This window comes from Pistacia vera, unplaced genomic scaffold (genome assembly GCF_008641045.1).
Source record: "Pistacia vera cultivar Batoury unplaced genomic scaffold, PisVer_v2 Contig179, whole genome shotgun sequence".
Taxonomy (NCBI): domain Eukaryota; kingdom Viridiplantae; phylum Streptophyta; class Magnoliopsida; order Sapindales; family Anacardiaceae; genus Pistacia; species Pistacia vera.
Window position 1 is genome coordinate 687897 of NW_022195887.1, and position 111158 is coordinate 799054.

At 37.3% G+C, this 111158-nt stretch overlaps 12 protein-coding genes and 1 pseudogene across 18 annotated transcripts; 2 read left to right on the forward strand and 11 right to left on the reverse strand.

Moving 5' to 3' along the window:
* The first annotated feature begins 12225 nt into the window (after window positions 1-12225).
* LOC116126392 (pentatricopeptide repeat-containing protein At1g08070, chloroplastic-like) lies at window positions 12226-14450 on the forward strand. Its single transcript, XM_031412097.1, has one exon. The coding sequence runs from the start codon at window positions 12285-12287 to the stop codon at window positions 14340-14342; it is 2058 nt and encodes a 685-aa protein (XP_031267957.1). The 5' UTR covers window positions 12226-12284; the 3' UTR covers window positions 14343-14450.
* Window positions 14451-14631: 181 nt separating this feature from the next.
* Window positions 14632-16149, reverse strand: LOC116126388 (chlorophyll a-b binding protein 151, chloroplastic). Its single transcript, XM_031412093.1, has 3 exons — window positions 15926-16149; window positions 14840-15586; window positions 14632-14655 (listed from the first exon to the last, which is right to left on the reverse strand). Exons 1-2 carry the CDS (start codon window positions 16069-16071, stop codon window positions 14935-14937), a joined length of 798 nt encoding a protein of 265 aa, XP_031267953.1. The 5' UTR covers window positions 16072-16149; the 3' UTR covers window positions 14632-14655; window positions 14840-14934.
* Window positions 16150-26393: 10244 nt separating this feature from the next.
* On the reverse strand, window positions 26394-30287 carry LOC116126381 (calcium-transporting ATPase 12, plasma membrane-type-like). The gene has a single exon (XM_031412086.1). The coding sequence runs from the start codon at window positions 30077-30079 to the stop codon at window positions 26759-26761; it is 3321 nt and encodes a 1106-aa protein (XP_031267946.1). The 5' UTR covers window positions 30080-30287; the 3' UTR covers window positions 26394-26758.
* A 492-nt stretch (window positions 30288-30779) lies between these two features.
* Window positions 30780-38151, reverse strand: LOC116126289 (nuclear pore complex protein NUP133). Its single transcript, XM_031411982.1, has 8 exons — window positions 37589-38151; window positions 37064-37188; window positions 35130-36959; window positions 33901-34622; window positions 33660-33812; window positions 32231-32567; window positions 31702-31772; window positions 30780-31407 (listed from the first exon to the last, which is right to left on the reverse strand). The coding sequence occupies exons 1-8, from the start codon at window positions 37786-37788 to the stop codon at window positions 30868-30870; spliced, it is 3978 nt and encodes a 1325-aa protein (XP_031267842.1). The 5' UTR covers window positions 37789-38151; the 3' UTR covers window positions 30780-30867.
* A 206-nt stretch (window positions 38152-38357) lies between these two features.
* On the reverse strand, window positions 38358-41740 carry LOC116126292. 2 transcript variants are annotated; one of them, XM_031411987.1, is made up of 4 exons: window positions 41627-41740; window positions 41278-41364; window positions 39874-40066; window positions 38358-38793 (listed from the first exon to the last, which is right to left on the reverse strand). In XM_031411987.1, the coding sequence occupies exons 2-4, from the start codon at window positions 41329-41331 to the stop codon at window positions 38663-38665; spliced, it is 378 nt and encodes a 125-aa protein (XP_031267847.1). In that variant the 5' UTR covers window positions 41332-41364; window positions 41627-41740; the 3' UTR covers window positions 38358-38662. The 2 variants fall into 2 exon arrangements, with proteins under 2 accessions (XP_031267847.1, XP_031267848.1); XM_031411988.1 differs by lacking the exon at window positions 41627-41740 and adding an exon at window positions 41475-41519.
* A 1413-nt stretch (window positions 41741-43153) lies between these two features.
* LOC116126291 (vacuolar protein-sorting-associated protein 11 homolog) lies at window positions 43154-60537 on the reverse strand. Of its 3 annotated transcripts, none has more exons than XR_004127464.1 (7): window positions 60458-60537; window positions 48164-48401; window positions 47750-47923; window positions 47295-47615; window positions 45413-47185; window positions 44138-44776; window positions 43154-43257 (listed from the first exon to the last, which is right to left on the reverse strand). XR_004127464.1 is itself a non-coding variant. In XM_031411986.1 (6 exons), exons 2-6 carry the CDS (start codon window positions 48383-48385, stop codon window positions 44384-44386), a joined length of 2883 nt encoding a protein of 960 aa, XP_031267846.1. In that variant the 5' UTR covers window positions 48386-48401; window positions 60458-60537; the 3' UTR covers window positions 43705-44383. The 3 variants fall into 3 exon arrangements, 1 of the variants encoding a protein (XP_031267846.1); XR_004127463.1 differs by lacking the exon at window positions 43154-43257 and adding an exon at window positions 43305-43514; XM_031411986.1 differs by lacking the exon at window positions 43154-43257 and having other exon boundaries at window positions 43705-44776.
* Window positions 50516-53360, reverse strand: LOC116126325 (annotated as a pseudogene).
* LOC116126290 (vacuolar protein-sorting-associated protein 11 homolog) lies at window positions 55210-60469 on the reverse strand. Of its 3 annotated transcripts, none has more exons than XR_004127462.1 (6): window positions 60220-60469; window positions 59806-59979; window positions 59351-59671; window positions 57469-59241; window positions 56194-56832; window positions 55210-55313 (listed from the first exon to the last, which is right to left on the reverse strand). XR_004127462.1 is itself a non-coding variant. In XM_031411985.1 (5 exons), the coding sequence occupies exons 1-5, from the start codon at window positions 60439-60441 to the stop codon at window positions 56440-56442; spliced, it is 2883 nt and encodes a 960-aa protein (XP_031267845.1). In that variant the 5' UTR covers window positions 60442-60469; the 3' UTR covers window positions 55761-56439. The 3 variants fall into 3 exon arrangements, 1 of the variants encoding a protein (XP_031267845.1); XR_004127461.1 differs by lacking the exon at window positions 55210-55313 and adding an exon at window positions 55358-55570; XM_031411985.1 differs by lacking the exon at window positions 55210-55313 and having other exon boundaries at window positions 55761-56832.
* Window positions 60538-65482: 4945 nt separating the features above from the next.
* Window positions 65483-70730, forward strand: LOC116126368 (zinc finger CCCH domain-containing protein 18). Of its 2 annotated transcripts, none has more exons than XM_031412068.1 (8): window positions 65483-65753; window positions 66859-67826; window positions 67916-68083; window positions 68179-68358; window positions 69267-69343; window positions 69463-69633; window positions 69764-69890; window positions 70169-70730. In XM_031412068.1, exons 2-8 carry the CDS (start codon window positions 66874-66876, stop codon window positions 70239-70241), a joined length of 1749 nt encoding a protein of 582 aa, XP_031267928.1. In that variant the 5' UTR covers window positions 65483-65753; window positions 66859-66873; the 3' UTR covers window positions 70242-70730. The 2 variants fall into 2 exon arrangements, with proteins under 2 accessions (XP_031267928.1, XP_031267927.1); XM_031412067.1 differs by having other exon boundaries at window positions 65483-65749.
* Window positions 70731-73092: 2362 nt separating this feature from the next.
* On the reverse strand, window positions 73093-76611 carry LOC116126389. Its single transcript, XM_031412094.1, has 2 exons — window positions 76296-76611; window positions 73093-75678 (listed from the first exon to the last, which is right to left on the reverse strand). Exon 2 carries the CDS (start codon window positions 75570-75572, stop codon window positions 73503-73505), a length of 2070 nt encoding a protein of 689 aa, XP_031267954.1. The 5' UTR covers window positions 75573-75678; window positions 76296-76611; the 3' UTR covers window positions 73093-73502.
* A 1666-nt stretch (window positions 76612-78277) lies between these two features.
* On the reverse strand, window positions 78278-78772 carry LOC116126326 (F-box protein SNE). Its single transcript, XM_031412016.1, has one exon. The coding sequence runs from the start codon at window positions 78770-78772 to the stop codon at window positions 78278-78280; it is 495 nt and encodes a 164-aa protein (XP_031267876.1).
* A 4482-nt stretch (window positions 78773-83254) lies between these two features.
* LOC116126281 (receptor-like protein 33) lies at window positions 83255-86156 on the reverse strand. The gene has a single exon (XM_031411972.1). It carries the CDS (start codon window positions 86127-86129, stop codon window positions 83358-83360), a length of 2772 nt encoding a protein of 923 aa, XP_031267832.1. The 5' UTR covers window positions 86130-86156; the 3' UTR covers window positions 83255-83357.
* A 2890-nt stretch (window positions 86157-89046) lies between these two features.
* LOC116126327 (alpha-humulene 10-hydroxylase-like) lies at window positions 89047-90970 on the reverse strand. The gene is made up of 4 exons (XM_031412018.1): window positions 90859-90970; window positions 89694-89821; window positions 89488-89578; window positions 89047-89381 (listed from the first exon to the last, which is right to left on the reverse strand). Exons 1-4 carry the CDS (start codon window positions 90968-90970, stop codon window positions 89047-89049), a joined length of 666 nt encoding a protein of 221 aa, XP_031267878.1.
* Window positions 90971-111158: the final 20188 nt, after the last annotated feature.

Consider the following 111158-nt stretch of genomic DNA (forward strand, 5'->3'; position numbering starts at 1 on the left):
TGTTTATTAGTTGTTTTGGTTTATTTTTGTTGCTGACATTTTGTTTATATCGATTGTGCAGATTATGCGGACCGTAAACTATACAGACTATGAGTTGGACCTTATAAGCGATAAGGTGCCCTACTTCCCTGTAAGGGTGACGGTCAGGTCAAGTTGGGAAGTTTTTGACAGAATACAGGACATTTTAGATAGAATTACACATGGTAAAAGAGATTTCAGTCGCACTTGTTTTGGTTGGTTTTTAGGACTCGGAAATCATTGGAAAAATGCATTTTGGGGGCAGGGAGTGCATTACATGTTGCTGCACTCAGTAAGATGCAATAAAAAAAAAAAAATATGGTTTGTGGTGGGCGGAAAGCCACTACATTTTGGTATGATAGAATATGCCCTGGTGACGGGCTTAGGATGTGGGGAAGTGCCAGATAAGAAGGCAGAGGCAGTAAAGAATAGTTGGGGAGCCAGATAGTTTTATGATAAGGTTTTGCAGGGGACTAAGTCTATTACAGCATAGGTATTAGAGAATAGGCTAGAAACATTTGAATTTACTGATACAGAGAAGATAAAAGTATGCTTGGTTTTATTTTTACATTCGATTTTATTGGCTGGTGACTCAACAAAAGCTGTTGAGAAAGATTGGTTGTTGTTTGCAAGCAACTTGAAGTTCTTTAATTCTTATCCATGGGGACTGAAATCATATGAGCGAACCATGAACAGCCTGAAAAAAGTAGACATGACATTAAAGCAGTCTTAATGGGAGGGGAAGGATAAACCAAGCACATACAATTTGTTTGGCTTCCCATGGGCAATGCAGGTAAATATTAATAGGTTTTTGTTATATTTTTTGTAACATATGTGTTTGAATTATGATATGGACTATTTTTTTTTTTTACAATGTAGGCTTGGATGTACGAGGCCATCCCTATCCTCGCTAAGGGGGGGGGAAGAGCAACAGTTTGGATGTGCAACAGCATTCAAATGGCTGGGGTAAGATTAAAGGACTAAGTTTTTGAATATGCAGTTGCTTTAAAATGTCGCTTCAATCTGATTGATTTTGTTTCTTATTGCAGGGAGTCGTTCGTCCCTTTCTCACCACTACTGGGGCTGAAGCGGAAGAGGACTATGTCAAATCTTTCAAAGCACTGGAGGATGCAAGCGATGAACGGATAGACAGCCCGATGTGGGACCTAAAAGGGGTCATGCATGTGATGGCAGTTGCGGGGCCACTGCTTCACAACGTGGTTGATGCCGAGGAGGATGAAGCTCCAATCGGTTGGAGAACCAAGGAAGAGGAGGAGGAGAGGGAAGAAGAGGTTCGTATGCCTCAGCAAACCGGTACAACAAGTACCGCTTTGCCGAGACATCGACATCGACATCGACATCGACATCGGTAGAATTAGGTTGTTGACCTCATAAACGGCTTGTTTGAGAGTTTTACAACAGCCGTTTATGCAAGGTTTGACAAGATGGAATAGTGTATGAAAAGGGTGGAGGAGAAAATGGATAAGCTGGGAGAGAAAGTTGGTACAGTAGAGGAGGAAGTTGGTACAATGGAGGAGGAAGTTGGTGGAGAATTAAAGGCGGTTGAAGTGGAAACTGGCTTGAAAAGAGAGAGTCGGAAGAGCAAGCTTGTGAAATCGTCTTATATGGTAGTGACACAAGTAAAGAAGAAGAATATTAAGAAACAAATGGAAGAAGAACTAGAAATAAAGGAGGTTGAGGAGGTTGGTGGAGGAAGTGGGGCGGAGATAATAGAGGAGGGCGAGGTAAGAGGCGAAGGAAGCAGGGATGTAAAAATGGAGGAAGCGGGAGGAAGTGGACAAGGGAAATTGCACTCAAATGTCGATTTTTATAGGCCAATAGAGGAAAAGAAAAAACTCTTCTATGCCTATTACAATGGATTAGGAAGTAATGACCATATGAAGTGTAAGACATGGGATTATCCCTGGGAATGGTTTAGGAAGTTATTGACGATGGGCACGTGGCTTGAGGACTCGATGAGTTATTTTCGCTTAATTTTCCTTATTTTTGCTTATGTTTTCCATACTTATCTTGTTGTTTTTATTTGATGCAGCACATCGATGAGATAGTGGCACTGATGAGGCTACGACAGACTACTGATGGTGATCTGTTGTATCCCGACTATGCCATCACTGATGTGGCGTTTGGCCAAAGGCTTATTTCGGAATATCGCACTTTAATTAAAAATATCGTTGCTAGTGGTGCAGTAAAATGACCGAAGCAAAAAAGATTGGCCCTAGTATAGTTGGACTGCATCCCTGATGATTATCATTTTGATGACAGAATTATGCAGTATATACGGGGGGATCAGCCCAAATATGGCCACAGTTGGGCCTTTGTTAAAAGAGTGTACTGCATCATCCTCGTCAAATAGAAGCACTGGATAGCAGTCGTTGCGTATCTCGAGGAGGGGTTGTTGAAGATCCTTGACTGCAACCCCACTATTTGTCGAGACAAGCAGTTGGAGGTCAAGTTGGAGCCATTGTCCACATGTTCCCACGACTGTTGCGTGATAGCGGGATGTTTGGGCACTTGGGTGATCAAGTACTAACCGGAAAGTGGCCAATTAGGTGCTCTACCGGCCCAATAAATGAGTCAAAGTAACTTTTGTATAAAACTAACTTATACAATACAATTGTTCTATAAGTTTATTCTAATGCTAATGTCTTCTTCCTATTGTAATGCTGAATGTGGGGTATATGCCCTGACATTTATTGAGTTTGACATGACCAACACCCCGATGGATGGGTTGAATGACGAAACAATGAGAGACTGTCGGGAGGGCTGGGCTGTCGACTACTTCCATGGGCAGATGGATCCGTTTTGAGTGAGCAGAACCCAATAAAAAAGTATGAAAGTTGGACTTTGAATTTTGTAGTTTATGTAATGTTGATGTTGATACTTGGGTTGTGGTACTGATGCTACAGGTATCATACTTATATGGAGCTTTACCGAAAGACACGGACTGAGTAAACTTCTCACCTACACACACTGTAACTTATTTATGTGTTTTTTTTTATTTACAAAAGTTGACGTGTCTGTAGGTTCCTGGCAAACAATGAGAGGAAACTTCTCAAACAAAGGCTGGTTGACAAGAGGAGAGGAGGCATCTGCAATAAAGGCAGCTGAGAAGGCATGGTACAAAACAATAAAGGGATTGTGCTGTGGTATTAAACTCTTTGGCATCAAAAAGTAAATTAAAGGCAGTGTATAGAAATTCTTGTGCTGTGGCTCTTCTTGCGGCAGTGTATAGAAATTTTTTGTAAAGAATTGGATCTGACATTTGGAGATAATTTTTTTTATCCATATAAGATTTCTCATTAGCAGGTTGAATTTACTATGTATGGTGTGATCATTTGCTTCACCCAAGCCGGATAATGGTTTTTTAGCGTTTTGTTTCATTTTTGAGTATCACTACAACGTGTGATATACTGGTGTGATTATTTGATTCACCCAAGTTGGGGCTAATGGTTAGCTTGTCCATATATTTCGATATTTGCCGCATCCCATGCCTATTTTTTATTTTCTATTTCGATTACATTGATGTCTCTTATATTTTGATTTGTGATGAATTTGATTGATACAAATTCTTTTCGGATTTGGGAGGGAAATGAGTGATGTACAAATGTTTCGCAAATGACCAAGACTTTTCTAGATATGACGACCAAGAATCTATTACGAAGCATCGCTTAAGCGATTACCCATCTGGGTAAATGTTCATTCTGCCTTGACAAAGATCGCTTAAGCTATCCTAAATCGCTTAAGCGACAGAGACTCGTTTAGGAAGCATCGCTTAAGCGATACATAAGATTGCTTAAGCGATCATAGATCTGAGCAGATATTCATTCTGCCTAGGACAATATCGCTTAAGCGATCTCAGATCGTTTAAGCGATCATAGATCTGGGCAGATTCATTCTGCCTTGGCCAAGATCACTTCAGCGATTTGAGATCGCTTAAGCGATCAAGAGTGTTTTACGAAAATCGCATAAGCGATACAAATGGATAGCTTAAGCGACTAGGAGTAAAAGCAATGAATCACTTAAGCGATACATAAGATCGCTTAAGCGATCATAGATATGGGCAGATATTCACTGTCCAGGACAAGATCGTTTAAGCAATCTCAGGAGTAAAAGCAATGAATCGCTTAAGTGATCATAGATATGGGCAGATATTCACTATCCAGGACAAGATCGCTTAAGCGATCTCAGATCGTTTAAGCGATCATAGATCTGGGCAGATTCATTCTACCTTGGCCAAGATCGCTTAAGCGAATTTGAGATTGCTTAAGCGATCAAGAGTGTTTTACGAAAATCGCATAAGCGATACAAATGGATAGCTTCAGCGACCAGGAGTAAAAGCAATGAATCGCTTAAGCAATCATAGATCTGGGCAGATTCATCCTACCTTGGCCAAGATCGCTTAAGCGATTTGAGATCGCTTAAGCGATCAAGAGTGTTTTATGAAAATCGCTTAAGCGATACAAGTGGATAGCTTAAGCGATTTTCGATCTGGGCATCTGCCGCGAGCTAGATCTCTTAAGCGATTACCAATCACTTAAGCGACCAGGAGTAAAAGCAAAGAATCGCTTAAGTGTTCCTATGTATTCGGATATTATTTATTGTATTTCAGAGCATCGGTTTAGCGATTAACGCTATGCTAAACATATAGGGTTTACGATTCATTCAGTGGACTATGACCGTTATTATATTTATATTAAACATATAGTTCTTTTATGTCAGTATGAAACATATAAAGTGTAGAATGTTTACGTCTATGCTAAACATATAGGGTTTACGATTCGTTCAGTGGACTATGACCGTTATTATATTTATATTAAACATATAGTTCTTTTATGTCAGTATGAAACATATAAAGTGTTGAATGTTTACGTCTATGCTAAACATATAGGGTTTACGATTCTTCTTTGTTCAAAACATAAAGGGTGCGTTTGGTTGAATATTCCTATGAATATTATAAATCCTATTCCGATAATATTTCTTTGTTTAATTATTTAGGAAATATTAGTATTTTTTTAATAAATTTTAGACCCATTAACTGAATTAATTTCATTAATACCACCTGAAAAATTTTAAAAAGTAACAAAAACACCCCCACCCACCAAACTTCCTAGATTCCGGCACCACTGACGACTACAAACGATTGGCAATGATCGGTAATTCACAGATGTGACATTTTTCGGCCAGATCCACTGTGGATTTAGCCAGAAAAGGCCACATCGGGCTGTCATCGACTTTCAAAAGAAATGGCTGACATTGATAGTCAACGACGGCCAAATCTTAGGCATCGTTGACCGAAAACGATGGCCATATATTTGGCCATCGCAGATAGCCAGATGTCACCTTTTTCGTCCGTCGACGGCCAGATCTGGCCGTGATCTGGTCTTTTCCAGCCACATTCATGGTCGATCTGGTCGGAAAAGGCCATATCGATGCCCTACCAGCCTGATATAACCGCTATGCGTCGTAACGCCCTTTCCCGATAGGTTTTCAGCGGTGGTCGCCGGAATCTAGGAAGTTGGGTAGGTGGGAGTGTATTTGTTAAATTTTCAAATCTTTCGTTTGTTGATTAAGCAATCGTACTAAAAGGAACTTCGTTTACACAGGGTCGCTTAAGCGATTGTAGATATCGCTTAAGCGATTCTTTTCCTTTTCACTTGGTCGATTAAGCGATCCTGGATCGCTTAAGCGATCTCATGTGATTGGTAGAATTAAATCTGCCAAGGTGCATGATTGCTTAAGCGATCCGAGATATCGCTTAAGCGATTCTTGTCTTGGTCGATTAAGCGATCGTGCACCTGGGCAGAATCATCAGCCCAGGTGCACAATCGCTTAAGCGATCCTAGATATCGCTTAAGCGATTTTTGTCTTTTTGTCTTGGTCGATTAAGCGATCTGTGATATCGCTTAAGCGATCCTGTTTGAAAAACCCTTTGTCGCTTAAGCGATATACTTAGTCGCTTAAGCGATCATGTGAAAGATATACTTTTCTTGCTTTTCTCCTGAATTTTGACAAACTAAAATTACCAACACGTATTAATTCCATATTTTTTCCTCAATTTGATAACCTAATTCAAGTGTATTGCTTAAGCGATCATGGGCAATATATACTTTTCCACCTTTTCTCCTGAATTTTGACAAACTAAAATTACCAACACGTATTAATTCCATATTTTTTCCTCAATTTGATAACCTAATTCCAAACTAAAATCACCAACAAATATTTAGGCCATGTAACAAGAAATATAAAGAATGATTTATTAAAGGTAACAATAAAATTTATAACATCAATAATTGAAAACAATAACTCATCAACGGTTGGCCTTAGCAACTCCCTGAATTTTATCGGCTTCGTTTGGTTCACAATTGGGTGTTTTTGGGAAAGTTTTTTGAAAAAAGTTGAATTGGGCGGGTATTATGATGTAGGATTTATAAATTAATCAAATACCCCCTATATTTATTTATTTACAAAAAACCCCTATAATAAAACATTAAAAGTTAACAAAAACACCCCCAATCTACCCTCAAATACGGACAGCCAGCCACCACCACCGGAGGGTGGCCAGATTCGCTGTATCAAAGCATGATCGGCTGGATCTTGCTGGTCGTGCGCCGATATGGCCTTTTCTGGCCAGATCTATGGTGGATCTGGCCGGAAAAGGCCAGATCTGGCCGTATTTGCTCGTCAACGACGGCCAACAAACAGTCATCGTTGATGGTCAATGATGACCGTTTGTTGGCCGTCGTTACCGACTGTTACGGCCAAAGATCTGGCCGTCAACGGCCAGATCTTTGGCCTTAGATCTGGTCAGAAAAGGCTGGATCGGCGCACTACTGGCCAGATTCAGCCGATAGTGCTAGATCGGCGCACTACTGGCCAGATTCAGCCGATAGTGCTCTATCTTAACAGATTCTGGCCATTTTTCGGCAGTGATGGCCGGAATCTGGTAAACGTCTCATATTGGGGTGTTTTTGTAATTTTTAAAAAAATATTTAGGGGTATTTAATTAAATTATCAAATTTAAGAGGTTTAAAAAAAGTTGAATAATATTGAGAGTAGTATTCCCAAAAATACTGATTTTTGGGTATTTTACTGTTTAACTTTTTGGGGAATACTAAAAGTAGTATTCCCAATTGTTAACCAAACGAAGCCATCCTTCTTCGAACCTAATTCTCTAGATCTGCATGTGATTGCTTTTGGCAACTGCTTCTCTTATGGCCAGGTTGCTTGCAAATTGAGCACTTATTCATCTTCCGGCGAACCTCAAAGGCTGATGGAATACACTTAACTCTTTTTCTCCCCTTTGTTGTCTTCTTGAATGGCGGGTGGATGATAACGTTAGCCATCTCTGGCAGCACTACCCACTGCTCTTCTGGAGGAATCGGATATATCGTTTCTGAATAAGCTAGCATGTAGTGATCTGTCATATAGAGAGGGGAGCAAAGTTCCATGTAAATTCTTGAACCAAAATCTGGCTTCCGTTGGTGTTTCAGTGCTGCTAATGCAAGAGGACAAGGTAAACGTTGAATGTCAAACACTTTACAACTGCAAGTTTTTCTAACAAGGTTAACTAGAGCATCCGAACCATAGCCACGCACAGTGAACTCTTGAGCATTAAGAGGATAGGCAAACAGTGCATTTGACAGTTCCATACGTCTTGCAATAATTTTTCAGCTGACGGAACAAGGGTTGTAGTAAAATTATCTAACTCCGTACGACGCTCATGGAACCACCGCGACAGTGTCCTTTGGATTGCATCAAAAAGTGTAACTATTGGAAACTCTTTTTCTATTAACAACTTTGAATTTATGGACTCGGCTATGTTCGTGGTCACGACATCAAACCTTCGTCTAGGAAAGTAAGCTCTACTCCATCGCTCGAAACCAACATCATGCTCAAGATACTTAGCAACTCTATCATCCTTGATTCGGATTTGCTGGAAGTGCTCCTCGAACGCATAAACCCGATAAGCTTTTGCTGCCATGTAGTATGTTTGAAGGAGGTCAGCACACTTAAACTTTTGGTTTATGTTCTCACCAAGCTGCCTTATACAAAATTCGTGATGTGCTTGATGGTAAATAGTGGCAATCCCTTTCTTTATAGACTTGTGCCTATCGGATATTATGCACAACTCGTCAATGTCAGGCACTATCGTACGTAAATGCAAAAAAAACCAAGTCCAAAACTCAACATTCTCAGAGTCAACCACACACCATGCAACAGGATATGTGTGATTCTCGCTGTCCTGTGCAGTGGCCACCAATAATGTATCTCCATACTTTCCCGTCAAAAAGCAACTATCAATAGCCAACACCTTTCTCATGTTTACAAAACCCCTTATAGCAGAATCGTAAGCAACAAAAAAATATTTAAACATCATATTCCTGTCCCACTTCAAAGCCGTCTTGCTACCTTGGTTTGTCAACTCAAGCATATAATGGTACGCTTTTAATACTGCGTACCCGTGCTCCGGCGTGCCCCTCACAAAATCTTGTGCATGTTGTCTCCCTTTCCAGCATTTCCAGTAACTAACAGCACATCCGAACTCTGTGCGCATAAGTCTCTGAATGTCTTTAGGAGATGGACCTTTCCCTTCAACGAATCGACTTTTGACAAATTGTCGAATAACATCAGCGGACGCTTGTCGATGCTCACCTGAAATATGTCCCAAACCACAACTGTGCTCACGGGTATATGTGCTAAGAATAAATTTTTCCGACTCTGCCAACCTTCTACAATAAATCTACCACTTGCACTTTCGGTCACGACATGCAACCGTCACAGCCAATGAATTTGACTTTTTGGTGATCAACTCAAAATTACCTCTCACGGCAACAAGTTTTAGCTTCCTCACCACTTCCTCTTTGTTGTCAAATAAATACCCTATGTGCAACTCCGATCCATCCGTAAAAACATGAGCTGATTCACTACTACCTCCAATTGCCCTCTCTGAACCTGCATAAACGACCATGGTGTTCTCTTCCTCACAATCTACGCCTTCTGCATAATCTGTATTTAAAGGAATCTCTACATCTGTGGGAACATCTACGGGGTCCTCCTCCTCAACATTTTCATTCTGCCCCCCATCACCAACCTCTTCTACAGTGTCCTCCTCACCACCCAATTCACCGTCTACTCTTGATTTTTCAGCTAACAAATCAATGGCCTCGTAGTTCAAATTAAAACCAGGCAAATCTCTGCCTACATCCTCGTTATCCCCTTCCTTGGAACCAACTTCCAACGGTTTTTCTACATAAGAAACCCTTAAAATCGGCCTCGAACCACTATCGGCCATATCAATCATAAATAACTTCACACTTTCATCCGACTTTAATACAGCAGGAGGTACCTTATAATTTTCAGGAGCTCTGCTTAAAACATACTTCACAACTATATCACTACGCGAGCAACTCAAATTACCTCTTCTAATTATTTCATCAATCAACTCATCAAAACTAACCTCTGTGCTCACAGCAATTGGTATAACTTCTTTGCTCTTCCCAATCCACTTCCACCTACTTTCTTCCTCCACCCACTCACCAAAATATTCAACACCCAAAACAACTTGTCCCATGTATAATAATAGCCAACTACCTGTAATGCAAGAAAAACAATATTCTTAAATGCTGTACTAAGGGTTCAAATATTTTAAAAAGAATCTGCACATTCGCATATTTGGTCTGATGTATCGCTTAAGGGATCATGGTTATTTATACTGGATCGCTTAAGCGATACACTTGATCGCTTAAGCGATCCAGTATAAACAACCATGATCGCTTAAGCGATCTTATGCCATTTACTGATCGCTTAAGCGATCTGCTCCCATACAGCAGACTTTAACCAGATCGCTTAAGCGATCATATGCCACATACCTGATCGCTTAAGCGATCTATCTGCTGCATTACCAGACCTACCGGATCGCTTAAGCGATACACCAGATCGCTTAAGCGATCCATCGTACCCAGAACACATTTTCAGTCATCTCCACCTACAATCGATCCATCATACCCAGAATAAATACCCAGAACAAATTTTCAACAAATTTCACTCCTTTCAACTTGCATTACATCAAACACAACCCAACAACCTAAACAACTAAATCAAAATCATAACCCAAACCCCATCCATTATTAAATCTTTGTAAATCTAAATATAAAATGTAAAAAGGAGATACACATACTTAGACGAAATGTCAGGAGGAGGAGGAGGGGGATCTTTGCCGGAGAAGATGTTAATGGTGGAGGAAGAAGAAAGTGTTAATGGCGGAGGAACAAGAAGATATAGAGGAATGAGGAAGAAGAAGATGTAGAGGAAGGAGGAAGAAGAAGAAGATGCAGAGGAAGAAGAAGATGTAGACGAAGCCAAGAAGAAGAGAAGAAGATGCAGAGGTAGAGATGCGTTAATGGCGGGAGGAAGAAGAAGGTTTTTGGGTTTGTTTGCAACAATTTCGGGTTTGTGGAAATATAGTATAATTTTGAAAAGATTACATAATACTTCATTAATCCTAATTAAGCACTAATTACCCTTAATCAATAATATGGCTATTTAGTTAACACTTTAAAACTTGATAGCCTTTTAATTAAATGTAAACTTCAGATGGCCTTTTAATAAACTGCCCCAATATTTCTCATGTAACATTACACGGCAAAAAATAATTGGTTGAAAGTTTAATTTTAATTTAAAATCAACCGATCATATTTTGCCGTATAATATTGTATGAGAAATGTTATATGTATAGTATTACTTTTTTAACATATATTATTATCGCACAAGTTAAAAGAGTATTAAAACTTTTTGATTTTAAATATTGAGTTGAAATTGTCACCGAGTGATGGTTAAATTTGGGAATAATACTACACTAACAATCCTCTCTCACAACCCTGATGTGGCAGCTCACAATTGGTCATTTCACAATGGATCTCACATGGGTCTTACTAATTAATTGCGAACTGTCACGTCAGAGTTGTGAGAGAAAGTTTATGAAAAATAGTTGTTGGTGTAGTATTACTCTAAATTTTGTGATTTAAAGTTATTTTATTTATTAAAATAATATAAGAAATTTGAGTTAAAAGGACTAGTAAATTGTGAAACTTTGAGACATGTCTAATAACTTGAAAAACAAGAGTAAAGTAAACATCTATGCATGTGAAACTATTAAGTAGCCATTGTAAGCGAAGCTAGATCTTGATAATTCCTTTTAGGTTGGAGAATGGAAGTTAAAGCAATTTGGCACTCTACATTGATCAACATTGATATTACAATCTATGGCCTTTGACATTTATATTGTATGCCTCAACAACAATGTTTTAATAACCAACTTGGGTTGAAACTCAACAAAGTTGTCAGGTTTCAAGTCAACCCGGGTGTCTAAAAGTTTAAAATTAAGCAAATACACCCTTAAAAATAAAGTTAAGTTCCTAGAAGTTTAAAATTTAGCAAACACATCCCAAATATAAATTGGCGGTCAACTGGATGGCGGTGGTGACATCAAATGCAATCACAATCATCATTTAAGTCATTCCCTAGAAAATCTACAAAAGACCTGGCCGAAATCAAATAGATCTCACCACCGTTGGCGTCAACAATCGAAGCCAGATCCCACCACCATCGGCATAGATAACCCTCCCCATCACCATGAACATACTCCCCGTAGCCTCTTGACCAAAACCCATCACACCCTACCCCCGTTCGCCTCGCCAATGGTCAATAACAGCACGTTGTTGCTATCGCAGGGATTTTTCAATTTTCGGTTGATTCACTCATCAGAAATCACCTCTGTCATCACCATTACACTCATCAGAAATCACCTTTATCATCACCATTACACTCATCGACCCTTTTTCTTCAAAACCCCCTAAATATCGGCCTTCAATTGTTCGTCGATCATTATTTCAATTTTTAGGATTTTCGATGAATATGAAAATTGATAATCTGACCCGATAAAAGCCGCGGTCTTGGTTGAACCGGCTGGGCCGCGGTGGGTTTTAAAACATTGCCCAACAGGTTAGGTAGCGTGGTTGGATGCTGTGGTCCAAAGTCAAACCCTTCTTATAGTTCGTCAATCAACCAGATTAAAAGTTTGGCCAAGGTCACGCCACGCCGCGCCTGTACTGATTAGACAATTTATTTGTTGAAAGTATTAATTTATAAATACTTTTATTGAAGTATATGCACCATCCATGATCCATCGAAGGAACTAGTTTTAAGTTCTAACACTTCCTTCTTCTCAACTCCTACGCTAAGCCCCCATGCAAACTCTACAATACGCGCCAATCCATTCTCTTCAACGATACATACCCTCTCCTCTTCACTTAACTGTTCTCAAAACCTCAAAAACCCTCCCAGAAACCCTACAACTTCACGCTTTTTCTCTCAAAACCAACCTCATTCACCACCCTTCTGTCTCCTCTTGCCTTCTCTCCCTTTACGTAGACCCCAAAATAAACAACCTCCATTATGCTCGCTCCACTTTTGATCAAATTCAAGACCATACTTTGCTCCTTTACAACCTTCTTATCAAATGCTACGTTTTTAACCACCGTTCCCATGAAGCTACAGCTTTGTTTTGTGATATGCTTCGGGAGTTTTTATTGCCTGATAATTTTACTTTACCTTGTGTGATCAAAGGTTGTGGCAGGTTAGGTGCTATTAAAGAAGGGAAGCAAATTCATGGGTTGGTTTTGAAACTAGGGTTTGGATTGGATAAGTTTGTTTTAAGTAGTTTAGTTAGTATGTATGCTAAATGTAGTGAAATTGGTTCTGCGAGGAGAGTTTTTGATACAATGGATGAAAAAGATTTGGTTTCTTGGAATACTTTGATTGATGGGTATGCGAAATGTGGAGATGTTAAGGCTTCGATGAAACTGTTTGATGAAATGCCTGAGAGGGATTTGTTTTCTTGGACTTGTTTGGTTGATGGGTTATCCAAATGTGGGAAGGTTGATATTGCTAGAGAGATTTTTGATAAGATGCCGGATCGGAATTTTGTTGCATGGAATGCGATGATTAGTGGGTATATGAAGTCAGGAGATTTTGATTCTGCGCGTGTTTTGTTTAATGACATGCCAATGGGGGATTTAATTTCATGGAATTCGATGATATCAGGGTATGAGAAGAATGGGAGGTTTATAGAAGCTTTGGAATTATTTGAGGACATGTTGAATTGTGACTTTATGCCTAATGATGCTACATTAGTTAGCGCACTCTCAGCAGTTTCAGGATTAGCTAGTCTTAGTAAAGGAAGATGGATACATTCTTACATGATTAAAAATGAGTTTGTAATAGATGGTGTGCTTGGTACATTGTTGGTACAAATGTATTCCAAGTGTGGGAGCATTGAAAGTGCGCTAAAAGTTTTTCGAGCAATATCCAGGAAGAAGGTAGGACATTGGACTGCTATGATTGTGGGCTTAGGAATGCATGGCATGGCAGCTCAGGCTCTGGACTTATTCAATGAATTGTGTAGTTACAGAATGAAGCCCCATGCTATAACCTTTATTGGGGTTCTGAATGCTTGTAGTCATGCAGGTTTGGTAGATGATGGTCGCCGCTATTTTGATATGATGATCAACGAATATGGAATTCAACCTACGATTGAACACTATGGTTGCTTGGTGGACATCTTATGTCGAACTGGAAATCTTGAAGAGGCAAGAAGCATCGTTGAGCGTATGCCCATGAGACCCAACATGGTGATTTTGATGAGTTTACTTAGTGGTGCTAGGAACCATGGAAACAAGGATATTGGTGAATATGCAGCTAATCATCTGCTCGAGGAGGCTCCGGAGACTATTGGATGTTATGTTGTCCTTTCAAATATGTATGCTGCAGCTGGTCAGTGGGAGAAAGTTTCAAAGGTTAGAGAAATGATGAAGAAGAGAGGATTCAGAAAAGACCCAGGATGCAGTTCAATAGAACATAGAGGTGTGCTTCATGAGTTTATCGTGGGTGATAAGTCACATCCCCAAACAAAGGAGATATATCGTAAGTTGAGTGAGATGAGAGACAAATTGAGATCTGCAGGTCATGTTCCTGACACAACTCAAGTTCTTTTGTGTATTGAAGATGAGAAGGAGAAGGAAGCAGAATTGGAAAATCATAGTGAGAGGTTGGCCATAGCTTTTGGTCTCATTAATATCAAACCGGGGAGTCCTATCCGCATTGTGAAGAGCCTCCGTGTTTGTAATGATTGTCATTCTGTAACCAAACTTTTATCCGGTATTTATAATCGTGAAATTATTGTGAGAGATAATAGCCGTTTCCATCATTTCACAAATGGATCTTGCTCTTGCAAGGATTTTTGGTGATTCCCTGGCCAGCATCAATGCTCTTGTTAATCTACTCAATAAGAATATCTGGATACTTTTTGTTTGAAAAAAATTATCTCCAGTGTTTGCCCGATTTGGGCCTGCGGAACAACAGCTGTTATCGATTTAGATATCTTAGCTAAACCGCAAATCTCATGGATATCAATTCTATAACGGCAGTTTGGTTGTTTAAACGTTCTCATATACAATGTAATTGAATATTCAGTTAAGAATTTGGGCAAGCTTTATTTGATATCTAAAATGAATTTCTTCATTATTGCTAGAAGGCGAAGGAAAAACAAGAAAACTTAATAGAAATGTATCATACTTAATTTATCATAATGTTATTTATGGTGTAGATTCAGGGTCCGCTTGGTTTTTAATATCACAAAGCATGAATCAGAGTACTTGGGGAAGTGGAAAGTATAAACGAGTCTGAAGGAAGACAAAAGTTTGGTGATAGAAAAAGTGGCAATACAAGAGTTTCTACTAATAATTTAACATCGATATTGATAAAGTCCACAACTAGATAGTTTCAACAAAAGCACACAGAGCAATGTTAAATTGATACACTAAAGTCTATTGAGCTTCTTCACTTTCCGGGGACGAAGTTAGTGGCATAAGCCCAGGCATTGTTGGCCACTGGATCAGCAATATGGTCGAAGAGGTTCTCAATAGGACCCTTTCCAGTAACAATAGCCTGGACGAAGAATCCAAACATGGAAAACATAGCCAAGCGCCCATTCTTGATCTCTTTAACCTTCAATTCAGCAAATGCATCAGGATCATCAGCCAATCCAAGTGGGTCAAAAGCACCACCAGGGTAAAGTGGGTCAAGTCCTTCACCAAGTGGGCCTCCACCAACTCTGTATCCTTCAACAAAGCCCATGAGCACAACTTGGGTAGCCCAAATGGCCAAAATGCTCTGAGCGTGAATGAGGTTGGGGTTGCCAAGATAGTCAAGCCCACCTTCTGAGAAGATTTGAGCACCAGCCTTAAACCAAACTGCCTCACCGAACTTCACACCATTCCTGGAAAGGATTTCAGGGAAAACACAACCAAGAGCACCAAGCATGGCCCATCTGCAGTGGATAACTTCAAGCTCACGGTTCTTAGCGAATGTCTCAGGGTCAGCTGATAAACCAGCAGTGTCCCATCCATAGTCACCGGGGAACTCACCGGTCAGGTACGATGGGGTTTGCTCAGAGAATGGACCCAAGTACTTGGGGCGGTCTGGGCCGTACCTGTTTGTCAGTGTCAGGTTCAGGTGGTCAGACAATCACAGGATTAAAGTTTCTGCGCTTATATGCATCTTCTAAAGATCATAAACGTTATATGCAGCTCTTTTACTGAAGTACAGGAACGGGTTAATGTCTCAGGCAGAATGACACATCGTTGTAGTTCTCTTTTCTAGTCAGGTTTCGGAGTAAGTTTGAGCTAGCACGTTAAAATAACTAAGGACGCATTTTATATTTTATTTTTTAGTGTACCAGAGAGTATAATGCAGCTTCATAAATTTAGGAAGTAGAAATTAAAATTGTTTTAGAATAATGAAAAAGCAGAAGAACGGTAACGATAATTACCAGATGCTTTGGGGAGCAGATTTGACAGTCCTCCTCATGGTGACACGGCCACCTCCAAAAGCTCCAACCTTGCGAACAAGCTCATTGGATTGCTTCAAGGCGGTCTGTCCAGCAAATGCTGATTGTTGAATAGCAGAGGTTGCCATGTGTTTATGTGTGTTGAGGCTGAAGCTAAAGCTTTCGATTGTTTTTCTTCTTTCTTTGTTGCTGATGCTTAAGAGAGCAAGTGAGTGTTGTATTATATTGCAAACGAGAAGATGCTGTGGATCAGGAAATCTCCACGTCAGCAATCTCCCATTGGTTGTTGTATTGGATGTGGATTTCCGTGTTGATTTTTTATATGGATAAAGAGGTTGTTTTACTGCCACGTGGAACTCAAAGATCCTGTGGGTTCTATGTTTTCAACGGAGAGTCTAGGCCACAAAAATTTATAAATAATCTGACCAATGACCAAAATCTTTACAAATTGTACATAATAGAATGTTGATTTCATTTCAATATTTCTAAAGTGAAGTGGGTATTATTATTTGTTCAAATTATTATTTATTTAAATAAATGCTAGAAGGGAACTATGTACTGTAATACATGGGAGTACTGGTTGATTTCGACGTTTTCCGAATAATCATCCAAAGTATTACTGTTCATGGAATTCTTTGATAGTTGCAGCACTTGAACATGTTATTTTAACTAATCTGAGAATTAGATTGTGGTGATCCATCATTATAATTTATGTTAAAATGTGTAGTACTAGTAGTTTAACCCTATGGAAATGACGTAACAGTTAAAGAGGTTTATTTAGTCTTTTAAGTTTATAAGGTGTTCAATAGACTCCAAAGATTAGTTGATGTGTGTATAAATTGATCCATACATCCCGATTACTAAAAATAAATAAAAAAATAAAAATAAGCATAAGCATAATAGTTTCGATTAATCAAATATCTAACCCTTAATGACAATGAATTCAATAAGGCATTGAAATGATGATCATCATATATTTATAACTTAACTGACACGACAATAACGTATTATCCTAATTACAATCTCAATATCTCTAAACTAAGACTAATACTAGTGCAGATCGACTAGACAAGATTAAAGTATTTATTTATGGGAGACTGTAGTTGACATTCTAACCTAACGAAATGTCACTGAAACATATGGGCTGTAATAATATATGTAAGATAAAATGAGGAACATTGAAAAGGGAAAGATCATCAACCCTGAAATATTTGGATGGTGCAGTCTCCTTGAAAACCTAAACTGTAAACCATCAGAACTTGAGGACCAGTTTATGATGGAATCTGAAGTGAAGTTTACAGCACAATGAAGGCCCCATGATAGCACAGCTAGAAGCAAACAGAAACACCATTGCACGCCATTTAACCTCTCAAGACCGGCTAAGCTACTTTTGACAAACTCAACTACCACAACTTGAATAACTGTAATAGTTCCCAAAGCCAACAAGAACGTGTAATCTGTTAGGACTGCTACTAAAACCTTCTTCTTTACCAAGCCCATGGCATTGAACTGATTGAAAACCTGGCATAGAATAAAACTATTGAATATTATTGCTTTTAGAATATCTTTGCTCAGGCTTGGTATGACTTGTTGCCCCGTAAACTGAAAGACCAGCAGAACAAAAGCCTGGCATATTACTTGAAGAACGATGTTTTTCCTCATGAACTTAGTCAGGACTGATGGGGCCCTCATAGGTTGTGGATTTGTGATTAGTTCTTGGCCTTCTAAATTCATTATCATCATTCGGTAACCAAGAATACATACGATCCCATTCGCCCAAATCAACTGAATTGTTGATATTGGAGATTCTCCCAAACTCATTGCCGTCACCGAAGTTATCAGTAAACCAGAAAAACAAACTGTCATCTGAAGTTGAGTGAACTTCTGAATGTTGTGGTAAGCACATCTACCAATCTTCAGGATTTGATGTAATGAACCTTTAGCTGAAATTACAATGTGGGAGCTCTCTCTGGCCAATGTAGTGCACTTACTATTTTCAGTGATCCCTACATCTGCAATTTTAAGAGCTGGAATATCACTGGTTGATAACCCTCCCAGGAATGAAACTACATGACCTTTTTCTTGCAGAGACTGAACCACAAGAAGCTTGTCCTCAGAAAGACAACTTCCAATCACAGTCATCTTATCTATTTTATCAATCAATTCGGACCTTCTTAGCTTTCTAATCTGTTCACCTTCAAGGGCCACATCATCTGCCGGTCTAAAGATTCCAAGTTCACACCCTATGCCGCTTACTGCTGGGACTTCATCCTCTGATACCAATATAATCCTTACTCCAGCATTTCTAAGAGCTTTTACCGCCGATTTATCAACATCCGTACCATTGCATACTAGCCCACCAGTTGCATCAATGCAGAAAAGTGTTACAATACCCATTGTGGCATAAGCTGATAAATTACGAGGTGTTGCCTGTTCTATCTCCACCTTCTCATTCCAGAAAGAGAGGGAAAGTGTAACCACAAAAGGCATTCCATGCTGTATTGCTATAATTGACACAGAAAGAGCACTTGCCAAAACACTGACCTTCCCTTGAGGTTTAAACAAAATTCTCTCAAGGATCTTCATTAGCATTCCCACGGAAACTTTGCCCTTCAGTTCAGGAACATCATCAACATCATCTCCATGGTGATTCCTACTTAAAAAGCGTATAAGTGCGACGACAGCAATAACTATAGAGACACCAAGGGAAATTTTGTCCATATCAGCGATTGGCTTTTGCGTCTGAGCTTCTAGAAGGGTCTTCTTTTTAATATCCTCAATCACCAAGCTCAGTATCTTGCCTAATTTCCTGTTGTCGCGCGCAGATATGACAAGCATGCTACCGTGCCCCTCCATTACCTTTGAGCCATAGAAGAGGAAGGGGTTCTGCTCACCATCGATTTTTGGGTTTACTAAATCATCCAACACCAACCCATTACTACTCACAACCAAACCATCAGCTGGAACTTGATCCCCCTCCTTCAGATTCACTATATCACCTGCTGCAATATTCGATATAACGATGGATTGTGGCTGCCCATTTCTCTTAACTTCAACTTCCAATTTGTTTTCCTCCTTCCACAACTTCTCCAGCTTTCTTGCCAGGTGAAAGTTAGAGACTGATTGGAACATGACAAGCATAAAAACTGCAGCAAGAATGGCAACCCCATCATGCCACCCATATTTAGTTCCTTCCTCCAACATCTCCTTGGCAAAGGACAACCCAGCTGATACTAAAAGGAGAAGATTGGAGTACCTGGTGCTAGCCTTCAATAAAAAGAAGAAAAAGTCTTTTGTCTGAATTGAGTGGCTAGTATCCAATATTACTCGTGGTGGATCTTGAACAGCATGGCTTTCTTTCTCCAAGATCAATGCAACATTTTCAACACCACCGATTTTCTTGGGTGAGTTAAGATCTCTCTCTGCTACCATCCGGACAATGGAGTCACGAGTTGGTGGGTCCTGCTGTTCACTCTCAGAGGAAATTTCTATGACATGACAGGATTGAGTGGACAAGTTTCGAGTAAGTCCTTGGTCAGCTGCAGGTGACGATGGCACACGAACGTAAGATGAGGTTGAAGCGTCTTCCTTCTTGAAAGATTTTCTAGAGAAACTGTTGCAAGCTTCTGAGACGAAGCCTAAGCCTAAGAACCCACTTTTATGATCTGGAAGGTTTTCGGTGTTTGAGTCTTCTAAAGGCTCTTGAAGCAAAGAATTTGTCAGTGATTGCGATGATTCTTGATCTGAACGAATATTGGTTTTCTTCAAAGAAATGAAAAAGATAACAACATTAATGCTTAGACGCCAGCTCCTGACTGATTCTGCAGAGGAGGGGGTTGGACTGGTGGTGATGAGCAAGCTAGCATCAAGACGGTTGTCATCACTACCAGAACCTTGATGATCATAATTGGGATTTGTCTGGAACATTTTTTTTTTCTTTTTTCTGAATATTTTCCAAATGACGGGGAAAAGCAAAGAAAGAAGAGAACCGAAACCAGAAATAAAGGAGAAGCTGAGGCCAAGATTTTTCCGGGATTTGGTTAGAGTTTTATTTTGATGTAGTGAAGCTACTAAGAAATTTACTTAAAAAAACTATTGGCATTAAGAGACACGTATATCAATGAACAATGAAACTTCAGAATAGTTTCCAAGAAAGACCAGGAGGAGACGACTGGAGGAAAGGCCGAAACATTGAGCGTTGAAACTACGATGCAAAAGTAGCCTGGAGAGTGGAAGACACCGCGTAAGGCGATAAGCACCACAGTCTGTATTTGTTTTAAGAGTTTTACTTTTTATTTTAATTACACAAGACTTGCAAAAATTTATATCATTAGATTGCATTGGATTAACCATTTAACCGATATTTTAAATTTATAAAATTAAATAATGAGAAAATAACAAATTATTAAAAAGAATAAAGAAATGGTTATAAATCCAAATAAATATTTTATTAATGTGTAAGTAATAAAGGGAAAGATATAATGTTGTTTTTTTAATGCAAGCTTTTAACAAATAAAGGGAGAGGTGAGTGATATGGTGATTGGTGGTGGCATAACATAAAATCCCTTATAACAAACTGGATATTCTAGAAACATGGGTGTTTCTTCTTGTTCACGTTGTTTATACTTTATACAACACAATACAAAGTCCGCACTGTTTTTATTACTCATACCATTTTTTCCATTTCAGGAAAATTTTGGACCAGATTTCTTGTCCCGTTGGAAAGCTAAAATCAGAAATCAAAGGCGCGCGGCTATCAGAAAATATTTATTTGGATTTAAAATACTACGATTGCTTAAATCTGTTCAACTTTGTTTAGAACAATCTAGTATATGTGTTATTCATTTTAAATCTAAAGAAAAGTATATAAACTAGACTTTATATTCTTTATCCGTTGGCAAAAAGGTACCTTCTTCCCTACGGAAAAGAAAAAGAATATTAAGGTTGTAAATCAAATCCACCTCGGCTAAGAAAAGAATACGAAGTGTACATTTGGTTCGAGGTCATAAAAGATAACATCGGTAATCTAACTTTTAATCCGGTAATTATCACATTTGGATGTCAAACAATAAAAGATTCTAATAATTGACCAATACTAATAGGGTACATTTGGATAGGGTGTATATAAGATAACGGGGGTAATCTTCGTTTATTTTACAAGATTCCGGTGTTTGGTTTGTAAGTAATAAAATATTATGAGAATCTTTTATTACAAATAGTGTTAGTAATGTGGGGCGTAATCTAATATCCTCCCCCACCCTTGGGATTAAAACATTATCAGGGTAATTTGATTTTTATACTTATTTTACCTTATTAAAAACTATTTCGGACACAATTGCCTTCAAATGTCTACCTAATAACAATTACCTAGCCCCCCCAACATTGAGAAATTAGCTAAAACACTCTAGCCACAAAAAAGTTTCAAAGTTAACAAAATAACCCCAGCCACCCAAGGCCTCCACCGGCCATTACTCACCACTATTGGCCGCCAACGTCAATCGTTGTAATGGTGCATGACCGACGGGATCTGGACAGTCGTGCGCCGGTAAGGCCTATTACAGCAGGCCAGAAACGACTAGATTTGGCTGTTTTCATGGCGTTTCACGGCCAAAGATCATGGCCACATATCTGGCCTTTTCATGGCCACATCTTTGGCCGTGAAATGGCCATGGATCTTGTTAGTGTATGCCCTAGGAATCAATCGTGTTTTCAGTTTCAAGATAGTATATCTTGTAAATACTCTTTTGAGAATGGAAGAAAGAGTTCTGATTTCACATGTTGTTTACTGCTTCATTTATACTATTTATAATGCATGTAAAATGTCCGGATGATACGGATCTTCAGAAGATCAAATCATCAAAGCATTCCCTACGTAAGTAATGTTAATTGGGCAGTAACATTGCATAGTAGGCATGTTGAATACCTCTATTGAATATCATGTGATGATATTAGTGTAGGTGATTATAAGAGTTATGTCACTAGGGCATTAGCATGAACAAACAATTAATGGACTGTTTATCGAATATAACTGATTATGATAAATCACATGGACATTTAGAATGTGGTCAATGATACGTGGTAGGATCATACTAGTGTACTACTAATCCTTAGATCTGACATGGACTCGACATAGGATGCACATGATTCGTATGGTGTATATACACAAGACTAGTCATGTTTTGTGTAAGAAGCCGGTTTGATCATATTTTATTCATGTGCGAGGACAAGTGATGGTCAAGATGGGATCTGTTGACTCGAAATAGTTTGGTCCCAAGTTCCCAAACGAATGTTAATAAATATTGGAAAAAGGAAATCTCTGGCTAGAGTACAAAATAATCATATGAAAAAGATTTTCATGATGACATGTTCCATTGTGTTGATTGACAATTCGGATAAAAATTAAGTTAAGAGTTTTGACATACCATGAACCTATACTTAATCGGGATTAAACGACGCAGGGATTTTATTATATAAAATGTACGATTGGGAAAAAAGAAGGTTCTTTGGAGTTTAACTCCATTGTGGCTTAGGGGTTATGAAGCATTGCTAGATGCCTACCATGATCAGTTGGAGTTTTGATTACAAAGAGTTATGACGAAACATATCGGATTGCGATATTGGGCCCACGGCTAGGTTGTAGTGAACCAAAGTGGTCACACCTAAAAACCAAGAATGAGAAGAGAGTAATACGTATCGTTAAAGGTTAACGATATTCAGATGTAAACGTGTGTATCCAAATTTATGTATTGGAGAGAAATGATTACTCATGAGAAGCTTGCACTTACCCAGGGTAATAAGTTAATTTGTTAATTATTGGATTAGATTCAATTATGGACTAAAATATATTATTGAATTGAATTTAGTAATGAGTCAAATATTAAATGATATTATTTTATATGCCTTGATTATAAATTTGTTTAAATCAAGGATTTAATACTAAGGAGTTAATATTAAATTGAAATTGTTTCAAGGACTTAGGATCAATAATGATTTAATATTAAAAGCTAATATTAAATTGAAATTAGTTCAAAGACTTGAAAACAATATTGAATTTGTATTAATTGTTAACATAGGATTCATATTAATTCAAGGACTTGAGAACAATTTCAAATTATTGCAAAATGGTCCTTGCATATAAATAAGTGATATTCCCAAATTTAATCTAATTTTCATTTTTTATTGAAAATCTCTTTCTTGAGCTCTCATGGCGGGCTCTCTTTTTTTCATCTTGGGGTGGACTTTACTTTAAGGATTTTCATTAAATTTGTTGAAGATCTTGAACTCATTTTCAAGTTACAAAAGTTATAAGGCATAAAAGGTAACAATTTCACCTTTTAGTTTCAATAACATGTCATATGACCTTGTACCATGTTTTACACCAATTTTACTCTTTTTAAGCATGAATTTTGACAGATCTAGCCATGAAACGGCCATAGATTTGTGATCCATAGTAAAAAATGGCTTTGCTTGCGCACGGCCGACCATATACGGCCAGTTGTGCACCATTCAATCGACTATCAACGGCGACTGGCACTGGTGGCTGGTTGCTAGCACTGGCTTGGGGTGGGTGAGGGTGATTTTGCTACAAATTAAAGTTTTATATGATTGAGGTGTTTTAGCAAAATATCAAATGTAGGGGGTTAAAAGAATTATTAAAATAATAATATTATATTAATATTTAAAAAGGAGGGTGATCCATATCCAACCAATTCAACAACAAAACATACCCTAAAACCAAGTAGAAATTCGGCCAAACACAAAACAAGAACAAACTCACACTTGTAAATTCGGACCAAGACAAGTAGAAACACTTCAAGCCTAAAGAAATTGCTCCACCAACTTGAATTGATTCACTACCAAATCTCCTTGCCAAGACTTGGATAAAGAATGCATAATCAAGAACACAAAATTTCTCTCAAATGGATAAACCAATTTCATATATTTCTAAAAACTAAATGTTACAATGGAAAGGTTGTCCTTGTATAGGCAAATACAAGGATAAACAAGTATTTACAAACACAAGAAAATGAAATAAAATTAGCTAAATATTACAGGCTATTCATTCAAAAAGCAAGGTCATGCCTATTTAATGTAAAAGAGACATAATTCCCTAATTCTAGGATCTATGTCTTTAACCACCCCCTTAGTTGTCCAAGTTTACTTCCATTAGATCAAAATTAATCAATGATCCTAATTAAATCTACTAATAAGGGTGTAAGAATTTGAGCCTTGAGAATCATGTAAATGGATCCAATAAGGGATCATGTGGATCTTCCCATTTGGAATACAACTTGGGCCGAATTGAGCATTTTCAATACTTGGACTTCTTTCTTGGTGGACTTGAGCTTCCCTTGTTGTGCTTGGACTTGGAGTGGCTTAGGCCCAAATGTTTAGATTATCTCATTCCTTGGAACTTGCTTGGGCTGAATAGCCTCCATTGCTTTTCACATTCCACAAACCAAGTGTTTTAGGACTTGGAGTGAATTTCTTCAATTCAATCGAATTAAAAAGTGTTTTTAGACTCATAATTCCTTGTCCACTCATGTTTACAAGTGTTTTAGGACTTGTAAACGTATCAGAGGGTAATTTAGTAATCTATATAACATATCTACCCATTTATCCTCCCAACCAAACATATCATTTACCAATTTATTCGAACCAACCAGACACATTTTCTAAACATTCCCAGTAATCTTCAAGGTGATCTATCTTTCCGTTAATATAACATTCCCTTATAATAAAATATTATATGATCCAAACACTCCTATAGTGATTATTGTATGTAATATAGGATAAATTCAATTACTGTCTAAAATGGTATTATTTTTTTATTACCGAGGTAATCCACTATTCATACGAATTTTACCCATAATTAATAAACATTTTGGACACAAATGCCCTTATATGTCTACTAAATAACAATTAGCCCAAATGTGCAAAATGACTTTTGTAACCTCATAAATTATTTTTTTGGACAAAATTACCCTCACTATTTACATGAATAATACCTTAAATACTCCCAGTCACCCAAGACGACTGCTGGCCACAAGCAATCGTAGGAACGATGCACGACCTGTCAGATCTGGCTAGCTGTGCATCGATCTGGCTGTTTCTGACCAGATCAAAGGCCAAAAACGACTAGATCTATGATTGTTTACAGTTGTGGATCAAGCCAACAACGGCCAAATCTATTTTGGCCATTTTCAGCTAGATCCATGACCGTGTGACCCTTTCTGGCCTTCGATCTGGGACAAAAACAGCCAAATTGGTGCATGGCTGACCAGATCTGATCGATTGTGTGTCGTTTCAGCGACTGCCAATAATTGGCAGTCGTCTTGGGTGGCTAAGGGTATTTTGTTAAATTTTAAACTTTTGTTGTTAGGGTGATTTAGCTAAATTATCAAATATAGAGGATTAAAAGTAACACGTAATAATAATAATAATAATAATAATAATAATAATAATAATTATTATTATTATTATTATTATTATTATTAAAAAGGAAGGGCAATTCAGTAAAAACCACTTCAATAATATTTTACTCCTCCCAACTAAACATATTAATTATTTATACTCACCAATCTAATCAAACATATTAATATAACATCTTTCATTAATCATCAAGGTAATCTATCTCAATGTAAATCGCTCTACACTTAAAAAAATGTCTTAAATTTATTAATGGTCTGTCTATTTTTTAGCAAAATTTAAAATACTACTCAATTCACCTAGGTAAAATGCAAATTATAAATAATAAAGATAAGCCGACAAACTCTTCTCACTAATTTTTTCTCATAAACGTAACATGGTAGTTCACAATTGGTTAGACATGACCCATTATTGGATTGACGAGACTCATTGCGAGCTGACCAATTATGAATTACTATATCGTATTTGTAAGAAAAAATTAATGGAAAAAGTTTGTGAGTATAGTATTATCCATAAAACTCTCCAACATCGCTACTAAGAAATTTACTTAAAAAACTATTGGCATTAAGAGACACATATTAATGAACAATGAAACTTCAGAATAGTTTCTAAGAAAGACCAGGAGGAGACGACTGGAGGAAAGGCCGAAACATTGAGCGTTGAAACTGCGATGCAAAAGTAGCCTGGAAAGTGGAAGACACCGCGTAAGGCGATAAGCACCATAGTCTGTATTTGCTTTAAGAGTTTTACTTTTTATTTTAATTACAGAAGACTTGCAAAAATTTATATCATTAGATTGCATTGGATTAACCATTTAACCGATATTTTAAATTTATAAAATTAAATGACGAGAAAATAACAAATTATTAAAAAGAATAAAGAAATGGTTATAAATCCAAATAAATATTTTATTAATGTGTAAGTAATAGAATGTAATTGGAAAGGGAAAGATATAATGTTGTGTTTTTTAATTCAAGCCCTTAACAAATAAAGGGAGCAGATTTGTTGAGAGGGCAGTATATATGCATCAACAAACATATCAAATCATCCAGGATTGACATTATTAGTTAGCAATTATTGCTGTGCATGTTATGGCAGTACCATCCCATTCCCATTTTAACTCTTTTAAGAATCCAGACATTCAATACTGATAAATTTTGAAAATGGGAAAAGAAGCACCATCATTGAATTCCCAAAATGAATGCAGTTTATTCATAACTTGGTAAGTGGCAGAGACCTCACCGCTCTCCTACACCAAGATAGGAAGCGCAAACTTTCCAGTTACATGTTACAGTACTTCTAAAGTGATACTAAAGAAGTGGCCCACTACAAAAGATTACACTGCTTTATTTACAAATAATTACAACACTGTCTTGATACTTCTAATCAGCAATACCTGACAAATAAGTTTGGGTAACATCGGAGTTCGAATGATATGTTAAAGACGAACATTGGAAAGGGAATGATCAACCACAATAAGTTTTGCCAATTCTGCCTACTTGGAAACCCTGACCTGGATGACCAGTTTAAGAGGGAATGTAAAATGAAGTTTACAGCACAATGAAGGCCCCATGGTAGTGCAGCTAGAATGAAACAGACGCCCCATTCCACACCATTCAACACCTCACAACCAGCTAGACTTTTCAGAAATTTAACCACAAGCACTTGCATAACTAGAACAATCCCCAAAGCCACCAAAAACTTATAGTTTCTTCGGACAACTGCTTGCACCTCCTTCTTCACCAGGTCCATGGCATTCAACTGGTTGAAAACCTGGCATAGAGTGAAACTATTGAAGATCCTAGCTTTCAGAGTATCTTTGTTCTGGCTGGGTATATCTTGCCCCATAAATTGAAAGATCAGCAGAACCAAAGCCTGGCATAGAACTTGAATTACTATGTTTTTCCACGCGGCTTTGGTAAGGAGTGGCTGGGTCCTCTGACCTGGTGGATTGGTGAGTAGTTCCTGGCACTGTAACTCCATCACCATCATTAGACTACCTAGAAGACACACTATACCATTCACCCAAATCAACTGAAGTGTTGAGATTGGAGATTCTCCCGTACTCATTGTCGTGACCAAGGTTATCAGTAAGCCAGAAATGCAGACAGTCAGCTGAAGTTGACTGAACTTTTGAATGTTGTGGTAAGCACATCTACCAAACTCCAAAGCTAGATGTAATGAACTTTTACCTTTAATTACAATATCGGCACTCTCTGTGGCCAATGTAGTGCCCTTAGTATCCTCAGTGATCCCTATATCGGCTTGTTTTAAAGCTGGAGTGTCATTGCTTGATGAACCTCCCAAGAATGCAACTATTTGACCTGTTTGTTGCATAGACTGAACCACGAAAAGTTTGTGCTCAGGAAGGCAACTTCCCAACACAGTTGTTCGATCATCTATTTTTTCAATCCTTCGAGAGGGATTCAGAGCAAGTGCCACATCATTTGCCACAGGCCTAAAGATTCCAAGTTCACAACCTATGGCTCTTACTGCTGAGAGTTCATCCTCTGACACCAATATAATCCTTACACCAGCCATTCTAAGATCTTTTATTACCAACTTAATCTCTTCCGGACATGGAGATTTCAGACCAAATAATGCCAACAAATGCAGACCGTCATCTTTTATTTCTGCAACCTCTGTTTGCCTGCAAGCAAATGCAATAGGCCTAAGACCACTATCTTCCATATCTTTAATCACATTCTGAAATTTACTTTTTCCATCACTAATTGTATGACTGTTCCCCTTACTATCATAGTAGTGTGAGCACATATCCAGTATTGTTGCTGCAGCTCCGGTCCAGTGCATATGAAGACTTTTTTCTTCATCACCATTATTCTGCAACAACATCCCACAACCTTTCTTGCTAGAGCTCAATACTTTATATTGAAGGAGGGAAATATTTCGATCCCGAAACTCCACATCAGAATTCCATCTTAACTTTGCCCAAGAAACAAATAAGTCATTGGTTGGACTAACTGAAGTCTCAGGCAAAAGAACAGATGCACCAATTCCTCGCTTTAGAGATTCAACAACAGCTTGGTCAATCTCATAGTCCAAATCATTGTTCAAATCATTTTCACCAATCCAAAATTTGCTCACCTCCATCTCATTACAAACTAGCCCACCAGTTGCGTCAATGCATATAACTGTGACCATCCCCATTGTGGCACATGCTGATAAATTCTGAGGTTTTACCTGAATTCTCTCCAGCTTTTCATTCCAACAAGAGAGGGAAAATGTAATCGCAAAAGGCATGCCGTGCTGTATTGCTATAACTGCCACAGCAAGAGCACTTGCGAGAATGCTAATCTTTCCTTGAGGTACTAAAAAAATTTTCTCAAACATCTTCATCAGCATGCCCACTGTAACGTTGCCTTTCAGTTCAGGAAGTCCATCGTCTCCTCCATCATTTTTCCCGTGGAACAAGCGTATAAGTGCCACAAGAGCAATAAGTACAGAGACAATAAGGGAAAGATTCTCCATAAAAGTATTTGGCTTTTCTGTCTGAGCTTCAAGCAACGACTTCTCAGCAGGTTTAGGTTTCACCAAGCGCATCAACTTATCTAGTGTCCTATGGTAATTAACAGATGTCACAAGCATGACACCATCCCCCTGCTTTACCCTTGAGCCATAGAAGAGGAAAGGGTTATGGTCACCATCAATATTAGGGTTTAGTACATCATCCAACACTAACCCATTACCTCTCACAATCAAACCATCAGCCGAAACTTGATCCCCCTCCTTCAAATGCATAATATCACCTGCTACAAGATTGGATACCGTAATGAATTGCCTCTTTCCACCTCTTACAACTTCTACTTCCAATTTGTTTTTCTCCTTCCGCAATTTCTCTAGCTTTCTTGCTTGGCGAAAGTTAGCCACTGATGGGAAAGTGACTAGCATAGAAACTGCAGCAAGTATAGCAACCCCATCATGCCACCCATACTTGGCTCCTTGCTTCATTATACCAGTGGTGAACGATAACGCGGCTGATACTAATAGGAGAAGATTGGTTAAACGGATGCTAGCCTCTAATAAGAAGTAGAGGAAACCTTTTGCATGAATGGGGTTGTTGGTGTCCCATAGCTCTGGTGCTTGAACATCATCCTTTCCGTTCTCCAAGTGAGAACCAAAGACAGAAGCGACTTCTTGCACACCGCCGAATGCCTTGAGTGAGTTGAGGTTCCTTTCTTTTACAATCCTAACAACATGGTCAACAAGTTTCTCCTGTTCACTTTTTTCTTCCAACTCATTATCAGATGGAATGTCAATGGCATGCCTGGATTGAGTGGACAAGTTTCTCCTCAGTCCTTGGTCAGCTGCAGGCGATGCTGGCACAGGAGCATAAGATGAGGTTGAAGCTGAACCATCTTGATTCTTGAAAGATCTTTTGGAAAGACTATTGTAGGCTTTTAAGACCAAGTCTACTACGCCATTTTCATGACCCGAGTTGTTGGTGTTGGAGTCTTCTTGGAGCGAAGAATTTGAGTTGGTCTGATGAGTAATAAGAGGTGAAGAAGATGTTGGTGAGTGTAGTGGATCTTGTTCAGGGGAGTTGGTTCTATTGAGAGAGATCAAAACGGTAACAGTAATGGTTCGACGCCAGAGACTGGCATATTTTAGAGACGAGGAAGTATTGCTGTGGATGAAAGCACCAACAGTATCGCCATCTCTATCACAACCTTGATCGTTGTTAAACATGTTCTCTGGATATTTTCTAGTTGGAGGAAGGATCAAAGAACACTAACTCCAGAAAAAAGCTAGCTAGAGACTCACAAATCACAATTAGAAGCTTATGTCATGAAACTTGCATGATTTTGGATACACATTTCAGTTAATAGAGGATCGACAGGAAAAGAATAAACTGTTTGGCTATGAATTGCAACTCTCACTTTCAGCTAAAAAAGAAAAATTGTTGAAAAAAAGGATAGATGAGAATGGAGACTATAGGGACTCTGCGGCGGACCTGAAATTACAGCGTAAAGGGCTCGAAGGGTAGCGGGAATTTATAGCAATGAAAATAACGATAATTTAATTTGTACGTCTTAAAATAAAATTAGATATGCAAGAAAAATTATGGGTTTAATCTCTTCATAGCAAAAGATTTTAAAATGAAAATAAATGCTAGCTTGGAGAAACCATTGTGTCAATGTTTCCATACTGAATGTAAACGTCCGCGTGAAGTGATAAAAATATGGTATAACCGGACCGGACCGCGTGGAGTGATAATATACATCAAAATGTGTATGGAATAACATGAGAGTCGTGGTGAGGTAGCAGAGTAGACTTTGCAAGTCTACCCAATTAAATCCTTCATAGGTGGCGTAAACAAGTTTCTGTCCTCTCATTCTTATTTTTTTCAATGAATAAACAAAATTTATGTAGTGAAATTGCCATCATGTATCAAACGGTTCCGTTTGGTCAATACACCAAGGGAGAAAGTATTTACATGTGAGTGAGTCACCCAGATAGAATCTCATCATGATTAATCAGTGTGCACCATGAGAAATGTGTGATTCCATTGGTGAAGGGCCCTCCCCATCTTTGACATCATCCTTTATACTACCTAGCATTATAGCAGTCAGCATTAGCTTACCTGCGTATGGGAAATCTTTATGCTGCATCAATATTGCTTCTACGGAATCCTTCAACGTTTGAACTTCCATGTTTTCTTGTCTCAATGGCAACACTTCATCAAATCCTTCATCAATAGTTTCTGCATCAGGTCCATAACACCTACTTGATGCCTGGAACAGCAATGTGTCTCTCAGTTGTTGCAATGTTTCCTCATCGCTCCACCCTTCTGCTATTGACACTTGATAGAGTTGCACCCAATCATCGAGATTGGCAGCATTCTTCCAGCACTCCTCCAAAAGGTTTCTGTGGCTCTTACGAAATGAGGAACTGGTCCAGGCAAACACATCAAACGCTTGCAATGCAAGCTCAGGGTTTTCACTTTTAAGGCACAGCTCTATTAGTTCTTCTGGACGAAGGAGTCCATCAGCAGGAAGAACTTTTATGATTTCTTCCTACAAGAGATGAAAGAAGAAGTTGAAATTGACAGTAAATAGACTAAAGCTACTTATATGAGTATTGGTCAAAACTTTAAAATGTATTTTAATGCTCTCTCCTCAACCAGTTGGTTGCCATGATAACAACTTCAGACAACAGCAACTTTGTAACTTAAAGGTCAAGTTAATTCTACTAAAAACATGCTTATTTATTAATAAAAGCATAAAACAGTAGGAGACACAAAAAAAAGGGCTTCCAACTAGAAAAAAGAAAATCAAATTTGCATTTGCTGCCCTGAACACACAACACACCTGCAGTTTCAAAATTTTTGAATCAGCTTCAATGCGTTTTACTTTTGTCACAGAATCAGCATCTTTACCTGCTGTTATACACTCAAAAGAAAAGAATTAGCAAGAGAAACACATATTTTGTATCAAAACACCAGTGCAGGGGCTGAAGAATAGAGAGCCATCTTACAAATGAAAAACAAAGCAAATGGGACAATAAAGAGTAAATATATTGGATTGTACAATCTTTAACAAGATCTCTCACCTAGGACTAAATTGTACCCATGAAGATATGTTTTTAACAATCTGGGATTATTGTATGAGATTTAGTTGTTTCCTGAGCATTTTACTATTATTGTAGAACTGTGCTTGATTTATTTATGGTTATTATTGAATTACAAAACCTGGTGCCAACATAGCTTTAGGGTTTCATTGAAAACAATGCATATAGCTTCTGTACTAGGTAAATAACAGCAGATTTCAGTCAAAATAAGATTTAGATTAAATAAGATTTAAATAGGGCTATACAAGGCCATGTGAAGAGTAGTCATACCTGCCATGGCAGCTATCTTCGAAAGATTCAAAAAACGCCTTCTGTCTGACAATGTTGGTTCAGAAGCAACACAGTCAGTGTCTACATCATCTTCAGCTGCTGAAAGAGAGCCGTCATCTTCAGAAAGAGCTATCATATGAAGAGTTTCTGAAGCTGCAGAAAACTGATGAAGAAACACTTCATGAAGCCACAGGAGATCCCAATGATACTTAACAAAAACAGAGAGCTCTTCTGGGAACTCCTCTCCAAGCCTTAGAAGCTTAGAGAATTGCCTCTTCTCATACAGTTGTTTAAACACAAATTGACAGAAACCTCCTGTAGGTCCCATGCTTTCATGCTGTGTAATAAACCATATATAATTATCTCACAACAACAGAAGCATAAAAAATATGAGGAAACACCAAAGTCAAAACATTTCAACAACTTTTGAAGAGTATCCAAAAGAAAACGTAAATTTATATTAAAAAAAAAAAAAAAAAAATTGAAGTCTGTAGATAAGACAATATGAAAACTTTGAAACAAGGAACTTATTTAATCAACTCCAATAAGAACGCAGGGGAAAATCTTCAACGAGAAGAAGATCCCATTGAAATAGGAGAAAGCTTCTCAGACTCCAAAACAGATCATTTTGCTTTGGAAATTAAGAAACACCATCTTACTCCTTTAGGAGATTCAAACCTAAATCTAAGAAGTTGTAAGGGGCTTCCTCTTCTCTGCTTCAAACATATTTTCTCTCCTCTAACAAAACAGACATGTATACAAGTTGACTGAAAAAATGAAACAAAAAAGGGAAAGAAAAGAAACTCCGACACAGTATGATATACAACATCAATTAAAAACCCACAACTATTAACTAGACACCAAGTTTATCTACATGTTCTTAATTCATTGTACAAAAGGCAGAAAAAAAAAGTCCTATTTTAAATCATGTCATAATATTAGTTTTGCAGTAGAGAAAATTTAGCATCTCCCTATACATCATACCACGGTTACATATCTTCATTCCCTTCTCTATTATTTAGTATTAAATTTCAGTTGAATATTCAATGAAAGTGAACCACCAAGAAAACAAAATCATATGTTAAAAGTAACAAATTTTTTATAAAACAACTGTACTGAAAATCTTTAATCGCATGCCAAATCACAGATGATATTTATGAAACAAAAAATAACAGGCATTGATTAAAGAAAAAAAAAAAAGGTGTGGTTCAAACAGAACCTATTTAGTAGAGCTTTAAGAAAAAATTAACCAAAAATTTTCAAATCATTGCATGACTGTCATTAACAAAGTATCAATAATGAAAAATTTAAACAGCACCTGCTACATATGACATCACAAGCAAAGTAGAACCACCATAGAAGTAGAACATATGCAGAAATGAATTACAAAATATGGAACGCATACCAAAGTAAACAACCATATCCATACCATAAGACTTCTAAGCAGTTCTGAATCGTTAATGTCACAACATATTTTCCACATGGTTTTGTAGCCTTCATGCCGTTTTGCAATGGGCAGCAAACTTGAGGAAAGCTTTTTAAGGATTTCTACATTTTTTTCTTCAGCAGATTCATACATGTCCTGTTAAAAAATAGATAAATAAATTTAAGAATGCATGAAAATCAACCGGTGAGAACAAGATGAAAGTTTGAGCAGAAAAACTTTTGACCTGATAGTCAGCTGCACCAGAACCTTTGACTTGTTGATAGAGGGAGTCCAGAAGGGCATCCCGTCTGTTCCAATATTCATTTGACAGACCTTTGTGCTCTTCTCCTCGTTCAACTCTTGCTGTGATAGCACCAGTATAAGCCTCAAGTAAAACTTCAGCCAGTTCTTCTAGATGAGCATACACATCAGATTTTGCAGACATATCAAGTCTAAGTTTTTCATTTGACAGCTGAAGCATGAAAGAAGCAATGCTCCACATCCCATTACGTACAATAGGTTGAGAATACCAAGGTGTCAAGCCCTCAGGAGGTGGATACCACATATTATGCTCAATTCTATATTGCATGGCAGTGCGAACAATCGTAACACATGCATGTGAGAGCTCACATGCTCTCTGGATCTGCATCCCATATGGCTGGTCTACACTAATTACATACTGTAGCTGTCTGTCCAAGCAATAAAACACTTCTTCAAGATCAGAAACCTTACTGTAGAAAACTTCAGCATTATCTCTGTCCATCAGAAGAACAGTACTACGGCGAGCTTTCTCACCAACTAATTGAATAAGATCCCACAGAGCACCTGAGATATTAATCTCTGAATGAGAATGTGGTGAACCAACCCCAGTTGAACGGCTCTGACTAATCATGTTTTGCAGTTCCCTTAGTTGAATCATTCCTGAAAGCTTTTCACCATGTTCCAAAATTGTTTGCAAAGAATGTCCTGCCAACGGAAAGCAATAAGTTAAACCTAACAAGGCCTTTTTCCCGTTATTTCTTTTGACAGTGAGATTCAAAATTAAATCAACCCCAGTATAAATAAATATTTAACTCCATTGTAAGAGAGCCTTAATACTCTAGTCACCCAAGCGGGTTAACCCGTCCAGATGTATGCTAGATACTATGATAACAAAACTTTGCATCAACCACAAAAAGAAAATTAAGATGCTAATTTTACATCACACTAAAGCCAGCATCATACTCATAACAATCATAAGTAAAGTCACATCCAACACAGATCAATACCTATCCATATTGAAACACTAAAAATTTAACCATGCAATGTCTTCACATATGTGTCGATAAGAAGATCAAAGGGTAGCACATGGAAAATCTCATCTATGTTGCCAAACGTAACAGTAACATGCTTTGACACAGTCCATATATAAGGTAGACAAAAAATAAACTTGAGATTGATATAAATGTAAAACTCATTGACAGGAGATCATACTCTGTCTGGAACACAACTCCTCATGGCACTTGGATAAAGCAAGAAACTGGAGAAATTTGTTATGCTTCTGTTGCTTATCCCTGAGTTGAGTGGACACCATTGACACAATTTCAGCACCTCTAGTTGTTGTCCAGTGTTTAGCCAAAGTGTCAACAATACATTTGCTAGTCCGGGCAAAAACACTTGTTTCTCCATCCCTTTCAAATGCTCCAGAGTCCTGAAGCCTCTTGAATGAACCATCAACTTTCCCAGATAACAGAAACTCATGGAAAAGATGACCAAGTAAAGCTTCTGATTCTTCATCTCGGGCAGTTCGACGTGCTATCCCAGCCATAGCAGCCTTCTGTTTATCTCCAGCATCCCATGCATCAGAGCTAACTCTTCTGGGAGCAACACTACCTGCCAGAGTAAGGTTTCTTCTCTCTTCTTGGGCAGATCTTTCGTTTGAGCTTCCTTTACGCGACAAGCTTCGCTCAGGCGGTTCAACTCCACCAAGTACTACTGCCTTTTCTGGTATTGCCCATATTCCAGCTTTCTCAGTTAGTACAACCCATGCTCCATCCTCACCATCAACTGCAGATGGAAGAACTGAAGCATCTAGAACTTTTCCAGCATCATAAGGAAGGTCAAATTGATAGAGGCGAGTAGAGCTTCTATAATAATGGGAGACTGTTGCTGTTCCATCGCCAGAAAGTATTATTGCTGATCCTGAAGGCTTTCCCCCAACACGAAGCTTCATGGAGAATAAGAAGTCCTCATCTTCTACTCTTGCTTTTGGAATAATCACTTGAATGGGAGCTTTTTTCTCTAAAACTCTATCGTGTACATCAGAACGGATGTTTGTCCCAGATTTATACTGCATGGTAAGTAGAGAATACTGTGTGTAGCTTGAACTGCTAACACGGTCCTTACAAAAAGTGGCAACAAGAACTGTAATCACTTTATTTTGATCATCTACCTGCACATCCAGAGGCCAGATTCGCTTCTGACCAGCCAAATCCTTCTTTATACCCAAATCACCATCAGTCCCAACAATTTCGTGTGACCAGAGCTTTGACACATTCAAATCAGGACCAAGTTTAATATCGAAACACAGTATCTCATGATCAGTCAGTAAAAAGAACTGACGGTTAGGTTCCTTCATAGAAAAGAGTGAAAACCCCCATATTAGTGACCGTGGATAACCCTTGCTTCCAGTAAGATGGCCACTGTCACTGCTTTGGGATGCTAAATTTGGTATCTCATGATATATTTTGTTACGGTGAATACCAGTAGGGCTACAGTAAAACTGCCAAAGCTCACCGTCTGAACTACATGTAAGGGCAACACACGTCTGTTGAGTATCAGGAACTGCAGAAGTAATCAAAGAGTTGAAAGAAGTTGTGCTAATCAAACTACTTCTGACCTTGCTGCCATGTCGTTGGCTGTTTGGGGTAGTCTTCACATCAAAACGTGAAGAAGTCACCTCTAATTCATCAGAGGATGCAAGACTGGTAACTGGAGTAGTTACCCCTCCCAAGATGTTGGGCCAGTATACAATGGCTCTCGTTTTTTGGTTACACAACACAATTCCAACAGAATTGCAATGTGGTACAAATTTACTTGCTTGCCTTGAAGTGCTGTCCCAATTAACTATACTAAGCAACCAACTCCCAGCATTATAGGAATTTCTACCAGGATCTCCATTGTACAAAAAATTTGAAGGAATTTCAAGGATAATGCACTTATTGGAAGCTGTTGACAAGTAATTCCAAATAAAGAGTCTATCTCCACAGATAATCCAAGAAAGGCATGTTCCCTTATCCATTCCACCAGATATGCATGCATCACCTGACAGAGAACAAACAAATTTTTTTGTTAAAATCTTTAAAAAAAAAATAGTAGCATTTAAAAGAAACACTGAAATATTAATCACAAGAGCAAATTTTACTAACCAGAAACATGCCTCCGAAGAAAGCTGATCTTTTCATCACGAACCACTTGGGGAAACTCTCCAACAAAAACAGGCTTGATGGGATCTATCTCATCCCCTTTCTCACTTTTGCCCGCTGGTGTAATTCTATAGATAGTATATATAAAACTATTAAACTGTAGCCAATACATATATAATACAAAATTTAACACAAGAAACAGAGAAATCGAAACTTGGGCCAACTTAACAGGTTATTGAGGTATTGTTTACAAAGACTGGAAAGAATTTAAAAATTAGGCATCTAAAAGATATATCAACGAAGCTAGAAATAAGATACTTTCATGTTACAAAGTTTCAAATTAGCCATTTCTTTAAGATAATAACAACAGATATAAGCAGCAAAAACTACAATGATAGATAAAAATAATAATACAAACAATTCCTAACATCAATAATCAAGAAATTGAAAAATTGAACGCAAAATGACATAATATCGCATTTGAAAACAGATAAAAGTATAGAATAAAGTGGAGTGATAAAATGATACCTAGCAAGTACAGATAAGCGCGGCGCCCAAGGAGCAGGAGTGCCAGTACTGGGCCGATTGGGGATGGAATTGTTGTCGTACTGTGATTTACGGTTCTCAGCGAGTGGAGTTACCGGAGAATGTGAATCGAAAGGCGTTTGAACTTGACTGCGGTCCTTTCTCCGGTTCAAATTCTGTCTCTTCGTTCCCGGAGAGAACATTTCTCTTTATTTGATTTCTGTTTTTACCGCCTATGCGGTTTAGGGTTTATAGGTTTTGAGTCTTTTGACAGTGAGAATGGTGTTGAGTGGCTGCGAAGTGGGAGAAATTTTGAATTGCTTTTGATGTGCGTGTGGAGATGTGATGTGGTCGTGTGCAGAATTTGAGATGGTGAGTCAGATTAAAACTCAATCTAAGCCGTCAGATGTGGTTGTGATGAGTGATTGTCTCTCGCGTGTAGCTTCATATGTTTTCCATTTCGATAACCAGTACGGACCATTATAAATTCATATTCGTATTGTCATTATAGAGCCAAGGCTCACGTATAATTTTCGACTTCATTCGGAATTGCCGATGCGTGGTTACAATTGAATTCAGTTGGGTAAATCAATTGATTCATTGACAAGCTACAAGTATCCAAACTCACCAGATCAGCTAATCCGCAAAACAACCATCTCAACATATTCTTCAAAATCACTATCATTTATCATCTCTTATGTCAACACATACATCAATTAAATTTTTCTGTACCTACCAAATCAAACATAATCAACATTTGGTAAAAATCCCATGATGCCAAGTATCTGTTATAACATTTTGCAGGTGAATTTCTTCACAACTGATCCAAACTAATCTTTATATGACATTGGAATTGTATTCTGCTCGCAGATTAAGATAACTGATACAGCTACAAAATCAACATAAAACAAATATATAAAAGGGCTTTGTATACGCAAGTAAAACCAGTTCTCCAATGAAGAACCGTCAGCAACACCTTTCCAGGTTTAAGACAAACGTTGAGTTGTTTCCTCCTATTCTGTTCCTAAACAAAATGAACTTGATATACATACACATACACATAGCCAGATTTTTGCATCAGGGTTCCAGCTTCAAGGAAACAACTCGTGACTGTCTGTTGCGCTTCGCCACCTTAACAAAGACTACTGAGAGGCATGACGGAGCCCACCATGGCCTGCGAACCTTTTGGTCCCCTTTTAGGCAAGCCACTAAATAATACGTTTTGTGTCAGCAATAGTATTTTCTAACCCAAAATACATTATGGAATAAAAGAACAGCTACTGATTAAGGGGTACAAAAGTATTCCAAAAAATAATTCTCTTTAAGTCCCAAAATTTGAGACTAGAATGTACAGGCAAAATATGAAGTTAAATGAGCTTATTAATGTGGTTGACGGACATTAACAGTTGTTTCTTGGAAGACAAATATTAGTAATAGGCACCGTCCTTCCTTAAAAGAAACATCTTAGAAATATAAAGCAGATACACTCCCCTGTTACATAATCCAACTCTCATTTCACCGGGGCAAACTTCTCATTTATTGTTTGTCTTTTGTTCCATTGATATTCTGATAGGGAGAGAGATTTGATAAATAATCACAACTCCGAGGAATGTTACAAAGGGAATTCCCTTAGATAATTAAAATACTGGTTCCAAGCCATCAATTGATAAACTTGCTTTGATAAAATCCAAGGTTCTAGAAATTCATTTCAGACATTAGAACATTCTCATTCCCTCCATTTGTTTCTTTAAACTCTTTATCAATAAAACAGAAAACTTATGACGTATCAAAGACGATCATAGAGGACATGTTGACAGCCCTTCTTTCGAGTCTAACTTTCTAATTTCAAACACAACGATGAAGAAGAAATATTTTCCGAGAGGTCTTCATCACAATCAATACAGCGAATCAAAGAATAAGGAAGAGGACTATCATTCTCCATGATGCATGAATCATGACACACAGTACATATGACAAAGGAAGAACATAAACCGACTTCAAAAGCAGTAGTTTATATACAGCAAGAACATAGTTTTCCAAAATCATTCTGTTAGAGAGAACCCAAAAGTTATTTATTCCCTATAAAGTATGAACCCTTTTTGCCTGAAGAAAGCATTAATAATTTCATAATACAACAATTCAAACACAAGCTTCATGGTGCTAATGAATATAATAAATGGAAATAAATCAAATGTTTTTTTTCCCCAAACACAATATTAACTTCATAATAAAAGTAATAATTGGCCAAACATTTTGCACAAAAAAGGAGAAAGATAAAGAGTTAGAACCTTTTATTCGTCTGAGTTCCTTACAGAGTGTGATGAAGTCTCCCCACTTCATATGGCACCGTCGTATAAACCGAAGAATCTGTTCGGTAGTGAACATGGACATGCCCTCCAGGTATTCTCCATTGACACCATTTTCTTTAAAAATCTGGCGATAACCGCCAAGATTTATCTCTTCCAACCATAAACCAACATCCTGAAAGTAAAGAAAAAGGTAGACAGAAGGCAGGGCATTAAACCTAATATCCATCTATAAATCATACATGCCCTAAAAAAAATGGTAATAACATAAAACAGGTAGTCCAATAGTCACTTTCTGTAAGTCTGACCTTTCAATTACAGGTGGCTAACTTATGCTTATTGTTATATTTTTGGTATTTGGTTTACACAAAATGCTTGGTACTCAGAGAACTCGCAAACAAGTATAAGACATATCTGTCCAGCTTTATCATAGATAATACAGAAAGTTTGCACAGAAAGCTCCAATCAAACAGCCTATCTTGTTTAGAAGAAAACACTCCACGTATCCTTATAACCAGCAGAGAGCAAAAAGCATGATATCCCCCTTTCTCAAGATCTAAAGCAAACAGAAAATCCTTGCAGTTGATAAGACAAGCCTCAATATGCAACCACAACATCTATATAACATATGCAATGCTCGCTCGCTTTCTCTCAAAATTGATTCATTTCGCTACACAAACTTTGCAAGTACTGCCCAGAGGAAAGTAATTCCACTTTTGCAAGTACTGCCCAGAGGAAAGTAATTCCACTATCTTTCTTTCCATGTACCAACCAATACAATAGTTAAAGACAAGGATTGAAAATGGACATAAATGAAATTTGAAACAAGCACTGCACAGCCTCACACATACACAAAACTTCTGCACTGAAACATTGTAGTTAAGCTCTTCCCTCAAAAGATTTCTTGATGATCCTCATCACCAAAGATCAGACCAACTTTAGCATGGAAAATTTATCAAAAAATATTTCATATAGGAAGTAAACAAGAGTTTGAAGTCCATGCCATTGGATTTCAAATACTATAGCTACAGAGACACAAATCATTACTGTCTCAAAAAAAAAATAAAATAAATAAATAATCATTCCCAATATAAAAAGCTGTCCTACTGTTAAACTCGACCATCATCAAATAATAGATTCAAAATTGCCCCAAAAATAAAATAACACAACAACCCTTGATCCCATATTGAAACCACAGTCAAATCATCAATTCAGCAATTGAATTTAAGAATAATCTCAACACCAAAAGATAATCGCAACAAGTAAGATAGAAATAAGTAAAAAGGTGTATTATAATTGTAGGAAACGATTCAATAGAATCAATCGAGATCCAATTAATGATAACAAAACAAGAAAGGGAAAGAAAGAAGAAACGAAACGAAGTACCTCGACAGTCCATATAAAGAAATCAAGAGGCTCAGGAGGCCGATCTTTGCTCATTCTTTTAACACCAATCAATCAATAAAAATTCCCCTGAAATTCACAACCAAATATAAAAACAAAAACCAAAAAAACAAAAAGGAAAAAAAAACTCAAGAAAAGGAAATGAAATTAGGTATATAAAAATTAAAATTGAGACTTACAGATCCCAAATCCCAAAAATCAAATAAAATTAATTTAATAATTTCAAGAAAAGCAAAAAGAGTGAGAGTGACAGAGTGAGAGAAAAAAAAGAAAGGATATGTAATAATATATATAATATTAAAAAAGGAAAAAAAAAAAAAAGGTAAGTTACCGTATGAAGAGGAGTAGAAATGGAGAGTGTTGAATTTCTACATTTGCTTTGTTCTGCTTTGCGTTTTGCGTTTGTCGACACTTTGAATTATGAGAACCCCTCAGTTACAATAAATGTGGTGATGTGGAAGTGAGGTGAGGTGGGGGGCTTTTTATTTTATATTTTATTTATATTTATTCCTTTGTGATATTAAATATTGGTGTGAGTTTTTAAGAAGAGCAATGTTACGTAGTACAATAAATAAATACAATTACGTATCATATCATTCATGGTTTTTAAATAAAATTTTAGAAACAATTTATATACATATATTTAGCCATAATAGTATAAATCATGGTCAAATGTGTGATAAATAACTTGAAAAATGTGGAATAAATTATTATGGAGGGGATCATGTGAACTTATTTAAAATAAAAAATAAAAAAGGTTGAAAGTTGAAACAGGTTACAAAGTCAACAAAACTACATTTGCCACGAACCAAAAAGTACCAATACATTAATCTTGTACTCTGAAAATACCTACTTTTTATGGCGTTAATTTAAATTATAGAACAACATTAACTGAAAAATTAATAAACAGAAACTTTTTTTTATAAATCAACCACGAAAAAATTCAAGACCGACCGGTTCAGGCCCGTTCGTGGGCCAAGTAGAAGATGATGATGTAATAAAAGTGGGGACCATCAGATCTTTAAGATAAACTCTCAACATTGAGATGATAGAATTGATGAAAAAGTCGGGAGAATGGAGGGTGAAGATGTGATTATGATTTATGAGACATTTACTTAATGCCGACCATGCACCATGCATGTGCAGCAGCATGTGTAGTAGTAGCGACTCTTGCGTTGCGTTATATTTTTATGAATGTTTGGAGTTGGACCACTTTCTTATTGTTGACTTCACTGTGTCTCTCATTCTAACTTACTAATTAAAAACACCCATTTCTCAGGTAATAAGGGGATTAGAGGTTATTGGTTAAGGGATTATTGAATTTGTGGTTGGAGTGCAAGTATCCATTTGTTAATTATTGCAAATTCAAGGATGGAGATGGACAACCCACATGGAAGACAAAGACAGCATGATTTGATTAGGTGTGTCTTTCTTTTGTTACTAAACTAAGAACAGTGGAGGTTTAAAGTGTTAAAAGTGATATAAAACCTGCACAATGAATGATCCTTTTTTTTCAGTTAATCAGGTAGAGGTCGGCTAATAAGGATGTCAACCTAGCAACAGAATAAAACAAGCTATTAGGTATGGATGCCTGACTCTTCAATTATTATTATCATTTCGCTACATGTCAACAAAATTTAAAAGGAAATCAAATCAAATAAAAATATTAAATACACAAATAATGAAATAACAACCCAAAAATGTCTAAGTTCAATTCATTTGTCAGGAAGCAACCTGTTTTGAGTAGATGAAAGGGGACATCCAATCCAAGAGGTAAAGGTTGGAAAAGGCGGTCATGGATTCTAGTAAAAAGTAACATAAAATTAAAGAAATATGGTCCAACAATTACATATATCCAAACTCAAATATATTCTAATTCTACCACTATTTTCGGGACCTCCTAATTATTAGATTCCGAGTTCCAAGCATCTCCTCACGGCCAACTCACACTAGTACAACCACCTACAGACATATTGCTTCATATCATCACTTAACATATCCACCTATAAATCACTTGTTCTAACGGGAATAACCCCGTGGGTCCCCCATCACAAATATCATTCTAAACACCTCTTCCAATCACAAATATCTCACTTCTATCTGAAGCATACTATGGATATATGTACAATATCAGAAATTTGGGTGTTTAACTTCACCATGCCACTCTCCCAACCCTCCAAAAGGAAGAGACATTATCGTTATAAGAAACAGCATCTTTTCTACAAGTTGAACAAGCATAATTCAGCTTTAGTGGAAAACATACTTATAGCATTTATGATTAGGCAAATCCAATTCCAGATCACATGGTGTAGGGTACTAACTGTGTTTTCAAAAATATTTATGGATGAGTTTATCTATAAAAATCATTCCTCAATGTATAAATGGAATCAATGCCATGATGTACTGCACTGGATTTATGAACATATTATAACCAAACCAGAACCACAAGGTGGTTCATTCATGCTGTGGAAACTCCCAAACATTGCATAATCTTGTGGAATGCTAATATCAGTTAGTGACAAGCTTGACAATTTGGAATCAAATTCATAAGTTACATGATAATTACAAAGCAACAACAGCTCCTTTTGTATGTGACTCAGTCAAAAGCCAGATAAACAATGCACAAAGGTGGTTACCAATATTTTGAATCAATGCTCCAAAATTGTTTGCGTGCTGAAAAAAGGAACTACCCATAACTTCACACAAAATCAACCAAGGAATTTAACAATGTAGGATCTAATCTGTTATTTGCACAAAAATATACCTACTCAGATATTTTGATAATCCTCTCCAAGGAAAATGAACTCAGAAATTTTAACTCTCAAAAAATCACAAATGATACCTCCAAATCTCTTCTTTTGATAATTCTTCTGTGGAGTCATTTGAATTCCTTTTTTAGAGGACTGCCATCCTAATCAAGGCTTGATCTGAATAAGCAATGTCCAGGCCATTGAACCTTGACGTGGCAACCTCAGAGTCACTCTATCCCAAATCAAATCATTGTGGCTTCCCCGATAACATTGAGCTTGAAAGGAAATGAACAAGAGAAATATGGTTGACACGAACTGCCTTCAACAATCAACAAACTTCAGAATCCGGTGCTGGAAGATGTACTGCCTGACCTAAGAGTGCCTGCGGGTCGTCCATTACTGGTTTTGCTAATGACCCCCTTCCCAAAATACTCAGCAATCACAGAAAACCCATCCTTCGAGCTCTTTACTTGCTGGAAAAACCGATCTTGATCTTTGGAATTCTGCTCCAAGCTTCTCTTCATTTCCATAACAGATCTGTACTCTGGAGCACATTCTGGACATTCTTTTTCATTGTCACCAAGGCACCGCTGATGGAATGAGTGCATACACATAAAGTGCACAGCAGGAAGATCAAGGGTGAAAGTGCATGCAGTGCACTTGCTGAGCTGAAAGATTCTAGCATTTGTCCTAAGATCCTGAATTTCTTTTCTCATTGCCGAAGTATCTTCCTGCGCAATTTAAGGGCTCAATTAAATATCATTAATACACTCAATAAGTAATCAGATGTAACTAGTGAATCTGAAAGTGATTTTTTATCATGGAAAGTTTCAATAAAATCCATTGTCATTACTGATTGTCAAACCAATTCACATCATGAGGATATTGTCCAGCTTTAGAATTACTAAAGTAAGATTGAAAATGTTCAAATTCTTCTTATTTGTAGTAAGGCCATTGTTCAAGTCTTTTCAGATTTATATATTCATAAAAGGATTAGACTTCGTTTTAACACTTGCGTAAACATGTAAATACTTGGTTTCTCTTGAAGGCTGATACAGTCTCAAAGCAACATATGGCTACCCCATCAAGACCGAGAAACTTAATCTGGCCAAGCAATACTTTTTTTTTTTCCATATACCTTTTTCTGGAATTTGAGTTTATTTAAGCACACATGTCCCCCTACTTGATTAGCATGTTTGAAGTGAATACATGAAGTAGTGTAACCAGACCCTTCGGAATAGCTCTCCCAAGAAAAGAACTTGAATAAATTGCCACCTTCAATGAGATCCAGTGTTGGACAAAATGACAGAATTGGTGTATAAAAATAAATTAAATAATGAAACAATGCACAACAGGTAAGCACCAACCTGGTACTTCTCAATAGCTCGCCGGTCATCTTCAATTAACTTAGATTCCTGTTCAAGCTTACGAGCAATATAATCCTTTATGACAGAGAGTGTGAGACATGGATTCCTGGACAGCGTCTGGAGAACAATAATAGGAGGCAAGATGTCATCCCTTTCAATATACGTCAAAACTTCCTTTACTTCATTGGAGCAATCTTCTCCAAGTTCACCAAAATACTTCAGCAGATCTGCCCAAAGAGATGGATCTCCTCCTTTACCTGAATCTCCCAGCCTTTTGCAGCAAGCAATCAAACCGTCATGATCATGGGCCTGCATGTAGCAAGCAATTACCTCTTTATAAAGTTTCATCTTCTCATACAAATACAAAAGCCCTTCTTTAAATGCATTCATTTCACAAAGAATTATGGCCAGATCAACATCATAAAGTGGATGTTCCAGGTCAGACGGCCATGCATTCTTAAGTAACTGTAGCCCCTTCTCACACCTTTCCAGGCGGTCCTTCTCCTTATATATGTCTTTACGATCAGCAGTTAATTTTCCATTGGACTCAGCTTTTGATGCCACAGATGGTCCTGATCTTGTTTCAAGACTAAGATCTACCCCATTGCTGACTTGTGAGATTGATGGAAAGTTCAAGTCATTGGACAGGTACAGCTCCAAGAGAGTGTTATGAATTTCTACTTGAGCAGGTGAGTCTTTCACCTTGTTGGTATATTTTTCAAGAAAATCCATAAGGGACAGTGGATTATGGACAAAAATGTTAAGAAAATCAACAGGAGAGGGCAACATAGATATGTATGTGCTGCTTGAAGTTCCTCTTTTAGTAGATTCTCCATCCTCAGTACAAAGGGTCATGAGTATGTCAATTGTCTCCACTGGCTTGTGCTCTATGAGAATTTTACCATACTCTTTCACGGTCACCCCAGCTTGACTAGGTTCAAGGCTTGTGATATATTGCAACGCTTCATCATATCTACCAAGGTCCTCAAGTAAAATCTTCAAGTACAACTCATGCCTCCCTGCCTTCTTAGCAACATACATGGCATGCTCATGGTAATTGGCAGCACGACAGACCCTTATAGCAGTCTCAACATCAAACTTATGTTCCCCAACACCATCCTCACTTTTAATGAATAAATTCAACTTTTCAACATCTTTCAATTTGGTGTAGCAGTTTAACAAAAGAGTTGTATGATCTTTAGAAGCAAGCCCCTTTTCATGCAACTTTTCCAAGTAATTTGTAAGGTTATAGATTCTCTGTGCATCAAGAAACTTCTGTATTACATATGAAGGTTCAAGGTGACCAATGGTGTTAATGTACTGCGCCATGGCCTCATCATAATCCTGTTTGCTATAAAGATGATCCCCATACTTCCTTAACACTTCTGAAGTTGCAGCAGGATCAGCCTGCTGACTTTGAACAAGATTGATAGCAACTGTATAAAGGTTTTTCTTAAAGAGCATATCTAATTTGCTTTCCATATCCTTCTCTCCAATACACAAAACTGATTTGTCTGCCAATATAAGTATTATATTGCCCCACTCACATAGCATGTGAGAAACCTTTTTAACCACTAGACTGTGGGCTATTAAACGATTCTTCAGGTCATAAACATTGAAAATATTCTTGTCATTTCTTTGATCTGCAATGACACATAAAAGGTATCCACGAAACCATCCTAAAAACCTTTTCTCCCCTTCAAAAGCCCAACAAGGACCACGCCCATCAACATCATAAAAATACACAGCCTCAGGTCGACCAATTATCAACTCCTGATGACAAGACAACACAGAAAGTCAATCAGCTTTCAAAACCGTATAAATAAACAATTTTCTTTGCAACAGAATAATGCCAAAATGAAGGGCATCGAGAACTGCATACCGAGCGATCACTCATTGCAACACTATTGGCACTGCTTCCAGTCTGATCCAGGACTTGCCTCCTAGGTGGCTGGTTCTGCAAGCTGAACAAGCACACTGAATTTGGAGTCACAGAAAATAATTGAAGAGCTTGACCATCCACTCTGAACCCTAATCCCTTGATAGAGCATTGACTCTCATTCTGATTATCCACCTGAAGTTTGAAACGGGTAATACGTTCCCTCGCAATATCTCCTTTGATGCAGTAAATAAAACCATTATCTAAACCAATAGCTATAAGAAGTATCGGTGGAGCTTCTTCTAGTACTAGAAATGAAGTTATCTGCATCATATCATCATTATCATGATTTCCAAAATTTCATCAAATAAAATAAACACGATCACAATGCACAATGTTGGCTATTCACATCTTAATTCAGCTAAACAAATTTAGTAAATAACCAAACACTGCACTACCTTAGCTTCAGGAAACTGAATAGTAAATATTCGCAAAATTCCAATACAATCAGGACTTGTCGAGCTAGTTCCCTCTGGTTCCATTTTATCGAGGTCAAAAACCTTGAGACAGGTAGCCGATTGTTGTGGCGATACTTGTTCATCTTCTCCAACAGTTACCAGAAAGTTCCTTTGCTGCTCATAGAAAAAGAAAAATGCATCAGTTTCAACTTTCAAGCATCATGTATTACTAAAACAATTTGTTTATAATCAAGCATTATATATTACAACAATGACTTGTATACAATCAGACTACAAATTCAACTTCCTTTCCTTTATTTTAATTCATTTTCTCGAAAAACAAGCAGACCAAAACCTCTACGAAAAAAAATATATAATAATAAAGAAAAGCACAAAATAAGAGGACACGTGCACCTTGAGCTGCTGGAGGTAGAGGACAGAAGAAGAATGAGCTTGAAAGCCGAAATTGAACTTGAGGCCACGATCGAGGAGGCTCACGGAACCGTCGTCGCAGCCGATCACTACCTTGCCTCTGCCACTTGAGCAGCACGTGATCTTTCCCGTAACTTCCTCCGGAATCGTGCTCTTACCTCCGTATTTTTCCTCGAAGAATTCGAACTTCCTCCACTGGTACATATTGCTTTTTTCGTTGNAATGGACCTCCAAGCATTGCTTTTTCACACGCTAAATGGAACAGTATATCAAATACAAAACGTTTTGATGTTTATATATCCTTAAATTGTTACTAATTGACATCAAAATCATTGGGTACCATATGATTTATTACCAAGTGATGGTAGAGGTATGGTTGAATACTATGTAGCATTAAAAATGGTTAGATGAGCACCATGATATCAAGGCTGTGCGTTAGTTGCAACAATATGTGGAGAGAATTAGTTTGGTTGGGACATAATGATCAGACACTCAACCTAGCTAGTATCAAATACACTCTTTTAAAATTGCGTATAGAATATAAGAATATGACTATATATAAAATGTTAAAAAATCTACATGGAGAACTATATGCGAATCAATGCTCATTCAAACTGACAACAACCCAAAATTTAACAAACATAAAGCGCCATGTATGCTAAAACAACTTGGGATGGTAAGTAGGAAACTTGTCTCACAGCCAGTAACATTTCTAAAGGCTAACCTCATGGCCAGATTCTTCAGTTCAGTGGGACTGAAAAAAAGGAGAGCATTGCGTGGCTAATAAAACGCCAAATTCCAGCCGTCAGACGTCAGCTTCAACAAAGATTGCAAGAGCAAATCAGCGGCTGAGGTTGAGTAGAGGATGGATAAGATTGGTGTGAGGATAAGCAAGCAAAAAATATCCACTCCTTTACTTTTCAATAGCTCTTACTACGCACCGTTTCACCTTTGTTTTTTAGTGCGTAGTTGTGCACCACATGCTACTTGGAAAGCTAGTCCAATGCACGTGAAAGCAGCTATCAATACCCCCCCACCCCCTCCCATCACACACTCTCAAGTCTCAATTGTATTGTTTTCTGTTGAAAACAGTATATATATTACTTAAAATGGTATATGTTGATTTCGAGTCATAAAGGTGAAAAAGTAATGACCTAGTATTGCAGTGAGGATGGGGTCAAAATGTTCAATGATATTAGCCTATGGTGAACCCACAAGGAAACACCCTTTGAATCATACTTCATACAAATCTCTGCACCTCGTATTTGTACACGTTGTTATATATAAGACCCACATGAATATGTCATAAGGTATTATTTGTGGTATAGTTGCTCTTATCAAAATCATTGCTTTTCAGTCTATATACTTTTAACATTTAATAATTTATAAATTAAATAATTTAAACTTTTTTACCATCTTAATATATTCAAATTTATAACTCCATTTTACTTGTTTGAATTATCTGGTGTCGTTTTCATCGAAGATTTTTCTTTATTAGTATTCTTTTAATCCATCATAATAGTTGTTTTGCCATAGATGTTAATGAGGGCCGAATTGGATAATATATAAATTAAACGGGTTGTTCAGCAATCACTTTTATTATGTAATTATTTCTTTAATTTAACATCAATTGTCATGTCATACACTTCATAAACATAACATGACAGTCATGATTAATGACTTTATTATATCAATCTCAAGAATTGGATTAGAACAAAATAATACATAACAAAACCATGCAACGTCAGATTCTTTATATTTAATTAAGTTGGGTGATTATGACAATGGTGTCCTAATCAAAGTCCTAATTAAGAAACTTTATTTTAATTGAACTCGTTATAGCCAAAGGTCGGGGCACTCTCCTTGCACATTTGCCCTACATGTGTCTCACAATAAAATATTTCTCTTATAATTATTCATTTATGTATGCGACTCCGGCTTCCCATTTTTTAAGCAACGTTTAAGACACGAAATATCCTCGTCTCGGATTTGTCAACCAATAACGAGGCCTTACTTGTAAAACTAAATTCTAAAAGCCTCCAATTCATTTAAATTAATTAATATATTAATTTAACATTATCCTCTATGTTAATTGTTGTTAGACTTGCATTAATCAACTCTTGTAACAACAACGAGTTTTGAAGTTTGGGAAGGTTTATAAATTCCTCGACCAGACCCTTCGGATAGCTCTCCCAAGAAAAGAACTTGAATAAATTGCCACCTTCAATGAGATCCAGTGTTGGACAAAATGACAGAATTGGTGTATAAAATAAATTAAATAATGAAACAATGCACAACAGGTAGCACCAACTGGTACTTCCAATAGCTCGCCGGTCATCTAATTAACTTAGATTCCTGTTCAAGCTTACGAGCAATATAATCCTTTATGACAGAGAGTGTGAGAATGGATTCTGGACAGGTCTGGAGAACAATAATAGGAGGCAAGATGTCATCCTTTCAATATACGTCAAAACTTCCTTACTTCATGGAGCAATCTTCTCCAAGTTCACCAAAATACTTCAGCAGATCTGCCAAAGAGATGGATCCTCCTTTACCTGAATTCCAGCCTTAGCAAGCAAGCAAAACCGTCATGATCATGGGCCTGCATGTAGCAAGCAATTACCTCTTTATAAAGTTTCATCTTCTCTACAAATACAAACGCCTTCTTTAAATGCATTCATTTCACAAAGAATTATGGCCAGATCAACATCATAAAGTGGATGTTCCAGGTCAGACGGCCATGCATCTTAAGTAACTTTAGCCCCTTCTCACCCTTTCCAGGCGGTCCTTCTCCATATGTCTTAGATCAGCAGTTAATTTCCATTGGACTCAGCTTTGATCCACAGATGGTCTGATCTTGTTCAGACTAAGATCTACCCATTGTGAATGTGAGATTGATGGAAAGTTCAAGTCATGGACAGGTACAGCTCCAAGAGAGTGTTATGAATTTCTACTTGGCAGGTGAGTCTTTCACCTTGTTGGATATTTTTCAAGAAAATCCATAAGGGACAGTGGATTATGGACAAAAATGTTAGAAAATCAACAGGAGGGCAACATAGATATGTATGTGCTGCTTGAAGTTCCTCTTTTAGTAGATTCTCCATCCTCAGTACAAAGGGTCATGAGTATGTCAATTGTCTCCACTGGCTTGTGCTCTATGAGAATTTTACCATCTTCACGTCACCCAGCTTGACTAGGTTCAAGGCTTGTGATATATTGCAACGCTTCATCATATCTACCAAGGTCCTCAAGTAAAATCTTCAAGTAACTCATGCCTCCTGCCTTCTTAGCAACATACATGGCATGCTCATGGTAATTGGCAGCACGACAGACCCTTATAGCAGTCTCAACATCAAACTTAGTTCCCCAACACCATCCTCACTTTAATGAATAAATTCAACTTTCAACATCTTTCAATTTGGTGTAGCAGTTTAACAAAAGAGTGTATGATCTTTAGAAGCAAGCCCCTTTTCATGCAACTTTCCAAGTAATTTGTAAGGTTATAGATTCTCTGTGCATCAAGAAACTTCTGTATTACATATGAAGGTTCAAGGTGACCAAGGTGTTAATGTACTGCGCCATGGCCTCATCATATCCGTTTTGCTATAAAGATGATCCCCATACTTCCTTAACACTTCTGAAGTTGCAGCAGGATCAGCCTGCTGACTTTGAACAAGATTGATAGCAACTGGATAAAGGTTTCTTAAAGAGCATATCTAATTTGCTTTCCATATCCTTCTCTCCAATACACAAAACTGATTTGTCTGCAATATAAGTATTATATTGCCCCACTCACATAGCATGTGAGAAACCTCTTTAACCACTAGACTGTGGGCTATTAAACATTCTTCAGGTCATAAACATTGAAAATATTTTGTCATTTCTTTGATCTGCAATGACACACTAAAAGGTATCCACGAAACCATCCTAAAAACCTTTTCTCTCCTTCAAAGGCCCAACAAGGACCACGCCCATCAACATCATAAAAATACACAGCTCAGGTCGACCAATTATCAACTCCTGATGACAAGACAACACAGAAAGTCAATCAGCTTTCAAAACCGTAAATAAACAATTTTCTTTGCAACAGAATAATGCCAAAATGAAGGGCATCGAGAACTGCATACCGAGCGATCACTCATTGCAACACTATTGGCACGCTTCCAGTCTGATCAGGACTTGCCTCCTAGGTGGCTGGTTCTGCAAGTGAACAAGCACACTGAATTTGAGTCACAGAAAATAATTGAAGGCTTGACCATCCACTCGAACCCTAATCCCTTGATAGAGAATGACTCTCATTCTGATATCCACCTGAAGTGAAACGGGTAATCGTTCCCTCGCAATATCTCCTTTGATGCAGTAAATAAAACCATTATCTAAACCAATAGCTATAAGAAGTATCGGTGGAGCTTCTTCTAGTACTAGAAATGAGTATCTGCATCATATCATCATATCATGATTTCCAAAATTTCATCAAATAAAATAAACACGATCACAATGCACAATGTTGGCATTCACATCTTAATTCAGCTAAACAAATTTAGTAATAATCAAAACACTGCACTACCTTAGCTTCAGGAAACTGAATAGTAAAATTCGCAAAATTCCAATACAATCAGGACTTGTCGAGCTAGTTCCCCTGTTCCATTTTATCGAGGTCAAAAACCTTGAGACAGGTAGCCGATTGTGTGGCGATACTTGTCATCTTCTCCAACAGTTACCAAAAGTTCCTTTGCTGCTCATAGAAAAAGAAAAATGCATATAGTTCAACTTCAAGCATCATTATTACTAAAACAATTTGTTTATAATCAAGCATTATAATTACAAACATGACTTGTAACAACAGACTACAAATTCAACTTCCTTTCCTTATTTTAATTCATTTTCTCGAAAAACAAGCAGACCAAACCTCTACGAAAAAAAAAATATAATAATAAAGAAAAGCACAAAATAAGAGGAAACGTGCACTTGAGCTGCGGAGGTAGAGGACAGAAAGAATGAGCTGAAAGCCGAAATTGAACTTGAGGCCACGATCGAGGAGGCTCACGGAACCGTCGTCGCAGCGATCACTACCTTGCCTCTGCCACTGAGCAGCAAGTGATCTTTCCCGTAATCCTCCGGAATCGTGCTCTTACTCCGTATTTTCCTCGAAGAATTCGAACTTCCTCCACTGGTACATATTGCTTTTCGTTGACCAAACGGCTCTGCTTTCGCTCAGTTTCCGATCAGACGGTTACTGAATTTCGGGAGATGGATCGGGATGTACCATCCCTCCGTCCTCGTATAAAGATTGTGTAGATGTGTTTTTCGTTGCTTTCGTTTGAATCGTGATAAATGAAACGCCAGCGTTTAGTTACGCGCTACTGAGCTGAAGTGTTGCGATATTTTCTTATTAGTAAGCAATGTTTTAAAAACCGACTTGGGGTGAAATCGGCAAAAATTCCGGGTCTCGGGTTAACTGGTTTAACCAGTTTGACGCTGATCAAACCAGTTGACAAATTTTTTAAAATTTAGCAAATATATCCCTATAAATTACATAAGTTCTATAGGTTTAAATTTATCAAACACACCCTAACTACAAACGACGGCGACTAACTAGCGGTGGCGACACCTGGATGCAACCCAGTCGTCCCTTGAGCATTTCCATCAAAATATACCCAAGATTTGGCCGAATAGGTTTGATTTTGGTCAGATTTCACCGACATCGACGTCAGCATTCCAGGCCAGATCTCATCGATTCCGGCACACAAACAACCCTCCCCATCACCCCAGAATTACTCCCCTTTTCCTCCCGACCAAAGCCACCTCACCCCACCCGTTAGCCTCATCAATCGCTGAAAAAATCATCGTTGCTGCTGCCAGTTTTGTTCGATTTCCGGTCGATTTACTCACGGGAAATCAAATCTTTCACCACCATACATTCACCGGAAATTGCTCTTCAAAAGTCCCAACATCCAACAATTAATTGTTCGCCGATCATCACCAGAAACCTAGGGTATGGGTGAATAGGAAAAATAAACATGGCCCGTTGAAGCTTCTGGGTCCCGGTTCAACCGGCCAGCCAGGCCAGGTTTTAAAACATTGTTAGTAAGGAAATAATACAGCTACCGAAAGTAGTGCATTGAATCTGTGCATCAAATGACGTGATAAAATCTTGATCGTGATTAATATTTAATTATAATTAATGGACGATCATAATTTTGTTACATCATTCAGTGCCGTAAGTAATATTAATTAGTGTAAGTAATTGATCTGGGATAATATAGGAGAAGGAATAATTTATTAAATTGACTCAACATTAAATAAAAATATATTGTTTTTATTACTTGTACAATAATTTTTAATACTTATCTGTATCAGGCATTGCTGTATCATTTACTTTAGTCCATGGGGATAAAAATGTACTAAACTAATTAATGATTTTATATTAGAGTTATTAAAATGCTAACGCTTATTTCTATAATTTATATTAACGAATAATACATAAAATTATATAATTCAATAATTTTAATCAAAGCACAACAGGATGTGGGTGTTGGGTCAAATGAAGCCGATCTGGGGACTTTACAAGGCCTGAATGTGGTTAGTAATGAAGGGCCCAACATACCAAACCCAAATGAAAATCTACGATCCGTTTCATCCGCGTGGATGCCTGAAATAATAGCTTTGATCCTTTTTTTTCAGTTAATCAGGTAGAGGTCGGCTAATAAGGATGTCAACCTAGCAACAAAATAAAACAAGCTACTAGGTATGGATGCCTGACTCTTCAATTATTATTATCATTTCGCTACATGTCAACAAAATTTAAAAGGAAATCAAATCAAATAAAAATATTAAATACATAAATAATTAAATAATTAAATAACAACCCAAAAATGTCTAAGTTCAATTCATTTGTCAGGAAGCAACCTGTTTTGAGTAGATGAAAGGGGACATCCAAGAGGTAAAGGTTGGAAAAGGCGGTCATGGATTCTAGTAAAAAGTAACATAAAATTAAAGAAATATGGTCCAACAATTACATATATCCAAACTCAAATATATTCTAATTCTACCACTATTTTCGGGACCTCCTAATTATTAGATTCCGAGTTCCAAGCATCTCCTCACGGCCAACTCACACTAGTACAACCACCTACAGACATATTGCTTCATATCATCACTTAACATATCCACCTATAAATCACTTGTTCTAACGGGAATAACCCCGTGGGTCCCCCATCACAAATATCATTCTAAACACCTCTTCCAATCACAAATATCTCACTTCTATCTGAAGCATACTATGGATATATGTACAATATCAGAAATTTGGGTGTTTAACTTCACCATGCCACTCTCCCAACCCTCCAAAAGGAAGAGACATTATCGTTATAAGAAACAGCATCTTTTCTACAAGTTGAACAAGCATAATTCAGCTTTAGTGGAAAACATACTTATAGCATTTATGATTAGGCAAATCCAATTCCAGATCACATGGTGTAGGGTACTAACTGTGTTTTCAAAAATATTTATGGATGAGTTTATCTATAAAAATCATTCCTCAATGTATAAATGGAATCAATGCCATGATGTACTGCACTGGATTTATGAACATATTATAACCAAACCAGAACCACAAGGTGGTTCATTCATGCTGTGGAAACTCCCAAACATTGCATAATCTTGTGGAATGCTAATATCAGTTAGTGACAAGCTTGACAATTTGGAATCAAATTCATAAGTTACATGATAATTACAAAGCAACAACAGCTCCTTTTGTATGTGACTCAGTCAAAAGCCAGATAAACAATGCACAAAGGTGGTTACCAATATTTTGAATCAATGCTCCAAAATTGTTTGCGTGCTGAAAAAAGGAACTACCCATAACTTCACACAAAATCAACCAAGGAATTTAACAATGTAGGATCTAATCTGTTATTTGCACAAAAATATACCTACTCAGATATTTTGATAATCCTCTCCAAGGAAAATGAACTCAGAAATTTTAACTCTCAAAAAATCACAAATGATACCTCCAAATCTCTTCTTTTGATAATTCTTCTGTGGAGTCATTTGAATTCCTTTTTTAGAGGACTGCCATCCTAATCAAGGCTTGATCTGAATAAGCAATGTCCAGGCCATTGAACCTTGACGTGGCAACCTCAGAGTCACTCTATCCCAAATCAAATCATTGTGGCTTCCCCGATAACATTGAGCTTGAAAGGAAATGAACAAGAGAAATATGGTTGACACGAACTGCCTTCAACAATCAACAAACTTCAGAATCCGGTGCTGGAAGATGTACTGCCTGACCTAAGAGTGCCTGCGGGTCGTCCATTACTGGTTTTGCTAATGACCCCCTTCCCAAAATACTCAGCAATCACAGAAAACCCATCCTTCGAGCTCTTTACTTGCTGGAAAAACCGATCTTGATCTTTGGAATTCTGCTCCAAGCTTCTCTTCATTTCCATAACAGATCTGTACTCTGGAGCACATTCTGGACATTCTTTTTCATTGTCACCAAGGCACCGCTGATGGAATGAGTGCATACACATAAAGTGCACAGCAGGAAGATCAAGGGTGAAAGTGCATGCAGTGCACTTGCTGAGCTGAAAGATTCTAGCATTTGTCCTAAGATCCTGAATTTCTTTTCTCATTGCCGAAGTATCTTCCTGCGCAATTTAAGGGCTCAATTAAATATCATTAATACACTCAATAAGTAATCAGATGTAACTAGTGAATCTGAAAGTGATTTTTTATCATGGAAAGTTTCAATAAAATCCATTGTCATTACTGATTGTCAAACCAATTCACATCATGAGGATATTGTCCAGCTTTAGAATTACTAAAGTAAGATTGAAAATGTTCAAATTCTTCTTATTTGTAGTAAGGCCATTGTTCAAGTCTTTTCAGATTTATATATTCATAAAAGGATTAGACTTCGTTTTAACACTTGCGTAAACATGTAAATACTTGGTTTCTCTTGAAGGCTGATACAGTCTCAAAGCAACATATGGCTACCCCATCAAGACCGAGAAACTTAATCTGGCCAAGCAATACTTTTTTTTTTTCCATATACCTTTTTCTGGAATTTGAGTTTATTTAAGCACACATGTCCCCCTACTTGATTAGCATGTTTGAAGTGAATACATGAAGTAGTGTAACCAGACCCTTCGGAATAGCTCTCCCAAGAAAAGAACTTGAATAAATTGCCACCTTCAATGAGATCCAGTGTTGGACAAAATGACAGAATTGGTGTATAAAAATAAATTAAATAATGAAACAATGCACAACAGGTAAGCACCAACCTGGTACTTCTCAATAGCTCGCCGGTCATCTTCAATTAACTTAGATTCCTGTTCAAGCTTACGAGCAATATAATCCTTTATGACAGAGAGTGTGAGACATGGATTCCTGGACAGCGTCTGGAGAACAATAATAGGAGGCAAGATGTCATCCCTTTCAATATACGTCAAAACTTCCTTTACTTCATTGGAGCAATCTTCTCCAAGTTCACCAAAATACTTCAGCAGATCTGCCCAAAGAGATGGATCTCCTCCTTTACCTGAATCTCCCAGCCTTTTGCAGCAAGCAATCAAACCGTCATGATCATGGGCCTGCATGTAGCAAGCAATTACCTCTTTATAAAGTTTCATCTTCTCATACAAATACAAAAGCCCTTCTTTAAATGCATTCATTTCACAAAGAATTATGGCCAGATCAACATCATAAAGTGGATGTTCCAGGTCAGACGGCCATGCATTCTTAAGTAACTGTAGCCCCTTCTCACACCTTTCCAGGCGGTCCTTCTCCTTATATATGTCTTTACGATCAGCAGTTAATTTTCCATTGGACTCAGCTTTTGATGCCACAGATGGTCCTGATCTTGTTTCAAGACTAAGATCTACCCCATTGCTGACTTGTGAGATTGATGGAAAGTTCAAGTCATTGGACAGGTACAGCTCCAAGAGAGTGTTATGAATTTCTACTTGAGCAGGTGAGTCTTTCACCTTGTTGGTATATTTTTCAAGAAAATCCATAAGGGACAGTGGATTATGGACAAAAATGTTAAGAAAATCAACAGGAGAGGGCAACATAGATATGTATGTGCTGCTTGAAGTTCCTCTTTTAGTAGATTCTCCATCCTCAGTACAAAGGGTCATGAGTATGTCAATTGTCTCCACTGGCTTGTGCTCTATGAGAATTTTACCATACTCTTTCACGGTCACCCCAGCTTGACTAGGTTCAAGGCTTGTGATATATTGCAACGCTTCATCATATCTACCAAGGTCCTCAAGTAAAATCTTCAAGTACAACTCATGCCTCCCTGCCTTCTTAGCAACATACATGGCATGCTCATGGTAATTGGCAGCACGACAGACCCTTATAGCAGTCTCAACATCAAACTTATGTTCCCCAACACCATCCTCACTTTTAATGAATAAATTCAACTTTTCAACATCTTTCAATTTGGTGTAGCAGTTTAACAAAAGAGTTGTATGATCTTTAGAAGCAAGCCCCTTTTCATGCAACTTTTCCAAGTAATTTGTAAGGTTATAGATTCTCTGTGCATCAAGAAACTTCTGTATTACATATGAAGGTTCAAGGTGACCAATGGTGTTAATGTACTGCGCCATGGCCTCATCATAATCCTGTTTGCTATAAAGATGATCCCCATACTTCCTTAACACTTCTGAAGTTGCAGCAGGATCAGCCTGCTGACTTTGAACAAGATTGATAGCAACTGTATAAAGGTTTTTCTTAAAGAGCATATCTAATTTGCTTTCCATATCCTTCTCTCCAATACACAAAACTGATTTGTCTGCCAATATAAGTATTATATTGCCCCACTCACATAGCATGTGAGAAACCTTTTTAACCACTAGACTGTGGGCTATTAAACGATTCTTCAGGTCATAAACATTGAAAATATTCTTGTCATTTCTTTGATCTGCAATGACACATAAAAGGTATCCACGAAACCATCCTAAAAACCTTTTCTCCCCTTCAAAAGCCCAACAAGGACCACGCCCATCAACATCATAAAAATACACAGCCTCAGGTCGACCAATTATCAACTCCTGATGACAAGACAACACAGAAAGTCAATCAGCTTTCAAAACCGTATAAATAAACAATTTTCTTTGCAACAGAATAATGCCAAAATGAAGGGCATCGAGAACTGCATACCGAGCGATCACTCATTGCAACACTATTGGCACTGCTTCCAGTCTGATCCAGGACTTGCCTCCTAGGTGGCTGGTTCTGCAAGCTGAACAAGCACACTGAATTTGGAGTCACAGAAAATAATTGAAGAGCTTGACCATCCACTCTGAACCCTAATCCCTTGATAGAGCATTGACTCTCATTCTGATTATCCACCTGAAGTTTGAAACGGGTAATACGTTCCCTCGCAATATCTCCTTTGATGCAGTAAATAAAACCATTATCTAAACCAATAGCTATAAGAAGTATCGGTGGAGCTTCTTCTAGTACTAGAAATGAAGTTATCTGCATCATATCATCATTATCATGATTTCCAAAATTTCATCAAATAAAATAAACACGATCACAATGCACAATGTTGGCTATTCACATCTTAATTCAGCTAAACAAATTTAGTAAATAATCAAACACTGCACTACCTTAGCTTCAGGAAACTGAATAGTAAATATTCGCAAAATTCCAATACAATCAGGACTTGTCGAGCTAGTTCCCTCTGGTTCCATTTTATCGAGGTCAAAAACCTTGAGACAGGTAGCCGATTGTTGTGGCGATACTTGTTCATCTTCTCCAACAGTTACCAAAAAGTTCCTTTGCTGCTCATAGAAAAAGAAAAATGCATCAGTTTCAACCTTCAAGCATCATTTATTACTAAAACAATTTGTTTATAATCAAGCATTATATATTACAACAATGACTTGTATACAATCAGACTACAAATTCAACTTCCTTTCCTTTATTTTAATTCATTTTCTCGAAAAACAAGCAGACCAAAACCTCTACGAAAAAAAAAATATAATAATAAAGAAAAGCACAAAATAAGAGGAAACGTGCACCTTGAGCTGCTGGAGGTAGAGGACAGAAGAGGAATGAGCTTGAAAGCCGAAATTGAACTTGAGGCCACGATCGAGGAGGCTCACGGAACCGTCGTCGCAGCCGATCACTACCTTGCCTCTGCCACTTGAGCAGCAAGTGATCTTTCCCGTAACTTCCTCCGGAATCGTGCTCTTACCTCCGTATTTTTCCTCGAAGAATTCGAACTTCCTCCACTGGTACATATTGCTTTCTTCGTTGACCAAACGGCTCTGCTTTCGCTCAGTTTCCGATCAGACGGTTACTGAATTTCGAGGGGAGATGGATCGGGATGTACAATCCCTCCGTCCTGTATAAAGATTGTTGTAGATGTTTTTCTGTTGCTTTCGTTTTGAATCGTGAATAAATGAAACGCCAGCGTTTAGTTACGCGCTACTGAGCTGAAGTGTTGCGATATTTTTCTTATTAGTAAGCAATGTTTTAAAACCCGACTTGGGGTGAAATCCGGCAAAACTTCCGGGTCTCGGGTTAACTGGTTTAACCAGTTTGACGCTGATCAAACCAGTTGACAAATTTTTTTAAAATTTAGCAAATATATCCCTATAAATTACAATTAAGTTCCTATAGGTTTAAAATTTATCAAACACACCCTAACTACAAATCGACCGGCGACTAACTAGCGGTGGCGACACCCTGGATGCAACCCCAGTCGTCCCTTGAGCCCATTTCCATCAAAATATACCCAAGATTTGGCCGAAATAGGTTTGATTTTGGTCAGATTTCACCGACATCGACGTCAGCATTCCAGGCCAGATCTCATCGATTCCGGCAACAACAACCCTCCCCATCACCCCAGAATTACTCCCCTTTTCCTCCCGACCAAAAGCCACCTCACCCCACCCTCGTTAGCCTCATCAATCGCTGAAAAAATCTCATCGTTGCTGCTGCCAGTTTTGTTCGATTTCCGGTCGATTTACTCACGGGAAATCAAATCTTTCACCACCATTACATTCACCGGAAATTGCTCTTCAAAAGTCCCAACATTCCAACAATTAATTGTTCGCCGATCATCACCAGAAATCCTAGGGTATTGGGGTGAATAGGAAAAAATTAAACATGGCCCGTTGAAGCTTCTGGGTCCCGGTTCAACCGGCCAAGCCAGGCCAGGTTTTAAAACATTGTTAGTAAGGAAATAATACAGCTACCGAAAGTAGTGCATTGAATCTGTGCATCAAATGACGTGATAAAATCTTGATCGTGATTAATATTTAATTATAATTAATGGACGATCATAATTTTGTTACATCATTCAGTGCCGTAAGTAATATTAATTAGTATGTAAGTAATTGATCTGGGATAATATAGGAGAAGGAAATAATTTATTAAATTTGACTCCAACATTAAATAAAAATATCATTTGTTTATTTACTTGTACAATAATTTTTTAATACTTATCTGTATCAGGCATTTGCTATATCATTTACTTTTGTCAATGGGGATAAAAACATGTACTAAACTAATTAAAGATTTTATATTATGAGTTATTAAAATGCTAACGCTTATTTCTATAATTTATATTAACGAATAATACATAAAATTATATAATTCAATAATTATAATCAAAGCACAACAGGATGTAGGTGTTTGGGTCAAATAAAGCCGATCTGGGGGCTGTACAAGGCCTGAATCGTGTTAGTAATGAAGGGCCCAACAAGACCAAACCCAAATGAAAATCTACTATCCGTTTCAATCCGCGTTGGATGCCTGAAATAATAGCTTTAATGGACCTCCAAGCATTGCTTTTTCACACGCTAAATGGAACAGTATATCAAATACAAAACGTTTTGATGTTTATATATCCTTAAATTGTTACTAATTGACATCAAAATCATTGGGTACCATATGATTTATTACCAAGTGATGGTAGAGGTATGGTTGAATACTATGTAGCATTAAAAATGGTTAGATGAGCACCATGATATCAAGGCTGTGCGTTAGTTGCAACAATATGTGGAGAGAATTAGTTTGGTTGGGACATAATGATCAGACACTCAACCTAGCTAGTATCAAATAAACTATTTTAAAATTGCGTATAGAATATAAGAATATGACCATATATAAAATGTTAAAAAATCTACATGGAGAACTATATGCGAATCAATGCTCACTCAAACTGACAACAACCCAAAATTTAACAAACACAAAGCGCCACGTATGCTAAAACAACTTGGGATGGTAAGTAGGAAACTTGTCTCACAGCCAGTAACATTTCTAAAGGCTAACCTCAGGGCCAGATTCTTTAGTTCAATGGGACTGAAAAAAGGAGAGCATTGCGTGGCTAATAAAACGCCAAATTCCAGCCGTCAAACGTCAGCTTCAACAAAGATTGCAAGAGAAAATCAGCGGCTGAGGTTGAGTAGAGGATGGATAAGATTGGTGTGAGGATAAGCAAGCAAAAAATATCCACTCCTTTACTTTTCAATAGCTTTTACTACGCGCCGTTTCACCTTTGTTTTTTAGTGCGTAGTTGTGCACCACATGCTACTTGGAAAGCTAGTCCAATGCACGTGAAAGCAGCTATCAATACCCCCCCACCCCCACCCCCTCCCATCACACACTCTCAAGTGTCAATTGTATTGTTTTCTGTTGAAAACAGTATATGTTACTTGAAATGGTACATGTTGATTTCGAGTGATAAAGGTGAAAAAGTAATGACCTAGTATTGCAGTGAGGATGGGGTCAAAATGTTCAATGATATTAGCCTATGGTGAACCCACAAGGAAACACCCTTTGAATCATACTTCATACAAATCTCTGCACCTCGTATTTGTACACGTTGTTATATATAAGACCCACATGAATATGTCATAAGGTATTATTTGTGGTATAGTTGCTCTTATCAAAATCATTGCTTTTCAGTCTATATACTTTTAACATTTAATAATTTATAAATTAAATAATTTAAACTTTTTTACCATCTTAATATATTTAAATTTATAACTCCATTTTACTTGTTTGAATTATCTGGGGTCGTTTTCATCGAAGAATTTTCTTTATTAGTATTCTTATAATCCATCATAATAGTTGTTTTGCCATAGATGCTAATGAGGGCCGAATTGGATAATATATAAATTAATTAGGTTGTTCAGCAATCACTTTTATTATGTAATTATTTCTTTAATTTAACATCAATTGTCATGTCATACACTTCATAAACATAACATGACAGTCATGATTAATGACTTTATTATATTAATCTCAAGAATTGGATTAGAACAAAATAATACATAACAAAACCATGCAACGTCAGATTCTTTATATATAATTAAGTTGGGTGATTATGACAATGGTGTCCTAATCAAAGTCCTAATTAACAAAGTTTATTTTAATTGAACTCGTTATAGCCAAAGGTCGGGGCACTCTCCTCGCACAGTTGCCCTACATGTGTCTCACAATAAAATATTTCTCTTATAATTATTCATTTATGTATGCGACTCCGGCTTCCGATTTTTTAAGCAACGTTTAAGACACGAAATATCCTCGTCTCGGATTGGTCAACCGATAACGAGGCCTTACTTGTAAAGCTAAATTCTAAAAGCCTTCAATTCATTTAAATTAATTAATATATTAATTTAACATTATCCTCTATGTTAATTGTTGTTAGACATGCATTAATCAACTCTTGTAACAACAACGAGTTTTGAAGTTTGGGAAGGTTTATAAATTCCTCGAAAATAAATACAGTCAAAGTAGACCACGGGCAATCATATATATATATATATATATATAACGGGAAGATGATTTCAAAAAAAAATCATTTAATTATCATTAAGTGGTGTACACAATTGGATAGAACATCTGGAATGTTATGTTATATGCGGTAAACATGTAAATTTCAAAAATTAAATAAATAATCAATTATTATCTCTGTGTGGGTCGTTGCATTTATTTAAAAGATAAATGACAAAAACTAAATTAATTTTGTAGTAGCATATGATGAATCCATTATTTCATGTGCACACTTATTATTAACTAAACTCCAATTAATTTTTTAATTTTAAATGTGATATGAAAGAAAATGATATTCAGAGTAAAATAAGTACAATTTTAATATTTTACTTCAACTTGTTAATCACCTTATCAATTTTGTCTATTTCTTACTCATGACATGAACAAGTACAAATGTACAACGTAATCTAATGGGTTGCAAGTTGCAACACTTGTGGGGTCGGCACGTGGTAACGGGAAGTCCCGGTTCTAACGGAGAACTCAAACGGCCCAAGGTTATCTCGCTGTAAATCTTAAACTAGATTCTTCAAAATCATTTACCGCTCCGTCAACCGTTGACGGTACTTGTTACTCCCACTTTTCCTGCCGGCTGAACCGGTCACCACCGCCTGATTTGCAAACTCTTATGTTTACCGTATTCACCCTTGTTTTGTTCCCTATTGACTAATTTACCCTTCACTTCACTTGTATACAGCATTTTTTTTTTTTGTTTGTCTCAGTGTTTTTATTGGTCATGTTATACAGCAAATCCTCGCACACCAATGGCGGAGAATTCAACTGGAGACTTTAAGATGTGGGACCTATGATTTTGCTACGTAGGATTACCACAGGGATGATGTGGGTCCCACGTGAACTAGATATAATCAAGTATGCCTAGCGGTTGTGGTTAGCAGCAAAAACTGTAAATTTACTGTGATGATGACACGTGGCAAACATGCATGTAGCTTAGGTATGTGATAGATACTGTAGCCCCCCCCCCCAACACACACATGATGACACAGAACAAATCACTACCAACCATCTAATACCGTGGGGTCCACTTCCATTCATTGGCTATAGATTGATAATAAAAAAAATCGATCTAACGGTAGAAATAGAGAGTGTCCCCATATCGAATTTAAGGGAAAGGAAAGGTTAAGAAAGGACTGCATGGACTTTTCGCAAATATGTGAGGGCAGTCACGTCATTTGGAAAGATAGGCTGTTTCGAAAATCCAGGCGCATAATCAATAAAAATCCGTAATTTTGTGTAACGACAAGTACAACTGTACAAGCTGTAATTATAGTATTAATTAATTTTATTTATCCACGAGAACAAGAAAACATTTTAAATACAAAAAAATAAAAATATTAAAGTTGGAGACAAGAAGTAAAGAGCGAGTAGTGACATTAATTTAATAATCAGTACAAAAAAAAAGAATAGAAAAAATAAAAAAAAAATTAATTGTTTCATGTGAGAGAGGTTGTAGAAGACAACTATATATTTATGTGTTGATTTGAACTAAAGGCAAGGCGCCCTTTAAAGTAATCCTTTCTGTCAATTTGCTTTTTTTAAGAATGGCGTCGTTTTTGTGGAAGTTGAAAAGCAGAGAATAGAAGAAGAAGATAAAAGTAGCAAAAGAAAGAAATTAACAGAGAGAAACACAACAGAAACAGAGTGTTTGTTTGTTCAATCTATCAATCAACCATGGCCATGCAAGTTATTCAGGGCCTGGATTGGTTTCTCTAACTTCGTTTCTTCTTCTTCACAAGCCATTTAGATTTGGTGGGTATGTTAGATCTTTGCTTCAAAATGCCTACACAGCCTTGTTCATGTTTATGGAGAGTTGTCAACACTGTTGGATTAGTTTTTTCTTTTTGAAAATGGCTAAATGGTCTTCTTTCATGTGGTCTTAGTGTTCAAAAATGGTTCTTGAGTTTATCTTTTTCTGTATCTTTTTGCTGCTCATGCATTTGTTTTTAGTTAATTTTTGTGTACAAATCTGGTAATAACATAAAGTTTGTGTTCTTTACATGTTTCAGAACTGTGGTTTGAGTGTTTAAGATGTTTTGAAAATGAGAGGGCAGTTTGATTTTTGATTTTTTATATTTAATTGTTTGTTTGCTTCTATACGTTGGCCAATTTCTGTGTATTTGGACGTTTGTTTGTTTGGAAAACATTGTGAATATTATGTATTGAGTGTGGAATTTACTAAAATATTATAGTTTTGACTTTAATGGCCTGTTAATAGATCATTTTAGTGTGGATATGATTTTATTTTTTGATGAATACTTCTTTTCAAAAGAGCATGAGCATCTCTTTTAAGGTAAGATTTTAAAATTTGAATTCTAATATAGAAAGGTAAAAATTACAAATTCGTTGAAGCTGATAGCCTGATATAGGAAGTAAAAATATTAAATGTTCTTTACCTAAGGAAATTTGGTTTAAATTCTTTTATGCTAAATAGAGAAGATCGTGTATGTATTTAGTGTTGATGTTGCTTTTCAGCCTGTTCCTGAACTGGCAAAAATGTTGCAGCTTTTCTTTCTGTTGTATTTTGGCTCTTAGGTTGCTGTCATTACTTATTTTGAAATCATGTTGTCTGGATATTTCTTCCTTCTTTTGGCTATAAAGTTGCAGTTTATGGTTTTTTATTATTATCCACTGTAATGCTAATTATGGTCGATTGAACTCAATACTAATTATATTGATTATCTTTCATCTCCTGGAATTTGAATTATTCATGTCTCTTCTTGTGTGTTTATCTCGCTGGTCTAATAGATCTGCAGTTATTTGTACTTGATGTTGAAATTGAATTATGTCTTTGCCATATTAAACCTTTTTTTTTTGGGGGGGAGTCTTGACTTTGTTTATATTTTACTTTGCACTTGCAGAGTTGAGACTTAGAGATGGATTTTACAGAGTCCACAAAGGCTGTCTACAATAGAATACAGAAACTAGAGCCTGAAAATGTCTCAAAGATTATTGGGTACCTCCTTTTACAAGACCATGGTGAACGTGACATGATTCGTTTGGCGTTTAGCCCTGATCATTTGATCCATTCTTTGATCATTGAAGCCAAATCAAAACTTGGCTTATGTAAATCTGCAGTTTCACCTCCAATCTCACCTTCTCAGGTGAGTCCAGCATCCGCTGCTGATCTCCCTTTACAATTTACACCTTTCTCGCCTACTTCAACGCACCCAGTTTCCTCTCCTGTAACTATGAGAGCTGCCAGTCATTTCTGGGATCAACTAGTGACTGCTGATCAACAACAACAGGTCAATGATAGGGATTTTGTCCAACAAGCATACTCCAATTCGGTTGCTGAAGATTTTCGTCTTCAAAACCAAATGCAGTTCTTGACATTGGAAGATAAGATAGAATCAGTTAACTCTGTCAATTCAGATTTCTCAAGCAACTACTTCTACCCAGAACCTGCTTTGGGTGCAAGAACCAGTCGGAGGTCTCCAAGCTTGCCCGAGTTTCCTGTTAAAGTTTGCCATTACTTTAATAAGGGATTCTGTAAGCACGGCAACAACTGTAGGTACTTCCATGGCCATCCTATGCCAGAGAGCTTTTCTCAGATTTTCAGCCCAAGTTCAAACGAGATTCACAATGAAGACCATGTCTTCTCACCAGGGTCTCTTGAAAAGCTAGAATTGGAACTCACTGAACTTCTGAAGTTAAGGAGAGGGTTTCCTGTATCAATTGCCTCTTTACCAATGATGTATTATGAGAAGTATGGTAAGACCCTTCAGGCTGAAGGGTACCTTACTGAGAGCCAGAGACATGGTAAGGCTGGTTATAGTCTAACAAAGCTTCTTGCTCGTTTGAAGAACAGCATTCGTGTCATTGACAGGTACAATATATGGAACTTTATGTTTTTTTGCATCTGAAAAATTACACTTAGATCTGTTGAATTCTGAAATTTTGTTGTTTCTGTTCCAGGCCTCATGGGCAGCACTCGGTTATTTTGGCTGAGGATGTACCAAAGTACCTAGACTATGCTGGTGAAAGAAGTGATCCTGGTGGAATTGTTGCTGGTTCTCGACAGATATATCTTACTTTTCCGGCTGAAAGTACTTTTACAGAAGAGGATGTTTCCAACTACTTCAGGTAAAGATATCTGGATATGACCATTGGTAGCTTGATATCATAAACTTGGTTTCTTGGTTCTAACTTTTTATATTTATATGTGTTTTATTTTGTAGCAAATTTGGGCCTGTGCAAGATGTTAGGATTCCATGCCAACAAAAGAGGATGTTTGGGTTTGTCACTTTTGTTTTTGCGGATACAGTCAAGCAAATTTTGGCTAAGGGGAATCCCCATTTTGTATGTGGAGCTCGTGTATTGGTGAAACCTTACCGGGAAAAGTCAAGGTTTGTTGACAGGTAAAATATTTTTTGTATAATATCAAAAAAAATGGTCTCATTTTATGTTATCAAGAAGTGATTAGATTCCAGAACTTATTGTTTTCCCTGTATCTTGTTTATGTAATAGTATTACTTGCACTAATTCGTAGCGACTAATTTTTTGTTGATATTCCTGATGATTTTTACTGGTTGGAGTCAATGACAGAGACCCTGAGAAACCATATCTGCCTTTACAAGCTTCTATTTTGATGATTATAGGCATGTTGTTTTTGACATTGATCACCATCTTTGTCTCCTTTAATACATGGGCCACTTTATTTCTGGTGCTGATGGCTCCATTTGAATTCTGAACGACTATTGGACGTCTTTATTTTTTTGCTCCATGGACTACTTATGACAGTTTTTGAAATATGTAGCTTTGTAGTTTTATGATTTATCCCTTTCAAAATAGCATCTTCATAGCTGGCGATAATGCATGTGAGGTAGGGCCATTGCTTTGAAATTCCACGCTAATAAAGTTTTCTTAGGAGTTTTAGTCTTTGTAGATATTAAACTATAGGCAATTGAAATGTCATAGGTATAATAGTTACTTCTTGCACTAATTAGGACTAATAATAGGGTTATTCTTGGCAAATTGAAATGCTTCATTTGTGCAATCATCTATTTTTTGAATTCAATAGAGAATATTTCTTCTGTCTTATATTCCCATTTTTGTTGCTTACACTAAGAACTTTTGAAACTTACGGGAACTACAATTATGCATATCTTTGTATTGTTGTGCATTTTTCAAAGATTCACAGAAGTAATGTGAAACGATTGTCCTAGATAGTGAATTACGTAAGCTTTCTTAAGTTTGCTTTTCTGTTTGCATATGGGAATTAGTTCTTACAGTGGTATTTACAGTTTCAAGAATTATTTTTCTTCAGGAAGTATACAGAAAAAGTGCAACACCCTATGTTTTATGGCCAACAGTTTATGGATGGTGATTCTGAGGTTCACTCGAGTGAGTAAAAAGACCGTCATACCTGTGTATCTTTCTTTTGTCTTTCAACAGTTTTGACTTTTGGAGTTACATTATGTTCTAATGTTCACTTGTCATTTAATTGTGTGGTCTTTCTACAGTGCCAAGAGTTTGTGATAATTCGAGATTACTCAGGAAGCAGCTGATGGAGGAACAGGAGCAAGCATTTGAATTTGAGAGAAGGCGCTTTTCAGAGATGCATTTAGCACCTAAACCGTTGACTCATCACTCCTACTTTGGCTACTCAATGGATGAGTTGAAGCTGTCAGGAGGTTTGTTAATTTTACATCAAAAAGAGTTATTTACTTATAATTTCCTTTTTGTTATATTATTTTTCTTCCTTACAATTTTCCTTTTACATCTATTCGTTGACTGATATACTTGTCTTTTTGAACGTTATAGCCCGTGGAGAACAAGCAGAATTTCCTTCGGCAGAGCGATTCAATTATTTGTTGGATGTACTCAATAATGGTTCCACCAGTGAGGACAATGTCACGCATATGAATACCCGTTATAATGATCAGGAGAGGTAATAATGCTTTGATATTCATTCTATTCTTTTAGTAGATTAGAGTTTACCATTAAGAACATAAGAATAGTTTGCTGGTTAGTGCTCCTCTCCTTTTTGAGAATCACATGGAAGCATAATTATTTTCTGTCTTGTGGGGGTATTCAAAAGCAGAGTGCATTTGGTCCACGTGCTATATTTAACAATTAGTAATCTTCTTTGTGGATGCGTTTTCCACATTTTTTATATCGATTATCTTTTTCTTTTTCTTTTGGTTTATTGTTTTAAACCACTTGCAGTAATCAAGGACTTAATCTTCCTGAGAGCCCATTTGCATCTCCAATAGGAAGCGGTATTTCAACAGTTATATAGAGATTCAGACACAGAAGAATTATAGAGGTAGAAGACCAGAGTTGGAAGAAGATTATTTTCGTGGGGTTTTAATACATGAGAAGTTTATTTTTCTTGCCATACCTCAACGTGGTCGATCAGTCAGCTGCACAGTGCATACCAAAAGGAGAGACAATAGTACAAGTTCTTTCTCCATGTTTACTTGGTGGAGAAGATTACAAAGAAAGATGATATAGAAATCTAATATGTAACAGGTCTTTATTTTTCTCTTTTTCCCTTACCTGAATCAATTAATGTAATCACAGAAAGTAATTAGCCAGAGAGCTTATTGGTCTTTAGAAGAAAATGTAAAATATAGTCTTTCTCTAGTAGAGAGGAAGTATTAAAAATATATATATATATGTGCAGGGTGCAGAGATAAAGAAGAAAGTTGTAGAGATCTCTGCAATACTGACATACAAATTAATGCTAAATAATCTAATTTATACAATGCAGCTTTACTTTAGTACATATTTCTGAAGCCATGTGTAATCTCTCAATCTTGTGCTTATTTCTTGGTAGTTTCTTATCATAGAGATAATAATTAGAAAATCATAATATAGTTATATATATATTGATGAATGTTGGAAGCATATGTTCAGCCTTAAATGGTGGAAATAAAAGGTGCATAATCAATGTTTGCAGTTGTGGTTACTGCATCATTGTGTCTATTTCTTTGTGCAAATTATGCCTTTTTCAGCAAAAGAAACCTTCAAGTAAGGCTAGTTGTTATAAAATAATATAAACTAAATTCATTGATATCCGATTGATTATTGACCCTTTCATAAGTGAAAGTGAGGTCAGAATTGCATGTTCTAAAAGTGGGTTGTATCTGGAGCTGATTGTGATTCTGTATAAGATATGTGGGGAGACCATATGGGCTATACTGTTCCATTATATTTAAACAGTGACTTGATTTAAATGTTTTTGGAGTTAGCTTTTTTACAGCTAAGGCCATCTCCAACCACAATAACTAAATTGGTGTAAGTTTTGGTGTGAAACACTATTGCATCTCCAATCCATTACACAAAAAAAATATTCCTTAGAATATTTTTTTTCTTTTTCTTTTTATTAATAATCAACAATTAATCTATTTCATTAATTATTTATATATATTAATTAAATATTGGGAATAATATTTTTATTAAATAATAATTACTTTGAAAATTATACTAATTTAATAAAATTAAGCATTTATTTAATCAAATAAATATTACATTTAATATAGAAAAATATTACTTTTAATATAAAATGCCACAAAAAATATATATATATTTCATAGTATTCTGGTAGATTATAAAAAAATATATTTTATAATTTACAGGAATACTAAATTGTTATTTTAGTTTATGTTATATTTTCTTTTAATTTTAGTGTTTTTAAATTAGTGTTAATTTTTATTTTGAGTTATTGTAGTTTAATATTTGCATTGAATAAAGTTTTGTTTTTAATTTTTCATCATTTTTTTAATTATATAATTATTATGAATTTATTATTATAAATAATAATCAAATTAACATAAATACAAATAACAAAAATTAAATTAAAAAAAATCACGCGAAATTGATGTGCATGAACAGTGCTATACCAAATTTGGCGTGACATTGTGCATTTACACCAAATTGATGTAATGTTTGGTGTTGGGTTAGAGATGCCCTAATCATGATAAGTAATTGGAGTATTCTTGTAAATCCCAGAAAATGAAATGAAAATTTTGTTGACAGAGGAGGAGCATCTTTCAGAAAGAATTTCCCTTTAACCATGTTGGCCACAATAGTGAATGACTTTTGTTCATCTTTTACTACACTTTGCTTGTAAGTAAGGTTAGTGTTTTTTACTTTATTTTTTTCCCCTAATTTTGTGGGCTAAATGACAGAAGCTAAATGTAATGTAGGTCAATGCCGGCCATTTACAGCTGATGATTATCATTAATCGTATTTAATTGTTATCTAAATCATAATTGCAGTTGCTTGGAAAAAAGAATGTTCTTTTTTTTTTTTTTTTTTTAAAAAAAAGTTTAGCGCACATGGGTAGTTGCCAAAATGAGGGAACAGTAATTTTGAAGTTATCATGTTCTTTATTAGTTTATATTGCTCATGTAATGTGTGGGTGTTTAAAATAGTTCTTATCAATAATGAGAGACAATATCTATCCACTTCTGAATTTCATATTGCTAATCCCATTAACATTTCCTCGACTCAAATTTGAGAAAAAACCAATGGATAAGCTTGAATAAGTGTTTAATCATGGCTTCTATTCATGTGACGTAGCCCATCTGAACTTGTTGCCAGGTCCAGTTGGCATCATCCAATCTGATATTAAGACAAAGGGATGACTTGGATCAACCTGTAGCATAGCTGTTTCAATAAGTTTAGTTTGGGCTTGTGTGATATCCGTTCCCCAGTTAGGGAGCAAATATAATATCTAATAGCCAACCCCGACATACTGTCTTCTCCACTAAGACCACGAGTAGATTCCTTCATCCATTATGAAGTCCAGAGCAGAGACACAATGCATACTAATGGAGATAACAATGATGCTTTATCTTAATTAGCAGGCAGGAAAACTCAGATGCTGTGGGAAGGGCAAAAAGAAGATATGAATCAAACCTAAATCTATCCAGCTCCAAACTCTCTCCTGCAATCTTTGCATGTATAGCTACAATGTCAAACATGATTCTCTTAACGACACATGGAAGTGACACTAAACTGAAACGTTTTGGCATGCTGAACCACAAGCAACACAAAATCTGATGGCAGCCTCATGGTGAAGCTACCTGGACTAACCGAAACTTGAAAGCATTCAATATTCATTACAATTTTACTCGATGCTTAAGTGATACTAACTATCACTTCTTAATTGTATCTTAAATATCATATCAATTAACATTAAAACATCTCATGGTGTTAGTGCAAGATATGTCGGAATTTTCTAACATAGAATCCTGCCCAGAAAACACAAATTACATTGAGAGGTTTACAGTCTGTGCTGACCCCTAGGTAGATGTTACAGTACCCAGTGGGCCAAAGAGTATTTCGGTAAACAAGCAGTCAATAATTCAGAAAGCTAGAAAAAAAGTTCCTCGGGTGTACATTGCACCTCTAAACTCATCTGGAGTTAATGTTCAATCGGCCTATAACCAAGTGTGAAATATTTGCACAGTCTACCTATATATTTCTTTTTTATAAGAATCATAAAACGAACTTCAAACTAATCGAGCTTTTCTGCCAGACTAGGTTTATGTCAAGCCTTCGACTCTGCTGCAGCATGAAGCAGCTCGTCTGGAGTTGCAGCTGGGTCCAAATCCCAACATTTACCTGACAAATTAATTGTTTCTCCTTGAAGTAGCCAAGATGGCACCTGGTGTGAAAACCGTAACATTTCTCTCCTAGGAATCCATTTAATAGCATGCTTATCAGAATTCCTTTGATAAACTGTCTTGAACCCTGTCAGCTTGATGAGGGGAGCAATACAAACTCCAAGCTCCTCAGAGTAATCATCAAGAACCTCCACCATCTCATACTGGTGCCTCACATTATCTGGTGTTGATCTATCCCAATCTCGTGACCAGTTCCGATAAACAGCCCATATCTCCCCACTTTTGGGAAATATCCGAACACAACCTCCCCTGCCAGCCTTTTGTCCTTTCAGAAGATGAGAGAAAATGTTGACTTGATCAACAACATCAGAATTCCAAGCCCTGAAGTGTCCACAAGATTTGGTAAATCCAAATTCCACCCAATTCACAGAACCAAATTCGCTATCAGTTTTGGAGTTCAAGTAGGTGATGAGAATCTTAAAAGGCTTAGTTGAGATAACCTGTCGAATCAGACAATACAAGCGTGGCATGCCGTCGTCTTCATCATATATGGCCCATATCTGTTTTGGCTTGAAGCATTCTTCTGATCTGTCTTTGTCAAAATCATGGAAATCAGGGTCAGGGACTGTTATTGCAACTGATCCACTTCTATCTGACTCAGTTTTATTACCAGAAACAAACAAATCTGCACTTTTAGATGCCTCCCCAGATTGCCCAGCATCAGCCAGTGATTTTGAGTTTTCTTTTACTGCAGCCACAGCTTTTGTAGCCAATCTCATAAGCTCCAATTGCTTCCGAATTTCTGTCCTTGCTTTGTCAATCAACAACTTTCTAGCATCAAATGCAGGTGCCATTGAGCAGCGTTTATTAGGTGGTTCAGTTGGGCGGACAAGCTTGGGATCCTGCTCATTACTTGCATTACCATTTGCTAAGTTGGCTTCAGAAGCAGGTTCAGACCCATTTTTAAAACTAGATGCCACAACCACCTTCCTTCTCTTATCCTGTCTACCAGCCTTTGACCCTGAAGGTTCAACAGAACCAGATATAGAATGTTTTCCATTAGAGCCAGATTTAACCTTAGATCCAGCACCATTAACATTTCCATTCATCTGATAGCCAGCATCACTGGATATAGCAGATGATCCATTGGGAGTGACAATGCTGGTAGAAGTTCCAGAAAGTGAGCTCCACTGAAATGAAACATTTGAAACATACTCAAAGCCATGTCCAGAATGAAATCCAGCAATTCCATTCCCAGTAATAATTGTAGCATTGGTTGGGACATATGTAACCCCATCATATCCATGACTTCCATACCCATTAGAAGACACATATGACCAAGGGCAATAAGGGAAAGAACCATTCACTGGTGCTGTCCCAGTTTCCACAGCAACGAAAGTACCACGGCAGTTCTTGCAGGAAAGTCTCTTATTCACATACTTTCGGAGATACTCATACTGAACTTTACAAGATGTGCAAACAGTCCAGAAAGTATCAAGCCTAGTATGAGAAGATGAATTGGAGCAATTGCTATGTCCTGTAACTCCAGTAGTATATGCCGGTGATAAATTTGTCTGAACAACTCCAGATGCCATCTTTTTATTTCTCTTGAGATCATAAGAGCTTCTCTTACCATGGTCAGACAAGAGAGTCCATGCTTCAGAAACAAGCTTGAAAGCTCCATCAGCTCCCACGCATTTGTTTTTATCAGGGTGGAGCAATACAGCCATCTTCCTGTACTGTTTCTTCACCGCATCTTTATTAGCAGAAGGCTTCAATCCAAGGACTGAATAATAATCGATTTCCCCATTACACTTAATCTCAGAGGCAAAATAAACTTCAAATGTGGCCACCATTTGAGCTATGCCCTCTAGACCTGGACAGAGTGTCTTAGCTTTTAATGCATAATTCTTTGCCCCTGCAAAATCTTTCTCTGCAAATCGCTTCTCTGCAATTTCTTTTGCTCTAAGGGCCTCCTCAACGTTAGCTTCCATTTAGAAATTTAAACCACTTCAAAACCGAATTTTTTAAACAAAAGCTATGACCAAGCCAGCATTCCTAATCGTGAAATAAATCTGATTCTTGAGTACATTCTCTCATCTGCAAACATGTAATAAGGCAATATTTAGTTTTAAATTTCATGTCATCAAGCTTCAACATTTTCCTAGAAATAACTTTAATAAACCAAGTCACGCTATTTTGAGCTAGTACAAAGCAGTATTAATTTGAGCGTTTACTCTTAGGATCTTAACTTGAGATCTGTTTGATTGCCAAGAAACCGATGAAAAAGAAGACTCAAATTGAAAGTTTAAATATCTCCATCATTTCGCTATCTGAAACATTAAAAAAATTAAAAAACTTGATACAGTTGATGTGTTCCTTATCATAAACACAACATAAATGTCAAGCTTCTAACTTCATTTTCCTTCATTTTCGCAGCTACCAAACACTCACTAATGTCAAAATCAAACACGCCATTTCATAATTACAGCTCAAGGTCACATATTTCAGCGAAAATACCCAAATCGAAAGCCAAATCTCACTAAATTCAGCATTAAAACAAATGCACATGGATCCAAGTTACAAATACGCCAAATAATAATAAAAAAAACCGCCCTAAAATATCAATTATCAAATCTAAAGTATCCCACAACAACCTAAATAGTATAAACAAAATCAAAGCTTGCACTAACAAGTCACACATAAAAAATACATACTTACTGAGATTCGAGCAGAAACTGAAGTGAAGCAAAAGACCCAGATCGCCAGGTGTCCCAGTGAGCTCGAGCAAATCAAGACTGTGTTGAGCTAATTGTGAAACTCAGTGTAGTATTGAAAAGCCCACTCACAGAACACTATGAACTTATTTTAATGTAAATTTACAGCAAAGTGGAGTGTGCAAAATGGTAAATTTTTACTGAATTTAGAGGCTTTCAGTAGAATTTAATAGGATTTTAAGAAGACGGAGAATCGGCGGCAAGGAATTGGAGATTCCGTCGATTGCCGATTAGAAATGAGAGCAAAAATTAATAATAAAAATGATAATTTTCAGGGGGAAGTAAACGGAGTTAATAGTATTTAAGGTGGGGGTAGCTAATGTGCGCCATGGTGCGTACTGCCCATAATCATTTTTACTTTCTTTTTTCTTATTTCCGAAAAAAAAAAAAAAATTATTACAACAGCATGTTTGTTAGGGGTGTGTTTGGTAGTGGGTAATAAAAATGGGTAAGGAATAATAATAATAATAATAATATAATAATTTTAATTTAATTAAGTTAATTATTATTTGTTAATTTTAGGTATGAAATAGTTCGCTCACTTAAAAAGGTTCTACTTTTTTTTCCCCAAATTTTCTTATAGTTTTCTGGTACGTAGAAGAAAAGCAAAGCAAGATTCTTCAATATTTTTTAATTCTTTTTAGTATTAGGAACCAATTTTAATGGGATGATCAAACATACCCTTCAAGTCTCTTTTAAGAGAGTTTCTATTACTCCAATTTTGGGTAATTTAAATTTATCTTGAATTCTGACAGAGATTTCTATCCAATTAGTTTAGTTGAGGATGTTTGTCAAAATTCAGAATCAAATATATTGACCCATTCCTAGATTTTTCAATCATATCTAGAGCTTATTTTAAGGCATTGATTATTGATAATTACAAGATTATGTAATCAGACGCAAAAAGTCATTTAACTATTGCTAATTAGCAGAAACAAAAACAGTTGACACTAAACTGGATGATTGGAAATTTTGTTGTGTTTTTTTACGCATAATGAGTCAATTGGTCCCAAGTTCAGGGCTTGTCTAATCCTAACAGAAACTCTCAGGCCCATTTACCTTTTACAACAATCAATTAACATAACTAGATCAGATTTTAGTTTGTGTATTGTTGATACATGGGGAAATTTTTTTTAGATAATTTTCGTTTGTTTCATCAATTAATCCATAATTTCATGTCAACATCACTTTAATCATGTTTATTTTGATAGGGTCCAAATTATATTATTTATTGAGAAGAAATGCAAATAATTGTAATATACACCTTTATTATGTGTGGGTTTTCTTTCTTGCTTAATTTTATTCAATAATAAAAAATTCTAAAAACTTTTAAGAAAAAAATCCAACCAACCCACCATGGAAAAAAGAATAATTTACCACTTGGGTTGTTGGCTCACATTTATGATGAACACATGAAGATCAATGATACAATTGAATGGGGAGGGAGAATAAAGAAATAAAAATTCAATGGCTAATAATTTATGATTGAAAAATAATTAATTTACTAAAAGAAAAAAATAAAAAAATTATTCTTCTATGGTAGTGTGTGGTAGGGGACAAAAGATATTCCTGCCCTCATGTTTAAAAAACAAAAAAGAAAGAAAAAAAAAGAATTTATTGAATATTATAGCCAGCTAATTTTCCCATTTACTTCCAATATACATTTCACCTTTGAGGACAGGTCCCCCACTTCCTCTTCTCTCTCCTTTAATTCCTAATTTATTTCAAAAATATATAAATTATTCCATTAATTTAAAAGAATTAGTAACATTATAAATCCAATAATCAATAATAATGAAAATAACAACAAAAATAATTTCTATTTTTTTTAAGTGAATTTAATGTGTTCTACTTCTTATTGTTTTGGTAATAACTTGCATTTCAATAAATCAAACTAAAAATAATAAAAAAAAAAAAAAAAATCAGACGTTCACGGGCTTGCACAGGAACATCAGTGACGACGTGGAGGCATCACATTCGCCGAGTCTGTCATCAACCCCCAGTCTCTCATAATAATCAACGCAAAACAAAGAAAGCGAGAGTTGCACCTCGTCACGAGTCCACACTACTCTCTTCACTCGCCGCTGACGCCTCTGCTCCGCGAGCCGACTGAGCACGGGCCTTAAACAAACCATGTACAGCCTTTTATAACCACCAAGAGCCACCACAACGGGGCGTACACTAGAAGGAGGAGGAGACGACATGTGGCGAAAGCAGAGTTCCTCCCAAAGCAAGTCGTTGCGAGCTATGGTGCACCAGAGACGACAGACACATGCAGCGACGCAAAGGGAGCGACCGTCAAGTCGTTTGAGAATCTCAATAAGAATGTCAATGTGGTCGTTGATGAAGAACTTTGGTTTCTTTTGTTGCATGGCTTGGTTGTGGGGCTGGTGATGACGGAGATGAAGTTGCACCATAGGAATTAAAGGTGAGGTTTTTTAAAGAGGGAGAGCTCGTGCTCAGACTCAGAGATATATATAAACTGAAAGTGGGTATATAATGTATATATATACATACAACTCACAAGAGTCAAGAGTGGCTTTAGAGGGTTTTAATTTGTAGGGGTAACGTGTAGTTTAAGAGATTTGACTTGTGAAAGAGAGGGGCTCTGAGAGATTTGTTTGCATGCATGTGTGTGGTTATTTAATGAAAAGCTAAACAACTTTTAGAGATATAATCATTCGAGAAATTTATTTGGAGTTATGTATTTCAAGTTGATGAGAGAGATAGAGTGATTAATTAGCCATTAATTTGGATTAATGAAGGAGAGTTTAGTGTTTTATTAGGTTAAGATTAAGAGGGTGTGTAAGTGTTAGGGAAACAGTCAAAGATTTGGTGTAAATGAGAGAGAGAGAGAGAGAGAGGGTGTGGGTATCGAGGGGAGAGGAGAAGGGGCCAAGAGAAAAATTCCAAAGAAAAGAACTGGAACCAATGCTACCAATGGCTTTTCTTTTATTGTTTTGAATAAATGTTTTCGGGTTAAGCAGATTTGTTGTTTGTTGTTTTTGTTGTTTGCATATTTCAAGACTTTGTTTTAGGGCCGTTGTAAGAAAATCCTCACTACTTTCTCAGAATCACAAAGTTATTTATAACGTTTAGTTTTTAGTTTAGCCCTGCACTGCATAGACGACAGTCTGTAGCTCTATGCATATGCTGTTGCGTGTACATATTAAGGTTGTGGACCATTTCTTAGGGAATAGAGATCTATGACTGGGAAAAAGTGTCAAATTTTAGACACAATATTGGTTAATCCCATCAACTCAAGTCAATATGATTCTTATCTAGATGTTTGATCTGGGGTCTTACTGGTGGATTTTGATCTGGGTACCTAGAAACACAGTTTGAAATTTATAAACTAGATTTTTCACACGGGCAATACATCAAAAAGTCATACTGAAGAATCTTAAAACTTTCGTTGATTCAAATAATTAATAATGCATCTTGGGTTACCAACCAATAAACAAAAGGAAGAAGGGTTTAAGATGATAGAGAGGGAGAGGGAGTATTTATTTGGTTGTCTCTTGGGTGTTGGATTTTGGCTCAGAAAGGAAACACCCAAGACCTTTGAGACAGAAAGCACATAATATAATATCATTAAGATAAAGGTTTGAAATTAACATTAGATTTATAAAAGTTCTCTCTTTGAGGGGACTACCCCACCAGTATCTTCAGAGAGTTTCATGGGTAGTTGTTTGTATTGTGTTGGACTTGTTTCTTGGACACATTCATCCAACAAGCAACCAAGCACTCTTCCCTACTCTTGCTGAGAGGAATTTGATTATTGCAAAATTACAAGAAGAAACCCGTAAAAAAATTGCCAAAAATTTCACATTTTCACTCACTCCCTCAACGACTATCATTTGTACTTTGTTCTTTTGTAGTTTGTGGCTGTCACTTGCTGATAAGTCAACATACATAGAAGGGCTAGCTTTTACCGCTTCAACTTTGTGCTTGCTGTGAAAATCTATTTATCTAGACAGAAACTCATAAAAAAAATGAAATAAAAATAAGCGAACAGACAAACAAACAAGGAGATAAAAGGTAAGCAGAAAGGGCCCAGAAAAAGCAAACAAGGAAATTACAGCCAGGGTTCTAAATTAGTTCTATGTATCTATAACTGCTCTCTTAGCTTGAAGTGGATGATCTTGGAATCTGGGGTTTTCTCATTGTTTAAAAACTTTTGGTAGAAATGGTTGTATGTTTTCTCTATGGCATTGTTCCTTCAGGGGATTAAAGTTTTGTGGGAAATTCTTTGTTTTATGGGTTCCTTATAGAAGGAAACTTCTAATTCAACTTAATTGAATCTATGTACTGCCAGAATTTTACAGCTGTTTGACAAACTCTGACATGGAGATTTTGGTGCACTTATCTTCCATTTCCTTTACTGTAACTGCTAAATGTAAAACACAACGTTGAAACCTTTAACTCAAATGGAATCATTAACACTTTCATTTAGATCGATCTATTATCATGCCGTGTTAGTGTTGTTAGGTCCATGGACAACTTTAGACTTGGATCATAATTGACCAGTCAATCCCAGCATTAATACTTCTATGGAACATAACCAGCAAATAAGTTCAGCCACCAGCATTGATGCTCTTTTGAAGAAACAAAACTACTTGCATACTTTCACTTCCTAAGTCCTCTGTTTCTCTTTATTCTTTTCAGCTGCCTATCAAAAATCTTTGTCTTCTTTCCCCCGAACTTCCACTTCAGAGCTAAGCTTTCTTGACATAAATTTTCCACACGAGTATGAGACATTAAAGATGGTAAGGAATGCGAGCTCTGCTAGCTGTTAAGGAATCTGGCTTCTATTGACAAATTTAATGGGATTCCAATACTTTTCAGTATTTTGAAGGAAGCTCACCTGTAAGTCCATTGTGAGATAGGTCAATGACACATAATCTTGGAAAATGAACCCTTTATTACACCATAGAATCTGTTGGGTTCCAAATTGAGAAATTGTAGAGGGAAAGATATCATTGATTTTGTTATCTCCAAGATTAAGAAACTCTAATTTAGTACAATTGATCAATTATCTTGGAATTTGTCCTTCCAATAGATTGCTGCTCAAAATCTGTCATCCTCAAATTAGTTCCGTTCATGAAGGTTTGAGATATGTTTCCATGAAGTTTGTTCCCTAGCAACTCCAATATTGTTTGGTCATGAAATTGCTTAGACATTGTGGAAGTACACCGCTCAACTAATTGTTTGACAAATCAAGAGCAGCAAGATGATTCAAATTGCATATCCATGATGGACTTTCAGGGTCAAATTGTTCCCTGGAACTAAATAGTGAATGTGGACACTGGTGAAATGGGGAGTGAACCTTGTAATTTGTTATACCTGTCTAAACTCAGAAGTCTAGTTCGTGGAAGAACAACAGGTTGTTGGTTAAAGCCTGACAAAAGGTTGCAAGAAAGGTTCAAAGATGTCAACCAATATAGGCTTATGTTCAACAAACATCAGTAATTTGACCAGGTATATTGTTGGAGGAAAGGTCTAGTTGCTGCAATTCATCTTGGTCACGCAGGAACTTGGGAAATTCTCTAAGATCGCATGACCCTAACCCTAGTGATGCAAATTTCTGAAAATTGGTATTGACGTTGTTTTTTATGATTAGAACCATATCTAGCTACACTCTGTCCTTCAAATTCTTTGAACCAAGGTAAAAATGTTTAATATTTTGGAGTTTAATAATCACAAATGGGTAAAACTCATCCTTAAAAATCGGTTTGTAAAGGGAGGGAGCCCATGAGTTTATTAACCCGCATATCAAACCTATACTTTAATGATGTGATCATGTGAAAGTGAAACTCAATTTAGGATCATTACATTTAGTTCAAAGACAGAATTAGGAATTGAGCCTTGAAATTGATTCGACAAAGATCCAGCTAATTGGGTTAGATTGATGAGCCCAAAAGGGATTGGAATAGTTAATTGATTTAAATTCATTCGTATTTGTGTTATGCTATGTAAAGTAGAGGGAATCTCACTAACCAAGTTGATACAGGAACTTAGAGATTGAAGAAAATAAAAATGAAGTTTGGGCTGAAAAGTTGCTGGAAGAAAAGAGTAGAAACTCAAGCTAGGAAAGACTGCTCAGTGAAGATGGAAGCAGACCCGCGAAATTGCAGTTATAGATGCCCACTTCTTCTAAGGAACAAAGATTTCCCATACTCTACCCGAAAATTGTAATTGTTAGAATTAAGGGATAGTTTTTGCAAGGAAGACAGAGATCCGATGGAAGTAGGTAAATTACCCAAAAACATACTACCGTACAGGTATAGATGTTTCAGGCGGGTAAGATAAATAAGATTAGCTAATGAAGGTGGAACTTGGCCTGAGAAATGATTGGATAGAAGGTCAAGATAACTTTGATAACCAAGGAAGATAGCCATTTTTAGATTTTCTATTGAATCTGTAATCTCAGCAGTTCCCTCTAACTATCAATTCTTCAACGGGGCTGCTCTTGTCAAATTCCAGCAAATATCCTGTGAGATTTTGATATCTGCCACAAACGAAAATACTTTCTAGCAGTAAATATTGTAAAACAAAGATCTTCAACTCCTAATTTTTGGCAAAAAGGTGTAGCCATGCCAATCCTAAGACGGAGTTTTGACAAATTGTCATTTATTGAGCTTCTTTGTGTTAAATGAAAACGACTCTTTGTTTTGAATGAAGACGCACAGCCTCCTCTGACTATTCGGAATGATAAGATTCATATGGCAAGAGTCCAACATCGTGGAATTTTGTAATGTCCACACAATTGGATAAAGATCCTTGACCTCCATGCTTGATGTTACGATACTCAAATTACCGCTGGCTCAAAGCGAGTTGATATCAAGTTATGTAACTTTGGATCAAAATCCTTTTATGTTAGCAAAATTATTGACGAAATTGCATTTATTCATAATTATTAAGCTCTTCAAATTATAAAGTACATGATGCTCGTGACTACATTTAATAACTCATTATTCGAAGAAATAAAGCAAATTACATTCAGTTTCTCTGTCTTCTCTGCCTCTTACTTCTTTTCAGCTGCACCCCAAAAGTCTTCGCAAGCCATTCATGTTTTCTTTTGGTGAATATCTGCCCAACCATCATTCCAATTATAAAACCACTTGCATACCCTATCACAACTATTTTCCAACCAAACTGAATTGGAGACTCAGAATCTTGATCATCTTCATTCAAAGAGGTCTCGGAACTCTCACATTTTTTTGACAAAGGTTTTCCACATAATCCCGGATTCCCATCAAAAGAACTATTCTCAAACGTATCAAACTGTTTTCCTATTGGTATAGGTCCTGAGAGATGGTTGTGTGAAATGTTGAAGTATGATAGGAACGTGAGCTCTGCTAGTTGTTGAGGAATCTCTCCTGAGAGCATGTTATTGGAGAGATCCAACGACTCTAGTGCAGTTAGGTTGCCCAGAGATGATGGAATCCCTCCTTGGAGATTATTGTTGGAAAGGTTGAGACAATTAAGCCCCTTTAAGAAGGTAATGGCTGCTGGAATCTCTCCTTCAAATCTGTTGTTGGAGAGAATGATGCTTTTGAGGATATTTGAGACCTTCCTATATTCCATCTCTATACCTTTGTTCGTAATTGTTATGGAGAAATCATAAATATATCTTAATGAGTGATTATAAGTGGGAGAATCACTGGGTAATCTGAAGTATAAACTTTGCCGTGGTCGGTCTTGCATGTATGTCAGCTGACTAGCATTGACAATTGCTATGGCATTCCAACAATGGAAGTATTTCGACGGGAGCTTACCTGTAAATCTGTTGTGAGAGAGATCAATGATGTGTAGTTTGGGGAACGCAAAATGTGTTTCAGGCTCCCCTATTACTCCATGAAATCTGTTGGATTGCAAAATGAGAACCTTTAACTCTGGAAGAGTTTCTAGCCAAGATGGAAAAATATCAGTGATTTGGTTATTTCCAAGATCAAGAAATTCTAGCAATTCACAATTAGCCAATGATCTTGGAATTCTCCCTTGCAATAGATTGTGGCTAAGATCAATCATCCTAAGATTTGCTGCACTCACGAATGTTTGGGGAATGATTCCATGAAATTTGTTACCTTGTAAGTTTAATATCGATAGGAGAAAACTGAAATTGCCCAAACATTCTGGAAGCATGCCACTTAAGTCATTGGTGGACAAATCAAGAGAATAAAGATTATTCAACTTGCATATCCATGGTGAAATTTCTCCTGTCAGCCTGTTGCTTGAAAGCAGATAGTGACTGGTAGACACCGGTGGAATTGGAAGTGGTCCTTGCAGCTTATTGAACCTAAGGTCTAAAATGGATAGACGAATCCATGGAAGAACAACAGGATGTTGGTCAAACCCTGTTAAAAGGTTGTAAGAAACGTTCAAGTATTCCAAACTACCTGTGCTTACATTTAACAACCATTTAGGTATTTGGCCAGCTATGTTGTTGGATGAAAGGTCTAACAGCTCCAATTGATCTTGGCTTTGCAGGAAGTTCGGGAATTTGTTAAGATTGCAAGAACCCAATCCTATGAACACCAATTTCGGAAGAACAGTGACAGAGGTTGATGTGTGCAATGACAAATTGTTTGAGGATAGGAAAAGCACTGTTAAACTTTTGAGTTTAGTAAGAAGCATTTCTAGCTCCACTTTACCACTCAAATTATTTGAACTAAGGTCAAGATATTCAAGATTCGTGAGTTCAGAGATAGAGCTAGCAATCGGGCCTTGCAACTTATTTGACGAAAGATCCAGAACAGTCAAATGGGTTAGGTTCCAAATTTGAGATGGGATATGACCAGTTATTTGATTAGACTTGAGAGATAGAAGTGCCAACTGGTTCAGGTTCCCAAGCCAATAAGGGATTGGACCTGTTAATTTGTTGTTATCAAAAAACAGGTATGTAATTTGTGATAGGTTCATGAGCCAAGAGGGAATTTCACCGATTAAGTTGATATCTTGCAGGTCTAGCCAAGCAAGTTTGGTCTGCCTAGCCAAAAATGACATTGAACGAGAATGTTGGACCGAAAAATTGTTTTGCGAAAGTGCCAGGCATTTTAGTTGGGTAAGATTACCAAGTGAAGATGGAACTTGGCCTGAGAAATTGTTGGTGTTAACATCCAGTTGTTCCAAAACACCAATACTTCCCAAGGAAGCAGGCAACTCGCCAAAAAAATTATTAACAGAAAGGTCAAGATAGAGGAGCTTGGTAAGGTTACCAATTGAAGACGGAATTGTTCCTGAAAAAGAATTATTTGACAGATTAAGTAACACCAACTTGGAGAGCTGTGGGATATGGGATAATACATTACCAGAAAGGGCGGAAAGAGAGAGGTTTAGATGTGATAACCTTGAAAGATTCAAGATTTCAGAAGGGATTTTTGAGTGATTAAAGTGATTATCGGCAAGGCTAAGCCATTCAAGATGGACAAGTTGGAAGAGGGTGCTGTCGGAGTGGATAGAACCATAGAGGAAACTACTAGCAAGGTCAAGGCTGAAGACATGACCGGTGTCCTCATTGCACTTGATGCCGTCCCATGAGCAGCAGTCGCCATTTTCCTTTTCCAGCTTCCACGATGCCGTCTTGGGATAAGCAGAAGGATCAATTGAAGCAGACTTATTCAAGGTAAGGCTGTCCTTGAATTGCAACAAGGCAGAACGCTCATCATCATGGCAAAGTGGCTGAATAGAAGCAGTAACAGCTATAAGATGAAACAATAAGAAACAAAAAACTATGTGCACAAATGCAAAGAAGTATAAGGATAACCCCATAATTCCTTAGTACAAAATAGAATTTGATTTGGTTTTTAGCTATGTAAATATGGTTGCGAAGTTACATGCTTTTATAGCAGCAGCTGCTTGTAGTTGTTGTGAATGACATTGCTCATGATCATGCATGAGTCATTCTTCAAATTCAAGACCATAAACACTGTTGACGTAAAGGCCGTGGGAACAAGGCCTAAGGCTTTTGAAAATTCTAATATTATTTAGTCATCAAATTGAAAGTTGGGTCCAATAATTCATACAATCTGAAATAAAATCTTTTGACGTGCATATGCGTGATATTGAAAAATGAAGTTTCTAAGAAATAAGCAGTTGGAACTTGGACGGGTGAGAGATTAAAACACCTATACATCAATGATCAAAATTGTCATCTGAGTTTCAGTGGAAATTCATCAAGCTTTGAATGATTGACTCTGAGTCTGCTGGAAGCCATATGCAAACAGTCTTTGGCAGCTAGCTTGACTTTGCTAACATCTAATTTATGAGCAATACTACTATTCTCAAATGAAATCCCAAATTTTCCATTCCAAATGTTGTGTCATCTCATATGACGTTGACATATATCATTTTATATTGCAACTCCTCCTTTACGTATCAAAGCCACCTAAGGGAACATATCACTTGAGATGAGAAATTTGAGATATTATTTGAAAAGAGTGATGTTAATCATAAACATTTTCAATTGTCAAGATAAATTTAACAGTTGAGCCATCTATCATCAACCGAAACTTTACCTGTCATATTTAATTTAACCGTAAAAGTTATAGTTAGGTGAAAAAAATCTGAAATTCCACTAATCGTTTTTATTTTATTTTTTATTTTTTATAAAAAAATAGAATAGAAAATAAATCTTCGTAAATTTAATAAACAGGTAATATATGGAAATGAGAAGTTGGAACTTGGACGGGTGAGAGATTAAACACCTATATATACATCATGATCAAAATTGTCATCTGAATTTCAGTGGAAATTGATCAAGCTTTGAATGATTGACTCTGAATCTGCTGGAAGCCACAAGTCATTGATGCAAACATTCTGTGTCAGCAAGTTTGACTTTTTCGGTTTTTAAATAAATATTATCATTAAAAGAGAAAAAAAAATTTAAACAGAGGTCATAAAAAAATCAGTCATCTTACCTCTAGACGAGCTTTAAGATAGGAATAAAAACACTAAGCCTAGCTAATAAACTAAAAACCTAGTTAATCTCTTATTGTTTGTCTATATTAAGTACGCGAAGGATGGGAGACAAAGACATCATACTATAAGACATGTCCTGGGATAGGGGAAAAAAAAAAAAAAAAAAAACAAACAAGACTAAAAACAACTATACACAACATCATTCCTACCTCAAGACAAGTCTTGGGTTAGGAAAACCGATGTTTGTCATATGTTGGTTTTGAAGATAGTCATAGGTAATCCTCAAATCTCTGCAAGTCTTCTATTGGCCAAGGAAGATTTCATTTTGTTGAGGTCCATAGCCCTATCTCTCACCATGTTCCAAATGTGGTTGTGAATTGTTCAAGCATCTATAAAATCTCCTTTAAAAAATCTATTGTTCTTCTCCCTCCAAATGAAATAGACCATAGCACCCAAGCATAATTTACCTACAGCATACTTGAGTTTGTTTGTCTTCCAATCCATAGACAAGGAATTAACATAGTCATGCAAAGGCATCTCTCTATAACCAAGAGAAGAGACCACAAGAACACAACACCAAATGAACTTTGTGAAAGCACCTGCGAAGAAAAGATGATCCAAAGATTCTTGGGCTGATTTTACAAAAACAACGACATGCATTTTGAGTAACACTATACCTCATCAATTTGTCTTTGGTGTTGAGCTTCCCTTTAATAGCCATCCAAAGAATCATAGCATGTCTAGCAATTGATTTCCTAAACCACACAAGGTGGTGTCATTCCACTATACTTTTCCTTAATCTGAATTCATTCCAAGCCGACTTGATTGAAAACCACCAGCCATAGAAGGTACCCATATAATTTTATCCCCACTCATAGAGAGATTAAAATTCACAAACTTTTTCATTTCCGTTAAAGCATAATAACTTGCAACCGGCCATTTCCACTCCCCTCCCTCACAAATCTCACTAACCTTGGCATCTTGGGGGAGGCCCGAGTTATAAATAATCCTAACCCCAAGCTTGACTTTGCTAACATCTAATTTATAATAAACATTAAGTAATACTACTATTCCCATATAAAATCCCAAATTTTTCATCCCAAATGATATGTCAATGATGATGTGTCATCTCATGTGGCATTGACATATCATTCGACATCTCAACTCCTCGTTTACACATCAAAGCCACATGAGAACATATTACTTGGGATGAGAAATTTGAGATATTATCTGAAAATAGTAGTATTATTTATAAACATTTTATTGTCACAAGAAATTTAACAGAAACCCTTGAGGCATCTACCATCAACTGAAACTTTACTTGTCATATTCAATATAATCGTAGAAGTTATAGTTAGGTGAAAAAATCCGAAATTCCATTGAGCACTTTTTTTTTTTTTTTTTTAATTTATAAAAAAATAGAATGGAATAAAAAACTTTGTAAATTTAATAGACAGGTAATATATCTATCTGAAACATAATCAAAATTAAATAAAGTTCTTTGACAATCAAGGTTCATATATATATATATACATGCAGCAAGAATTAATGAGTACGAAATATAAGTATTTTACAAAATTATTCTCTGTTGCACTAAAACTCAAGTAAGAGAAACCACGTCGAACAAGCACCAAAGTTATGGGCAATATAACCCGAACTTGTTCTTTCTCATTAAGTGTTAACAATGTCTCATTTCTGGAAAGGGATAAGAGTGGTGGTGACACACTTGCAAATTATAATTTTTTTTCTTGCTGTCATTGCAAAATTCTCAGTCATATCCAAGTCTTCTAGTTTGATCCCATTTGGGAGTTTCGAGTCGAAGTGATAAAAGCATTTGAGCAAGACCAAGTTCAATGGTAGAAGTTGCAAATGATATGCCAGGACAAATCCTCCTAGCAGCACCAAATGGAATCAATTCAAAGTGGTTCCCTCTGAAGTCAATTGAAGATCCTTCAAAACGCTCTGGTTGAAAGCTTTCAGGATCTTTCCAGATTTCTGGATCTCTCCCCATTGCATAAGTGTTAATGAGGATTTTGGCCTCGGCTGGTATTTTATATCCACTAATCTCACAGCTTTCCCTTGCTTCTCTTGGAAGTAAAGGACCTGGAGGGTGCAATCTGAAAGTTTACTTAATAATACCTTTCAAGTAATCTAGCTTTTGAACATCTGCCTCCTTAATTTTGCTATTTCCTTCACATGCTTGTCGTACCTCTGCTTGTGCTTTCTCCATTACTCGGGTATTTAAGCAGCTCTGACATAGACCATTCAGTTAATGCTGCTGAAGCCTGAAGTCTCACTCCCTGCAGAGAAAATGTCCTGGAAATAGATACAAGTTACAATGAGTTAAAAATTCATATTTTTTGACTAATAGATCTTTTTAGTATGTTTAGTAAGAACAAGAGTTACAGGTCTTACCATAGTCACAGCTTTGACTTGGTGAATTGTAAAACGAAACTCATTCTTATCAACCTCTTCATAATTTATAAGTGTGTCAACGATATCATCATTGTCGTTGGTATTAGCTTTTCTTTTCAACTTATGTTCTGCGACAATATCCTCAAGAATCTAATCTATCTTCTTCTGAATTTTCAAAAGTGCAGGTTTCAACCCGGTCAGGGCACAAAGAGATGTAAAATCTGCAATGTTAAAGCCTCCAGCAAGATGCATTATTTCGTGAAGAAAGGACGTAAAATCATATTGCTCTTTTACACTACTTCTTGCCAAAAGCAGCCTGCGAAACCACGTTATTTGTCATGGCGAAAATCTTCTCACTGAGATTTATTACTGTAATAATCTAAGCAGGAGGTGGCAAAAGAGGCAATTGTATTGCCGAAGAATGCCAAGAAGAATAAAGGATGGCAATAGGAGCAACTATGTTGTTGAAGAATGCCGAGAGGAAGAAAGAAATATAGAAGAATGTGTGTATTTCATATATCTTTGCAATGTGTACAAATGCCTCTTTATACAGAGGCTATGTAAATAATAAAGGAAATACAATCAATCCAATCAATATAAAATGCTTACATAATATTACAACAAATAAATCAGTAGCATAATATCTGCAATAATTTTGTCATTGATTCCAGCAATATAATCTTCAGCATTCCATATTACATCACTCCTCCTCAAGCTGATGGTTTGTAGATGTCGAAAACTCCTAGCTTGTGTAGTAAATATGAATGTTGATGACTACATAGAGGTTTCGTGAAAATGTCTGTTGGTTGTTCTACAGTTCTGATGTGCATGGTCTTGATAGTCCCTTCTTGAATCTTCTCTCTAACAAAATGACAGTCAATCTCTATATGCTTAGTCCTTTCATGGAATACTGGATTTGCTGTGATGTCATTAGAAGCTTTATTGTCACAATACAAAGTGACATGTTTTCCTGTTTGTACCTCTAAATCTCTTAGTAATCCAAGGATCCAAACAATCTCACAAGTTGTCTTTGTCATGACTTTGTATTCTACTTCTGATGAGGAAAGTGAGATCATTGACTGCTTCTTTGTTTTCCAGGAGATAAGTGATCCTCAAATTTTAATACAGAACCCAGTGAGTGACTTTCTCGTCATAGGGCATGTACCCCAATCAGAATCACAATATGCTGTGACATCCAAATTTCCATCTCTTGGTAACAGAAGTCCCAGACCAGGACATCCTTTCAAGTATTTTAGTAGTTTAATTGTTGTGTCCATATGAGACTATTTTGGCCCATGCATAAATTGACTCAAAATGGGAATGGCATAGCTTATATCAGGACGTGTCATGGTGAGATAAATCAATCTTCCCACAAGCTTCTGATAGTGAGATGGATCTTCCAATGGAGGATCGTCTTCTGAAGATGATGTCGCATGATCATATTGCTAGGTTGTGAGCTTAGTATTTTGTTCAACAGGAATGGCGCTCAATTTGTATGCAGATAAGCCAGATTCTGACACAAGCTCAAGAACATACTTTCGTTGACTAAGAGATATCCCTGCTAGAGATTGTGCGATCTCTATCCCCAATAAATATTTAGGCTCCCCCAGATCTTTTATACGAAAGTATCTATTGAGATGTTCTTTTAGTGTATGGATGTTGTCTTCATTATTTTCTGTGATTAGAATGTCGTCCACGTAAATAATGAGAGCAATGAAGGACGTACCTTTGCGCCATGAAAAAAGAGAGTAGTCATGCTTGGATTGGACAAATTCTATGCTTGTAAGGGCCTCGATGAACTTTGCATTCCACTGGTGTGATGCTTGTTTTAAACCATATAAGGACTTTCGTAGACGACATACGAGATTCTCCCCCTATCTACGTAGTCCTGGTGGGAGATCCATATAAATTTTCTCATGAAGGTCCTCATGGAGGAAGGCATTATGAACATCCATTTGATAAAGGGACCAGTTGCGGATAGCAGCTATTGACAAGAAGGCCCGAACGGTAACATGTTTGGCCACCAGGGAAAAGGTTTCTTGATAGTCAAAGCCTTCTCGCTGTGTGGAGCCTTTTTCCACGAGACGGACTTTGTACCGTTCAATCGAGCCATCAGCACGATGCTTGATCTTATACACCCATTTGCAGCCTATAGGCTTCCTATGAGGAGGTCGAGGAACGAGATCCCAAGTATGATTTTAGGAGAGAGCATTCAGTTCATCAGTCATGGCTTGACGCTAGTGGTTATGGGAGATAGCATCAGAATAGCAGAAAGGTTCTTGATGTGTTGAAATCTGACTAATTCATACCATGTGTGCAGGAGAAAGCCGGTCATAACTGACATAATTAGAAGTTGGATAAAGTGTACCTGTGGCAGTTGGAATAGTGGGACAGACATAGTCCGCTGTCCAAATAAGAGGTCGAGTAGACCTTGTAGATCGTCGTGGAACCGGTTCAAGAACCATAGGAAGATTGTCCAGAGAAGGAGGTGGTGGACTAGCTGTCTGATCTCTATGGGATGATCAGAAGGAGCAGCATCTGAAGTAGATCTGGTAGGTTCCACATTAGTAATAGGGTGCATGGTGAAGGATGGTCCAGAGAGATCGGAGGGATCTTCCAAAAAGTTAGATAACTGTTGAGGAGCATGGTGAGATGTTGAACCGTCCAAAAAAGAAAAGTTGTCTTTGTGAAAAATCACATCTCTAGAAACTCATAATCTAACGGTGGCTGGATCATATAGTCAATAACCTTTCTGATGCATCAGATATCCCATAAAGATACACCGTGTGGCTCGGGGATCAAATTTGTCATGGCCCCCGGCCAAGATTAGTGAAATAACATAAACAACCAAATACCCGAAGATGATCAACTGTCGGTGGTTTGCCAAAGAGGAGCTCATAGGGGGTCTTACCATGAAGAACCTGGCTTGGCATCTGATTGATGAGATAGGTAGTTGTGACCACACATTCGCCCCAAAAGCTAATTGGTATGTTGGCTTGGTGTTTTAGGGCATGGGCTACTTCTAACAGATGTCTATGTTTGCGTTTGACTATGCCATTTTGCTGGGGGGTATACACAGAAGAGCTATCATGGATAATACCAAGAGATGCGAATAATTCAGAATAGTGAAAGTTAAAAAAATCCCGGGCATTATCAGTTCGAATACGTTGAACTGAAATGTCGAATTGAGTTTTGACTATGGACAAAAAATTCATAATGTGTGTGAGGGTTTGGGTTTTAGAATGCATGAGGAAGACCCAAGTTCCCCAAGAAAAATTATCAACAACAGTTAGGAAAAATCTAGATCCATCGTGATTTGGTGTGTAATAAGGTCCCCAAATGTCCATAAGAATTAAAGACAAAATGTGTGTGGTGGAGGGTGTGTGTTTTGGAAATGTGATACGGGATTGTTTGGCAAGAGGACAAATAAGACAATTAGGTTGGGGTATAGACGCACTATGACCCAATCTTTGATGCAAAATAAGAGACTTTTTATTAGTGTTTGTATTACAATGAGAAGATTTATTTTGTGTAATACAGTACATAGAATTTCCTACTTTTGTATCAGGATCACATATCCAATAATAGAGACCATTGTGGACTTTACCTGAGCCCATCAGTTTCCCAGTCAAACGGTCTTGAAACTCACATTTGTTAGGAAAAGTTTTTAAGACACAACTATTATCTTGGCAAAGCTTGGAAACAGATATAAGATTAAATCGAAAAGCCGAAACAAATAAGACATTGTGAAGGACTAAGTGTTTGGAAATGGTAACCGTTCCTATTTGTGTGGCTAGGGCAATTGTACCATTCGGCATACAAACAGATGCGGAGGATTGTGTGGATGTGTGGGAGAAATGTTTAGAGTGCAAACAATGTGGTCACTAACCCCTGAATCAATTATCCAGATATCATCTTTAATCAAATGAAAACAAAAAGATGTACCTGCATACAATGCTGTATTGGCCTGGGAAATCTGATTGAGTATCTGAAGCAAATGTTGATATTGATCTGGGCTGATCACTGGAGCTGTAATCCCATTTCTAGAAGTGACATTTTGATTAATTTGATTTGCTGTAGCAGGCCCAAATCTCTGAGTAGGTGGGCGTCCATGTAACTTCCAACAAGTGTCTCGATTGTGGTTTTTCTGCTTACAATAATCACAATATCTCCCCTTTTTAGAGGATCCGGCATGATTGGGCCTATTTTGAGAATTTGGGCCGTGTGGAGTATTTGTGTTATGGGAAACATGTGGGCCATGAGAAGTATGTTGCCCATTATTGCCATTAAAAAAAGAAAAAGTATTTTGGCCATTGGATTGGATGAGTTCATCTTAGGGCTGTGCAAAAAAATCCAATATCCGATATCCGATCCTAATCCACTCCGCTCCGCTCCGAAAAATTCGGATATCCGAAAATTCGGATCGGATACGGATCAGAATTTAGCAAAATCTGAATATTCGGATCGGATACCGGATCGGGATTATAAAAAATCGGATATCCGTATCCGATCCGGATTTTGCTAAACTACGTCGTTTTGAGTTTTCAAAATTAAATTCACCCTAAGTCCCTAACAGTGCTAACACAGTAACACACTAACACTAAGTCACTACTCACTAAGACACTAACAGTCTGTCTGTCTAAGTGTCTATACTCCAACTCTCCAAGTCTCCAACGAAAAATACAACTCTCACTACTCTGACTCTCTGTCTCTGTGTCTCAGACTCGAACACGAACCCTAAACAGTAAACACCCAGTATCTCTCTCGTTCGACTCGAACACGAACATGCAGTCTCGCACTCTCGCTCACGCACAGTCGTCATCGTCAATCGCACAGCCTCTCAGTCTCTCACAGTCGTCATCGTCAGTCGCACAGCCTCTCAGTCTCTCACAGTCATCATCGTCACTCGTCAGTCGCACAGCCTCTCAGTCTCTCACAGTCGTCATCGTCATCGTCAGTCGCATAGCCTCTCAGTCTCTCATAGAGTCACAGTTTCACTCTCTCAGACCAGATCGCGTCTGTACTCTGTCGTCTCAATCTCTCACTGTCTCTCTCGCTCAAAGCCTGAAACACGCACAGCCTTAAGCCTTTCACTCTCTCAGACCAGAATCAGTGAATCACCAGATCTTATCTCAATCTCACTCTGTCTCTCTCGCTCGAATACGCACAGACAGAGACACAGCCGATTGAAGCCCCAAATCGATTGTTGTCATAGCCTAAGGCGACTGCCGCCACACCGTAATAGCCTGGTGAGATTTCGTTTGGTTTTATGATTGAATTATTGATTTGTGTTTCTAACGGCTGCTGTGGTTAATTTGGCGTTGGTTGTATTAAGTTTTGGGCCTACATTTGTACCTTTGTGTTTCAAACTTTTGGAGGAGGTAAGGAAAGATCACAACTACACCCATTTGATACTTGATACCCATCAAACTTTCTGCTAAAATCAGTTTTGCTTTTTTGAGGTTTGAATGTTTGATGCCATTTTAGTCTTTTAAGGTAATCTTTTAGTAAATCAAAGTCTCAATTTCACCTTGCCTTGACAAAATTGGAGATTCATGAGATGGTTAACAATTTTTGCCAGTAACAATAAAATCTTTGTTAATACTGTAATTTTTTTTATCACAAGTTAATTATCATATTACCTAAGTAAAGTGAGATTATTATATCATTTATCAAATAAAATATTGAGCTATGTCTACACCAACTGAAAGAAGATGGAGTAGTAGCAAATTTAGCAAGTGTAGAATAGGCAGAGTTGTTAGAAAGTATAAAAATATATTAATTATTGGCTTTCTACTCTATTATTGGTTAAAACTTTGTTCCCATAAACCAATTGACTGTATCTCCAATTCAAAGATATGGACATTGGACAGCGTCATCGATTGTGTCATTTAGATGATTTCGTTTGGTTTTATGATTGAATTATTGATTTGTGTTTCTAACAGCTGCTGTGGTTAATTTGCATTGTACTATGTGAAACTTATTAAGTCTTGTCTAATTTGCTGTCTCTACGTGATTCAAATGTCTTAATTGATATATTCTTTTGTATTGATAATGTAGATGTCATCTACCGGTGAAAATAATAGTACTACTTGTGGGACTTCAAATGCCGTTCATACATCGACACTGGTGACAAGTGACAATGTAAGTCCTACTCCTGAAAATGTCGTGTCTCCACCAGGAACACTACCACTACCACCACCACCACCACGAGCATCCAAACGTGTAAGTTCTACTACTAGTAGTACTAGGAAAAATGCTTCTGATGTGTGGAACCATTTCTCTAAAAATGATAGTGAGAATAAGGAGAAAATGACGGCTTCATGTAATTATTATGGGATTAGTCTTGGTTGTGCAAGTAAAAGTGGTACTACTGTGCTACGTAATCACTTAAACCGGTGTAATAAATACCCTTTTAATTTAGCGGACAAGAGACAAAAAACTTTAGTTTTTCAACAACTCTCAGGTGACTTGCTATGGGTTTGCCCTAGTTCCACCTCCACACCCCATTCACTTGTAACTTGGAAATTCATCAAGATATGAGTAGACAAGCTGTAGCTAAAATGATAATTATTGATGAGTTACCGTTAGGCATGTGGAGTATGAGGGGTTCCGATACATGATGAGTGTAACACAACCGAGGTTCAAGTTCCCTCTCGTACACTGTGGCTAGGGATTGTTGAGATTTATGTTAATGAAGACAAAAGTTGAAAACTATTTTAGTAAATACTCTCATAGTGTTTTGCTAACCACTGATACATGGACATCTTGTCAAAATCTTAATTATTGTCTTACGGCTTACTTATTGATGATGAGTGGAAAATGACACAATAATTTTGAACTTTTGTCCATTACTAGCCATAAGGTTTAATTATTGGAAAGTCATTGAAAGATGTTTGATTGATTGGGGTATTTCTAAGGTGTTCACCGTGACGGTGTACAATGCAAGTTCTAACGATGTTGTAGCTTATCTTAAAAAACGGTTAGAACGTTGAATGGAATGTGTTGAATGGTTCTTTTCTTCACATGAGATGTTGTGCACATTTATTGAGTCTAACTATCAAAAAGGGGTTAAGATATGGATGACTCAATATTAGAATTCGTTCTGTGGTGAGATATGTGCGGTCTTCTCCAACGGATTCCATAGGTTTAAGGAGTGTGTGGACAGAAAAAATTGAAACAAAAAGTCTTTTAGTTCTTGATGTAGAAACAAGGTGAAACTCCACTTACTTGATGTTGGATGTTGCTTTAAAATTTAGGAAAGCATTTGACTTGTTGGAAATCCAAGATAATATTATAGAGAAGAGCTTACTAGCGGGGAAAGATCAAAGGGGTTGCCTACACAATTGATTGGAATATGCTCGATCTTATTACCTTTTTTGAAAGTTTTTTATATGCAACTCTACGTGTCAGTTCCTTTTGTTCCGCTAATGTATACATGGAGGAGATATATGGCATTGCTTGAAGATTTTGATATGGTGTACAATTGATGATCCGAGCTTACTTTTGATGGTAGCGAAAATGAGAGGAAAACATGACAAATATTGGGGAATGTTGATATATTCAACATAATGCTATTCTATGCAGGAGTATTGGATCCCAGCAAAAAGTTAAAATAGGTATATTGGGCTATTGATAAGTCGTATGATGCTGAAAAGCCAATAACTCAAACAAAGTGCATGCACACTCTGTTTGCTTTATTTAAGGAATATAGTTTGGCTAAGGCTTCTCCCAGTGTGCAATCAAGTCACAAACTAAACTTGTAAAAAACATTGATTGACTGATGCAAATGTTCTCCTCAAGTCACCATGAAGGCTATGTTTAAAGATGAAAAGGCTGGACAACATGCTTTGGCCTAAACTAAGTTGGAAAAATATTAAATGAAGCATGTGAAGATGATGAAAATGAGAACTTTGATATCTTGACTTGGTGGAAGATGAATTCACCAAGATATCAAATTCTCTCTTTGTAGCACGAGATGTTTGGCTATGCCTATTTCTATTGTTGCATTGGAGTCACTTTTAGTACTGGGTCGTATATTAGATTCATTTCGTAGTTCTCTTACTCCTAAGACAGTGGAAGCTCTTATTTGTGCACAAGATTGGATTCGGGCTACACGTACACCATTTGTCAATGAGGAGAGCTTGGATGAAATATTGGAAATTGAGTCAGGTCAAAATTTTGCTTTATTTTCAAATAATTAATTTAGTTATAACTTAATCTTTCGTGTTGAATATTTTGGTATCATTACTCATATTGTGTTTTTGTCCAACTTTTGTAGGGATTTCATCTGGCAATGGAAAATTCTCGTGTTCATCTAGATGATTGTTAACTAAGACCATTTCTATGTCATTTTGTATTGTTGCAGCCTCCCAAAGGGTACAATATTGATTTTTTATTGTTTAATTAGTTTTACCAATAATATGATCTTTTTCTCACATACAATTCAATTATATATGTTGAATAAAAAATGTTGTTATGTTAATGTTGTTGATGGTTATTGATGTTGTTTATGTAATGTGTTGATTGTTGAAGTGGGAAAATCCAGCCAATTGGTGGGGTGTTTGTTTGATTGGAAAAATAGAAGTTTTTTTAATTTATGAGTATTGAGGTGAAGATAATTTGCCCTGAATAGGCATGAACTCAGTATTTTCAAACCATATTTATTATTTATTCAACTTCAAATTGTTGAATCTTTCGAAAATGAATTTAACTTTTTACAATTTGATTTGCTAAGTTGAAGAAATCAGTAGTTTTGTTAAAGGAGATCAATGGTTAGGTCAATTTGAAATGTCCTTAATGTTTAAATTTTGGGAATCATCACATTTGGAAAATCTCAGATGGCTGCAAATGTAGAAGGATTATGTTTAACAAACCTTTAAATTTATGAAATTCTGATTTCCACTATGTAAGAGAATTGTATGTTGAATGTTATGGTGGGGGTAGTTTCCAGATTGTATGTTTGAAAACCTTGAAAGTATATGGGATTAGAATTTTGATGATGTAGAGGAGTATGTATTGAATGGTATACTGAGGAGGTTGATGGATCTCCCCGGAATTGAATTTATATTAGTAGATGGTTGTTGGCAGACTTGGATACTGGCTGCAATGTTGAAGGATTATGTTCATCATTTCCAAGAATTTTAGTTCCATTCGTAACCCATATTTGATATTTGTTTAATTCTTTTGTTAAATGGGAATTTCAACAAACTTGGAAGACTAATTCATACCTTATTTTCAAACTGTACTACAGTGAATTATTACACTACTGAAATATGTCAAGGGAAATGTAGCTTAGAGTGTTGTATTGAAGAGAAAATGTCGTGAATTACTGAAATTGAATGTTTGTGTTGAGTGCAGAGGGTGGTGTATCATCTAAGATTTCTCTTTGCAATAATTATTGTTGTTATTTTTCATTGTTTGACATAATTTTTTTCCTTTTGTGCAGTGATGAATTGGAGCACCTTCACCTTGGTCTTTCTAGTTTCTACGTGGGGTGGCAACTGGCATTTGGCAAGGGACAAAACTTGATGGTCAATCTAGCATTTACTTGAAAAGTCCCCTTGTTTTTCTCTTACTGTCTTTTTGATGTAAATGGCTAAATGCCACGGAGCATTTCTGATTGCGTGCTGCTTAGTGCAATAGTGCTTTGTTTGTACTTTGTAGTAGTTTATACTTTATAGTTCATTGAAACTGTTTGCATCTTAGATTATTATTATTGTTCACTTTGATGTTGTTCTTATGAAATGTGACACATTCTAACTGCTTATGTTTGTAGTTCATTGAACGCCCAATGAAATGAAGGATTGAATATTTGGTTTAAAATTTTAATAAGGAAATCTTAAATTTCGGATAAAATTCGGATATCCGATTATCCGATCCGAATAATCGATATCCGATTCGGATATCCACATAATTCGGATCGGATTCGGATCAACAATAGCTTGATCCGAAAGTTCGGATCGGATAAAAAAATGTCCTATTCGGATCGGATATCCAGATTTGCACAGCCCTAGTTCATCTGGGCCGTTGACAACCCCATATAAAATAGACTTTTCTCTATTCAACCTTAGCTGCTCAAAAACTTCTCCTTTACCATTTTCGTCTACCACCCACAGATCAGAGTCACCATTTTGTTGCCGTCATTGTTGAGATACGTTAAGGCGATGGATCCAAGATGATGAGTGTCTTGCAAGTTCAACCGCTGGCTTTCCTCTTGGACAGCAAGCTGGTAAGTGCACCGGAGTGATGGTGCTGGCGAGGTGGTCAACATTGGGTGCGAAAGGGAAGAAAGCTTTCGTTCAAGCCCTGGAAGTGGATTAGCCAATTTTGGTCCTTCACACGCTAGATCTGTTGGAGAATTGTTAAGCCCTTCAAATGGTTCTTTAACAACATCGAGTTCATTCCAAATCGCCGAAAGGCAATTAAAATAGGAAGTTACAAGAGATTTTGCTATTTAATTCAACAAGAGTCTGGCGTAAACTGAACAGTTTCGCGAGATCTAATTGCCCGTACATCTCGTGAATGTTTGCCCACATTTCTTGGGCGATTTCTATTTGAGGTAGTCCCAGCATCTCCTGGGTGAGAGAGTTGCTAATCCATGCTCGAACAAGTGTATTGCACACTTTCCAGTGCTTGATGAGGTGTGGTTCTCTGGTCTTGGAAGGTTTCCATCGATGAACCCTTCCTTGTCTTTGGTTATCAAGGCTCGCCGAAAATCTATGGCCCAAGTTGCGTAATTGGTTGATCCGGCTAGAGGTTGTTTAATGAGCACAGCTCGGAGCCATCAGAAACCAGCGAGTAAAGTGGATCCCCAGTTTCTAGCCGATTGGTGGCGGCTGGAATAACTGAAACATTAGTAGAACTTGATCGGGTTGGGCTTGATGTAGTGGCTCATTTGTGGCTTTTGTTCTGGTGCTGATACTGGTGGTTTTTTGGTTGGATCCATGATAATTTGTTGGTTTGTATTGGTGTTTGTTGGTTTAATTTTTGGTTTGGAGAACAAACTAAACTGATCTTAATACTTGGTTTTGCAAGTTTATGAAAAACTGGCCAAAAGGATTGTGTTGGCGGAAGAAGATACTGTAGATTGCTCTGATACCATGTAATAATCTAGCAGAAGGTGGCAAAAGAGGCAATTGTATTGCCGAAGAATGCCAAGAAGAATAAAGGATGGCAATAGGCAACTATGTTGCTGAAGAATGCCAGAGGAAGAAAGAAATATAGAAGAAGGTGTGTATTTCATATATCCTTTGTAATGTGTACAAATGCCTATTTATACAGAGCTATGAAATAATAAAGGAAATACAATCAATATAAATGATTACATAATATTACAGCAAATAAATCAGTACATAATATCTGCAGTAATTTTGTCAATGCCTGATTCCCAACATAATCTTCAGCATTCCATATTACATCAATTACAGTCCCTCATGAAGAAATAAATCCAATAAATTCCATACCTCCTCTTCTCGAATAATATCATGGCAAAGTGGCTGCATGGAGGAGTAAAGTGAGCAACTGTAACTCTGTAAGTGCATAAATATAAGAAAAAAAAACATAGTATAACCCCATCATTTTCTACAACTCTATTTGATAATGAAGAGATGCTTTTGGTGCGCAAGTATGGAAAGGGAATTAATATGGTTTGTAACAGCTTGAAAATTTTCTAAACGACACGATGATCTATCTTTATGTCATGATCTCCTTAATGAGATCATTAAATCCTCACTTCTAGACCACGAACATTGTTGCCATTTCAGTTCTCAGAAGTCAGAAGTAAACGTAGTTGAAGGGTTGGAGTCGTCTAGGTTATGTATTGATTAGAATTATTTTTCACATACGCAAACAAATATAAAATGTAATTTCAATAATTAATAGAAAAATATAATAAATCATTACATATCCAAACATCCTTCAACTACAAAAGAAAAGAAGGAATCACACAGTATAGCCTAAAAGATTTTAATATTGAGATAAAATTTGGGTTCATTCAATCACCATCCAATTACTCCGAATCAAGACTCTCTGTTTGAATAATTCCCAAAACAATTTTGCAGTATCATAAATAATAAGATCATGTCTTCAAATTAGCTAAACTATAAAATGTGTGCATTTTCCATTCAATTTCACCCAAATTTCATATATGAGAAAGATTTTAACAATTTTTCACAATTTTTTAATAATATTTTCAGGTAATTGTCTTTATTTTAGATGTAAAATTTTACTACTACATTTCACATGTTGTCGTAGATGTTTATTGAGGAATCATATCGTTATGTGAATTTCTTTATTTTTAATTCTATATTATGTATCAATATGTCAATTTTATGTCAAATTAAAGATTGGGATATAATACATGTACCTATGTAAGCCATATAAAAGTTGCTTTAGATTTTGAATAAATTTGAAAATGGAGTACATTATTTAGTAATTTTGTTCTACACCTCTACTTTCATAATATATATATAGGTTTTCTAATTTTCTAAACTGATTGTTTTTTAAACCAATAGGACCGAATTTGTTTCACTAAAACATCAGGGGTCTGAAAGAATTAACCCATTACTTACATTTCCGAGGGGAGTTTATTAAAAGACATTTGAAGTTTATATTTAATTAAAAGGCTATCAAGTTTTAAAATGTTAATTAATAGCCATATTATTGATTAAGGGTAATTAGTGCTTAATTAGGATTAATGTAATCTTTTCAAAATATCTAAATTTCCACAAACCCGAAATTGTTGCAAATAAACCCAAAACCTTCTTCTTCCTCCCGCCATTAATGCATCTCTACCTCTGCATCTTCTTCTCTTCTTCTTGGCTTCGTCTACATCTTCTTCTTCCTCTGCATCTTCTTCTTCTTCCTCCTTCCTGTACATCTTTTTCTTCCTCATTCCTCTATATCTTTTTTTTCCTCCGCCATTAACACTTTCTTCTTCCTCCCACCTTAACATCTCTCCAGCAAAGATCCCCCCCCCCCCCCTCCTCCTCCTGACATTTCGTCTAATTATGTGTATCTCCTTTTTACATTTTATATTTAGATTTACAAAGATTTAATATGGATGGGTTTGGGTTATGATTTTGATTTAGTTGTTTAGGTTGTTGGTGTTTTGTTTGATGTAATGCAAGTTGAAATGAGTGAAATTTGTTGAAAATTTGTTCTGGGTATTTATTCTGGGTATAGTGGATCGATTGTAGGTGGAGATGACTGAAAATGTGTTCTGGGCACAATGGATCGCTTAAGCGATCTGTAGGTCTGGTAATGCAGCAGATAGATCGCTTAGCGATCAGGTATGTGCCATAAGATCGCTTAAGCAATCTGGTTAAAGTCTGTTGTTGGGAGCAGATCACTTAAGCGATCAGTAAATGGCATAAGATGCTTAAGCGTCATGGTTTTTATACTGGATCGCTTAAGCGTACATACGTGTATCGCTTAAGCGATCCAATATAAATAACCATGATCGTTCAAGCGATACATCAGACCAAATATGCGAATGTGCAGATTCTTTTTAAAATATTTGAACCCTTAGTACAGCATTTAAGAATATTGTTTTTCTTGCATTACGGTAGTTGGCTATTATATACATGGGAAAAGTTGTTTTGGGTGTTGAATATTTTGGTGATGTGGGTGGAGGAAGAAGTAGGTGGAAGTGGATTGGGAAGAGCAAAGAAGTTATACCAATTGCTGTGAGCACAGAGGTTGTTTTGATGAGTTGATTGATAAATAATTAGAAGAGGTAATTTGAGTTGCTCGCGTAGTGATATAGTTTGAAGTATGTTTTAAGCAGCTCCTGAAAATTATAAGGTACCTCCTGCTGTATTAAAGTCGATGAAAGTGTGAAGTTATTTATGATTGATATGGCCGATAGTGGTTCGAGGCCGATTTAAGGGTTTCTTATGTAGAAAAACCGTTGGAAGTTGGTTCCAAGGAAGGGGATAACGAGGATGTAGGCGGAGTTTCCTGGTTTTAATTTGAACTACGGGCCATTGATTTGTTAGCTGAAAAATCAAGATGTAGACGGTGAATTGGGTGGTGAGGAACACTATAGAAAAGGTTGGTGATGGGGGGGCAGAATGAAATGTTGAGGAGGAGGACCCCGTAGATGTTCCCACAGATGTAGAGATTCCTTTAAATACAGATTATGCAGAAGGCGTAGATTGTGAGGAAGAGAACACTATGGTCGTTTATGCAGGTTCAAAGGGGCAATTGGAGGTAGTAGTGGATCAGCTCATGTCTTTACGGATGGATCGGACTTGCGCATAGGGTATTTATTTGACACAAAGAGGAAGTGGTGAGGAAGCTAAAACTTGTTGCTGTGAAGGTAATTTTGAGTTCATCACCAAAAGTCAAATTCATGGCTGTGACGGTTGCATGTCGTGACCGAAGTGCAGTGGCAAGATTATTGTAGAAGATTGGCGAGTCGGAAAAGTTTATTCTTAGCACATGTACCCGTGAGCACACATGTGGTTTGGGACATATTTCAGGTGAGCATCGACAAGCGTCCGCTGATGTTTTGGACAATTTGTCAAAAGTTGGTTCGTCGAAGGGAAAGGTCCATCTCCTAAAACATTCAGAGACTTGTGCGCACAAAGTTGGGATGTGCTATTGTTACTGGAAATGCTGGAAAGGTAGACAACATGCACAAGATTTTGTGAGGGGCACGCCGACCACGGGTACGCAGTATTAGAAGCGTACCGTTATATGCTTGAGTTGACAAACCAAGGTAGCAAGACGGCTTTGAAGTGGATAGGAATATATTTTAAATATTTTTTGTTGCTTATGGTGCTGCTATAAGGGGTTTTGTAAACATGAGAAAGGTGTTGGCTGTGATGTTTGCTTTCTGATGGAAAGTATGGAGGTACATTGTTGGTAGCCACTGCACAGGACAGCGAGAATCACACATATCCTGTTGCATGTGTGTGGTTGACTCTGAGAATGACGAGTCGTAGACTTGGTTTTTTCAGCAGTTACGTACGATAGTGCCTGATAGTGACGAGTTGTGCATAATATCCATAGGCACAACTCTATAAAGAAGGGGATTGCCACTATTTACCGTCAGTACATCACGGATTCTGTATGAGGCACCTTGGTGAGAACATAAAACAAAAGTTTAAGTGTGCTGGCCTCCTTCAGACATACTACATGGCAGCAAAAGCTTATCGGGTTGATGAGTTCGAGGAGCACTTCCAGCAAATCCGAATCAAGGATGTTAGAGTTGCTAAGTATCTTGAGCATGATGTTGGTTTCGAGAGATGGAGTAGAGCTTACTTTCCTGGAAGAAGGTTTGATGTCATGACCACGAACATAGCTGAGTCCTAAATTCGAAGTTGTTATAGAAAGAGAGTTTCCAATAGTTGCACTTTTTGATGCAATCCAAAGGACACTGTCGCGGTGGTTCCATGAGTGTCGTACGGAGTTAGATATTTTACTACAACCCTTGTTCTATTAGCTAAAAAATATTGCGAGAACATTTGGAACTGTCAAATGCACTGTTTGCCTATCCTCTTAATGCTCAAGAGTTTACTGTATGCGGCTATGGTCCGGATGCCCTAGTTAGCTAGTTACAAAAACTTGCAACTGTAAAGTGCTTGACTTCAACATTTACCTTGTCCTCGTGCACTAGCACACTGAAACACCAACAAAGTCGGATTTTGGTTCAAGAATTCACATGGAACTTTGCTCCCCTTTCTATATGACAGATCACTATATGCTAGCATATTCAGAAACGATATATCCGGTGCCTCCAGAAGAGCATGGGTAGTGCCGCCAGAGGTGGCTAACATTATCCTCCAGCCGCCATTGAAGAAGACACCAAAGGGGAGAAAAAAGGTTAAGCGTATTCCATCAGCCTTTGAGGTTCCCGGAAGATGAATAAGTGCTCAATTTGCAAGCAACCTGGTCACAAGATGCCAGAGTAATTAGGTTCGATTCGAAGAAGGATGAAATTATTGATGTTTTAAATTTTATTGTTACCTTTAATAAATTATCCTTTATATTGTGTATTCTTATTACATGGTCCAAATATTTGTTGGTGATTTTAGTTTGGAATTAGGCTGTCAACTTGAGGAAAAGTATGAATTAATACGTGTTGGTAATTTTAGTTTGTCAAAATTCAGGAGAAAAGGTGCAAATGTATATATTGCCCACGATCGCTTAAGCGACTAAGTGTATCGCTTAAGCGACAAAGTGTTTTTGTAGAAGGATCGCTTAAGCGATACAGAGATCGCTTAAGCGATCGTGCACCTGGACTGATTGATTCTGCCCAGGTGCATGATCGCTTAAGCGATCCACGATCGCTTAATCGACCATGGGAAAAAGGCAATATTCGCTTAAGCGATATCACGATCGTTAAGCGATACAGTGGATAATGCACCTGTATCGCTTAAGCGATTCTTGTGCAAATGTTTTAAAAATTTAACAGATACACCCCCACCTACCCACTGGCCAGATTCTTGCCACCGGAGCTGAAATCTGATCGGAAAGGGCGTTACGATCGCACAGTGGTCGGATCTGGCCGATAGGCCTCTATATGGCTTTTTTCGGTCAGATCGACCACGGATGGGCCGGAAAAGGCCAGACGATCCGCCAGAACTGGTCGTAGACAACAGAAAATTCCAGAGCTTGCCGTCTGCGACAGCCAAATATTGGCCGTCGTTGTCGGTCAACGATGGCCAACATTTGGCCGTCGTTGACCGTCAAAGTCGACATTTCATTGAAAGTCCATGACGGGAAGATGCGGCCTTTTCCGGCCACATCCACGGTGGATCTGGCCGGAAAAGGTCACAACTGGCCATTACGGCCATTTTTGGTCGTTCGTTGCTGTCGGCGGTAGCCAGAATCTGGGAAGTTGGGTGGTGGGTGTTTTTTGTTAATTTTTAAACTTTTTCTTAGTATTAATGAAATTAATTCACTTAATGGGTCAAAATTAATTAAAAATATACTAATATTTCCTAAATAATTAAGCAAACAATATAAAAATAACTGAACTAATCGTAAACCCCATATAAAGAACTATATGTTTTATATAATGTAATACTGGAACAGTTGCTCTGAACGAATCGCTTAAGCGATCTTTTTCGAGGCAGAATGACAACTGCCCAGACTATGATCGCTTAAGCGACCCATTTATATCGCTTAAGCGATTCTTCCTAAAAGACACATGGTTGCTTAAGCGATCTTTTTCGAGGCAGAATGCCATCTGCCCAGACTATGATCGCTTAAGCGACCCATTTATATCGCTTAGCGATTATTCCTAAAGACACATGGTTGCTTAAGCGATTTATGATCGCTTAAACGATCTTTTCCGAGGCGAATGACATCTGCCCAGACTATGATTGCTTAAGCGACCTTGCGCTAGCACCCTGCGTATCGCTTAAGCGATTCTTTCTAAAATGACCTCTGCCCAGACCTGGTCGCTTAAGCGATTTAAGATCGCTTAAGCGATCATTTCTGAAAAAGTCTTGGTCGTTTTAGAGAGATATGTGGACAAACAAAAATATCTTATATGGACACACCATACATAGTAAATTGAAACTGCTGATGATATCTTATATGGACAAACAAAAATATATCCCAAATATCAGATCCAATTCTTTACAATGATCACACCATACATAGTAATTATTTACAATTTCCTATACAGTGCCTTTAATTTAGTTTTTGATGCCAAAGAGTTTAGAATCCACAGTGAATGGTATCAGGGCAGTCCATGCTTGAAAAGATGCCCACGACATCATTCTTCCTGATGCTTTCTGGCTTTGCACTAGCATCCAACAATTCAAGATGATTCTACAAGGCGGCTAATATGTGCCTCGGTTGACTTTCTGTGGAGATTGACCATTCCACTTAGTGACCTGCAGTATAAAACACCATAATATGAGAAAGGCATGAATTAGAAAATAGCCAAGCCAATGAGAACAAATTAAATAAGCAGTTCTGACACAAAGTACACATCAAAACACCATTGAAAATGAACATGTTATACACCCTTATTGATAATTATAATCGGTATCACATAAAGTCAACTCAAAAAACCCAAGTATGAACATCAATCACATAAACTACAAAATTCAGCGTCCAACTTTCATACCCTTTGATTGGGTTTTGGTCACTCAAAACGGATCCATCTACCCATGGAAGTAGTCGACAGCCCAGCGCTCCCGACAGTCTCTCATTGTTTCGTCATTCAAGCTGTCCATCGGGCTGTTGGTCATGTCAACTGAATAAATTTCAGGGCATATGCCCCACATTCAGCGTACAATAGGAAGAAGACATTAGCATTATAATAACTTATAGAACAATTGTATTATGTAGTTAGTTTTAAACAAAATTTACCTTGACTCATTTATTGGGCAGGTAGAGCGCTGAATTGGCCACTTTCCGGTTAGTACCTGATCACCCAAGTGCCCAAACATCCCGCTGTCACACAACAGCCACGGCAACAACCTGGACAGTGGCTCTAACTCGACCTCAACTGCTTGTCTCGACAAATGGTTGGATTGCAGTCAAGGATCTTCAGACACCTCTCCTCTAGATGCGCAACGACTGCTATCCATTGCATCTGTTTGACGAGGATGATGCAGTACACTCTTTTAACAAAGGCCCAACCGTGGCCTATTTGGGCCAATCCCCCTTTACTACTGCATAACCTGTCATCAAACCGGAAATCATCAGGGATGCAGTCCGACTATTGTGCGGCCAATCGTTTTCGCTTCGGTCCTTTTGCTACACCACTACAACGGCATTTTTAATTAAAGACCGATATGCCGAAACAAGCGTTTGCCCAAACGCCACATCGGTGATAGCACAGTTGGGATACAACAGATCACCATCACTAGTCTGTCGTAGCCTCATCAGTGCCAATATCTCATCGATGTGCTGCATCAATAAAAAACACAAGATAAGTATGGAAACATAGGCAAAAATAAGGAAAATTAAGTGAAATAACTCACCGAGTCCTCAAGCCACGTCCCCATCGTCAACAACTTCTGAAACCATTCCTGGGGATAATCCCCTGTCTTACACTTTATATGGCCATCACTTCCCGATCCATTGTAATAGATAACTAAAAGATTTTTTCTTTTCCTCTATTGGCCTATACAAATCGACATTTGAGTCCAATTTCCCTTCCCCACTTCCTCCCCCTTCCTCCATTTTTACATCCCCGCTTCCTTCGCCTCCCACACCCCCCTCCTCCATTATCACCGCCCCACTTCCACCACCAACCTCCTCAACCTCCTCCATTTCTGGTTGTTCCTCCATTTGTTTCTTCATTTTCTTCTTCTTTACCTGTGTCACTACCATGTAAGGCGATTTCATAAACTTGCTCTTTCGGCTCTCTCTTTTCAAGCCAGTTTGCACTTCAACTGCCTTTATTCTCCCCCAACTTCCTCCTCCATTGTACCAAATTCGCCCTCTATTGTACCTACTTTCCCTCCCACCTTATCCACTTTCTCTCCACCCTTTCATTGTTTCTTCCATCTTCTCAAGTCTTGCATAACGGCTGTTGTAAAATCTCAAACAGGCCGTTTATGAGGTCAACAACCTCATTCTCCTACGCCGATGTCTCGGCAAAGCGGTACTTGTTGTACCGGTTTGCTGAGGCATACGAACCTTTTCCTCCCTCTTCTCCTCCTCATCCTCGGCCCCCCGAGCTTCATTATCCTCAGCATCAACGACATTGTCAAGCAATGGCCCTGCAACTGCCATCACATGCGTGACCCCTTTTAGGTCCCGCATCAGGCGGTCTATCTATTCATCCCTTTCATCCTCCATTGCTGTGAAAGATGTGACATAGTCCTCTTCCGCTTCATCCCCAACCGGTCAAAAGGGACGGACGACTCCCTGCAATAAAAATAAAATCAATCAGATTGAAGCAAAATAAAAAGCAACTGCATATTCAAAAGCTTAATCCTTCAATCTTACCCCAGCTGCTTGAATCTCAATCTCTAATTGGCCATAATCCCAATGGTTATAGCTCTCGACATGCCACCGCAACATCCTAGGAAATTGCTGTTGCACATTCACATTGTTGCTCCTCCCCCCCGCCTTAGCGAGGACAGGGATGGCCTCGTACATCCAAGCCTACATTGTAAAAAAACAGTCCATGTCATTATTCAAACACACATATATAAAAATATAACAGAGAGATATTAATATTTACCTGCTTGCCCATGGGAAGCCAAACAATTATACGTGCTTGTTTAGCCTTCCCGCCCCATTCGGCATGCTTTAACGCCATGTCTGGTTTTTTCAGGCTCTTGATGGTTCGCTCAAATGATATCCGTCCCCACGGAAAAAATTAAAGAACTCCAAGTCGCTTACAAACAGCACCAATCTTTCTCAACAGCTTTTGTTGAGTCACCAGCCAATAAATAGAATGTAAAAACAATCAAGCACACTTTTATATTCTCTGCATCACTAACCGAACTGTATATAGCTTCTTCTCTAAAACTTTTCCTGTAATAGACTTTGCCCCTTTCAAAACCTTTTTACAAAAGTTTATGGCTCCCGCACTCGTCCTTACTGCGTCTGCCTCCGCCTTAGTTGGCACTTTCCCCGCATCCTAAGCCCGTCACCAACGCATACTCCATCATACCAAACCGTAGTGGCTTTCCCTCCACCACGAACCACATTTCTTTTTTTTTTGTTGCATTTTACTGAGTGCATCAACATGTAATGCACTCCCTGCCCCCAAAATGACTTTTTCCACTTTGTTTCGATTCTTAAAAACTGACCAAAAACATGCCACCAAAATCTCTTTCACCATGCCTCATTCTAGAAAATGGCCCTTATTCTGTCAAAACCTCCCAGCTCGCCCTCACTGTCACCCTTGCAGGGAAGTAGGGTACCTTCTCACTTATAGGCTCCAACTCGTACTCTCTACATTTTACGGTCCGCACAATCTGCACAATCGTATAAATAAAATGTCATCAACAAAAATAAACCAAAACCACTGTAGTCGCTTAAGCGATCTCGGATCGCTTAAGAGATCTTACTCTGCCTCATGAAAGATCGCTTAAGCGATTTTAAATCGCTTAAGCGACCAGAGTTCACTGAGAATCTCTAAGCGATACAACAGATCGCTTATTATATCTGTGATTCTGCCAGACAGACCTAAGATCGCTTAAGCGACCAAGAGTAAACACTCATGATAGCTTAAGCGATCTTAGGTCTGGGCAGAATCATCTGCCCAGATCTCAGATCGCTTAAGCGATCCTTTTTATCGCTTAAGCGATCATGGCTGCATCACGAGTAAAATAAATAATCGCTTAAGCGATACAAATGATCGCTTAAGCGAATTACAAGCAACATTCCCAACTACGTACCCTATCTTCGCCGGCCTTCTCCTCGTCGCCTGGATCCTCCGGCGACTCCTCCTGGCCTGATCTCGCCGGAATCCCACTCCTGGCCTGAATTCTCGCCGGAATCCACCTCCTGGCCTGAATTCTCTCCGGAATCCTC

Excerpts from the sequence above, each read along its gene's own strand:
- LOC116126327 (XM_031412018.1), bottom strand. The coding sequence starts at position 90,970 with ATGGACACAACAATTAAACTACTAAAATACTTGAAAGGATGTCCTGGT. Across the intron at positions 89,579-89,693 it reads AAGTCAAAGCTGTGACTATG|GGAGTGAGACTTCAGGCTTC; the intron begins GTAAGACCTGTA and ends TTTTCTCTGCAG. Across the intron at positions 89,382-89,487 it reads TGGAGAAAGCACAAGCAGAG|GTCCTTTACTTCCAAGAGAA; the intron begins GTACGACAAGCA and ends TGCACCCTCCAG.
- LOC116126291 (XM_031411986.1), bottom strand. The coding sequence starts at position 48,385 with ATGTACCAGTGGAGGAAGTTCGAATTCTTCGAGGAAAAATACGGAGGT. Across the intron at positions 47,924-48,163 it reads TCTACCTCCAGCAGCTCAAG|CAAAGGAACTTTCTGGTAAC; the intron begins GTGCACGTGTCC and ends TTCTATGAGCAG. Across the intron at positions 44,777-45,412 it reads GAGCTATTGAGAAGTACCAG|GAAGATACTTCGGCAATGAG; the intron begins GTTGGTGCTTAC and ends TAAATTGCGCAG.
- LOC116126326 (XM_031412016.1), bottom strand. The coding sequence starts at position 78,772 with ATGGTGCAACTTCATCTCCGTCATCACCAGCCCCACAACCAAGCCATG.
- LOC116126388 (XM_031412093.1), bottom strand. The coding sequence starts at position 16,071 with ATGGCAACCTCTGCTATTCAACAATCAGCATTTGCTGGACAGACCGCC. Across the intron at positions 15,587-15,925 it reads TCTGCTCCCCAAAGCATCTG|GTACGGCCCAGACCGCCCCA; the intron begins GTAATTATCGTT and ends ACTGACAAACAG.
- LOC116126289 (XM_031411982.1), bottom strand. The coding sequence starts at position 37,788 with ATGTTCTCTCCGGGAACGAAGAGACAGAATTTGAACCGGAGAAAGGAC. Across the intron at positions 33,813-33,900 it reads CTGGTGCAGCTGACTATCAG|GACATGTATGAATCTGCTGA; the intron begins GTCAAAAGTTTT and ends ATTTTTTAACAG. Across the intron at positions 32,568-33,659 it reads AACTGCTTAGAAGTCTTATG|CATGAAAGCATGGGACCTAC; the intron begins GTATGGATATGG and ends TTTATTACACAG.
- LOC116126290 (XM_031411985.1), bottom strand. The coding sequence starts at position 60,441 with ATGTACCAGTGGAGGAAGTTCGAATTCTTCGAGGAAAAATACGGAGGT. Across the intron at positions 59,242-59,350 it reads TTGCAATGAGTGATCGCTCG|GAGTTGATAATTGGTCGACC; the intron begins GTATGCAGTTCT and ends TCTTGTCATCAG. Across the intron at positions 56,833-57,468 it reads GAGCTATTGAGAAGTACCAG|GAAGATACTTCGGCAATGAG; the intron begins GTTGGTGCTTAC and ends TAAATTGCGCAG.
- LOC116126281 (XM_031411972.1), bottom strand. The coding sequence starts at position 86,129 with ATGGGGTTATCCTTATACTTCTTTGCATTTGTGCACATAGTTTTTTGT.
- LOC116126292 (XM_031411987.1), bottom strand. The coding sequence starts at position 41,331 with ATGAGCAAAGATCGGCCTCCTGAGCCTCTTGATTTCTTTATATGGACT. Across the intron at positions 40,067-41,277 it reads TCTTTATATGGACTGTCGAG|GATGTTGGTTTATGGTTGGA; the intron begins GTACTTCGTTTC and ends CTTTACTTTCAG. Across the intron at positions 38,794-39,873 it reads GGAACTCAGACGAATAAAAG|TGGCTTGCCTAAAAGGGGAC; the intron begins GTTCTAACTCTT and ends CGTATTATTTAG.
- LOC116126392 (XM_031412097.1), top strand. The coding sequence starts at position 12,285 with ATGCAAACTCTACAATACGCGCCAATCCATTCTCTTCAACGATACATA.
- LOC116126368 (XM_031412068.1), top strand. The coding sequence starts at position 66,874 with ATGGATTTTACAGAGTCCACAAAGGCTGTCTACAATAGAATACAGAAA. Across the intron at positions 69,344-69,462 it reads TGATTCTGAGGTTCACTCGA|TGCCAAGAGTTTGTGATAAT; the intron begins GTGAGTAAAAAG and ends GTCTTTCTACAG. Across the intron at positions 69,634-69,763 it reads TGAGTTGAAGCTGTCAGGAG|CCCGTGGAGAACAAGCAGAA; the intron begins GTTTGTTAATTT and ends TGAACGTTATAG.
- LOC116126389 (XM_031412094.1), bottom strand. The coding sequence starts at position 75,572 with ATGGAAGCTAACGTTGAGGAGGCCCTTAGAGCAAAAGAAATTGCAGAG.
- LOC116126381 (XM_031412086.1), bottom strand. The coding sequence starts at position 30,079 with ATGTTTAACAACGATCAAGGTTGTGATAGAGATGGCGATACTGTTGGT.